A 144179-nucleotide genomic window follows, 5' to 3' on the forward strand; every position below is an offset into this window, starting at 1 on the left:
CTCACTGCATGGTTTACAACAGTGCTCCATGCCAAAACACAGTTGTTAAACACTTTGTTGAAGACAAAACTGCAGGGAACTATATGTAGATTATGTAGACATTTGTTTACCTAAAGAGAGCGGTTTTTCACTGTGTGGTCATTTATGGTTAAGTGGAAGAGCTGAGATAGAGAAGACAACCTTGCAGTCAAAGAAACATTGAAGGAAATGAACTGACACACGAACAAAACTAATTCACCAAAGCCATGTCCGTATATGCCATCTCGACTGTGTCTTTGTGTATGTGACCTGCACTCACCCAGTGGTATGCAAAGCAGATAACAGTCCAACCAGTGCTTGAGGAATTACAGATAGTGTCCAACCCCGAGGGCCTTTAAATAGACCACACTCATTGACGATATCTCCACTGGCTTCTTTACACAGCGTGACCCCCAGTCTGTAAAATTCAACCCCACACCCAGGTCCCCCCTCTTTGTCCACAGGTGATCAGTGGAGACTATAGGCTGTAAGTAAATACAGTGTATTTTATAGCAGAGGTTATTCAACTTTTTAGTCTGTGACCCAAATAAGAATATTATTGTCTGGCCCCAGGTCTCAGGCTCATTAAATTACAGTATATTGGTTTTCATGACATCAAGGGACCAACCGCCAGCTAAAGGCCTGTGACCTGTTTTGGTTCCTGATGTAAGGTTTCAGAAATTAAGTTCAACGAGATACTTGACTGGCTATTATTACAGTATACCGTATATTATCATCCTATACATTTTTATTTTGTCATCAGGTCAGATCAGAATGAGAATGAAGCAAATTGGTTGCTCAGTGCTGTGTTTTAACAGATGGATGATACTGAGTTGTGCTTTTAAAGCAAAGTCCATGAAATTGTCATTGAGTTGAAAATTGTCATCAAACAATCTGAAGAATCCAAAAACTGACACAAAAGCTCTAAGACTAAGGGGGATATTCACAACGCTTGTCACAAGTTGCTGTTGGCAATTTTTCAGTTTAGCAGGGTACTTACTAAGAGTACAGATGTAAATGAGCCCAGGCGCATGCACTTCTTCTTATACTTCTGCCAAGTAAGACCTGATTCTGAGTACAAAAGAAAGTGCTTTCTGCTGTTGAACATAAAACATTAGCTGAAGAGAACACACTTTTTGGGACTGCAAGTGTGTATTCATCCCACAAAAAGGCTGCTATATGTATGTGGATGAATGATTAAATAGCCTGATTTTGCTCAACAAAAAGAGCAGTGATTGAATAACCTTTGGCAGAACTTTTTAACTCATTTGACTAGATCATTTCTGTCAACGGATAACAAATTATTTAACAGCCTACTTAATTACTGGCCACTTCAATCATATTGCAGTGGACTGGAGCTGCTATGAACCGTTCAAAGCCTGATAAATATTATATTGCAATAAGTCAAATATGCAGTTTTCAGTGGTGCCACTTTTCTTCCACTTAACTGCTGCAAAACCTTGGTGTGGTCCTTTAGTAAATAAGTACAGATGCAATTTGACTATTAAAAAAAGGTCACACATCCTTAGTAAAAAACCCCTGCTGATTCTGCAGCCATGCTAGAGGGTTTGTAAGGCTGCAATGCTCATTATGAAGAAAATAAATAAATAAATAAATAAATAAATTATATAAATATATATATATATTTATATATATACACACACACGACCTGACAATCATGTTGTGAAATTGTTAATATGTCTGGCACTGGTTTTTGTTTACGTTGAGTTTACTGCACACAACCTTGTAAAAATACAGCTATGTTATAGAATCACCATCGTTTCACATTATGTTTAAAAGAAAGAATTTTGCCACATTTCTCATTATGTTATTTAACAGCAAAATGTAATTTCAGTGTATTCCCTGCTAGTACAATCATGTAAAAATACAGCCATTTCATAGCATCTTTCTTTTAAAAAGGAAGACCTGTCACTTTTGTGGTATTAAAGGATTTACTCTAATATTCAGTTTGTAAAGTATTTTTCACTAACACAACCATGTAAAAATGCATCTGTGTTGTATGATCACTACGATTGGCCCTATTTGTAACAGAAATCCTTGCCTTTTGTTTTATTTCAATATGAAATTTGAATGAAAAATTTATTTCTTGTTGTGTTTTTACTAATAACTAATTTAAAAGAAAGATTGAATGTTTTGGGGAATTATTGAATTTCATTGTCAATTGCTGGCAGAAAATCTAAAACAGCCGTTAACTGTAAATTTATAGATAATCAACAATATTCTTCAAATAAAAAATACGAAATGCATGTAAAATGGTCTGAAATTTTACCACACATTGCATGTAAATTCACTTTTTTTAATTAAAACGTAAGGGGATGATGAAGGTTAGTAGGATTCATCCTCTGGGGACCATGATCAAACAGAATTTCATGGTCATCCAATATTTGTTAAGATATTTCAGTCTGGATATTTAGGCTGACTGACCATTACCATCACTAGCATGGCCAAAAACCCTTTAAAAGTGTCTTATCTGATCGTTAAACCTACCGACCCAAGTGCTTTCCTAAGATCGTGTGAACAGGAAGTGCATAAAGTTGTTCCGCACTGACTTTGAGAATAATGGGTTGGCATCATTAGCTTGGTGCTAATACAGGGGGAGCCAATGCCGAGCTATTGAGTGCTGCATAATTTATTAGATTTCACAAGGGTGATTATTTCAGATTGAAATAGATGTGATCCTGAATTGTTCTGCTCTGTTGCTTGGTGTGAAATGAATAATGACGCTGCAGACTTAGGGGGTGGGGGTTGGTGCAGGCTGGACAGGTGGACCAGAGACATAAAGTCAAGGAGCAATAACACAGGGAGACACTGGTGTGTTGAATATGTGCTTTAACTTGGCATCAAAAGTGGTGAAAACTGAGATATTGTCAAGGACGTTTTCAAATCACAAATTGACTTTTGCATATAATTCTCTGGAAATGACTAAACACCTTGGCACTCTCCACCCTCAAAAGAACAGGTTAAATTACGAAGGATTGTACTTGGAGCATGGTAGAAAGAATGTTTTGTATTTACGTTTAGAAGGCCTTAGCTGTGTCAGACAATATAAAAGAGAAGCAGAAAGGGTCCTCATCCTCAGCTCTTCAGTGTCTTTGTGCCTCGAGGGTGCACATGTGTGCACCGTGTGCAAACACACTCAGCTGCTCTGTGAATGAGTGGATGTGAATGGGACAGACATGCAGCCTGCTGCTGCTGCAGTCTTGTCACAGACAGACAGGGAGAAAGAAGGGAAACAGGGAAAGTAATGGACACAGATTCTTCAATTTAACTCCCCATTGATTTTCTCTTGTCTCCGCCTCACTGGTGTCCTGGTCCTAGTCTTCTGCTGCAACAGACCTGACTGTCTGAGAGGAACGGTGTCTCAGCTGTAGTACCAGGAAGAGGGAGTTAGTAGAGACAGAAAGTCTGTGTCAGCCTGTGTGTCAGCCTTCAACCTCTTCTACAGGCTAGTGAATTTCAAACCAGGACAGCTCATTAGCCTGTTTGGTTCTCATTCTATATGAGAAGAAGATACAATTACATACCAAAAAGTTAAATTTAATACCACATAATATGGAATATGTAGGACTTTTGGTATCACCATGTTGGTGTAATACCAAAAGCACTGGGTTTAAAGAAATGCTGTCATTATTATTATTCTTTTTTTGAAAAAAAAGTCCTTACATCAAGTTAAAATGTATTGATAATTTGTGCAGAATAACACATCATCTGTACAATGTACAATTAAGTTCTTTGGAAAGAGCCTGAACAAACTTTAGTGGATTATTCAATACCTAGTATTGAATAATTTCATATTTTGAATAATGTGAGCGCTTTCAAGAGGGCTTGCTGTTGGTCAACAGCACAAATTTGCCTGTCAGAATTCACCAAAGTTAAGATCAAATTCACACAACAAAATCTGTGTGAATTTATTCACTCCCATGAGTGAAGCCACTAATTGCTGTGGCTCCGGTGAGATTGAGATCTTTACCATACCAGAGACTGAGAATCATAGACTAGAGTAAAGTTTGTTTTTCAGCCTCTCCTCCCCCTCAGATGTGTTGCCAGGTTTCTTTCCAGGTGTCTTTGTGTTCTGATGCCAGGGCTGATTCCTCAAATGCTGCTGTGGGACAGGTGTCAGGAAGCAGAAGCCACAGTCGGAAGTCTTGGCATTGCCCAGCAGACTTACCCTGAGAGTTGGCATCTGGTCATCAGCTGCACACCAACACACTGCCAACTGTTGAATACCTCATGATTCTTTTTCCCTTTGCCCCACCTAGCCCTAACTTACTCCTGCTATCAGTCACTTTACTTTCACTAGCTATCTGTCCCAGTACAAGTTTTGTTCTATCCAGGGATGTACAGTACTATTAATTCAGGAGGGGGTTAAGCATGACCTCAAGCGGGTGACTACCAAGAAAAAAAGAAAAGCCCCTCTAGGCAGAAACTTTGATTTTTACTCAAAAGTAATTTTGTCCTCTCTTTCTGTCTTCACAATGAATCCTTAAAGATCTGATATTAGGACCTTTTTGGAGTCTATTTTAAACATATCTGTCACACTTTATTGCTTAAAGTTGTTTAGATTTCTCTAAATCCATCTTTCCTTACAATCCAGATTCCCCTCTGTCCTCCAGTAGGCTGTTTCTGAAGCTATTTATATAAAATCTGCGTTATTAATGAGTACCTACTCCAATTGGCTGGAGGTGTGGCCCCCACCATCATCCCCAGCCAATCAGAAAACAACCTAATGAATAATGCAAGTTCCCTTACACCGTATCTCAACATAGAACAATGTGTGCTGCTGGAGACGTAAGACACTATATAACAGTCTATGAGGAGTGTAATCCTGAATGAAAGAGAAGAACCTGCCATTGCACAGTTAAGATTCCGAAAGGATGTTTCAGAACAGTATGATCGTGTAAATCGAACAAAGTAGCTGGAGGTCACTAGCTTAGCTTTAGCACATTTCCAGTGTCCTGCTTTACTCGTCATCCATCATCTAAAATGCAAACTCCCACTACAGAAATTACCTACACAGTCAGCTTAGTGCTGGACAGCGGTGGCCTCATGCTAAAGCTTCCTTCATATTTGATTTGACTGTTGGGTGAGATGTAGTAATGAGTTCAGCTTCAACACTGCTAGCTTTAGCTCTAGCTCAGTGTCTTGCAAATTTCAAAATTTCAAATAACTTAAAAAGACCAAGAAGATAGAAATGAGTCATTTTACAGCGTATGTAATGTAATGTATCTAATAAATAAAGTCAAACTATAGGCCTCGAATTTATTGCAGGTACAAAGCTGGCAGTCGCAATGCCCTCTAATTTGGTGGGACACCAAGTTGTTTTTTGCTGCTTGCACCTGTTTGATTATTTCATGGCTCAAAATAAACCCTTTTGTGCTGCAGTGGGTGGAGTGGAGTGGCTGAGGTTTTGTTCATGCAGATCAGGTAAAAAATTTAAACAAAATTACAAAGGAAGAAAAAAAAAGTTACATATTTTCTGCATTACTCCACATCAGTTAGGGAGGAATGTTTGCTTGGATGGCATGTCTATGCAATCAGTAGCAATGTTGCCTCAGCATCAAGGTTCTGGGTTCAAAGCTGCTGCAGGACACAAGTCTTTTTGAGATATCTTACCATATGATTTCTGTCTCTATAACAATGCAAAATTAATTAAAGGTGCAAGCAGCGTTAACCAGCCCTCGCACCGCAGCGCAGATGAAGGGTTTCTGTCACGGGCATGTAGATGTCTTCAGACCCGGGCTGTTTTCAGACAGTGCAAGAAGGAGATAAACATCACTTCCTTTGTCCACTATCTTACCTGCTGCTGGGGCTGCTTTGCTGCAATTTCGTGGGGGGCGCTATTCAGCCAGTTTGATTGCACTTCTAAGTGGCATACGTTTAAATGTACATTGTTACGAGTACTTGCTGGACAAAGACCTGTAACTTTAGTTTTTCACTGTTATCTAACATTGCATGAAGGAGTTAAAAATCATTTCCTGAGTCCACTATATGGTGCTAGAAAACACACACTAAGTGAACATCATGTCGCTGTGTATCAACTGTAGAGCACACCTTGAAAATTTCATGTGAATCAGATGATGTTTGTCATTTAAGGTTGACACCTGTGTCATCAAAACTGTGCAAGTTTTGAGCCCGATCACGTGAATTTCAATTAGTAAATTGAAAAGTCTTGATGAGTTTGTGTGTAAAACAAATTAATTTTCTATATTTCTTCGTCTATTTTTAGAAAAGTAAACACTTTTAACCCACACGATCTGGTCGAAGTTTGATTGTCACTGGGCTCTACAGAGTGAGTATTTCACTCGCATTTGCCCCTAAAAATAGATGTGTGTGGAGTGGAGAAATAATTTACTCGCACACTGTACGACTACAAATTACAACCATAACGCTATATGAAATGCTAGAGGGATTTAAAGTTGAAACAACGGATACAGAAAGTGGTGATGCTCCTAAGGCTAGCGGAGCGTAAGCTGCAGCATGACTGGAAAGAAGCACAACCAGTTAGCCTCCGCTTGGCTCTCAGCTAGCCCCGGCTCTCTGTTTGGATGCAACCGGACCACCAAGCCCCAGTCTTTTATTCAGGTTAAAGTGGGAAAAACCAGCGGGTCTGTCGGCCAGCTGAATGAAGTGAAACCTGCGGAAGAAACACTGGGACCATCATGGAGAAACAGTCCATAGAGGAGCTGCTGTGTTCAGCTGCACAGATAGGAAATCTCGCAGTTGACAGGATGTACCACTCTGTTTGGAAAAATATTTTACTCTCTTTTTGGTTTATAACAGCAGTTGGCAACGTTGGGACGGGCAGTAGTGCGTTTGGTTATTAGCAATAATTAATTATCATCATAGATAATTATGAATTATGAAATCAAGATATTGTTAACCTTAATCAATAATTCGGGCACCAACTGTTGGATCTGTGAGGAACACAGTTGATTTGCAATAATTATCAATTATCAAAGATAATTAACTAATTATAACAATTAATAGAATTATAATATGAACTAACAAATACGGGGCACCACCCGGAAACCGGGACCAATAACCAAACAAGGTAGTCTCATAAATGGGAGTTCACCTAGAATGTTAATGTCTGAGAGATAAACATTCAAGGGTGAACAAAGAAGGGTTGAATTCGAGCTCTGACTCCTTCAGTCAGCCACTTTTCATAATATGTTACACACAATAATGACAAAAGTACTTATCTTTAAAGATATAACAGTGTTTATTAAACTTAGCAAAATTAACAAAGTTAACAAATGCTTCATTCAATAAACAACTATTCTAAAATCTAATTCTACCAAAGAAAACACAACAACTATGTACAGGGTTGGACACACGCAGGGGAATGCATGTATGTGTGTGCGCGACAAGATGGCGACTGGGCCTGATGTGATGACGTCGTCGGTCTGCAACGCGGACGTGACTATGGGAGGAAGTCACGTCACACGAGACCCGAATGGCAGAAGTACAGCGGTGTCATGGCCAGACAAAAGCAAGATGGCGCTGCCTGGTGGTCGGCGTCTTGCACTCACCCAATTCCATGAAAAAAACATGTCTGATGACGGATAAGGAAAGACAAAGCAAAGCTTTGTCCGACGTTATCTGACCGTCAGATGTGCAAAAATATGTCAGTGCGTGTATCTGTGCGCATGCGCGTGTGTGTGAGTATGTTAGTCGCAAGAGAGGGAGGAGGGAAAGCGATTATGAGAGGAAGAGAAGCGGTTCCTTTGCCCACAGAGAGCGCATGTACGGACGGCAATCTGTAACGCACGTTGTCTGGTTTCTGATAGACAAAGCAATTTACTTTCTCGCTCACGGTGGCACAAACACAGCAGTAGTCCCGAGCGGCACAAACCCAAAATAGTCTAGTGTGGTGAACACAACTAACAGGCCGCAAACTTAAAATACTCCTAAGAGTAAACAGAGAAAAATGGACTTGGCGGTCCATCAACTCACACAACAAGAAACAATAGCAATAAAGCTAAAAAGCTAAATGAATTTGAGGACACTGGTTGCAGCAGCAGTCTCTCTCAGATCCAGGAATGTGTTTGGGTGAACACGGGCGAAGTCTCGTCTCGTCCGGCGAGGGGAGTCTTCGATGAGGGGAAAACATGTGCGTGGAGTACCCCCTTTAGTCAAGCTGACTCACAGAGGTACAGAAGTTAACCCTAGCTCCGTGACATGGAAAAGGCGTGTGTTTCAGGGCGTGCTCAGTTTTTAAAGGGGCGGTGATGTCATGGCTGCATCATCAGGACGCTGTGCTGTGCAGGAACGTCTCCACCAATGAGGGACTGTATGTTGACTGTTCCCAGCTGAGGTGTGAAAATTGCAAAGCATCCTTGGAAATGGAGTTTGCAATGGACTCCCATTGTCTGTAAGCAGCATTTTGGCGCTATTCCTTTGTCTCGAGGGAAACAAAAGAAAAAGCACCTTGTGGTCAAGCCTCACAGGTTACATGTAGGCCTTCTCTGTGTGACCTCATGGTTTGAGGCCCAACAGCAACCAGCATATTAGGTGCATTACTGCCACCTTCCGCTTCAGACTACAAACTATTGATTAAATCCTACACATTAATCCTGTCTGTCTAATAAACTAAAAAAAAAACTGCTGCTCCACCCTCATGGCAAGTCCATTAAAGTTTTAATGCTGAGCTCCGGAATTCCAGTCTTCCTGAGTACTTCCCTCATATAGCCTACAGTCTTTCTTGATCATTAGTACAATATATGATTACATGTGTAATAGTCTCCTCAGCCAAGTGGGAAAAAAAATGTGCATATATCAACATCGGCAACTGGCAAAAATGATAGTCAAAAAGTGATCTTGTTAAATAATCATGATCCAATATTGAACAAGATAATCGTGATTATGATTTTTGCCATAATCGAGCACCCCCAAAAACAACATAAATTGTGATTTACACACACACACACACACACAGAGTTTAAATATGTATGTGATAAATTGTAAATATGTATGTAATGAATTGTTTTCTTTAAGAAACTGTTACTTGAACATTTTTCAGTGTGCTCCCAAAGTTATATGTGGGCTCCTAATCTTTTTCATTTAGGAGCACATGTACTCCTTGAAAAAAAAGTAAGGATTGAACACTGCTGTCAGATGTGAAGAAACACTAAGTAACTGGAGTGTGGCGCAGTCCAAGGGCTTCTGTCACAGGCATGTAGATGTTTTCAGACCTGGACTGACAGGTCTGACTTTACCCCCCCCCCCAATTCCCATTCTCTCTCTCTCCCTCTCAGCTGGAGAGAAGGATTTCAGACTACTCCTCTTGTGAAATATCCTCATAAATCCCATGACTTTGGCCAAATCTTACATTAAAAATCACATTTTTTGTAGGAATTTTCGTCGCGAATCCATTGATACAGGTTTGAAAGTGGTCGGACTTATAGTTTAGACATCAGACGACCCAGTTTGGCACAAAGTTCATGCCCAGAGATTGCCTCCCCATTGTTTTACATTGTAAGGTGTGATGTCACACTCCAACTTTCAGGGCTTACTAGATCTAAACCGTTCGAGTTATTACAAAGTTTTTAATAACTTTTGTTCAGCACAGTGTGATAAGTCATGTATTAAAGTTTGAAGCCGATACCATTAACACCCTAGGAGGAGAGAGCGTTTATTGAAGGTCCATAATTGGCGCAAAGTCTTACTTTCATGGGTGAACTGCGGACTTCCTGTTGGATTTAGGTCAGGGGTGTCAGCATATGATTTGTAGGTCTTGATGAGACGAACAATTGAGTTTTGGTTCGATCTCTCTACGACATTCCTACGGGCCATGGCAGCCATTTTAGATACATGGGTGGCGCTCTGGAGCACTTTGGGGGTTAATTTTTACATTTTATCAAATTTTTCACCAGACCTGATGTGCGTGCCAAATTTGGTGAGTTTTTGAGCATGTTTAGGGGGTCAAATTTAGGGTTGAAGTGGCATATTAATCAAGGAAGAATAAAAAAGAAACAAACACACGAAATACAATAGGGTCTTAGCCCTTTGGGCTCAGGCCCTAAATATTATTAAAATTTTAAATTAAATAAAACAATAGGGTCTTTGCCCTTTGGACTCAGGCCCTAATAATTTACAAATGCTTTGAGAGCCACAAATTAAATTCTAACCTCTGTTGTATCAGGGTGAAGGCAAAAATCTCACACACAGATGTCCCAACACCTGGGCAAATAAAACTGAACTACTGTATATGCATTGCTAGATAGATGCTAAAGATAACTTAAATATCCTTCCATCCATCCATCCATCCATTTTCTAACACTTATCTGGGTCTGACTTGCAGTGGCAGCAGGCTAAGCAAGGTAGCCCTGACATCCTCCTCCCCGGCCAGGTCCTCCAGCTCTTCCTGAAGCATCGCCAGGCCAAATCAGGTAACTCTGCCCTTCACCCTATCTCTAAAGCTGTATTAAGACAGAATGTAAAGTTTTTTGTATTGGACCGCTGGACTGTTTGCAAAGTCTGTTTTTTCACCCCAAACAGCTTAATATGTAAAAACTGTACAGCTGAATATTTTTCTCAAGTTGAAACATTTTCAACAAGTGTGGACACATCTTGGCCTCAGTTAAAGTCAGATGTCCTCTCTTCATGCCAACTTGTGTCTTTCCAATTTATTAAAGCCAACAATCTCAATAAATGTACCGGTTGATCTACCTTCCAACCCTTACCTGTGGTCATGGCCTTTGGCTAATAACTGAAAGAATATACAAAGTATAACTTTTACAAGAAATATTTATATCCTTGCTTTAGTTCCACTTCTTCCAATACAAAGTGTCAGTCTAGCTTCCCCAACCCTCTGTCTCACCAATTCCCCACTGTCCTTGTTGAGGCTTTGCTCACCAGCTCTGTTAATTGCAGTACAGCAGTTAAGGACCCTGGCGGATGGCTCACATTATCTTTATTTACCAACCTAATTGTCACACTGACGGCAGCCTTGAATGGGGCTTTGCAGCCCTGAAGACTGATCACTCACTCAACTAAAACACAAGACACCAGGGCTACGCTAATGTATAGAAGGATATAGGAGGGTAGGGAGAGTATAAAGGAGAGAGACAGTGGAAAGCATAATAACAGAGAAGTTTACAGATTCAAATTAAAGTAAAACTTTGGTAATGTTCAACCTAGACCCTATTTTCCCATCTTTCTGTGTCTAAGTGACTAAAGTTGACAACAATTTTTGAAATTGGTTCAGAACTACAATTTTGGTGCTGATTTGTATCAAGTTGCATGGCATGGCTCTAGGGAATTGTAGTTTTTCTTAGAATTGGAAGTTGAAAATACTGAATAGAGAGTACACTGAGGAGTTTAAGGGGACGGTTAACACATTTGTGAAATCAGATTTTAAATATCTAATGGGTGAAAATTAATTTTAACCATATTTTACCCATATTTATCTGTGCCCCCAGTAGTTGACTATACTCCCATAGCTGAGGTCAAGAGCTCTCTATGACAGTTGGCCCCATGTCTATCCACTTTTGTTGCTGAATTATAAGTCTTCAAACCTGTACCGAGGTCAAGGTTCAAAGGACAATATTTCAAAGCAGGAGCCATGTAGAATCTTCGTATTCAATCAATCAATCAATCAATTTTTATTTATATAGCGCCATATCACAACAGAAGTCATCTCAAGGCACTTTTCACATAGAGCAGGTCAAGACCGTACTCTTTAAGATACAGAGACCCAACAATTCCCCCATGAGCAAGCACTTGGCGACAGCGGTAAGGAAAAACTCCCCTTTAACGGGTAGAAACCTCAAGCAGACCCCGGCTCTTGGTGGGCGGCCATCTGCTTTGACCGGTTGGTATTGACATATGTTATTCTCTGGGTTAAGAACTGTCCAACAATGTATTTGGTTTAGCTCTATGACAATCTTTTAATTTTCCCATTTCATGGACACAAGCTATCCCAGGCCTAGTTTCAGAGAGCACTTCGAAGGCCCAATATATGAACATGAAGCTTTTTGTTTGTTTTTTAAAAATTATTTTATTTTATTTAACTTTTATTTTACCTGGCAAGACATTAAGAACAGTTTCTTATTAACAATGACGGCCTGGCAAGTGCCAGAAGACACTTGAAAGTGTTGTGGAAATGGTGACCAAAATGAGTCACCTTCAGATATTACAATACTGCTGACAATCTAGGGCATTACTACAGGCTTGGAGGAAGGCCTGAAGTGTATGGGTTAGGGTTAGGGTTAGGGCTGAAAAGACCAACCTGTTCTCATTCATAGGCTACTATTTACACAACCCTGGAGATTTTTTGTGTGTTTATGATTCTTGGTGTTGGGATTTTGTCAGCATGACATAGCTCATTCACCCAGAATCTGTTTTATTAGCGAATGCAAGCATACAAAGAATGTGAAAATTAAAGGTAAACCCGGTACAGGCCTGAATGGCTCTAGTATGCTGTGGGGGGCATTTTGCTGGCATGGTTTGGGTCAACTTGTCTTCTTAGGCCATATTCAGACCAAATCAGGCAGTGCGGCCCACCGCTGCAGGGTTGAGCGGAGGTGTGTGGGTGTGTTTATTTGTGCTCTAGAATGTAACCACTGTGAAACAATCAGAAAAATAACATTTTATTGATCTGATTCACCGACTTTCTCACTTGTTCCAAAGTCTGGGTGCCAGGGCAGCAAAAGCACAGTCACCTTTGGTTTTTAGTTTGGCATGTGGTATGGCCCGCAGGTTGTGGTTGGAAGACCTAAGTGACCACTCAGTAGTATAAGGGCAATAATGGTAATGTATCTTGATAGTTTTGATAGCTTGACTGCTGATGTGTTCCCACTTTGTGTTTGTCCACAATTACTGTAATTAACACCAGACAAGTTAAAGTTCTGCTTCATGCTCACTCAGACTTTTAAAAGGAAGGCTTTTTACATTTTCAGAGTGAGTAAAGGAATCAGTAGAGAGGAGAGAGAAGTGAGGAAGAATTGCAGGGTGTCATGGCGTTGAAATAAAAAACAAGGAGAAAGTAAAGAACTGATTCAAAAAGAAGAAGGTGAAACTGATTCAAGATTTAAAGAAACTGTTTAAAGAGGAAAGAGAAACACATAGAGGCAGCCCAGGCATCAGGTGATAAGAGAGACATGAACAAATTCAAAGCAAGAGGCAGAAAAAACTGGTGAGGTCTGACTTACACCTGATGAATTACTGTTCTATAAATATTTTTAAAGGCACAATCTGGTATTCAAACTAAAGGACATCCTAACAAACAAAAGTCAAAGCACAAAATTAAAACCTGCTATATAAGGACTTACAGATCCTTTAATACAGGTACTAACACTACACAACAACTCTATTAACATGATGTTTTCTTCAGCTATTAAAATGTTGCTGACCTCAGTTACTGTTGGAAACACAGCAGTAAGATTGACAGATTTCAGTTATTAGGAAACAACATGCTGATTCATTATTCGTCTTACCGAGTCATCTATAAGTCAAACTGTTGTCTTGATTTGGCTTTAAGTTTGAACAAATTGATTCCCCATAAGTCAGTTTTGTTATTTTACAAACATTGATCTATATTCAAGAGAAGACACAGAGATATGGACAAATATGGATTAGATATGGAAATACAATGATATGGACAACTGCCTTACTGCACATGTCTGTGATGACAATGTCGACACAGGGCCTCCCAACCCCCTGAAAAAAATCCTTGGGGAAACACTGGAGAGTAAGACAGACAGACAGCAGCCGATGATGGAGAGGTGAACAGTGCAGCACTACACTGCATGAACTTTATCTGAAAATTGTGTGTGTGTGTGTGAGTGTGTTTTTTTCTCTAGTCTGGTAGCATGTCAATATATGTTTAATGAAAGCAGAAGTATTCTGCTTCTACTGAATACTAATATGAACTACTAGCAACTACTAATATTTTTAACATCACAATTCATAATTAATCTGGAAAGTAAACAACAGTTTTAGAGGTACACATTTCAATTTTTCAATGATTAAGACATGTACTTAAAATATAAATAAGGTGCCAGAGTGCATAAAAAAGTGTTAGAATAGATCTTGTTTACCAAAAAAATTTCCGGGCGGACACCCCTACAGAGGTCCAGGCTAAGTCCTGAATGTCCTCAAATCCTAGAAATGCCCCTGGTTGTTCCCATTCCTCTGCTCCTGTTGTCAAACAACCGACTGAGTAAATAGTTTAAATGTTGATCAAAAATACTATTTTACACTGACAACACTTTGTGTGATCAACTATAGTGACATTTCAAATGAGTGATCACAGAGAAAGATTGATGTGACAGAAACTTCTGCTCTTAACTTTATTGCCATACAGCCCAGGCTTACACCATCATTTCTCTTTCCCCTGTCCACACTACAAGTCAAGGCCATCATTTTTGGATTCATCCACTATGGAAACAACCTTTGGTGGCACCTGGCGGAACAACTTGAAACTATATTGGAAATGTAGTTGTGACTGCTTGAAGACTTTCTGCCTCTGAAACGATTCCAATGGACATTGAGAGCGTGACAGAGACATGACAGAGAGGAATCCAACTCCACATCCAGTGGTGTCCACAGCCCACATTCCTTAACTTAAGTAAAAGTACCAATACAGCAATGTAAAAATACTCCATTACAAATAAAAGTCCTGCATAAAAAATCCTACTTAACTAAAAGTACATAAGTATTAGTAGCAAAATGTAGTTAAAGTATTAAAGTAAAAGTAATGGTTTGGTCCCTCTGACTGATATAGTATTATATATGACATCATTAGATTATTAATACTGTAGCATCAGTGTGTAAGCAGCATGTTACTGTTGTAACTCTCAAACTGATGGTTCTTGAAGACTTTATTGCCAGTACACACAGTGCTATATTCACTGAGTAGGAAAACAAAGCTGAGTAGGAAAACAAGATAGCTGTCATAATACTGCACATTTCCATACTCACACACAAAAACCATAGCCATACACATTTATAATAAACTGAAATTAGACAATAAGTATGAAAGAATCTCACAATTAAAAAATGTCCATAAGTTAGTGTCCTGTAGTCTATTTCCTTGATACATTAAAACATGATGAGACCATTGACTGTATATAAATATGGATGACGTGTCTCCACCTCCAACTGCTATGCAAAAGTGAATCAAAAATATCTCCTTTCCGGGAGCTGCCATCTTGCTTGTGTGACGTCATTTGGACGTCGTTTGGAGTCTGTGCAGTAGAGTTGGGCGGCAGGATAGTGGTCCGCGGGACACGCACCCTCAGCCATCCTGCTGTCTGAAGGAGGTTTGAGAGCGGCTGTCACAGCTGTCCATAATGACATCACACCCCCTTTGTATATCGTCAAATAACTAATTAAAAACTAACGTATCAGAAATATGACCACTTGGACAAGGATCACCATGATAAGAGCTACCTAAAATGACAGAAAACATCTTTGGGAATAATTTATTTGATGTGTATGTCGCAGGTTCGCTTTCAAGGAGGTACCAGTGATGGCTCAGACGACGAGAAAACCTCAGTGTGGTGATTTTTTATTCACAGCAAGTTCCCAAACAAGAGTGGCAAAAATATTTACAGTGCAGAGGTGGAAAAAACCAGTAACAAAAAAAAGTATTTACAAGACAGGTTTCACCGGACTTACACTGGCAGCTAGTCACCCACATCGCTACTCGGCCAAGAACCAAAAACCAACAACCCTGAATGAGCAGAGCTCCCCTTATATACTCTTAGCCCCTCCCCTGGGCAAACCAATTAACAAATTATAGCGTCCTACGGTCAAATTTAGCAACACAACAAACATAAATTCAGAAATCTATGATGCACTTCACATAAAGGAAAAATGGCACTATTCGCCCTCCATACAGCTATGGCCAAATACCCCCAAACCAGAATAAATCATAAAGCATCAGTCCATTCAATGTTAATGGTATGGTCCATGGTCACATGACCCTCTTAAGTGTGCCACCAAGCGCTATTTATGGTGTGTCCAGGAAGTGCCTCAGTTTGGCACGTGCCCGGAGGCAACCAGAGGCAGCGGCAGCAGGTAAGTGTGTATGTATGTGTGTCGTGTCAGCGCCGAGTGTGCACCCTCGAACGCCTAGCAGGAAGAAAAGAGTTCAGACAGTGGGGAAAAGTTTGTGGAAGTGCAGGACCGCGGGACACAAGTGCAGGCCTGCAAGAAACAGTTTAACCGGAGCATGGCTCCGCAGGAACAGTGGGAGCACTGGGCGCTGTGCGCTCCCGGCACCGGCGCTCTCTCTCCGGCAAAGAGAGAGAGAGAAACGGATGCCGGTTAGGGCCTGACGGAGCGTTCACTGGTGCCCCGTCACATTATCCCCCTCCTCCCCGAGGTTGGCGATGTGCGGCAACCTTGAGAGATAATCTGCCACAACATTGGTCTTGCCAGCTCGATGTCGGATCTGGAAGTGGAAAGGCTGGAGGGAGAGGTACCAGCGGGTGAGACAGCTGTTATGATCTTTCATGGAGTTCATTCAGGTCAGAGCGTGATGGTCGGTCTCCAAGTCAAATTCCCTCCCCAGCAGGTAGTATCTCAGACTCTCCAGGGCCCATTTTATGGCCAGGCCCTCCTTCTCCACAGTGGAGTACCTGGTTTCACGGGGCAGCAGCTTGCGGCTCAGGTACAGCACCAGTTGTTCTTCACCAGGATCACCCTGGGCCAGGACTGCCCCCAGTCCCACAGCAGAAGTGTCAGTCTGGACCAAGAACCGCTGGCTGAAGTCGGGACTCCTCAGCACTGGAGAAGAGCACAAGCAGGCCTTGAGGGTTTGGAATGCGGTCTCGCAGTCCTCATTCCAGGCGAACAGGTTCCTCTGGTCCTTCGCTGTCAGAGAAGCGGCGATGGTGGCGAACTGCGGGACAAATCTCCTGTACCAGCCAGCCAAGCCCAAGAAGGACCTCACCTCCTTCTTCGTGCGTGGGCGTGGGCAGCCGCGGATGGCCTCGACCTTGTCCACTTAGCTGACCTTGTCGACTTAGCCTCCTCCTTGGCCCACTGACACTTGGCAGGATTCAGTGTCAGACCCGCCTGCTGGATCTGGCGGAGGACTTGCTCCAGATGACACAGGTGCTGCTCCCAGGTGTCACAGAAGATGACCACGTCATCCAGGTAGGCAGCACTGCAGTCCTTGCACCCCTGCAGGACGCGGTCCATCAGTCTCTGGAAGGTGGCGGGTGCACCATGGAGGCCGAAGGGCATCACGGTGAACTGGAAGAGGCCGGCCGGTGTCTGGAAAGCAGTGTAGGGGCGACTGGATGCTTCTAGGGGTACCTGCCAGTAGCCCTTGCAGAGGTCCAGGGTGGTGATGAACCTGGCCCAGCCAATCTACTCCAGTAGATCGTCAATCCGGGGCATTGGGTAAGCATCGAACTCCGACATTGCGTTGAGCTTCCTGAAGTCGATGCAGATGCGGAGTGAGCCGTCCTTCTTCACCACGATGACTACCGTGCTGCACCACTCAGATTGTGATGGCTCGATTACCCCCAGGCGCTGCATCTCCTCCACCTCCTTCAGGAGCTTTGCCACCAGGTGTTGGGGCACTCGATAGGACCTCTGGCGAACCGGCCCCCTGTCTTTCAGGCGGATGATGTGCTCCACCAGGTAAGTCTTCCCTGGGTTAGCAGCGAACAGCTTGGAGACTCGCTGGAACACCTGGCTCAGCTGGCTGCACTGGCTGACAGAGAGATGGTCGAGAGCAAGTTCAGCAGACTGGTTGAGGTCAGCTAGGGTAGACTCCTCCTCCCCTTCACTGCCCACCCCCATCACCAACAGGGATGCCACGGGAACCTGAACTGGAGCCTCCTTCCACTCCTTCAATAGGTTGACGTGGTAGATCCGCTTTGCCTTTTTCTTGTCCGGGTGGTGGATCTCGTAGGTCACAGGGCCCATCTTCCTGAGGACTGTGTATGGGCCCTGCCACTTAGCCAGTAATTTGCTGTTGGAGGATGGCAGGAGGAGCAGGACCTTCTGGCCAGGCTGAAACTCTCTGTGCCTGGCCTGTCGGTCGTACCATGCCTTCTGGATCTGCTGGGCCTCACGTAGGTTGACCTCAGCCTCGTCTTGGTACTTTGCCAGCCGGTCTCTCATCTCCAACACAAACTGGACCACACTACGATCGCTGGCGCTGGTTGCAGGAGCCTCCCAGGTCTTTAGCAGCAGGTCCAGTGGCCCCTGGACATCCCAGCCGTACAGTAGCTCAAACGGGGAGAAACCAGTGGAAGCTTGAGGGACTTCCCTGTAGGCAAACAGCAGGAAGGGCAACCACTGGTCCCAGTCCCATCCGGTGTTGGCAACGAATTTCTGCAGCATATTACTCAGGGTTTGGTTGAACCGTTCGACCAACCCATCAGTCTGAGGGTGGTATGGGGTGGTCTTGATTACTGCAATGCCCAACTGTCGATGGAAGAGCTGCAGGAGCCTGGAGGTGAAGTTTGTCCCCTGGTCCGTTATGATCTCGTCCAGAACACCAACCCTGGAGAACAGCTGGACAGAGGGTGGAGGTAGGCACGGTCTGATTGGCAGACATAGCAGGTTTTCTGGCAGGTGGGACAGGTTCTGCAGAAAGTTTGGACATCTGTATACATGGAAGGCCAATAGAATCTGGAGGCTATGCGCAGATAGGTTTTGTTGCGACCAAGATGACCAGCCCAAGGCAAGGTGTGTGCCAGGTGCATTATCATTGGTCGACATGACCCAGGAACCACGAGACGCTTGACCCCGTCAGCCAGTGCATACAGGACATCACTGTAAATGACAAAGCATTCTTTTCCCCCCTTTGCCATATCCAGCCCCCCAACTGCTTTGGTGAACGATGGCTTAAGAGTCCCATCCTCCCTTTGCAAGGCCCCAATGTCCCCAGGCACCTTCCATATGTCCTTTGTCAGTCCCTCTTTACAGTCTGGATGCCTGGTTCTAAGCCCCTTTTCAAAACGTCGCTGGCGGTGAGACTTCCTCGGGCCCTTTGTGCCCCCCTCAAACAAACGGCTGTCCAGGGTTGAAAAGGGTTCTGGATCTGGTCCCTTTCTCTGCCATGGGTCGGATGTCACCCCCGCTCTGGCCTGGGCTTGGGTGATCACCTGACCCGACAAACCCTTAACCCCATCACTGTCTTTGGCCTCCACATCCAGCAGCACATCAAGTAGCACCGGTAAGTCCCATCCCAGTATGGCAGCTACAGGCAACTTTTCCACCACCCCCACAGTCAGCAAATAGGGTTGCTCATCCACCACCACAGTCAGATCAGCAGTAGGGTAGGAATGGCTGTCCCTGTGTACACACAAAATGTCCTCCTGTCTGCTATAGTCCACAATGCCCGTTGGCACTAAATATCTACGGACCAGCATCAGAAAGCTACCCGAATCGACCAGAGCAGTCACAGGTTCACCATTAGTCGTAATCTCTTTAAAACGCTGCCACCTTCCCACAGCCCTTACATCCTCAGCGCGGGGAGTGTAGCATGCACCACTCAGTTTAGCTTTTCTGATGGGGCATAGAGCAGCTTTGTGGCCTGCCTGCTGACAGTAAAAGCAGATGAGCTCCTTACTGGAACTGTGCTGGCTGGGTGCAGGGCGGAGTTCTCCCGGCAGATGTAGGTTGGCTCTGGCTGCTGGTCTGGGCTGGGAAGAAGGCTGACGACCAGGACCACCTTGGTATGAAGCTGGGCCTCCCCTTCGTGCGTTGAGGTACTGTTGCGCTAGCTTGGCCGTAGCTAGTCCATCTGTAGGCTCATGCTCCTTCACCCAGGTGTGGATGTCTGCAGGGAAAATATGTAGAAGCTGCTCCAAAATGATCTGCTCGCTGATCTGCTCCTTTGTGTGCTGCACCGGATTAATCCATCGTCGGTAGAGACCCTTTAAGCGGTGGTAGGTCTCTGCTCGGTAGATGGCAATGCCATGGACTAGAACTGCTGACGATACGTTTCCGGCGAGATGTCAAACTTGGTCAGGAGCGCTGCCTTTAGGTCTGGGTAAGAGTGAGCCCTCTCCTCGTCCATAGCTGTGTAGGCCTCAAGAGCCTGTCCGGTGAGTAGAGGCACCAGGCGACATGCCCACTCACACTCTGGCCAGCTCCATGTTCTGGCAATGCGCTCGAAGCGAAGCAGGTAATTTTCAATGTCAATGTTCATTCTTCAAAATGTCAAAAGCCAGAGGATGTGAAGCTACTTGCTAGAAAAGAGTAATTAATGTTCACAAAGATGACAACATTACAAATCATGTACTCCATGTTGCAGAGTACATTAATTATTTTCTCACCAGATGTGGTCATGTACTTAGTTGTTAGTGCAACACGGGACAAAAAGGAATTCACTTGTTTACCCTCCTCACCAATAGTCATACCTAATGCCATTGGAAAGACATGATAAAACAGATCAATATGGAGCATGGGATACAGGATTTCAAATTTATTTCACAGAAAGTAAAACCTTCCTGATGCCATTTCAGACCTATGAATGTCTTAGTGTTTGCTTCATGTTTAGTCATAGTTATTCTCTGCTGCATGTTGGACAACTAACCTGCTTCCTCCTGATTATGACCACCCCACTGCACCTGTGGTGAAATGAGAAACATTAGTAATTCTCCATATAACCCACTAAAATGGATTTTAAAAATCTCACACTACATGAAAGATATCAAACAATATTATATTGTGCAATATGTGCACAATTGGTTCACAAGTATATAACGCATAGATTCAGACATAACTACCAGCCATGCACAGCTGTGAGTGATGCCTGAATCTATACGTTATATACTTGTGAACCAATTGTGCACATATTGCAACTATTCTGAATACAATAACCTTTATTTTTTCGCTGTACTCATAACACAATATATAAAAGATAAACTAAAAGTTAAGATAAATTTACCTCACATTTCCCTGAGTGACCCTTGGCGTGCAAGACAGACAGGAGAGGCTTATTTTGTAAGAGTGGCATGAGATGGGGAAAAGACTCGCACAGCTTCTGCAGGTACGGATGGTATTTGCACATGATGTCAATGCAAATGTAATCTATCCTATAGGCCGTGACAAGCTCCTTGTGCAGGAAAAGAGGACAGGCAAATATCTCTCCTCTAAACATGTTTAAGGCTTTGAATAGTATGCCATGATGGCAGATAGCCACCTCCACACCCTCTTCATCCACCTTTGACCCAGACTTTTTGGCACTTTCTCTTGCAGCAGTCCACTGGAATTTTCCACACACACATTTTCCAGATAACTTTGAAAACATTTTCACACACAAAAAAAAATCAAAAACATGCAAAATTATTAATTAGCTCTTCAAAATTAAAAGAAGGTATTGTAACCCTACTCATAATTTTCTACCCAACCCAAATGAGAAGTAGCCAGCATGTCTATAGTTTTCTAAGAGTGAGACTTTTCAGGTTTGCATTTTAATGAGCACATTTTTAACTTGTAGGCTTAATTTTCTACAATGACTTGTCAATTTTCTATCAAATCACCAATGTATGATCATGTCTAACTGGAGCACATCTGTGTGGGAACCCTCCTCAAACATTCCTTAGTCATTGAACTTCATGCAGGAATAAGGGGCACACTGCTGCACAGAGCACAGTTAATACGTCTGATATCAGGCCAGTGTTGCAATGTGTCTTAAGGGTTATCCACATCTTTCTATAAGATTGTGTCTTCATCATATTTGGTTTATATACTAATTAAATATTTTGAAATTAAAATAAAAAACTACTATAATCTGATCCATGACCTATTGGTATCTACCTATAACTACTACTCACAGGTTGGACTCGATTATGAATCATCTCCACAAAGTCTGCCACTTCCTTGTCTTTGGCTAAAAATGCACTGTCAAAGTATGCATTTTCAGCTATTCTAAAGAATTAAAAGGAGACAGATATTAGATCCATGAACAAAAACTCTTTCGAAATTTACATCACACTTATTTTTGTTTGACATCTGGTACCTTCAAACTGCTGGCAGTTTCATATAGATTTCCTTACTTTTTTTCAAAAGCAAAAACAATGACAAATGATAGTAATAACCAGTACCCTTTAGTCCGACTGAAGCGATACATCTTCCTGTTTCCGTCAACAGAAATGGCTGCCTCATGATAGTGCTTCTACTATAAGTGACTACATTCATGAACTGCAGAAAAAGTTTTATGACTTACACGCCCAAAGGAGCTGGAACAATGGTCAAGCATTTTAACAAATGCATGCCTGGATAAACCTCGTGCAGTGACTTTCAGTTCTTCAAATGTGTAAAACACATCAATTTTTAATATGGTTTGAAATTCTACATTACTAGGCCAATAACCAATAGCCTGGAGGTCTGTCAGTCCAGGAGTCCATAATTTCAAGCAGGACTTGCAGGTAATGGAGGGCAGGGACAGATCATAGCATCCTGTGGAAACAAAGGAAACATGATATTTTGAATGAACACTTCAAAGTGTTGGTTCTCTCCATATACAGCATGTAGACTCAACATCATATCCTCATGCTTCAATAATTGAAACAGGATAATGGCTCATTCAATACCAACAGTGATGTCAACAGACAGGCTACAAATAATAAGCAAAAGAAAGAAAGAGGACAATCACCAAAATGATAGTGTTTCTAAATCTGAAAGACCTTTAAACCATTTCATACATACCTTGTTCACATACTGCATGTGCCCCATTATTATCTATTGATATGTAGCATGTAGGTGGAATTGCTTTATAAAAGCCCTCCACCATAGAGTCCCAACACAATGTTAATGAATGGACACATCGCATTTGCTGCATAACAGTTCTTTAGGCAGGCAATCTCAACATCTGATTACAGCCTGTTGCATGTTGCAGTAGTCACATAGCTCAAGTGGGGTTTTCTCTGCTGAGAGCATCAATTCTAATAGATGTGGCCTTGCATTCTCCCATTTCTCATCTGACAGTGTCTGCCGCATCTCCCAGGTCCTAGAAACAGTCTCTGTTGCATCTGAACACTCTAATGGATCGTCCATCAAGCTGTCTTTTAGCAACTGGAGCTGTGAGTCTAAAGCAGAGAGTGAAATTATTATCTTCCAAGGTGTAGTCACTTCTAATTGATATGTTTTGGTAGCATTTTTAATTTCAAAATACCCACATGTAAAATATAAAACAATGATCAAATTCTAAATAAGAAAGGTGAAGCAATTACATCAATGTGAAATTTGAATTTACAACACACACACACACATACACACAGAAAGAGAACTACATTAAGAAACGATCATGGAGCTGACGACTTACAAATTGTCTGCTGTGCCTCTTGCACTTCAGGGTAGCTAAAATGTAACAAGACAAAGAAAGAAAAAGAAAGAAAACACAGATGAAAGCATGGTTGTGTAGTAACATTTTGAGGTTCTTGTTTGGAATGTCAACAAAATAATTGTAAAATGGAAATTAAAATTATCTACAGCCATTTTAACACTACATAGTATTAACACTACAGGCTTTCCTTAAACTAGGGCAAAGTATTGATTCTTGGCTATCTTATCCTCTTTTCACTCACAATTCACGCTAGCGTCCTGTCTTCCCATATTTGTTGAGATAGCCAGAAGAAAATCCACCCAAACCCTGTGCCAGATCATGTAAGTAAATATTTTGTTTACCCTCTGTTGAAGTGGTGGCATCACCTTGATGGGTATCCTTGGACTTTAAATGAAAGGATGAGCGGGAGCCTGCCAGACAAAATATTTTATTTATACATATATGTATATATATGTGTGTGTGTGTGTGTGTGTGTGTGTGTGTGTGGAGATGGAGTGATAGAGAGAGAGGGAGAGAGAGAGACAGAGAGGGACACTTTATGACCCTCAGACTGATGTGTGTACTCACTGTACACAGAGAAGTCGCACAAACCTCCTGCAGATCGCCACATCTCAGCCATCAAGCGTCCATACATGTCCCTCTTCACCCAGCGCACAGGCTTCTCAGTGTGTTTCAATTTTTCTGTGGCCTTTTTCCCTTGCTCATCTGCTCCTTTCGTCTGAAATTAAAACATCCATGTAACATTTTATAGTTTGAGATTTTTACAGATCAAAATTCTTGTTATAATTCTTGCACTTGTTACTTGAGCAGGAGGATGCAGTGCTAATTTTATTTTATCAAAGCAAGTACAGTGTGTATAGTTTAGTGGCATCTAGCAGAACAGACTTGGCAGAAATGGAATATAATATTCATAAGTATGTTTTAATCAGTGTATAATCACCTCAAAATAAGAACATGTTGTGTTTTCGTTACCTTCAAATGAGCTCTTTATATCTACATAGGAAACAGGTCCTCTTCCACAGAGCCCGCCATGTTGCACCGCCATGTTTCTACAGTACAAACTAAACACTGGCTCCGGAGAGGGTCTTTCGCGTTTTTCGCAAGGCACGCGGCCACCGTAGGTTCTCCCACCCACTTGGAAGGGGAGGGTAAGGCAGGGTTGCTAGGTCCGCAGCTTTCCCGCGGAATTGGGCTACACTTTGAAGTGTTGCATGCTAATTACATTGAATGATATATATAAATAAAAATCCATATTTTAAATGACATTATTTATTTATACCCAAACCCTACCAAACTGACTCCAGATTAGCCTGTACACACACACCAACACGCCATGCCTGTACACACACACAAAACATGCGCTAATGCTTCCTGCTGCCCGCCTCTTGATCACAACTCTGGAAAACTGCTTTTTATGCTGACACACTAAACATTAACGGTGTTACTTTGTGGATATTACAAAACATTTGGCGATGATAGCAATACTGTTGGACTTTAAAAGCAGTGTATATGGTTTGGCAGAGGCATATTTTGAGTTCTAGTGTTGGGCTGGTTTTGGACTGGTTTTGATTGGCCATTGTGCTGGTTTTGTCATGCAGACCTGGCAACTATGGGGTGAAGGGAGAGGTATTTGGTTACAATCTACTCGTCACTGCTAGATGCCACTAAATCTTACACACTGAAACTTTAAATTGCACATATGAAAACCATTATATAAACAACTCGACTGAGGGAATAATACACACCATAGATCTGTTGGCTCTGTAGACCTGAATGTGTATCATCCTAAAAAAGTTGCCCAGCAGTTACTCCTTAAAATCAAACTGTATCTTCAGACCAAAGAGCATGCTATATTGTTGGTGATATACACCTCTTTTCAGTTCTTTTTAATTCCCTACCAACTTGGTTGGTAAACATAACATGATTGACATCAAAGGTACACATAAGCCATAGACCATAGACCTGGAAATCTAAACTTACTTCAATGTCATGTAGGTCGGGCAAGATGGTGTCAAGATTCTCATGGTCATCCGACTCTCCACTGCTAACGTTTGATATGTCAGACATGGTGACAACTGCAGTGGTGGAGAAAGCAGGGAGCGGTTGGAGAGCAACAGGGGCCTGTTTCAGAAAGCAGGCTTAACAAACTCTGAGTCTAACCCTGAACTCTGAGTTGATGAACCTGAGATGAAACTCAAAGTTTTCGGTTCCAGAACAGCTGGTCAGTTTGTTCAATTAACTCTGAATATGTTCACTTTGAGTTAAGCGTGTGCGTGATGAATACAAAAAGCCATCATCAATGGAGCCCTGATACCATGGCAACAGATAAATAAAAGGCAGGGCCTCCATTTTAATCTAGTGGACGTAGAGCTATTAATGCATGTGTATGTGGACAGTGCACATTTATCTTTAAAAAAGAGCTCGAGTCAGAGTGGTGATAAGTTAACACAATAAAGTTTTATTCAGTGTCGTCCATTAATTCATCATTTATCAGACTTACATTTCCTTAATGATGATAAAGTGGAATCTGACTGTGTATCAGGCTGCAGCTACATCACATTTTTTTTTAATGTTTGTTAAACTTTAATCTGACAGGGACAAAATTGAGGATGAAAAATATAGTTAAAAGATCTAAAAAAATATATATATATATATAAATCACAGACAGAGACATGACTGTAGCTCACAGTCTGATCCAGTGATAATGTGTTTGCTGATTTGCACTTGAAAAGGCGTCAAGGTTAAAATACAGTGGATTTTGAATGTTTAGATCTATCCGTATCTTGGCTCAACATATATATATATATATATATATATATATATATATATATATATATATATATATATATATATATATATATATATATATATATAGGCTGTGCAAAGATGCTCCTGAGTTCAGCACATAATAGCAGGGTGTAAGATGCAGGGAGGAACAGCATACATGGAACGCCATAACCAAGTGGCTGGCATAGTGTACAGGAACATCTGCACTGAGTATGGGCTGGAGGTCCCAAGGTCACAATGGAAGACACCTTCTAAGGTGGTTGAGAATGACCAAGCCAAGATCCTGTGGGATTTCCAGATCCAGACTGACAAGCCGATGATGGCTAACCAACCGGACATCATGTAGATCAACAAACAACAGAAGAAGGCAGCGGGGATAGACGTAGCAATCCTAAGTGACAGCAACATCAGGAAGACGGAACATGAGAAGATGGAAAAATACCAAGGGCTGAAAGAGGAGCTAGAAAAGGTCTCTGTCCAGAAGAGTATATGTATATATATATATATATGTATATATATATATATATATATATATATATATACTCTATATATACTCTATATATACTCTATATATACTCAGTGGCACATTAACACAGGGAGTAGCACTGTTATCCATTGTCTTCCTCTTGCTGCTGCTTCCATGTTTGGTGCCATACTCTCACACTTTGTGTCCCCCACGGCCTGATGGTATTGAGTGGAGTTATACAGCCAAGGTAACATTATTTTATCATTGTGTGTTTCAGTAAATGTAAGAAAAAAACGAAGATTGGACTAACCTGTGTTTTTTTTGTTTTTGTCTCTGCAGCTGTGACTGCCACTGATGCTTTGTTATACCTGAAACTCACTAGAGTTTTATTTTTATATATGTATATATATATATATATATATATATATATATATATATATATATATATATATATGGCCCAGGAGGTAGAGCGGTTCGATTCCTGGCTCCTCCAGTCCACATGCCGATGTGTCCTTGGGCAAGACACTTAACCTCAAATTGCTCCTGATGGCTGTGCCATCAGCGTATGAATGTGTGTGAATGTGATTCATAGTGTAAAAGCGCTTTGAGTGGTCGGAAGACTAGAAAGGCGCTATACAAGTGCAGTCCATTTACCATTTTTACTATATATATATATATATATATATATATATATATATATATATATATACACACACACACAGTATACTGTATCCTATGCATGTATTTGTGTGTGTGTGTGTGTGTTCCTCAGGTTGTGGCATGTTGATACATATTGGGCAGCAAGATATCCCCTGTCCCCTTCTCCTAGGAGTATTTTTAATTTTGATAGGCCATTGAGCTCTTTGAAATGTGAAATTGCTGAGTTGAACTTGTTAAAGTAGATGTTCCTTATTTCACTTAATGTTTTACATTCTCTCTGTCTCTGTCTCTCTCTCTGTCTCTGTCTCTGTCTGTCTGTCTGTCTTAGTTTTAGAGATGCCTGGTAGTACAAAAAAACTATGCCTTGGCTGTAATGCACAAATAGGTGTGGCATGCAAAAAGTGCCCCCAGTGCGCCCTGATGCAGCCCCACAAGAAGAGGCTGACAGATGCCTGGATGAAATTTTCGCAAGAGAAAGACGCCTGGAGATCAAAGTATAAAAAGTGGAATAATGGAAACAAAGAACATGAAAAAGCGTACAAGCTGGTAAGTACATCATCACTATGAATTGAAGGCTATTTCTCTTTTGTATTAATACTAAAGTGCATAGGAATAAAAAAAGTTCAAATATCTCCATAAAACTATGATAAATTTACTGGGATCCATGAAAGACAGCTTCCCTGCTAAATCTATAATTGTAGACCCCATGTTTTACTAAAATTAGTGTCTTGGCCATACACCAAACCCCTCAAATGTTTCAAATGATGATCTGGGATCAGGTTTTCCCTTTGCATAGAACAAAGATTACTGATCCTAAATCCTTTTGAGGGGCATGTCTAAACCTGTATAGTTTCTTTCTCTGGGGAAACCATTTTACTTGGACATCACCTATGGAAATGCTTTGCCCTTTTATAAAGAAAAAGAACTGCTGCTAGTGTAAAACGTAAAGAGGAGTTAGATCAGGCAAAACAAAAAACTTGAATTTTTATCACCTCCAAGAGTCACCTTACAGTAGCCTACTCAGACAACACTGTCAGTCAAGTTCTAAGTTAATTTTGTCGATTCAATTGCATTTGTATGCTGAAGTCTCTATTGTCAGTTTTATGCAGCACAAGTGGTTCTACAAGGAAGTCAGTGCATTCAGTAGGTGTTAGAGTTAGAAACTTCTAAAAATGCATCATAGAAACAGTACAAAAATACGTTGACATCAAATAAAAATTGACTTTTTAATACTTAAGTATTTGCAAGTACTTGTACTGCAAATTAAATACACTCACTGAAATAGGGCTGTGTGATATGACGATATATATCATGTGACAAGAGAAAAATGTATATCGTTTCATTTTATGCTCTATCATTTATTTTGTTGTGACACAAAACACTCTTTATGGCAATATTTTTCATCATTTGGAGTCTGTCCATCTTTTGCGTGGATTACATTGATAAATTACTCTTCTTGGCTTTTTACTCGCAAAGCTTTTATTGCTCTTACAATAACATAACGAGTTGTCATCAACTCTCCACTGCTTTCTGTCTCTCCTCTGCTGCGCTGCACACACTGAGGGCTCAGCTCCGCCTGCGCTGAGAAAGAGCAGAGAAGCAGCAAGACAACGACCATAAATGACAGCAAAACACAGTAGAGTCTATCTTTATTTATGTTATTTACCAAATGTTGTGCACTCATTTCATTTCAGCTCAGTGTGAGAGTCTCTGCTGCTTTTTGCTGCCATTTATGGTCACGCTACTTTCCTCCGCTCTCTATGGTTCACTGCAGGCAGGGCTGAGCCCTCCATGTGTGTTTGCTGAACACACAAGAGAGGCAGTGAAGCAGGTGAAGTACTCGAGTCGACGACAGCTATACTTGTTATGCTACTGCAATTGCAATAAAACTTTGGGAGTAAAAAGCCAAGAAGAGTAATTTAACTTAATCTGCACAAAGGATGGACAGATAGCGGGGGGAGGGAGGGCGGCACAGACCAACTATTTATTTATTAAAACATGCTATATCGGGATGGGTATCGTTATCAGGATATGAAATGACCTGTATTGGGAAATGAGATTTTGGTCATATCACCCAGCCCTACACTGAAACACTCAAAGTAAACACTTGCACTTGCACTTGCCATTTTTATTTCTAATTTGTTTTTGTATGAACTAGTGCAGTGACCGTTCAAAACGTGCCTTTTTTGGAATGGGCCGATTTGCTTATTATTTCTCAGGAACCGCATATGTAAGTATCATTTGACAAACGTATCAATTAAAACACCAAGGAATTAATAAATTACATGGTTTTAATCCAGATAGAAACTTCACCAGTGAGATTAAACAGCCCCCGCTGCTCTCAGATACAGAGCAGAGTGGCTCGCTATAGGCTTGTTTATTAATATTAAATTTGTCCAAATTACACCAAATTCGACACTGCAGGTCCCCAGCAATACACCTGCCGAGTGTGAAGTTGATCGGATGAACTATTCTCAAGATACACGAGGGACAAACCCACATACATACAGACAGAGATTCCTTGCTTTATATAGAGAGATTATCTATACATCAAGATAATAATTGGGCACAGTATGAATAGCAACCCATGTAAAGTGGAAAAAAAACTTTCATACAACACAAATCCCTACTTTATACAATAAATGTGGTTAGCCAATGGCCATGAAGAGAACCCTGCAGTAGTGCAAATACCAGATTGAAATGTTCAATCAGCAATATATTAAAGTCAAATAAAAAGTGTAATAATCACATTGAATGGTAAGATATAGTATAGTGATGGTCTTCTCAGAGCTACCCCTATCTGTTATAATTGTGCCTCAGTGGCCCCCATTCACTACAAGTTGTAGTGAAGTAATATTTATCTATCTACTTTTACTCAGTAATATACTTTGTTCACCACTGGTGAAATGTGAGGTGACTGCGCCAATGCTGTTCATACACACATAAAAAGGTATCTGTCATATAATTATTCTGCAAATTTTAATGACTTGTGGGTTTGGTCTTGGAAATTAGGACGCTTAAATAGGCATAGAACCTCTAAGATTAATTATGTACGGCATAACCCTTATGAATTTGGATATTAATATCTCAACTTTATCAGAAAAATGCAGCTTTCCTTTTTTCTCTGATTTGCCATTGTACATATGCATGACCTTTATCCTTCCCAATGCTAATTTTAAGGGCACACTACTGTATGATTTGTACCATTAGCTGATGAAAGGCTGAAAGATGTTGTAAATTATTTTACATGGACAAAGAATGCTGACCATAGAGCTGTTTGCCTGTATAAGATTTTGGTGGTGTTTTTTGCTTCATCATTTTGCATGAATAGTTTAGTGAACAGGAAGCGCTTGCCCCATTGGCACCTTAACTGCTCCCACAGTTGAGGTGCAATTTGCGTTAGTTATTTGCTCACAAAGCAGTCTTTGTAAAGTGGGCCTCAGTGTATATTGCAATTGAAGAATGCTTTTTTTATTCTCTTTTCAGTTGGACCGTTTCTCCATTCTGGGATACCACCCTGTTTTGCTCCTTGGTAAGGAGTTTGAGGGGAGGGTGGTGGCTGAAATTAAATACAGTTTGGATTTTCAGCTGCCACCCCAACTTGAAAAAACTTTGGTGGCATTTGAGGCCATATTGAATATGTATATGTATGTATATTTATTAAAAAAAAAAAAAAAAAGACACTATAGATTTTTATTATTGCAGCAAAAAAAGACACAGACCACTTAGGAGTTGCTGATTTCAAATGTTTACCAATAGCTATCCAATAGATGGATGGCTACTCCTGATTTTATTAACGATGTATGTAATTTGTAATTATGTCTTTGGTTAAAGGAATACTAGTTTTGTATTTTATTACAACTTTTACTCATAAAGCAGTTTTCAAATAAGGGCTTAAAGTTTCTACTTTCACATTTGACTTTCAAAGTAGTTTTTAGCATTTGCAACATTGTTTTTGGAAACCAAGCAGCAAAGTTGCTCATTTAATACATTTGTTTTGTCTCAGTATGTTGGAAAAGAAACAAGAAGGCAAGACCCCCAGAGACCTCCACCTTCCTGGATGCATCCACCTCCCTGAGACCCTCCACTTTGCCAGGACCCTCCACCTCCCCGGGACTCTCCACTTCTCCAAGACGCTCCACCTCCCTGGGACCCTCTGTCTCCCTGGGACCCTCCACCTCCCCAGGACCCTCTGTCTCCCTGGGACCCTCCACTTCCTCAGGACCCTCTGTCTCCCTAGGACCCTCCACTTCCTCAGGACCCTCTGTCTTACTGGGACTCTCCACTTCTCCAAGACCCTCCACCTCCCCGGGACCCTCTGTCTCCCTGGGACCCTCCACCAACATGCAAGTTTGGAAATAATTGAAACGTGTCAATAACACAATTTCTAAATGTTTCCTTTCCTAAAAAAGTTAAGTACCAACAGGTTTAGTTTTTAAATGATAAACAATGCCTTTACTTCATGTGAATAATAACCTGATATCCTTGCAGATGAAAAGGACTTGATGTTGATGGTGCCCATGTCCACAGAGGATTCAAATGCCTTAGCTGCCAAAGAGGCTGGGACTTTGTGGACTGGGTCCCAACCTGCAAGTGATTGCAAGGAGTGTAGAGAAAGGGACAGCACCGGAGTTTTCCTGTACTCCAAAATATTCAAAGAGAGGACAGAAAGTAAGTCAATTCATGCTCTGTCCAAAAAAACAATCTATAATCTTTTATTTTCAATTACTAATAAGCCACACCATTTGAAGGGATAGTTCATATTTTTTTCAAGTGGGGTTGTATTGTGTTGTGGGGGAGGTACTTATCCAAAATAAGATACATTTTGCTGCTAGCCCCATCCACAGCAGTACATTGCTTAGCTTCTGTGTCGGTACTCCTGTCTGCTTCTCCAAACTGGGGGTGTGCCGACCCATATTTACTGCAGGTATTACACTGACTAAAATCCAAACTATCCCATTTTAGATGTGTCTTACCAGTTTTGATTAAAGAATATTCAGAGCCCTAAGTTGTGACTTAATATATTCAGAGCCTTAAGTCATCTTTCATTACAGGCAACCCCCATGTAGGCAAACCCTAATTAATTGGCATAGGTCGATAAAACTTTAAGCAGCATGAACTTAGTATAAACTTACAGCAGGCCACAAAAACTGTTAATCTTTTTAAATGACAGTAATGAAGTTGATATTGGTGCAAAAAATTTGATCAGAACATAACTAAAGGAAAACAAACTTTTGAACCATGAAGGTTGAAATGTTGTAAAACTGATTTAAGTCCTCTGCTATAGTATCTGGATATCAATCATTTATGCAACTTCCTAAAATTGAATTAAAGCGAATATATTCATTTTGGTGTGTTACATCATTAGATGCCCAGCTGTCATAGGCTTATAATACACCTTTTAGTCAAAACAACTGCATCATGCACAGTATAACACTGTTTCACATACAAATACAATAAACAATCAGCATTCAAAATGCATTTTTTTAGTTTTTGGATTGTTAACAAATTAATTTTCCTGGGTTGGTTTGAGGACCTGTTATAGAGTGAGCCTTTTGGACAGTAGAACTAAGTTCATATGCTTGGATGCTTGCCCCCAAAGGCATATGTGAAGATGGAGGAAAGGGTATTGTTATGCTTAGGATTATCAACCTTCTCTTTGACAGCCTTCGGTGGACATTTTGCCCATGAGCAAACTGACAAAAAACTATTTGTAACTTGATGATTCAGATTCTGATACTGCTTTGACCCGTTATCCAGCAAGTTACTGCAAACATGTGTAGGCTGCACTGTCTAGAGTGGCTATGTTTCTGCTGCAACCACTCCAGTGTGAGTGGTTCAGACCTGTAATTTATGTAGCTTTGGCATAAGACAGAGAATGGCTGAGCCTCTTGTACTCTGAAAACAAAATTAATTTTTACTGTTTTTTATTCCAGGCAACCATGTGAGACATGGTAAGTAATTTCTAATCCTTTCTTAATCCACTAGGGATGTTAATTATTAAAATGGTTGTGGCTTAATGCAGTTGGGTCATCTTTTTATGATTATAAAAACAATAATTATCAGTTCAACATCACATATTTGTGTTATTCTAATGATGAATGCATTTCATATTTATAACATAGATCTGTCAGGTAGCAAACATCATCAAGTAATGTTCATACAGTCCTCCATATCATAGTCATGAAAGCAGACCATCATCAGTGAATCAAAACAAAGATACAGGTCTACAACAAACCTTACATTTATTTCACTATCAGTTGAAATATATAATTAAATTAGATACAGTCAACATAACTGGAGACCACTCTCCACCTTTTCAAATCCTGTTTTGAAATTAGGAGTTATACATTGAAGGAACTAGGATATTTTGAAGCAAATTTTTAGATGGTTAAGAATGGTGCAAGGGAATTGTTGATTAAGGATATGCACTCAAAACAATACAGTAGGAACCTACTCAGCTGTTTGATTTATGTCTATAGTGTCATAATTTGGTTCTCTTACAGAATGAGATCAAACAATTTAAGCTGCCATAAGTGAGACCATTAAACACGGTACATGGGAAACAAATGACAGACCTTAATATATAGAGTAGTGAACACCAGGGACACCCACTCGCCAAATACACAAATAATCAGGCTAATCTAGGAGACTTATGATATCCACTGGTTCTTGTGTGCAGAACCCATTCAGTCTCCTCTCTGCTGCCTGGGTCTGGTCCACCTTCCCACTGTGTTTGCATGGGAGTAAAAATCCAGCTGCTCAACGATGGCTGATGGACAATCTTAAATTTTAAATACTGTAAAAACTAAATTTGAATAGATTAGGTTGTAAAGAGGAAAACATTAATGACAGAATAGGGGGAATCACTAAATGGCAAAATTAGGGGTCAATTGTATGATGTTTCATTGATGGATCCTACTTTTACATACTATAATGCCTTGAGTGTTGACATTTTTAAAATAATTTCTCTTTGGTTAATCTTTGTTTAACAGCAAACGAATATGGAAGCCTACATGGGAGCCACGGCCAGTCCTGGGATTTCCTGCGGTGTAGCCAGTTCATTGTTCTCGTTCATCATTCTGTTTTTTTTTTGGGGGGGGGTGGGCATTTAAATACATCTTTGAATAAACAATTGAATTGATTCTTTTTCATGTTATTATTGTTGATGAAATTATTGTTGAAAGAATATACTAGACTTTTCCGTCTACTCATACACTCAGTAGTATGGTAGATAATTGAAATTGATTCCACATTCCATCTTCATACATGAAAGAACTATTCATCTGGTTCTGTTTTCTTTATAAATATGTAGCTTGCCATGATCATTGCACTCAACAACAGAAATAGTCGATACATACTGTCGCTACCTGTCAGTCTGTTTACAACTAACACCTTTACAGCTGAATGACATCAGAATTCAAGAGATAGCCAAGATATGAGCTGAATAGCATGGCAGAATGCCATTTCTTTATTTTTCATTCCAGTCAAATACATTTAATTGAAAATGCACATTTAATTTTCACACAGGCTTCACTGAAGTCCTCTCACACCAGAGGGGTCATTACCTCTGCGTCACTCGAGGAGGCGCTGTTCTCTCCGGTGCTGGCTATGACTATTGACTGAATATGAAGTCTATGGGTATGATGAGTAAGTGAATGATTAGGACTTGAGATAGGCAACAGGTGTGGCTGCATTCCCTTTGGATGGGCAATATGAATAATAGAACACTGAATTGTGTCAAAGCCTTCTCGTTGATGTTTTATTACTGTACGCTGTATGTTATGGGCTGTGTTACCACCAAATCTGTCCGGGCAACCAAATCTGTCTTCTGTCGTAGTGATGTCAGTAACGTAAGCTACATTTTGATGCTTAGCAACCACAAGTTACCTTGCTTACGAGTCACGTTATTTTAGTCTTAATTAATAAATTACTTGACTGCATTCATTGCAGGTTGGCTTCAAAGGGCAATAAGGAGGCCCTGTAAACACCGCGGAAACTTCTATGTCAGCTTTCCGTGTCATTTCCCTAGCCTCCCGAACCTAGTTTACCCTAAAAACAATACAATTCACGGCAGCTGCCTTTACACAGCGTCGTTATGGTAACACGTTTGCTGAGATTTGGAGTGAAAGCCATTTATTCATCTTTAAATCAGTACATTACTGAAGTGCACCATTAAGCTGGTAAATCTTCATCTGGGTTTGTGTAAATGACACTTTACATAGAACTTATTAGCTTGCAGGCCTAAACCTCACCACAACGTCCCGTTCCTATCACTGTAACCAAGAACCAATCACCTAAGGAGTTGTTAAGAATATTGTCTTCATATTTCCTCAATATGCGTGCATGTCTCAGAAAATTAAATTATGGCCATTGCATTCAAACAAGCACATACGACAACTGGGGGACTGTGAACAAAAATGTTTCTTATTGTTACATTCTCAAAATATGTGGTGTTTAATAAAATATATGATTTATGTTATTTCATAACCAGAAAATGGCTATTATATAGCCTACCATCATTCTATTCCCTCAAAATGCCAAAAGGTGCCACAAGGGGTTAAAACACTATAACGTTGATATACACGTATGTAGAAACGTTGATAAGAAATGTATTTTTCACTCAGAAACGTTGACATTCAACATATCCGTGGTTTGCAGAAACGCCAACGTTTTATCCTGGCAACTGGGTTGGTCCACACCTGTGTGCTCTCATTCTGGCATGTATGGTTGTGAAGAAATAGTATTCCGAGGCTAGTTGAACTCTTGACCTTTGTTTCTATCTGAGGGTTGTTCACTATACTGTAAGATATTTTCAGATCCTGTGCAACAGTATTTAAGGACTGGCTGAGTGCCAACTTGTTAGACAAAGAAAAGATAGCTAGGTGGTATGTATCTTTATCTCTCAGAAATGTGATGCATTGTACTTCTGATTGTATTATTTGATTAAATTATTTCATAACCTGATAATGCTCTCTTTCTGTGTTTATTGAATGGTCAAGCAATTCACTGACCACTGACTGCTTGCTGAGACGCTTGCCTTTCTGGCCTAGCTTCGCCAAGGCATATTTTGACTTTTCTCACCAGTCCATCTCTGTTAGTGGTGGTCTCTGTTACTCCATCCAAGTGCTGCTCATTCCTAGTTAGCCCATCATCTCTCTCCATCATTATGCCACTGATTTGCAGGTTTATCCTCGGAGTGTGCCAGTGTTGCCTGGTAGCACTGTTGGCAAGATATTCCTTCTGCCAGCAGCTCCAGAATTACTCTGCAAGGTTCTGAACATCGCGCTACCTTTTCTGAGCACACAAATCATCCCTAACAAACTTGCCAGGTGGAGGTGGAGCTGTGACAGACTTCATAGTGAGTAAATGATTAGGGGTGAGTGGTTCAAGGCTATTGGGATCATTGAGATTGTCAACAGTGAGTGGACAACTGTTAACTATTGCCATCACTTCATAGAAGAAGGTCTGGAGGGAAGCATCATCTAGCCTCCAGAAGAGAGTGACAGTGTGGAGCGAAGGATACTTCCAACTGTCCTGATCTGTCGCTCCCACACAACGCCTATATGACTTGAATGGGGAGCATTCATGCTGAAGTACACTGCTTTTTGGCGAGAAAGGCAGTCAGTCGGTCTTTATCAACATCCTTGAGAACTTCTGTTATTTTGTTGTTGGCTCACACAAAGTTGCTTCCTTGGTCACATTTGATCTGATGAACTGCACTGCCTATGGTGATGAAACAGCACAGACCACTGATTAAGACATCTGTTGACATATTGTCAAGCATTTCAATATGTACGGCATGAGAGCATCTTTTGTGCTCCTTCTGTCCTTGCTTGAGGAAAAACAGACCAAAGCAGGTTCATTCCACAGTATGTGAATGGTGGTGATGAATCCACATACTCTGAAGGAAGGTCAGCCATCCTTAGCTCTTCTATGGGTCTTCTGAGCCTCCTGCAATTCATACATTGGTGAATATGAGATGCTACCACTCGGTTGATCCCAGGGATCCAGTAGCCATTTGCCCTGACTTCATTAATAGTGAGGCCCTTTCCTTGGTGTTTGACCTTGTCATGGAAATGAGCAATTATCATTTTCGTGATGTGGTGTTATTTCTGAATGATCTCAGGGTGCTTAACTGTGTTGGGAAGAGATGAGAGACAAAGTCTCCCGCCCACCTTGAACACACCACCTTCACCTAGGAAGGCACTGAGATGATACAGTTTACTATGGGATGGTAATTTAGCTGCTTTGCATAGTAACTTAAGCTCCTCTTGATGAACCTGTTCCTGCAGATCTTTGATGATGATGTGTTTTGCATTCTTTCATTCCAGCACTGTGGTGAGACCATTAGCTTTGTCTTTTTTGCTGATTTGTCAGACAATATGTGCAACAGCTCTGGTAGCCCGGGGCATGATGCAAGATTAGACAGATGGTTTACAAGGGCTACTTGCTCTGTGGTTCTTGTGTTAAATTCTTGAACCTTTCTGACTTCTGGGTCTCCAAGGGATAACTCTGAGATCACTTCTGTGAAGGGAAATATTTCCCTCTCCCATAAGAACTTGAGTCCTGTGAACCAGTTAAATGACAGCAGTTCACTGACAGCCAGACCTCTGGAGCTGTGGTCCACAGGATTCTCATCAGTCGAGAATATCTCCATTGTTGAGGGTTGTGCTGAGATGTATTTTCTGCATCCTGTTAGACACAAACATGTGGTAATTTCACACTTCATTGTTGATGTACCCTAAAACCACCTTGGAGTCTGTCTGGAAGAATTCTTCAGCATCAGAATATCCAAGTTCTTACATGAGCATATTACTGAGACAACTGCAGCTGTTAGTTCCAACCTGAGAATGGTTGTGACCTTTGTGGTGGCAAACCAGACATTCCACTGACAAGAGAACAATGACCATTTCGGTCTTCATTCCTGAGTGTCAGGTATGAACACGAACCATATCCACTTGTGTTGGCGTCAGACAAATGGTGTAACTCTGTTTTGGTAAGCCTTCCAAAGTCACTAAGTACATAACTTTGGGCTGTGTTCACCTTCTCCAAATTGATGAGATCATTTTTCCAACTTTCCCACCTTGGTCAAAGCTCATCTGACAGGGGATCATCCCAACCTGTGCTATGCCTGCACATTTCCTGAAGCACTCTCTTCCCCTCCAGTAGGTATGGAGCTACAAAGCCTAAAGGATCATACAAGGAGGCAATTATAAACAGTATGCCACAGTGAGTTGCAAGCTGGTCTTTGAGGTTGGTACTGAACCTGAAGCAGTTGTACTCTATGAGCCACTGAATCCCTAGCACTCATTCTACTGTCAGGTCATCAAATGTGAGGTCAAAGTTCTTGATATCAGTTGCATATTCAGAGGGTGGTATGCTTTTCAGAACAGCTCTGTCATTAGAGATGAACTTATGCAATTGTAAACCACCCATGGCACATAGTTCTCGGGCCTCTTGTACAAGCTGAACAGCTTCTTCTTTGCTTTCTATGATTGTGACCCCATTATCATCTTTCCTTAAAGGGCAAGACCATTTCATATGGCCATGACCATTTTTCCTTATACCCTCGTTCAGCTTGTTTAGGAAAAGGATATCATCTTTAGACACTGTCTTGCCATCTTCACTGACATCCTTTAAGTCAACTTTGCAGTGCAAATAGTTTCTGCTGGGGTTATCAGAAGTCCGATCTCACAATCCTGCAGTGGAGAAATCTCACCTGATATCATGGGGAGATTATTCCATTGATTGGCTGTTTCACGGATGGGAATGTGGTCACGGTTTACTGGTATGCAGTCCTTGGGGTAGACAGGAGGTAGATCAATATGGATGATGGAGATGGATGATGCGAAGCCCACAGACCCTTTCACTCTTCATGGTCGTGTCCCTAGACATTTTCTCTGCTTGTAGAGCATTATTCACTCCCTCGTCGAATACAGTGTCACTCTGAGTGTCAAGCAGGGTGAGACTAGTCTTTCCATTCATTTTTCTTTGAAGACACCCACACTGGCACAATCATGGAGCCACTGGCAGATGGTCTTTCTCTGGCTACATTGAGTGATAGTGCAGTTGGTGTCTCATTCAGATTGCCTTGAGTTGACATTGCTGGAGGTTCAGGGGTTCCCCTTTTCACAAAATTATCATCATGGAGACACATGGGGTGTTTTTCTTTGCAAGTATCACAGGAGTGACTATGATGACAGTCCTTTGCACTGTGGCCAGGTTTCATGCATCCATAACAGAGTTTATTCTCTGTCAGATATTTCCATCACTCATCCAAAGACTTGGACATGAACTTGGAGCAGGCATGGACCCGATGCTTGGTGTCCTGGCAAAACATACACATAGGCCTTGTACTTCCCTTGGTTTGCTTTTTATTTTCACTGTCTGTAGCTGCTTAAGTAGTGAGAACACTAGCTCTGTTCCTTTTTGTGTCCCTGAGATTCAGTGGAGGCTGGTCCATAGAGGCAGAGAAGGGTGCTCCCCCTCTATTTTTTGAGAGGCAAAAGGGAGATCAAAACATAAAATATAATATTTGGTTGAAATAAACATTACCAAATCTCAGTATTATTTGTAAAATATCTTTCTCTCTTCTTTGGAAAAAAATCCATTATTGAAATTCTGATTAAAATGCTTCGATAGCGACACCTGGAGGGCAGGAGGAGGTGGGGGACACACGGAGGATGGGCTCCTGCTGTCCTCCTTAGGGTGGGATCATTCTAATCTATGATGGGCCAAGACACATAAAATGACGCTCCAAGAGAGGATGTCCTCCCTAACCAGTCAACAATCATATTGACATAGCAATGATAGTTTCCAGATTTCATATTCAGTTCTGTACCACTGTAACATACGTGAGTGTGACAAACTGCCAAGAGTGCCGGTAAGATATAGATAAATTGGTAGAGTAGCATAATAGAAAATAAATTATACCACAAATTGTGAATTATATTTTTAAACACATCAGTAAAACCTTACATCTTATTTAGGTCCTTTCAACAATCAAATTTCCTTTTTTCAGATTTAGAGGTTACATTTAACTTCTTTTATTGAGCAGCAGATAGCTGCTTTCATTAGCCAATGCAACAGTTGGCTTGTAGCAGCCCTGAAGGGCTGTTAAGGACTGTTGTTTAAGCTAACGAGAGAATGGATTTGGACTGGGCGGTGCAGCAGCAACAGGACGCTGCTGGGGACCAGCTGGAGAGAGAACCAACTGGAGACACAACCGAGAGTGTTAGCTTGTTTGTCATTGTTGCTAATGACAGCTGACTGGTTAACCAGCAGCCACAAAGTTCTGTTAACTAACAAAGAAAGAAAGAAGAAGACACCAGATAACATGAGTCAGATACAGCTTCTCTCTCTCTGTCTCTTTGGTCGCTAATTTCATCTCTGACGGTTAAATGTCTCTCTGTGGCTGTTGTGTGAATTTATCTCCTACACAAGAATGCAGCAGAGATTATCAATCAATCAATCAATAATTTTTTATTTATATAGCGCCATATCACAACAGAAGTCATCTCAAGGCACTTTTCACATAGAGCAGGTCAAGACCGTACTCTTTGATTTACAGAGACCCAGCAATTCCCCCATGAGCAAGCACTTGGCGACAGCGGTAAGGAAAAACTCCCCTTTAACGGGTAGAAACCTCAAGCAGACCCCAGCTCTTGGTGGGCGGCCATCTGCTTTGACCGGTTGGGTTGAGAGAGAGAAAGAGAGAGGGAAAGGGGGAGGGGGGACAGGAGAGCAACAATCACAACAACAACAACAAGCATAAGCATCAATAGACAGGGAAGGATGCCATCAGGACTGTGAAGGACCGCGAAGGCTTGGCCCGGGACCCAGGTTTTCCTGTGAGATGAGAAAGCACAAAAAACTCCGGGGAAGAAGCAAAGTTAGTGACATGCATTGATGTTACATGAATGCATACAGATGGAGAGGAGGAGGAGGAGAGAGGAGCTCAGTGCATCATGGGAAGTCCCCCAGCAGTCTAGGCCTATAGCAGCATAACTAAGGGCTGATCCACGGCGAGCCTGGCCGGCCCTAACTATAAGCTTTATCAAAAAGGAAAGTTTAAAGCCTACTCTTAAACATAGAGAGGGTGTCTACACCCCGGACTGAATCTGGTAGATGGTTCCATAGAAGAGGAGCCTGATAGCTGAAGGCTCTGCCTCCCATTCTACTTTTAAAGACTGTAGGGACCACCAGTAAGCCTGCATACTGGGAGCGCAGTGTTCTAGTGGGATAATACGGTATTATGAGCTCTTCAAGATATGATGGTGCCTGACTATTAAGGGCTTTGTAAGTTAGGAGAAGGATTTTAAATTCTATTCTAGATTTTACAGGAAGCCAATGTAGCAAAGCTAAAATGGGAGAAATGTGATCTCTTTTTCTAGTTTTAGTCAGTACAAGTGCAGCTGCATTCTGGACCAGCTGGAGAGTCTTTAGAGGCTTGTTAGGGCAGCCTGATAATAAGGAATTGCAATAATCCAGCCTAGAAGTAACAAATGCGTGAATTAGTTTTTCTGCATCTTTTAGGGACAGGATGTGCCTGATTTTTGTGATATTACGTAAGTGGAAAAAGGCAGTCCTTGAAATTTGATTTATGTGGGAGTTAAAGGACATATCCTGATCAAAGATAACTCCCAGATTCCTTACGGTGATGCTGGAGGCCAGGGTACTGCCATCCAGAGTAGCTATATCATTAGATAATGTGTTTCTAAGGTGTTTAGGGCCAAGCACAATAACTTCAGTTTTATCTGAATTTAGTAGCAGAAAATTGGAGGTCATCCAGGTCTTTATGTCGTTAAGGCATGCTTGGAGTTTGTTAAACTGATTGGGTTCATCTGGCTTCATTGATAAATATAATTGGGTGTCATCTGCGTAACAATGAAAATTTATGGAGTGTTTCCTAATAATATTACCTAAAGGAAGCATATATAAAGTGAATAGAATTGGTCCAAGTACAGAACCTTGTGGAACTCCATTTCTAACTTTTGCCTTCACGGAGGATTCATCATTAACATGTACAAACTGAAATCGGTCTGGTAAATAGGATTTAAACCAGCTTAATGCCGTTCCTTTAATGCCAATTAAATGTTCCAGTCTCTGCAAAAGGATTTGATGGTCAATTGTGTCGAATGCAGCACTAAGATCTAACAGGACAAGTATAGAGAGAAATCCTTTGTCTGATGCAGTCAGGAGGTCATTTGTGACTTTCACCAGTGCTGTCTCTGTGCTATCATGCGCTCTAAATCCTGACTGAAAATCCTCAAACAAACTATTGTTATGTAGAAAGTCACATAACTGACTAGCAACTGCATTGTCAAGGATCTTGGATAGAAATGGAAGATTAGATATAGGTCTATAGTTGGCTAAGAAGTGCTAACTAAGGGTAAGACTTCCTTAAGCAGCCTAATTGGGATGGGGTCTAAGAGACAGGTTGATAGTTTGGATGAAGAAATCGTTGAAGTTAATTAAGAAAGGTCAACTGGAGAATAACAGTCCAAATATGTCAGGTTTCACAGCTGCCTCTAAAAGTTTCTGGATATATCGGTGCCTGTTGAGGACAGAAGGTGTTGAATTTTGTCTCTAATAGTTAGAATTTTATCATTAAAGAAGGTCATGAAGTCATTACTACTGAGAGCCATTGGAATACATGGATCAATAGACTTATGACTCTTTGTCAGCTTGGCCAAAGTACTGAAAAGACACCTAGCTCTGTTTTCATTCTCCTCTATTAATGATGAGTAATAGGCAGCTCTGGCGTTACAGAGGGCCTTCCTACATGTTTTAAGACTATCTTGCCAGGCTAAGCGAGATTCTTCTAGTTTGGTGGAAAGCCAAATCCTTTCCAATTTTCACGAAGTTTGCTTTAATTTGTGGGTTTGGGAGTTAAACCATGGAGCTAACCTCTTATGTTTTATTATCTTCCTCTTTAAGGGGGTGATGGAGTCAAGTGTTATTCGCAGTGAGCCTGCGGCACTATCAACAAGATTATCAATTTGGGAGGGACGAAACTTAGCATGGGAGTCCTCTGTAGTATTGAGACATAGCACTGAGTTCAATGCTGATGGAATTGCTTCCTTAAATTTAGCTACAGCTAAATTTCAGATAGACATCTAGTGAAGACATTTTTGTCTAATGGCGTGTAATCCAGTAATAGGAATTCAAAAGTTGTCACGTAATGGTCTGATAAAATATGATTTTGTGGAAAAACTATCAAATGTTCAATTTTGATGCCGTAAGTCAGCACAAGATCGAGGGTGTGATTAAGACAGTGAGTGGGTTTATTTACACTCTGAGAGAAGCCAATTGAGTCTAATAATGAGAGAAACGCAGTGCTAAGCCTATCATTATCGACATCCACATGAATATTGAAATCACCTACTATAATTACTTTATCTATACTAAGGACTAAGTTTGATAAAAACTCTGAAACTCTGAGAATTCAGATAAGAATTCAGAGTTTGAGCCAGGAGGACGGTACACTATAACAAATGTAATTGGCTGTAAAGTTTTCCAGGTTGGGTGAGATATATTAAGAATGAGGCTTTTGAATGAGTTGTAATTAAATTTAGGTCTAGGGTTGATAATAGGGCTTGAGTTGATGATGGCTGCGACTCCACCTCCTCAGCCAGTATCTCGAGGAATGTGAGTATTAATATGACTTTAACGATTTTAAAAGCTTGTTATAAAAAAATCTTCATCTGAAAAAGTAACTAAAGCTGTCAAATAAATGTAGTGGAGTAGAAAATACAATATTTCCCTCTGAAATATAGTGGAGTGGAAGTATAAAGTAGCAAAAAATGGAAATACTCAAGAAAAGTACAGGTGCCAGGATTTAACCAATACCTAGACTCTCTGCCAGTCAGCTAGAATTGAATGGAACCCTTGGATGAGAGGCAAAATCTCTTCAAGTATCTACAACGAAAAAGTCCAGTTGCCCTCGATTCAACCCTCCTTGGATAACCATGACCTGGATGACTGAGAATCTTCACAGACATACCTCAACATTGTACTTAATTTGAGTAAATGTTCTTAGTTACTCTCCACCACTGTTGAGACATACATTAAACATTTTCCACATACTGCTCATATATTAAAATACTTAATAATTACATAGTTATGTCATTTGTTCTCCCTTGCTCTCCAGCTATCTTCTTTAGTTGTCTCCTCATATCTCTGCCTGTCCTCTAACAAGCTCCATGAGCGACTAAGCACCCATTACTTTGCTAACTGGCTCCTCATAAGCCCAGCACAGCAGACACATGCTGATAGTTTATAACACTCTGCCAGCCAGGGTAGGGGGTCTGTGTGTGTGTTTGTGCAAATGTGTGTGTTATCGCAACCTACGGCAAAAATCCTCCTCACACTTTCTCCTCTCCTCTCCTCTTTCTTTAACTCTCTGTCCCTGTTAAATGCACCTATGAGCATTACTGTTGTGGGTTTCTTGAAGGTGGATGTTTTCCTTTGGCTGAATGTCAGAAACATACCTGTCAACATTGGACTTTGAAAATAAGGGAGATTTTCCACCCACCTGAAATTTTACATTATGAAAAGGGTTTCCCCTCTTGGCTCCAGAGATGTAATCACCAAGTGCCTTTACTGCCTGCCCTTTATGTCAAACTGACCAAGCCTGCTGGTTGACATCATTTTCCCCACCATGAACAACACTAAAGTCCACCCTACACACCTTGCAAAATGCACAATTCCAAACATGCTTTTTGACAGGAATGGGGAAATATTTTCACAGAGATTTTCAGTTTGTTTTGCTGGTGCCTCACCTATTATATAAAAGTACACAGTTACTGAGGTCAACAACCTTTTAACAGCTTAAGAAAATTGTGTTAATAGAATTGTTACCTGTAAGATCTGTAAGTCCTTTTATAGCCGGTTTCAATCTTGTGCTTTGGCTTTTGTTAGTGGGGATGCCCTTAAGTTTATATTTGGATAACAGATTGAAAGAAAAGGTTTAAGGAGGAAAGAGAAACACATAAAAGTAGCCTAGGTATTGGGTGATGGAGAGACACAAACAAATTCAAAGCAGGAAAAGTGGTAACTTATAGCTATAGATGAATTTCTGTTCTGGTAAATATTTTTAAAGGCACAATCTTGAATCAGTTGCACCTTCTTCCTTCTTAAATCAGTTTTTTACTCTCTCCTTGTTTTTCTTTTATCAGCATTATAGATAGATAGATAGATAGATAGATAGATAGATAGATAGATATTACTTTATTGATTACATCCTACAATTCTTCCTCACTTTTGTCTTCCCTCTCCTAATTTCTTCACGCACTCTGAAAATGTAAAAACCCTTCCTTTTAAAAGTCTGAGTGAGCATGAAGCAGAACTTTAACTTGTATGGTGTTAATTACAGTAATTGTGGACAAACAACACACAGTGGGAATGCATGAGTGGTCAAGCTATCAAAACTATTAAGCTACATTAACATTATGGTCATGTAAGAGTTTTTGCTACTTACTTTGTTGTATTTTGTCTAGCAGATTATTATTTGATGCCGCACATCAGTAGCGTTGCCGGAAATATTTGGGTGTGGCTGTGGGATATAATGTGCGCAAGAACAAGAGTGATCTGTAGATCTGTAGCAGTTGTAGAATGGTCGCTCACAGGGTGAAGAATACCAGTAACACCGGGAATCAGGATCTGCACGTTTATTCTATGGGAGCAGCACGGAGCACAGTCAGTACACAGACACACAGTGGCAGGCTCTCTCTCAATCCCCAGCACAAAAGCTGTCCAACTATTTTGTATTAAAATAAACATAACAAAATACTACTATAAATATGTGCACACTACAAAAATGTATGCCCTCACAGTAGTCACACATGTATCTACAACAGTAGTTACAATTAAAACAAAACAAAAGTAATAACTGATTGAAATTAATATCCACTGAAACAAAATTCTCTACTAGATGCCTCACCCTCTAGTTTATATGCAACATAGCATCTCTTCAGAACAAAAAAAATAAAAATACACATTAAATAAAAAGCTTATTTGCATGTTGTAAGGCTCCTCATTCAATGCAGTCCTTTCATAAAAATACACAGAATATAAAAATAACAATGTAACACCATAACGCACCTATGGGAGCAGCACGGAGCACAGTCAGTACATAGACATACAGTGGCAGGCTCTCTCTCAATCCCCTGCAGTGAGTCAGAAAATATGCAAATGAGGGACAATCTCTGACAGATTTAACATAAGCAACGGCCACTTTTGTCAACCAAAACCAGCGAAAAACTCGTTAGCATTGATCTGTCGTTATATTTACACACAATTTAAACCAGAATACATGACTTTTAACCACACTAGCTTAGCCAAGGGGAAGAGAGCATCACAACACATCTTACCAGCACAAAAGCTATCCAACTTTTGCCGGGAGTTTGCGGCTACGTCACTCATGTGTCTTTTGTGTGTCATTAATTAAAGCCCCCCTGCTACAACAGGTAACCCGGAACTATGAAGATACACTCACTCATTCAATACATTATATTCAATACGCAGAAATTTACTTCATGGCAGAGAACATTGCATAGATTTTGAGAATGTTCACCAAAAATTAAAAAATAGAAAATAGAAATAAAATGAACAGTGAATTGACTCAGCTACAGATCAACCATAACAGCTCTTTTATTCTTATTTTACAATCTCATTAAAACATTATGCAGAGTATTTGCCTACTATACATTGTATCCATAGCAGAATACTGCTTTTGTTTACTATTGCTTAGCAACGTGATAGCTTCAAGAAATTAGGTGGTGGAGGTGAGCTGCAACATCATTTATTCATTTAATGCTGCAAAGATTTCCCCAACATTATAGCACAACTGTTGCATAAAAGCAATGTGAAACTTGAAGTTGTGGCAACTGCAGTGGTCTATTCACTGAGCATCTGCAGCATTGAACATGCAACAACATCACATCAGATTTTCTAATAGTAAGGGTAACCACACAAGTTTTTTAGGCTAAACCTATAAGCTATTTGCACAAGCATCATGTATCCAACAATATAGCACAGTGTGAGATCAACAAAGTTTGGCTTCATTTATAAGTTATCATTACATTCACAGTCCCTCAGCCAAGAACACAATAGGCTGCACCAGCAGGTTCCATTTCAAGAATTACTGCTACCATCAAAAAGCACAATTTATACAGAAAGCACATTAGTATGACTTACATGTGTGTCAGCAAACTATAAGGGAGTAATGTAAGCTACATACCACACTATCACAGTTTGAAACAAACTGAAAGCATGCCACTTGCATAAGCATTATATATCAAACAATACAGCAAAATATGACATTAACAAGTTCAGCTTCATTTATAAAATATCATTACATTCATAATCCCTCAGCCAAGAACACAATAGGCTACACCAGCAAGTCCCATTTCAAAAATTACTGCTACCATTAAAAATGCAGAAGTTATACAAAAAGCATTGTTTGACTTAAATGTGTCAGCAAAGTATAGGAGCAATGAAAGCTACATACCACAGCATCACAGTGCAAGACAGTGGGGCTTGGTCTTGAACAATGAAATAATCTTATCATAACCCAAAGTGTCTGTCAGCTCTTTTCCAAATGAAAGAAAAGATAAACTGTTCAGTTGGACTGTGAGCATGGTTTCCTCGTTGATTGTTTTGAACCGGTTAACAGTGGAAAACAAGTGTTCAACTGTGCAGCTTGTTATTGGAAAAGTAATCTGTGCCTGAACTAACAGTTCATGTTTGGAAAAAATGTCTTTGGGACAGGAGTAAAGAACCTCGATTAGTGATGGACAAGAATGATCCCCACTTATTTTTCCTTTTATCTGTTATCTGTACAAATACAGTCAATTTAGGACCTTCCACTGAGAGTCCATAATGCGCACTTGGTGAATGCAGTTCCTCCATCTGGCCAAATGAGTCTGACGTTGGCATCAAAGATGCTCTTGAAATGGTTCCTCAGTTTTATAATCTGTTTGTCCAAAATAGCAATCAAAAAAGTATATAAATCCTGGTTGCTCTGAATGGGTGAAGATCATCTAACTGTAGATGTGGGTTGCAATATCCCAGTTCTGAACATCATTCTTTTTCATCACATTCTTTCTGTAAGCCTAATGCTTTTCTCAAAATCAACATCTGAGCAATCCCTAAATGTAGTGAAAGTCTGTTTTAGATCCTCAATTAGAACAATGCAGTCAGTTATTGACTGGACTGGAGGCTCACTGTGGCTATCACTATATAATCACTATATAACTTGGAAGATGCCACAAGGAGAAAACTGAATCTCTTAGTTTGCATTTGTTGTAAGAGAGACTGTGCATCCATTTTGGTCTGGCCAGAGCTTTCAGCAATCTCCACCAGTGCCTTCTAATTTGGCATCAGACAAAGTTAAAACTCTACACAGTGAGTCTGATTTTGATCTCCATCTATGGATTCTGTGGAATGTTCAATTTCAAGGCAAGGCCTGTCAGGGTTAAGTTCTTTCTGGATCTCTAAAAACAGTGCATGCCTGTTCACTCCTGTCATGAAATGATGCAGCGAGTTGAGAACCTCAAAATGTGGTGACAATGGGAAATACTTGGATGTAAAGCAAAGCACTAGAGTTACACTGCATATGCACTGTGTCTGGGAATGTGCCTTTCAGTATCACTTGTACCCCACCTTTACTGCCAGCCATGACGGAGGCGCCATCAAAACTGAACCCCACACACAATTCAGAGTCAAGTTGCAATGGTTCCAATATCACCAAAATCTTATTTGATATTCCACCTTATGTTCGATCATACAGTCTGTGGCCACAAATCCCACTGCTCTCTCTTTGAGTTGTATTATGTATGTACGTATCTTATACATATGGCAATGAGTTCATTCTTAGAAAGATCTTTGCATTCATCAGCTAAAATAGCATAATAAGTGTCAGCCTGCGCATGCAACTCTGCTTTAATCTTTCTCAGAAGTGATGCTGAAGTTTCAAGGAGCTTGTTTTGAATAATCACGATTACATTATAAAAAACTTGGACAAACGTCGGAATTTCGATTTCAAAAAGTCAACTCACCATGGATCACGAACTGCAGATCAACATGTTCAATTTGGTTGAAGATTTTTTTGAAACCGGTTGTCCTCTCCTCCAGCCACGACATGGCAGTCAGACCAAAGCTGAGCATCCCAGCGGTGCCGCTGCGCTCAGCGGTGCACATACCAGCCTCGATAGCACCTCCACTCATGCTCCCCTAATGTGACCCTCCGCTTCCTGGCAGATCTCAGGCCTCCTCTCCTCCGTCAGCGAGGGCCAAAATCTGTGGATGCGACAGTCATAGCCGCGGGAGCAGGTGGCTTCACCTTCTCCTCATCAGCTGCCTCTCTATAGTCAAGGTTACTATGCATCACTTTGAACCCACGGTGCATCCTCCTCTTGATTCGGCCGTCTTTACATCCACAAATGGAGGCCGTCATCGGCGATTGAACTGTCACCCTCCTCCAATGATAACTGTAAGGGTAAGAATTCCCTGCTACCACAGCGACAATAAAGTCAGACTGTTTCATCTCCACTCACTTTTGGATTTATCACCAGAGCCAATCACCGCCAGAGTCAGCAAGTGTGGCGTCACAGACGCACCACTGCCTCCACGGCTACAGCCTGCATCATCAGCAACCCCTGGTGGGGGCCAGGTCATATTTCCCCCTGTGCAGCAAACATCGCCAATGCTTTTCTAGAAGCCTCAAGTTCCATCATAGTCACCGGCACCGGCTTGCCTTTTACTAATACAACTGATCTAATGTAACTTCAGTAAATTCTATTGTTATGTGCACCAGATTGCAAGTTAATAATAACTAATCAAACATTGTTTCAGTAACATTTGTCATTACTTGCACCGGGTTGCAAGTTACTAATCAAACTATAATGTCACTTTAATAACATTCATAATTACTGGCACCTGGTAACCAATTGCTAATTTACGTCACCTCAGTAAGGTCTATTGTTATGTGTATCAGGTTGCTAGTTACTATACAATTAATCTAATGTCACTTCAGTAAAGCCTGCTGTTACGTGCACTGGGTTGCCAAATACTATTATAAATACTCTAACATCATATCAGTAACATTTATCATTACATGCACCGGGTGCAAGCTACTAATACAACTAATCTAACGTCACTTTAGTAATGTCTGCTGTTACATGCACCAGGTTGCCAAATGCTATTATAACTACACTAACGTCACTTCAGTATCGTCTAATGTTACGTGCGCCGGTTTACAAGCTACTAATACAACTTATCTAACATCACTTCAGTAACGTCTGTTGTTACGTGCACCAGGCTGCCAAATACTATAACTACTCTAACATCATATCAGTAACAGCTATCGTTATGTACACTGGGTTGCAAGTTAATAATACAACTAAATCAAATGTCACTTCAGTAACGGCTGCTGTTACATGCACCGGGTTGCTAAATACTATAACTACTCTAAAATCATATTAGTAACATCTATCGTTATACGCACAGGGTTGCAAGTTACTAATACTAAATCACTTCGGTAACATCACTTCGGTAACATCACTTCGGTAACATCACTTCGGTAACGTCTTTCGTTGCATCCCTTACGAAAAAAGCACATGTGAAATTCAGTCTTTCACAGTGACGTGCAGTGAAAAAAAAAAGCATGAAAAAAAAAGCATGTGAAGTGAAACATTTCACATGTGAACCTATGTTTCATATTTGGAAAATCAAGTATATCTTAAAATTCACATGTGAAAAAAAAAGTTTTTAGTTTTATAAGTGAATGCAAAGTTAACATATGAAAGGGATAAATTTACACGTGAAATGAAACATTTACATGTGATGTGATTTCACATGTGATAAAAGACATGTTTTGAATGCAAACTTTTATATGTGAAAATCTATGGTGAAAATCAACATTTCCTATGTGAACTGACACATCTCACAGATTGATTTCACATGTAAACTCAAGAGCTTTTCCTTCCATATAAACTGAGACATTTCACGTGACATGATTTAGCATGCTATAAGACACATGTTTCAAGTTTCAAGAGGAGTTTTGATTTTTGGATCGAAAAGGTACTCTTTGTAAAATGTTCTTTTCCTGGACATTTTGCTAACGCCATGTAAGTGTATTTAGTGTATTAATAAAAGTATTGAGCCATGGAGCTCGCACTTCCAGTCCATACACTCTGGGTTCCCCATGCTGCCTTCGGGACCTCACGGAAATATTACAATTATCGAGTGTAATACATAAATGATCATAAACATAAACTACAACAGTCTCAAAAACGCATATATTACTATAATATGTGAGATGTCGCATTTATAAGCTGTAAATAGCGTATCCCATGTCTGTTTCTGATGCTCACTAAGGAGCAATAGGGTACGTTTATTTTTGTAATACCATTTATATATTTCGTAGTTTATTATTTGATCAATTACATGTCTGGCCTATTTTTTCATTTCATTAATTCATTTCATTTAATCCGTATTAAGTTAGTAAAATCTGCACCAAAAAATTACTTTACATGTCTATTATCCTCTGTAAGTAAACGTGAGAAGCTTTTGATGAGGACGAATGAAGCACAGCTCTGCTGGTAAGCCGACAAGGGGAGAATGGCGAAAATACCCAGCAACGGTAAGTTACTGGCAGTGAGTGGTGAGTAACTGTTAACTTAAAACTAGCTTAACGCTGACGTTACTTTGACACCATACCAGCTAGCTAGTTAGATGCTAATAGTTGTAACGTTAAGTTGTGTGCTTTTATAAGTACATAAATTAGTTGTTTTTTTTATTTGCCATGTTTAATTACTTGTTCGGTGAAATCATTCGTTGCGTAGCTTCATCTGTGAATTTAGCACGGTGTAACTTTATGTCGACGTTAACATTACTGCATGATTTGCACAAGGTTATCATTAATGTACAGATTCTAAGTACCATTGAAGAACCTCAGAAGGAAAATCAAAAGGCATTTTTTAACTTAACCTACCTGTTATCCAGCAGTAGAAATTATTTCTTCCACTTCAGTATACTCTCTCTCTTTCTCTCTCTTTTTTTCTTTTGAGTATATGAATATAATAACGTCTCAACCCAACCGGTCAAGGCAGATAGCATCCACCTAGAGTCCGGTTCTGCTTGGCGTTTCTTCCCGTTAAAGGGGAGTTTTTCCTTGCTGCTGTCACTAAGTGCTGCTCATGGAGGAATGTTGGGTCTCTGTAAATTAAAGAGTTCGGTCTGGACCTGCTCTATGTGGAAAGAGTCTTGAGATAACTTCTGTTATGATTAGGTGCTATATAAATAAAATTGAATTTAATTGAATTGAATATAAGTGTACAGTTACAGTTCAGAGGTAGATAAAGCTGGGACAGAGCAGAACTCACAGGGTAAAATACTAACCAAGTTAGGTTGAAAAATAAATTGGGATGGGAATTGTATTCAGTGTTACTGACTAATATAATTTATACACCCTAGTAAACTAATGTTAAAATAAAGGGCCAGATCACTTTTGGGTGAGAGGGAGGGAAAGATCTCTCTGCCAGCACATAAGGCCTTACCACACTGAGGTTAAAGTGGAAGCCAGGTTACCATAGCGACATCTCTTATCATTAAGCCACATTAACAGTCAACCAAGAATTTTAAAGATGTTCTAATTCTGGGTTGTGCATTATCATAGAAGAATTATTAATACTTGAAAGTGAATAACATTTAATTTACCTACACAGGTATAACACAATACTTCCATCTCTTATTACAGAAGACTGCTGTAATGACTGACTGCTCACATAAAAACATTAGAGAGGAAGTGGCTGGAGCAGAAAGCTCCTCCAAAACATGTGGAGGAGGCTCCCAAAAAGGTAATCTTTATTTGTATTTATTGTGTAGTTTGTGTAGTTTCTACTGTAGGGTAACTGGTGCTGTGTACAGATACAGACCTGCCAAACAGCGCTGAGCTGCTGTGATGTATAGTGATAAACAATGTAACTCATCCTTAGTGCTGTTAACTTCAGTTGCTAAAAGTTAGTCTTTGGTCTCAGTGTCTCTAAACAAGCCCTTGTGCAGAAATTGCAGAAAACATCGAAATCTAGTTTCAGAACAACTGACTTAAAATGTTAATTAAAGGTCCAGGCATTATAGCCATAAAGAGGATCCAAGGGGAGGACATTTCTCTTGGTTTGATAACGTTAAAAGTAAAGTTAGACTTTTCTGTCGGCTTCCTGACTCATTTTAAAAAGACGAGAGAAAGAGAGAGAGAGAGAGAGAGAGCAGCTGTGGTCGAGTGAGCTAGAGGGTGAATGAAGATAGAGAGTGCTAGGAACGTTAGTGGGGAAGCTGGTGAACCAGATCAATAAACGTTATTTTCTGATTGTTTCACAGCGGTTAGTTTCTAAAGCACAAACACACCCACACACCTCTTCAACCCTGCAGCTGTGTGCTGCGCCACCTGATTTGGTCTGAATACAGGCTAAACAGAACAGCGAGGCAGATTATAGGTGCAGTATTCCCGCCTTGAACGGGCTGTGTAAAAGGGGCTACTGACTCACATTACACTGATAACACATCAAACTATACAGACTACAGTAATGTAAAGTACAGAGCTGCTATGTAAATACCACTTTGTGTTGTATTGGCATTTTTAATATCGTGCAGAACGGGTAGGAATATAAGAAAATATTTGTATAACATCACAAACCTCAGTCGCTTCGGTCCCTTTGGAGGGTTTCCAGCCTCTTGCCCTGCTTCCGTGGTGCCGGTGTTTGCCCTCCTGCCTCGCCTGGCCCTGCCTGCAGCAGAACTGCTAACTCGTCCTCTTTCTCGCCCTCTTCCTCCTCCTCTAACCTCCAGTGCTTGACTAAAATATGTAACGTTATCCTGCCAATGCTATCTCGCTATCAATAATGCCTAATGTTAGAATAAAATAACGTAAGTTTTGTTTAGCATGACGTTGCTAATGTTTGCTTGTATTACCAAAACAATAAAACACTCATAACTGCTATCTCACTTGTGAGCTATAACCTATAGTATTATAGACTAAATAATTAAATAACATCTTCTTTCACCTCATTGCTTGACTTGTTAGAAATGCTCAAAGTTGTTGAGATACAGTTGAGTTATGATTGAAATAGGGTCGGATTGATAAAAATCATATAAATGGTTTTAACAAAGTATTTTTGTTTTATTTTTTTTTCTATTGTTATTATACTTAATAACTAAGACTCACTGTCTGCCTATGGCTGCATATTTGTGGTGATGTGTGTCCATCCTAACAATAATATAATCTCACTGAGAAGCTTTTTGTCCATTTGTTGAGAGTTAAGCCTTTTCAGAGCTATGATATAAGCAATGTTACTTGCTGAAAGGACAAAGATTCATCAGTACACACTTTGAAATATATTCCATTTCAATGTAATGGTGCACAATTTAAAAGTTTTTTCTAATTATTTGTTATTCCATGTATGTAATCTTTGTTCACTGTATTTCCAATTTTTTTTTTTTTTTTCTCCAATCTGGCATGTCTCAGGTAGAGGTTGAAATTGAAATAGTCCTTGTTTACAAAACCTCTGCATCATCCTTATCCTGAAACCATTTACAGTGCTTTCCTCTTGTGATATGAATCTTATTTTCTTTCTCTATATTTGTCTTTCTATTTTGACAACTCAAGTGTAAGGGCACTTTCCGAGCACTGCAGAGGCAGACATAAAGGCCTGCATGGCTCAGAAGCTTAAAGACCTGAGGGTTAAAAGCCGGAGTCAGAGGTAAGCTTAATTCACCAATAGTTACCTTGCTACAGATGCTTTAATCACAGTGTCATCATTGATTGTCATTGATTTCTTTCATTCCAAAATAATGTGAGATGCTAGGGTTTTCTGTAGATCAACATGAGGTATTACCAAACATACAGTGGGGTTTGATTACTACTGATACTAAACTCATCAGAGGAAACACTCTGGAAGCATTCTGTATTTATACTGTGTACTGTGTCCTGCTCAGAGGCACATAAACCATTTTTACTGGCAGAATGCGTTTATATTATTTATTCATTATTTATTGATATCCTGATAGTGAATTCATTATTTAATAACCAAGAACATGATCAGGGTGTCTTTTGAACACTGGAAATGGTTTATTGGGCTAAATGTTTCAGGGAAAAATAAAATTATGTACTCATATCAAATCCGACACTCAGGAATTTTCAGCCTCAGATGTGACTGAATGGAAATGAGGACAAATTATGTCAAATATAAATGTGTTTAAACTGTTTCTTGCTGACAGACAGACTCTCCCTGACTTTAATTTTATCTATAATAACAGTCAATGGGGGAAATAACAGATCATGAAAGGAAAAATCTTTCTAATAAATGAAGAAAGTTGTTGATGGTTCTTTTGTTGATCAGACCGACAATTAACATAGACTTTTCACTAGATAAAAATATACTGAATATAAAATTTGGGAGTGATACATTTGAGTTTACTTTGTTATTGGTTTTCACTCCAGTATGAAACTGCATTGATGTATCAGATCAGTCTGATTAGCTGCAGCATCCAATCAATAACTGATATCCAATAAGTGTCGACTTGTAAAAGATTTCCATGAAGGCTGCTCTTGTGTTTCCTCACTTATAACTCCTCCTCGCATCTCAGAGGAGAAATAGGAGACTTGGGATGGCCTTCAAGATGTCAGACCAGGGGTCCGTTCGACAAAGCAGGTTTAGTGAAAACTCAGAGTCTGTTAACCCTGAAATGAGGGAAACTCGGAGTGTTCCGTTTCAAAAAGGTAGGTAACTCAAACCAGAGAAAGAGGGGTAACTCTAGCCTGTTTCAGAGAGAGGGGTAACTTAAGCTCTCGGTCAGTTACCGTAGTAACAGACTCTATGAACCTAACCTGGTCGGGACCAGGTTTTTCTCAATGAACCTCGAGTTTCTCTCAGTCTCCGCCCTCTTTCAGAACCACACACTCCATTTGATTTCCTTATTCATTCAGTCAGCAGGCGAGTTTTGGCGTAGCCTAGTTCTGCCGTCTATCATTTAAAAAAATCATTAAAAAAATCAGAGTCAGTATATTAGAAATCCATTAGGCACAGTAAGTGGCGACTTTTTCACTAACATGGCATGTCCTTTTGATAACGATCCCATGGATGAAGGTGCAGCATTACTGCACAGAGAATTAAATATTCGTTGAGAGATGGTTATCAGACCGCGCATAGATTTTCTAGCATTTCCAGACAATTATCTTTTTGAGAGATACCGTTTCACGTCACAGTCCATCATCTACATACACAACCTAATCCGTCCTTACATTTGCAACATTACCAATCGTAGTCATGCTCTCACATCCCAGCAGATATTGTGTGTTGCGCTGCGTTTCTTTGCAAACGGAAGTTTTTTGTACAATGTCGGAGCCAGCCACTGGCCTTCCTAAATTCTGGCTTAGGGCCAGCTCCTCTGCCTCCGTTAGAGGTGGCGGTGCTGGACCACCACCCGTTTTACGGGCATCTGCCTTCTTTCTGTTGGCTGAGTAGTTGTGTTAGTCTGTGTTAGTTTAAATAGGCTTAATTATTTAACAGTACATGATGTAGATGAGAAGACATTTATGTGTGTGAAACCAGCATTATGTTGGGGATAAAACAGCTGCTCAGTCAAACAGCCACTTAATATTTACTTTACAATGTAAAACATGATCAAAATGAGGTACCTCCATGAGATTATGTCAAGGTTTTACTTTTTGTGTTGCACTTCTTTCTGAAAACATGCTCAAACTCGCCGTATGAGCGAATTAAGATTTCTAGCCCTAGTGGGGCGCAGCCCTCCTCTTCCCCGTTGCCATGGTGACTCGTTGAATCGGGGCTCAATTGATGCTGGCTTTTTATAGTTGTGGTGCACGCGCTTAACTCCAGGTGATACTACTCCGAGTTGATTTAACTGACTCAAATCAGCTGTTCTGGAACCGGAAACTCAGAGTTTCTTATCTCAGAGCAGATCAACTCAGAGTTCAGGATTAGACTCAGAGTTTGTTGAACCTGCTTTGTGAAACGGACCCCAGAACAATTTCTGGTTCAAGCAAGGATTGAGGAGCGAGGAAAGATCAAATAAGAGACTTGGGATGTACTGATTGATTAGGGATTGATTAAAGTTGATTAGGTAATGAGGTGCAAATAGGGAAATGGGCAGGAAAGCTCAGGTGACTGCAGGACTGATGAGAAGTGGGAACAGGTGTGAGGATGGGTGGGGCAGTCAGGTGATGAGAAAAGGAGGGAAAGTCAGAGGGCATCTGGTGGACAGCTAGAGGCTGGCAAGAAAAGTACATGACCTGGGAGAAGTGAGCAGGGGACAGAGACACTGCAGAGGGCTGGGGATGAGAGAATGGTTGAAGAGAGGGACTGAGGAGCAGATTGTGACGAATAGCTTGGCAGGTTGTAAACCTTTACAAACCTACTTTTGTATAAAAATTATCTAACTACAAAACTAACTGTGATTAAAATAGAGAAGGGTAATGGAATCGGACAGCAGAGCGACTTGTTTATAGTTACTGAAGTCGACTAAACTACTTTTGAACCAGATGCTGGAACAACCTCCTCTACTGCTGTCCAGTCTGACTGACTCTTCAGCTAATATTATACGGCTACAAACTCTTCATAATGAAGGAACATGTCACCCAGTGCAGCAGTGTGCCACCGCTGCACTCAACACTCAACGTTTACTAAAAACTGCAGTGGAAAAGTATTAAAAGACAGACCAACACATTTTTATATTTTTGGTTCTTGTTCTTTTAATGGGATTTGTTGACAATAACAAATATAGATTAATCTTTTAAAGCCTAATTAGTTTTAACAAGTTCATCAGGACCCAAAATAGAACAGCATACAAACATTGATTTGCCTGGTGAGAAGGGTCACTCAGGTGTTCAGTATTAAAATGTGGTTGCAATATTTTCTTTTCTCTGTCCCCCACCAGGCATGAAGAGGAGTGACTACGAGTGCCAGAGGGAGTTACAGTTTTATGTTTTACAGTTTTAATCTAAGGATATTGTTTTAGAATGCCATTATTTTGCATGTTCTATGGCAGTTTTCAAATAAATGATCTATGCAATTTTAAATGTTTTTTGGGGTGTTTTTTGCCTGCATGTCCACACATTTTCAGAACACTAAATATCTGTATATGAATGAAGAGAGAGGAGAGTGTCAGTGTTCAAGGGATATAAAAACAATGTTGAAGCAGTATTAATGGATTATGTCACTCCTTGTTATTCTTTCATCCTTTGAGTTTAGCAAATACAGTCCTTCAAAATGCTTTGGGGAATGCAGGCAGGAAGTATAATGTTGCCACTGAGTCTGTGAGTAAGTTACATCTGGCAATGCTGTATCTTTGAAATGTTATACCTATTGTTTACTTAATGTTATACCTATTGAAATGTTATGTCTTAGCTATGAGCAGTTCCTATTCTCACAGTAACTGGATTACTATTGATACTGAAGAAAACTGTTAATCATCATGCAATATCTGAGGTTATAGGGAGTGTCCTTTTCTATTTCATAAATTTAGATGTCTTTGTCATGTAATTTCTGAGTTGATTTGTGTTGTATGTTTATCCAGACTATAACACATGTGATGAACTCTGAGTAAACATTCACAAATTCATTGTGAATTTTGCCACGTGTGCCCTTGAATGCTTCACATGTGACACATCCGAAAACCACATGTGCCCTGAATGTATCACATGTGAAATGTCCGAAAACCTTCAGTATCATCTGCCATTACACGTACCACGTTGCAAGTTAGTGAACTAATCTAATGTCACTTCGTAATTTCTATCGTTATACGCACCTGGTTGCTAATTACCAATAAACCTGATCTAAAGTAATTTCAGTAACGTCTGCTGTTATAAGCACAGGGTTGCGAGTTTATCAACACCAACACCAGCAGCTACATCATCCAGGGCGAACGACACCTCGATGTCAGCGTCCCCCACCATCCAGCTGCAGCAATCTCAACAGCCAGCCTTATCAGTGGAACCTGGCACCGGGATGCCAGCGCCTCCCACCATCAAGCTGCAGCAATCTCAACAGCCAGCCTTATCAGGGAAACCTGGCACTTGGATGCCAGCACCCCCCTGCCGCCCACTTCCAGTTACCGCAGTAGCCAATGCGAGTCAGGGCAGCGCAGCCGGCTTTAGTCAGGACATCTGGCACTGGGTTGCCAGCGCCCACTGCCACCTGTTCCCAGCAACCACAGCAGAAACGCCCAGACAACACCAACTCTATATAGGTGCTGTTCTTTCTGCCAGTTTTTTTGGGGTTTCCATGGTAGATGATGATTCTCTCCCAAATGGCCAACCGAGATCACGCAGTTGAAAGAAATTCTTTAAAACATCTCCAGTTGTTCATGAGATCTACCAAGCATCTTTGCTTCACAACAAATACAGCATAACCTACCCATCGTTTGATCTCGTTACCGTGACAGTTTCATTACCTACGCTCCTTCCGTGATGGCCATCAAAACACATACTATCCATGTTTATCCAAGTAGCATCAACTTCTTTTCTAATTTCCTAACTGACAGCCAGGCCTGGTCTCCAACCATTCTCATTTAATTTCACTCCCCATAGAACTTTTACACCAAGAGTGAGCTATAAATCCTCGCCACCTTCATCTTACTGCTGACTTGCTGTCAGTCAGCATTAACACTATCTGCTCCAGATATTGCATTCCTCACGTTGCTCGTAATTTAGAAGTCATGTTCTCAGTTGCATTCTTCGGTTTGCTCATATGCTCCAAATTCACTGCATCAACTCTTCACTCCACCCCAAGCTGCTACGCCTGCTTTTCAGACATCTTAATTCTCAGATGACACCGTCTCCCTCTCTCTCAACCCAACCGGTCAGGGCAGATGGCCACCCACCTAGAGCCCGGTTCTGTTCGAGGTTTCTTCCTGTTAAAGGGGAGTTTTTCCTCGCCGCCGTCGACAAGTGCTTGCTCATGGGAGAATGTTAGGTCTCTGTAAATTAAGAGTGTGGTCTTGACCTGCTTTATACAAAACATGCCATGAGATAACTTAGTTGTGATTTGGCGCCATTTAAATAAAATTGACCTGAACTAAAATAGATCAGTCTGGTCAGCCATATCTAATTTTACTTCAAAGTTCAATCTCTGCTAATCCTTCCGAGACCAACACAAAAAACTTGCGATTCCAATTCATTTCGCTGGACACAGGATCAGAGCCACCACTTCAGCCTTCATACAATTCATGGGCCATCATTCCTCCCAAACATATCATCGCGACACCTATTGAGATCTCAAAGATCTCACATCTGCTCAACCTTATCTTAAGTAACTGGAGGTATTCGGGGGTCCACTGTTGCCTGGATGCTGCGGTGGATTCCCCATGAGCTTCCCTACAACGCAGTCAGCAACTGGAAGAACTACGCACATCAATTGTTTTCCTCAATAAATCATCCAAATGCATCTTGTTGATGGTGTGGTCCTTGCTAGTGAACCATGACTTGATGTGAAATGTCTCCTTGTCCAGCCCTTTTAATCTCAAGGAAGACCTTGTGCTTGGCAATAGCAGCAACATGTAAATTACTAGCTTCATGTTTTATACATTTTGTCCAAGCTGTCCACAGTCTCTAAACCCCAGTTTCTCAAACCTATCAGATTCCTTGTTGAAGTGGCAGCATGACTGACAAAATACGACGTCCTGTTTGATACTATATTCCAGCCAATCATACTTGTCATACCATTTAGATGAGAAACATCTACTCTTACTCATTCCTTTTGTTGCAAGCTGGAATGGGAGTAATTTAGGCTGATATGCCATTTCGTTTGTTGCTGATAGATCTGTAACAGTTGCAGCGGCATCTGAGTGTCCCGAGACTGTAGCTGGATTAGGTTGGGTTTGGGTTTGGGTTAGAGGAGCCTGAAAGTCCTGGGCCATGTCTGGAGCAGTCAGCTTTGGGTTAGAGGAGCCTGAAAGTCCTGGGCCATGTCTGGAGCAGTCAGTTTTGGGTTAGAGGAGCTAGAGGGTGGAGGAGCATCCACAGCATTGATGTCCGAGTTTTCCAATGGCTCTTTTCTGACTGCTGTTATCTGTTCCTCTTTCTGGATGCATGGCCTCTTAAAAAACTTCTCCAGAGAGCTTTGTTTTGACATCTTTACATTTTTAGTTAAAGTGCTAGGCCTACCACTAGCTTGCTAGCTTGCCATGATTTGTCACTGACTGCCAACTGAATAGCATAAAGGCAGCATTTGAACTTTGAAATTCCATTACAAGCGACAGGAAGTCTCTCTGTCCATTAGTCTATATTTTTCCAATTAATTTAAATAGTGTAAGAAATAAAATTAAGCTTTTTTTTTTAATTTGCAGCTAACTCATACATTTTTTTAAGATTATGCTGGGCATACCAGCTTAAGATTTAGATGGCACAGGCACATCCTGGGCACATGTCAATTAATATCATATATCATCTTCTGAACTCTGATTCATTCTCCTGTCTCATAAAAGCGGTCTGCCTGCTAGCTTCAGCACGGAGGGTTTGTTTGTTTTAAAACCAGCGTACCAGGAGTGGGCGGTGGTTTGTTGGTTGCTCCTTGTTAACAGTCCAGCTGTCTACATGTCTCATATGAGGATACAATGTTCAAATGGAAAACAAAACAAGTGTTCCTAGAAGCTACAACAGAAACTGTGGTAGGAAGCCAGTACGAGCTAAAAGCAGTAAAATGACTGAAAGTCTGCATAAACGCTCAGGTTGGACTGAATAAATGCTATTTCAGAATTTGACAGGTAGGTAAACTGCATTTATGTGCATTCAGTCTCTACTACAGCCCTGTGCAAAACTGTAAAAATAAAAAAAGGGAAATACAGGAGATTTACGGGTGAAATTAGGTAACGGGAGCAGAGAGGGGGTGAAAATATGGGAGAAACCCTGGAAAAACAGTAAAGTTGACAGATCTGGTCAGAAACAGTGACAACCACTCTGGAGGTTTTCACACTTCTAAAAAGACACACACGCAATCTCAGACACACACACTCACACTTGCACACATCCGAGTGTGTAACGGAGCTGTCTACTCCCTCCTGTCGCCTCATTTGTTTCTGCATCAGGCTGCTCTCAGAGGAGGCCTCGCTTCTGCCCTTGTCAGCAAACATCAGCTCACTTTTTCTACTCCTCTCACTCCCCCTCTTCCTCCTCCTCTTCTCTTTTCCCTCTCACTTTCACTTTCTTCTCCTCCAATTCTTTATTTACCCTGCTCTCCACCTCTCCACACATTGCCATTTATTTCCCCCTATCTCCCCTCACATCTTACTTGCCCCCTTCAGTCCATCTCTTTGCTGTTCCAATATGGTAAATCTCTTCTTTATAAATGTCCTTGCTCCCGCTCTCTCTCCTCTTGTTATTGTCTTTGTGTTTGAGGGTGTCAAAGTTGATGACAGATGAAGACACGAGTAAATCCCAAGCATGTCTGAGGGCATCAAAGCTGCAGACATAGAGATGCATCACAGATTTTTCTGAGTAAAACGACAGAAACATATGATGACTGCTGGCTATGTTTCTGTTTGGTGTGTTTCTGTGCTCGCCAGTGTGTGTGTGTGTGTGTGTGTGTGTGTGTGTGTGTGTGTGTGTGTGTGTGTTTGGGTATGTTTGAATGAGTGCTGTAGGTTCTTTCTCCACAGCAGAGTAGTTCAAGTGTGAAGGAGGGTCAAGCCAGAGCAGAGCAGCTAGCAAGGTATGAGGAGTGAGTGTTTGTGTTTGTGTGTGTGTGTGTGTGTGTGTGTGTGTGTTGTGTTGTGTTGAAGATGGGGCGATTGCTGGGGGAAACATACAGGCAAGAAGAAGAGGTGAAATTTACCGCTTCATCAATCAAGTCGTTCAGCCTTCACCTCACGTGCAATCACTCACACACACGCATAAGGCACATACACTACCTGCCCTTACTATCCATCCAAGTACTTTATTTTATAGCTTTTTACCAAGAGCACTGCTCCTACACATTTCCAGCCCTCCCTAGTTTCCTGCTCCACTATGCACAGAGTGGAAAGACAGGTAAGCCATATCTCTTTTCCTCAAAGAAGTAATTTGTCATCATTATGATATTTCAAAGTTGATTTATCGTCATAGCTTGATTTTTTACCTATTGGTCATCCGTACTGAAATAGAGGACCTGGTATTTGCTCCAAGTCTGCTGTAGAATTCTGTTCTTATTTTTGTTTTTTGAAGGAGGATTAAGATGTGTGATGGTTACTACTTTGAATCCTCTGACTTGCTGAGGAAAGTGAATGAAACCAAAAAGGGTGTAGATTTTCTTGTGGTGTTGTTGTTGTTATTGAATGACCAATACGCACAGTTGTGTATGAGTCTGTGCAAATAATTTCTTTCTTTTTAATGTCATAATCAGAAATCTGTACTTTGGTCTTATTAGTCCTATGAGTCCAAATTTGAGATTTGTGAATGGATGGTATCTGCATGTGGGGTTCCCACCATGAAGCATGGAGGAGGAGGTGTGTGGGGTGGGCTTTGCTGGTGACACTGTTGATGATTTATTTAGAATTCCCAGGCACACTTAACCAGAATGGCTACCACAACATTCTGAAGCACCACACCATCCCATCTGGTTTGCGCTTAGTGGGACCATCATTTGTTTTTCAAATTATTAGGGTTTGGATTAGGGATGTGCAGAGAGTCCAGTATTTGTATTTGTATCTGTATTTGTTGAGGCAGCAAAGTTATTTGTATTTGTATTTGAATAAAAGTGGAAAGAGACTTAAAAATCCTGTTTTTGCTTTTATTACGCTTTTAATTTTAGAAAATTTAAGTGTTACAATAAGTGTTTATGAATAAACTACCTACGAAAGATGTCCCCAAACTGGGTCTCGAACTGGAGCCTCCCAAATTATAGACAACTGTGCTGACTACTGAGCTAAAACTTTACTCTTCACCTCTTTGCAGACAGACCTCTAACTAACAAATATTTTTAAAAATATTTGTATGAAACAAATATTCTTAAAAAATCCCCACTATTTGTGCTTTGCCGAATAATGTATTTATATTCGGGCACACTCCTAGTTTGGATGAGTTGGACTGCAGAGAGAAGGAAAAGCAGCCAACAAGTGCTCAGCATAGGTGGTAACTCCTTAACACTAGGACCGCCAAGACGGTCTGACAGACCATTTGGCTTTTTAATATGCAAATAATTCTGTTTAAATAAAAACTACAAGCTTTTCAGCCCACAACTTTTCCTAAATATGTATTTTTTGTTTTCTGAAGCCTATAAGGTACTAAAATAAAACACACAAGATTTCTGAGCATTTATACCTCTGACTGCCACTGCGGTCATATCGACCGCATTTACCATATTACACATTATTACCATATATGGTAAATTACCATATATGGTAAGTTTTTCCATTTGGCGGGGTTTGTTTTCGCGCTCTGAGTGGTGCGTCTATTATTCATTGGTCAGTTGACGCTCCATTTTTTCATTGGTGGGAACTGTCTGGGGAGAGAGAGAAGAAGCCATTTTATTTATACCATACATTTGAAGTAGCTAGCTATTAGCCTAAAAAAAAAAGATGGAAAGAGGAAGAAAACGAAAAAGATATACTGTGGTTGAGGCTTTGGCAGTGCTTCAGGAAATGAGCGAGGGGGAGTCTGATGGAGAAGAAGTGTCGGACTTCAGCGATGTGGATTGGAGTGAGGAGGAGAGTTCAGACTCCGAGCCTGAACCCCTACGCCAAAAGAAAAAAAAAGTCTCTGCCAATTGCCCCATCTGTTGGCGTGTCCAGTCCAGGTTATTATTATCATTATTAATTATTAATTTTGTTCATTCGTTTTTATTAATTGATTCATTTTATGGATCCTGTGTTGGGCGCTGCACTGCGCAGCCGCTTGACAAACTGTGTTTTGTGAATACAAACTAGATCTTGATGTTATAAATATTATAAGCTATAAACAGCAAGCAACATCTAAAATTATCCTCACTAATAACGAATAAGGAATTATAATGTAGCCTAATAAATCTCAACAGTGCGATCACCAGATGCCCAAGTGCTCCCAGCTGCTGTCCAGTTCAGCGCACAAGCCACACGGGTCTCTGTGAGAGCTCACATGTCATCTCCAGGTAGAACAAACAGACAGTAAACAAGGTTGTAGCCTATTTCGTATCATTAAAAATATAAACAGTGACAATGTAATAAATCTCAACAGTGCGAACACCGGCATCTAATGAAGCCAGAGCGCTTTGCTTATTGCAAAACACTGCCAAAGTACACCAAACCACAAATTGTAAGCTACACAAACGTGTTAATCCATCTCTGAAAACAAAAATATTTATTTGAAAACGAAAATATTTCTACAAAGTAAATATCTTTTGCCTAATTAGCATGGCGGAAGAATGTTTGATCAATAAATTGTTTTATTTAATTTATGTTGCTGTGTGTCTATTTTGTGAAAGCTTACTAGGTAGTCTATAGTAACTGTTTTATAAAGGCAAAAAGCCACTTGAGGCTGTGATTTACAGTGATTTTAGAAGAGCCACATATATACACTATATATGACTGTGTCACATTACTGTGGATTAATACCTGCTTTTTTTTTGCTAGTTCTACACAAGCACTCTGAGCGCTTTCCTCTTAGAGACTTTTCTCACCAATCACACAACTTTTTAGTTATTTTAGCTCTGCAGCTAGCATTAGCAGCTAACTTAAACTAAGCAGTTAGCGATGGCTTCTCTCTCTCCCTCTCGTTCTCCTGCTCTCTCTTGCTCGGTGTGTCAAATGTTTAGTTATTCCTCTGCCTCCTTTAGTGATAGTGGTACGTGTAGTAAGCGTAGTTTATTTGCAGTACTGGAGGCAAGGCTCAGTGAATTGGAAGCGTGGCTCCACACCATGGAAAAACAATCAGCAGCTAATGTAGTTAGCCAGCCCCCAGTAGCGAGTGCGGGCCGACCTAGCGTAGCTCCCACTCCCCCGGTAGTTCCCGAGCAGCCGGGAAGCCAGGGTGGCTGGGTGACTGTCCGAAGGAAGCATAGCCCTAAGCAGAAGCCCACGGTTCACCACCAACAGTTCGCGTGTCAAACAGGTTCTCCCCACTCAGTGACACACCCGCTGAGAAACAAACTCTGATTATCGGCAGCTCCATAGTCAGAAACGTGAAGTTAGCGACACCAGCAGCCATAGTTAAATGTATTCCTGGGGCCAGAGCGGGCAACATTGAGTCAAATTTAAAACTGCTGGCTAAGAATAAACGTAAATATGGTACTATTGTCATCCATGTCGGCGGCAACGACTCCTGATTACGCCAACCGGAGGTCACCAAAATTAATGTTGAGTCGGTGTGTACATTTGCAAAAACAATGTTGGACTCTCAATTTTCTCTGGACCGCTGCCTAATCTGACCAGTGATGACATGTATAGCCGCATGTCACAATTCAAACGCTGGCTGTCGAGGTGGTGTCCAGCAAACGATGTGGGCCTCATAGACAATTGGCAGACTTTCTGGGGAAGATCTGGTCTGATTAGGAGAGACAGCATACATCCATATGCTGAAAACGTATATCTAGAAATATGGCCAAGTTTATTAGTTGACCAAAACCATGACAACCCAGAGTTGAGACCAGGAAGCAAAGCTGCAGTCCTACACGGTTCTCTGCGCTTCCATTAGAGCAGTTACCCACCCAAAACCACATAGAGACTGTGTCTGTCCCCCAACCACTTAAATCAATTAAATCCAAAGTAAACAAAAGAAGAGTCATTCATAAAAATCTAGTAAAAATTAAAACCACTACTGCAATAGTACAACAAAATAAGATAATTAAATGTGGACTCTTGAACATTAGATCTCTGTCATCTAAAGCTGTATTAGTAAACAATTCAATCTCAGATCATCATATTGATTTATTTTATCTTTCTGAAACCTAGCTGTGTCATGAAGAATATGTCAGCCTAAATGAATCCACTCCCCCCAGTCATATTAATACTCATATTCCTCGAGACACTGGCCGAGGAGGAGTTGCAGCCATTTTCAACTCAAGCCTAATCATCAACCCTAGACCTAAATTTAATTATAACTAATTCGAAAGCCTTGTTCTTAGTCCCTCTCAGCCAACCTGGAAAACTTTATAGCCAATTCTGTTTGTTATAGTGTACCGTCCTCCTGGCCCGTACTCTGAATTCCTATCTGAATTCTCAGAGTTTTTATCAAATTTAGTCCTTAGTACAGATAAAGTAATTATAATACGTGATTTTAATATTCATGTGGACGTCGATAATGACAGTCTCAGTACTGCATTTATCTCATTATTAGACTCAATTGGCTTCTCTCAGTGTGTAAATAATCCCACTCACTGTCTTAACCACACCCTAGACCTTGTTCTGACTTATGGGATTGAAATTGAACATTTAGCCTAATAATTTTTCCACAAAATCCTATTTTATCAGATCATTTTTTAATAACTTTTGAATTCCTATTACTGGATTACAAACCATTAGATAAAAATGTCCTCACTAGATGTCTATCTGATAGTGTTGTAGATAAATTTAAGGAAGCAATTCCGTCAATACTGAATTCACTGCCATGTCTCAATACTACAGAGGACTCTTATGTTAACTTTAGTCCCTCCCAAATTGATAATCTTGTTGATAGCGCTGCAGGCTCATTACGAATAAAACTCGACTCCATCACCCCCTTAAAAAGGAAGATAATAAAAGAGGTTAGCTCCATGGTATAACTCCCCTTTTCAGCACTTTGGCCAGGCTGACAAAGAGTCATAACTCTATTGATCCATGTATTCCTATAGCTCTCAGTAGTAATGACTTTACGAGCTTCTTTAATGATAAAATTCTAACTATTAGAGACAAAATTAACCACCTCCTGCCCTCAACAGGCACGGTTCTCTCCCCAAACACAGTCACCTTAGAAACAGCTGTAAATCCTGACATATATTTGGACTGTTTTTCTCCAGTTGACTTTTATGAACTAACTTCTATGATTTGTTCAGCTAAACCATCAACCTGTCTCTTAGACTCCATCCCAACTAGTTTGCTTAAGGAAGCCTTACCCTTAGTTTGCACTTCTTTACTAGATATGACCAATCTGTCTATAGTAACAGGCTATGTACCACAGTCCTTTAAAGTAGCTGTAATTAAACCTCTTCTTAAGAAGCCTACTCTTGATTCAGGCATTTTAGCCAATTATAGACCTATATCTAACCTTCCATTTCTCTCTAAGATCCTTGAGAAAGCAGTCTCTAATCAGTTATGTGACTTTCTACATAACATTAGTTTATTTGAGGATTTTCAGTCAGGATTTAGAGCGCATGATAGCACAGAGACAGCACTGGTGAAAGTCACAAATGACCTCCTTACTGCATCGGGCAAAGGATTTGTCTCTATACTTGTCCTGTTAGATCTTAGTGCCACATTCGACACAATTGACCATCAAATCCTTTTGCAGAGACTGGAACATTTAATTGGCATTAAAGGAACTGCATTAAGCTGGTTTAAGTCCTATTTATCAGACCGATTTCAGTTTGTACATGTTAATGATGAATCCTCCATGAAGGCAAAAGTTAGACACCGAGTTCCACAAGGTTCCATACTTGGACCAATTCTATTCACCTTGTATATGTTTCCTTTAGGTAATATTATTAGGAAACACTCCATAAATTTTCATTGTTATGCAGATGATACCCAATTATATTTATCAATGAAGCCTGATGAAACCAATCAGTTAAACAAACTCCAAGCATGCCTCAAGGGCATAAAGACCTGGATGGCCTGCAATTTTCTACTATTAAACTCAGATAAAACTGAAGTTATTGTGCTTGGCCATAAACACCTTAGAAACACATTATCTAATGATATAGCTACTCTGGATGGCATTACCCTGGCCTCCAGCATCACCGTAAGGAATCTGGGAGTTATCTTTGATCGAGATATGTCTTTTAACTCCCACATAAATTAAATCTCAAGGACTGCCTTTTTTCACTTACATAATATCGCGAAAATCAGGCACATCCTGTCCCAAAAAGATGCAGAAAAACTAGTCCACACATTTGTTACTTCTAGGCTGGATTATTGCAATTCCTTATTATCAGGCTGCCCTAACAAGTCTCTAAAGACTCTCCAGCTGGTCCAGAACGCAGCTGCACTTGTACTGACTAAAACTAGAAAAAGAGATCACATTTCTCCCATTTTAGCTTCGCTACATTGGCTTCCTGTAAAATCTAGAATAGAATTTAAAATCTTTCTCCTAACTTACAAAGCCCTTAATGGTCAGGCACCATCATATCTTGAAGAGCTCATAGTACTGTATTATCCCACTAGAGCACTGCGCTCCCAGAATGCAGGCTTACTGGTGGTTCCTACAGTCTTCAAAAGTAGAATGGGAGGCAGAGCCTTCAGCTATCAGGTTCCTTTCCTGTGGAACCGTCTTCCAGATTTGGTCTGGGGTGCAGACACCCTCTCTATGTTTAAGAGTAGGCTTAAAACTTTCCTTTTTGATAAAGCTTATAGTTAGGGCCGACCAGACTCGCCTTGGATCAGCCCTTAATTATGCTGCTATAGGCCTAGACTGCTGTGGGACTTCCCATGATGCACTGAGCTCCTCTCTCCTCCTCCTCCTCTCCATCTGTATTCATGTAACATCAATGCATGTCACTGGCTTTGCTTCTTCCCTGGAGTTTTTTTTTTGTGCTTTCTCATCTCACAGGAAACCCTGGGTTCTGGGCCAGGCCTTCGCAGTCCTGTTGGCATCCCTCCCTAGCTGCTGCTGTGTCACTGTCATTGTTGTTATGATTGTTGTTATTCTGTGAAACCATAAATTCGAGAGTCATACCGGCTCGGACGTCGCCCGGGTCAACAAGGTCCACGTCAGGTGTTGGGGAACCAGGACACCCTGATGAGAAATGGGCTACTGGAACAAGACATAGATGGAACAGAGCAGAGAATAGGGATCTGTTGGAATGCTACTATACAAGTAACCCCAATGAGAGGGGCTACATGCGGAGGTTGTGGGATATATGGATGCTTCGAAACCCAACATCTAAGCTTACAAAGAAACAACTACCAGCTCAGTGTTCCAACATCCGCAAACGGCAATTGCTATCACAACTAGAGATTGATGAGGTACAACGAACATGCTACGGCAAGGGGGAGCCAGGACGGCACGTCAGAGGGGAGATATCATCATCCTCCCCACACTCCAAGAGTGGGTACCAAGCCCCAACAAGCCCTTACAACCTTAACACAAGGGCAACTGACCTAAGAATGAGTATCATAACTAAGCTGGATACCCAGCACCCCCGTAGCCGATTACCAAGTGACAAAGTACCCTCTGAAAGTCTGCTAGAGGATGCGAATGCAGCGCTACGTACTATCCCTACTAGGATCATAACTGAGACCAATCAGCTGATATACACCACAGCAACAGTGATCCTAGAGATGCTTGGCTACAGGCTGGAGGCTGGAGGCCAAGATCAAAACAACACGGAGAGAAGTTAGTCAACTTTCAGAGCTACAGAAAGGTGTGGGGATGAAAGGGATACCCAGGAAGTACAACAAACTGTCAATACCTGAGGCACTGGAGACTGCCAAGCAAAGGCTCACAGCTCTGGCTCACACAGGAGATGCAGAAGCCAGGAGAATAAATAGGATGTTCTCCACGAACCATCTAAAGTGTACTCTCAGTGGCAAGGTAATAACAAAAGAATAGATCCTCCCAGGGCTAAGACTAAACAATATTGGAAGAGCATATGGGAGAAGGAAGCATCACATAATGGGACGCACCCAGTGTGGTTAACTCAAGGGCGGACAGTCCTGATCATGAAGGACCCCCAGAAGGGCATGATCCCATCCAACTACTGGCCAATAACCTGCCTCTGTACGACATGGAAGCTCCTGTCAGGCATCATAGCGGCTAAGATGAATAGGCACATGGGCAGGGCCCAGAAAGGAATTGGTAGTAATACCAGGGGTGCTAAGCACCAGCTACTGGTCGATAGAGCAGTCACCCAAGACTGCAAGACCAGGCAGACCAACCTGTGCACCGCCTTGATTGACTACAAGAAAGTCTATGACTCAGTGCCATACACATGGATACTGGAATGCTTGGAAATGTACAACATCAACATGACACTAAGAGCCTTCATCAAGAACTCACAATTGCACAAGTTACCATCAAGTGCGGCATATACCAAGGTGATGCACTATCCCCACTGCTGTTCTGCATAGGCCTGAATCCCCTCAGCCATATCATCTCAAAGAGTGGCTATGGGTACCGGTTCCGAAGTGGAACAACCATCAGTCACCTCCTCTACATGGATGACATCAAGCTGTATGCTAGGAATGAGCAAGACATCGACTCACTGATCCACCTCACCAGGATCTACAGCAACGACATTGGAATGTCACGGACTAGATAAGTGTGGTCGGATGGTATCAAAGAGAGTGAAGATGATCAGAACCGAGGGGGTTGAACTACCAGAAGGCATGTTCAAGATGTTCAGGACAGCTACAAATACCTTGGGATCCCGCAGGCAAATGGGAACCTTGAGGAGGCCGCAAGGAAGTCAGCCACAGCCAAATAACTACAGAGTAAGGCAGGTCCTGAAAAAACATAGAGATGGAGAGTTTTTGGTCTGAGGAATGGGGGCTGGCCTTCTTCAACGAGATTATGCCAAGGAACCGCTACAGAGAGATTATGCATCACCTGTGCTTTGATAACAAGCACAACAGGTGTGCCCGTCTCTCCAGCGACAAGTTTGCATTAGTGTCAGATGTGTGGGGTGGATTTGTCGCCAACAGCATTACCTGCTACAAGCCTGGGGCAAACATAACTGTGGATGAGCAGCTGTTCCCCACCAAGGCACAGTGCCGTTTCACGCAGTGCATGCAGTATATGGCGAGCAAGCCAGACAAATTTGGAATAAAATTCTACTTAACTGCAGACGTGGAGACCAAATATCTTCTGACTGGCTTTCCATACCTGGGCAAAGACAAGATGCAACCAGGACATCAAAGTCTTGGAGAGTTTGTGGTCATGAAGCTGGTGGAGCCATACATAGGAAAGGGAAGAAATGTCAAAATGTCACTATGGACAACATCTTCACGTCCCTCAGCCTCGCCAAGAACCTGCTGAAGAAGCACACCAGCCTGGTTGGCACTGTCAACAAGATCAGACGGGAGCTTCCTCCTTCAGTACAGCAACAGAGAGGAGGGCTGTTTTCCACCAAAGTGCTTAAACATGAGTGAGCCACTCTCACAATCTACCAGGGCATGCCAAGAAAGAGCGTTGTGCTCCTCAACACAATGCACCAGACTGTATCTATCGGGAGTGACCAGGAGAGAAAGCCAGAGACTGTCACCTTCTACAACGTCACCAAGATACATTATATGATGGTTTTATCATAGGAATAATTATTTATGAAATGTTTTTTATTAGAGAGAGAATTTTTGATTCAACACTTACATACATTTTTTGATAACTAGGATATGGTTTATGATTGTGTTCATTGCAGGCTACAAAAAGATTAGCCTACCGCTCTTATTTCTGGTGCACTACCACTTCTCTAGCATGCACACTGGTATTTTTATATTTTGAAGCACTTTGGGCTGCATTTTATTTAGGCTATGAAAGGTGCTATATACTTGTGTATTAATAATAATAATAATAATAATAATAATAATAATAATACAAAAATATTCAGCTCGTGCTAATTTGCATCAATATAGGTCGGGGTTGATGTGCTGGACCAGATGGCTCGTCTCTACTCTGTGAAAGGCCCAACTCAGAGGTGGCCAGTCGCTGTCTTCTGGACATGGCTGCAATAAATGCCCATGTTCTATTCAGGAAATGCAACTCATCCTGCCGTTGGCAAAGGAACTGCGAGCAGATCATATGTGTGCCAAGACCAGTCTGGCAGTACCCATTGAGCCACAGAAGCCACAACTAGCGAAAAGGAGGCAGTGTAAGGTCAACAGCCACCGCAAACAGAACAAGAACTTGATCCCCTGCCAGGGATGCAAGTAACTTGTGTGTGTTACAGTTCTTTATTTTGTTATAATATACTGTGGTGCAGTCTTTTCCTCTGTCAATTAGGGCTAGCCAACACGTCATCAGGTGGGAATCCTTCCTGATGATGCGTTTCTCCCGGGGGAATCCCAGACCTCCTAATTGTGTTTGCACCCCAATCTTCTCTGTTTTCAATTAGCTACTCCTCTCCATCTGTATGCATTCATGTAACATCAATGCATGTCACTAACTTTGCTTCTTCCCCGGAGTTTTTTGTGCTTTCTCATCTCACAGGAAAACCTGAGTCCCGGGCCGAACCTTCGCGGTCCTTCACAGTCCTGATGGCATCCTTCCCTGGCTATTGCTGCTTGTGCTTATTGTTGTTGTTGTGATTGTTTTCTTCTGTCCCCCCTCCCCCTTTCCCTCTCTCTTTCTCTCTCTCTCAACCCAACCGGTCAAAGCAGATGGCCGCCCACCAAGAGCCGGGGTCTGCTTGAGGTTTCTACCCGTTAAAGGGGAGTTTTTCCTTACCGCTGTCGCCAAGTGCTTGCTCATGGGGGAATTGTTGGGTCTCTGTAAATTAAAGAGTACGGTCTTGACCTGCTCTATGTGAAAAGTGCCCTTGAGATGACTTCTGTTGTGATATGGCGCTATATAAATAAAAATTGATTGATAAAAATTGATACATTAAGGCAGACAATCTTGTTTCAACTTTGCTGGAAGGCTGCTTTGAAGTCATCCTGGTATTTAGGTTATAAATGATTGCATAAGACAGAGAATTAAATTGTATGTTGCACATAGACTTTTCTAAAGAATATGACGGTGTGCCAAGAGGAAAAATGTTTCAAATTTTAAAAATCATTGGCTGCTGTACTGTTCTGTTTAAGGCCCTGATGTCAATGTACAGTGTCACAGCAAGTGTACTGAAATCTACCATAATTACATCCACAATAGATATGCAACAAGGGTCTCCTACTTTAAGATTTCTTTTTGTGCTGTTTGTAGACATACTAATAAGAATGTATCAATGTAGATACCTGACACTGATAAACTTAAAAGTCCTGTTACTTGTATTTGGGCAAGCACAGTAGTCAGATAGGGGGTGTGGCTGCTGGGTGTGAAAAGAGGTGAACTCCGTATTTATGAATGAAATTCAGCTGTAGGAGAGATAGAAAGACGATGTTTCCCTGAAGGGACATGCTGTGTAGGCTAGCTCTTTCCCTCTGTATCTACTGTACTGCCAGCTGTTTTGATGTCAGCTCCCAGCTTTTTTAAGTATTCGACTGCACTTCTGACACCATAAAGAACATCTTGAAGCAATTCTGCAGCTCTAGTAACAGCTTGTGAAATTATCCCCGCTAATAGCAGTTTTTTCCCTCCTCACCTGTGAGAGGATCTTGAGGGTGACACTTTGTTTTGTAATGCAAATTTTCACAACATATACACACAAAACAATCTGACTTAGTGTTTTTTGTTTTCTGTCTTTTTTTTTTCAGGTGCACATTTTTAAAAATTTGGACATGTTTTTGTTCACTCCCACACTTTTCTGGTATCTGGTATGTTTACTGGTATTTTTCATCCTGGGTCTTATTTTCTTTATTGTGGCCATGTGCTAACTTTTCACTTGCTAGACTAACTCTGTTGTAGAGATTCAGGAAAAACAACACCAATAACATATATCAGGGCAAACAGCACGAGCCTCCTAAAGTGTTCCAAAAAACTATAATTTTAAATAGTTGATTTCAAATGCTTGTCTCTCAGTCCAAAAACTCTGAAAAAACACATTAGTTCCCTGGATTAGTTATTGTACCAAACTGCAGAGGGATCTAGTTACAGGGCAACCAGCCAGCTAACCAAGCTAGCTGTTTGGTTAGCCAACTATCACTTAGTTTGCTTGAGTGTCATCCGAAGACAATAACATGAACAAACCACTTGTTTGCTACCACTTCTCTGGCATGCACACAGGCTAAATCAACAGTGACCTACAGTCTTAACTAGCGTGCAGCTAGTCTTGTTAGCCAGCATGTTGTCCTTGAAGGATCCTTATGCAGTTAGCAAGATTAGCTAATCTAGAGGGATGATTTCTGTGTTTACCATCAGTTAGACTCAGAAACAAGTGTTTATTTGTAAATCTTCAGGATTCCTGTGATTCCTGTCTTGTTGGCATCACCTTCCCTGATTCTCTGCATGGGAAACAACGAGTGCAAAGTTCACAATGGCCACAACAATGAGCACAACACCCAGGCTGAAAAATACCAGAATTCCCCTTTAAAGATCCCTTCCAGACATGTTTTAAGATGTATATAAAATACTCTATTTTGACTAATAATTTGTGTCTTATATGGTTTGTCCACCAAAAAAGTTCAGTTATCTTCTGTAACCCTTAAAATTAAATCTCCTCCTTCTCCCTCATTAAAAATTCCATGATCAGTAATTACGCAAATATATTTCATTTCAGAAGTTTAATTGCCAGACACAAGATGTTTCCTACTTCACTGAAAAGTCCATTCTCAGTGTATGTGCATTGGAGGCTTCAATTTCTTACATCACACTTTTGCAAGTTGAATATTGGACCAGGATTGGCTTCCAAACTATTTGTGTTGTCACAAATCATGCTCGAAGGTTTACCCCTTAAAATCAGATTTTCAATGAGCACAAGATTCAGCAGATGAGTGTGAAAACAGCCTTCGAGTGTCAAACTGCACATACATCATTCTGAACAGTAAAGGTCAAACATTCAACTGTAGGAACGAGAAGAAATACATATTTTTACCACCAGCTGGCCCTCTCCTACTGACACTGTCCCTTCATGAGTGGAGATGCAACCCAGTCTCATGGCAAATTGTGAAATAATCACAAAATTTAATCTATTGATATGTGTCCATGGACACGAATTTTCCCTTTTTTTCATGCTATTCAGCACGACTTTTAAACTAATGTATTTCAATAGGAAGTACCTTTTGTGCCTAACATGTTTTTTCTGGACTCGGGAGCACAGAAGATGTATTGTTTTTTTCTCAGTTGTAATCAATTTTTAAACTATAACCGTTGTATTACTCAACATTTAATCATGGGATTTTATTCTTGTTTTTTATTTCTTTATTAGTCCCATGCTGGGAAGTATTTCTTCACTGCCGATTTGAATGATATCCTTAACAATTCTCCACACAAAAACACAAAAGTGTCCTTGATAACTCGGCAATACGATGAGTTAGTGTTCTGGCCATTGGTTTTAATTATTTCATCTTCGATTGTGAGAAATCAAATGTTTTTGTCAGTTCTGGACGATATCAGAAGTGGCTACATTAGCCTAACCATGATCCTCAGTGACCATTACTATGGTGAAGACACCAGCTAAAGCCATGACATAACCTATATTCAGTGTAACATTATAGAGTATTGCACATACTGTCAATGGTATTGCATATTGGTGTTTACAATCAGGAAGAAAATAATGCACTGTGTATTAAGAAAATAACATTAACATTAAGAAAATAATGTGTGTATGTGTAATATAATCGATCATAAAACTGTGCATTAACAGAATACGAAGCTTTGTGATTGGCTGATTTTTTGAGGCAATGCATTTTGAGACTCTTGAGCACAGAAGCTGTATTGTTTTTTTTTCTCAGTTGTAATTAATTTTTGAACTATAACCTCTTCAGTGCTCAACATTTAGTCACGAGATTTTATCCATGTTATTATTTATCAGTCTCCTCGGCAGACTGGATGACCTGCTGCCAGGAAGTAGTTTCCTCACTGCCTATTTGAATGATATCCTCAACAATTCTCCACACAAAAACACAAAAGTGTCTTTGACAACTCAGTAATACAATGGGTTAGTGTTATGGCCATCGGTTTTAATTATTTCACCTTTGATTCTGAGAAATCAAGTTTTGGACGATAGCAGAAGTGGCTACATTAGCCTACCCATGATCCTCAGTGACCGTTACTATGGTGAAGACACCAGCTAAAGCCGTGACATAACCTATATTCACTTTTTTTTTTTTTTCATTTACTGCAGATTGGTGGCTACAGTCAGGAACAAAGTACTGAAATAGATAGATAGATAGATAGATAGATAGATAGATAGATAGATAGATGGATGCCTATGTTTTGGTTTTGGTTTTGGCCTTTTCTCTTCTATTGGCCTGTGTCCACATCAAAAAAATGGCTGCCATTCCTTTTATTCTTAGTGGAAAATGCAAAATTTTATTTTTGATCATTTCTAGTGAGAAATGTGCAATTTATTTTCATTATATTCATTTAGTGAATACAAATGGTCTTTAGTTTGTCACTTATTACGGAGATTCTTGCAGGCTTTCTATCATTGCTATGGTGGTTCCTATGAACGCTTGTATCATAAAACCACATAGTTGTAACTTTTTGATGATGTTCTTTCATTAAAAAAAATGTAGATTTTACAGCGCCCCAGGGATTAATTGAATTTGAAATCCCACATTTTAAGTTTTGCAATTGGCTGACCAGAGGAGACCAGTTTCTCGCATGGTTAATGTAAACTTTTCAATATACTTTACTGTAGAAACCGCACTGAGAGCAGGAAAATTAGTTGTTAATCTATTGTAATTTTTAATTGATGAGCATTGAGGAGGCAGTTTAATACATGGATGATGTGACTAAACAAACATTTGAATCCATAACAAGCTCCTTAAACACAGTTTGAAGCACTGCATAACTCATGCCGATGCTGAACACCAACCCAAAACCCCATTTCTAAAATACTAGCTATATTACCTGAAATAAACCAACATCTTTACTTTTTCTTGACATAGATCATCTAGATGCAGTGTAATTACTTGTTCTGCTTTACTAGATATTCAATATATTCAGTAGACATATCATTTTATGACCCTATACTTACAACCCTATTTTGCAAACCGGAAAAACTACAACTGCGGTGCTGATTTGTATCAAGCAGTATGGCATGGCTTAACTGAACTGTAGTTTTTTTGGGTTTTTTTTTAAATATTCGTGTTTGTCCTTGATTTGGAAGTTGTAAATACTGAATTGAGAGTACACTTAGCAGTTTAAGGGGATGGTAAACACATTTGTGTAATCAGATTTTAAATATCTAATTGTTAAATAGATGAAAATTAATTTTAACCATATTTTACCCATATCTGACAGCGCCCCCAGTTGTTCACTATACTCACATGAGGTCAAGAGCTCTCTATAACAGTTTGTTCTATGTCTGCAGCCCCTTTTGCTGCTGAATTATAAGCCTTCAAACATGCACCAAGGTCAAGGTTCAAAGGTCAGCATATCAAAGTAGGAGCCATGTAGAATCTTCATATTGACATATGTTACTCTATAGGCCGAGATTTTTCCAATGATGTATTTGGTTTTGCTCTACGACAAAGTTTTAATTTTCTCATTTCATGGACACAAGCTATCCCAGGCCTAGTTTCAGAGAGCACTTTGAAGCACTAAGATATAAAATTAAGCTTTTTGTTTTTTGCTTGTTTGTTTTTTCTTTTTTTAGCGGAAATACTGACCAAAATGAGTCACCTTCAGAGATTACAATAATGCTAACGTATAAGGCATTACTACAGGCTTGGAGGAAGGCCTGAAGTGCTTGGCTTAGGGTTAGGGCTGAAAAGACCAACTCCTTCTCATTCATGCATAGGCTACTCACACAACCCTGGAGATTTTTTGTATCTTTATGATTCTTTGTTTTGGGATTTTTTTTTTCTCAACCAAGAATTGAGAGATTTGGTGTTGTTACTTTCCTTATTTGTTGTCACTTTCCTACCTGACGGTTAGTTTGGAGGTTTGTTTGTCAGAGTGTGTTTGGCTCATTTTAGGAACCTGCTGTTGTCTGGAGGGATTTTCTTCACTTGGAGCGGTGACAGCAGGGGTTTAACTGGTGGAATAATCAGTGTAATCAATGAAAAAAAACCCTGTCCTGTGTGAAGAGTGTATGTGGCTGACACAGAAGTAGCCCCAACCAGACACCACCATGTCTGTCAGAAAGAAAAGTCAGTTTAGATATGAGAGCTGCAAAATATGATTACATTTCTGAGATAATACTGCTGATGATCATTTACAGGTCCATGTGATGATAAAACAGTATGGACACTATGAAGAGCCACACATCTGTGAGTAATGGTTGTGCGTATTGACAGCTGTTCTGCTGCTGGGGAACCTAAACTGCACTTTTTATTTCCAGTTTGTTTCATTGTATAGACTGGTGGAGCAGGTATCATCATTGATATTGATATGAAAACAGCTGGCTCAGTGCTATCTTCATTCATTTATGACTCGTTGTGGGAGTGGAAATGAGGCTCGTTCTGCAGAATCACCACACACGCCTCTATACACATCAGACTGGTTGATTATAATTCAGTATTCTACCTTTTTATGAATGAGACATCGGCTTAGCAGGGCTCATCATAGCCTCTTTTCCAACTTTCTTTTCAGCAAAAGTAGCGTTTCATGTTTTATTCTCAAGACACATTGCAGTGCAAATGCTGTTGTGTAACATTAATGACTAAACTATATGACTATTTACAAGGTAAATGGACTGTACTTGTACAGCGCCTTTCTAGTCTTCCGACCACTCAAAGCGCTTTTTACACTATGAATCACATTCACCCATTCACACACATTCATACGCTGAATGGGTACAGGGGCTACCATGCAAGGTCCCAACCTGCCCATCAGAGGAAGCTAACCATTCACACACATTCATACACTGATGGCACAGCCATCAGGAGCAATTTGGGGTTAAGTGTCTTGCCCAAGGACACATCGGCATGTGGACTGGAGGAGCCGGGAATCGAACCCTCGATCTTCCGATTAGTGGACGACCCGCTCTACCTCCTGAGCCACAGCCAAGGTGAAACAGGTTACATTAGAGTTATGGCTGAAATGATGACTATTATGTTATCTATAGATGGATGTCCCCCCACTTCAAAACTCATCCCAATGCCACTGATAAAACGCCTTTTCTTAACAGAGATTGGGGTGTTTGGATTTGGGTTGCGGCAGATGGCAGCAATTTGAGATGGAACAAAGCCCGCAGACGGCCCAAAACAGTAGTCGAATGCGCCACATCTGCCCACAAAACAATGTTCTTCGCCAGCCTTCTGCTATCAAAACCCGACAAAAAAACTTTATTTCTCAGACTCGAAGGAGAAATAATTGAGGAAAGAATTTTAACCCACATGACCTGGTCAAAGTTTGATTGAAATGTGTACTGTCAGGTGTATAGAGACAATAAATAACTGCAGCTGGACACAGAAAAACACTCATATATTTGAATAGAGAGTGTGAGCGAACTGCTAGGTGCTTGGGCCCTAATAAAGGAAAAACTGCAGTACAGAGCTACAAATTATAGTTTTGATTTTATTTTTCTACAGCACTTTATCACTAAACTGTCACCCTCACTCCATTTTTTCCTTTCCCCTCATGGGTCATCCCCACTACGAATTATATGTATATAAGACCTATAATTATTGTAAAATAAATGATAACAACACCAAACTTCATAAAAAAAGTTTGCATATAATGTACTGTATGTATATAGACCTTTCTGCTGCTTCTCTCTCCCTCTCAGTTGGAGAGGAGAATTCTTTAGTACAATTCTTTATCTCCTCATAAATCCAATGACTTTGGCCAAATCTTACATTAAAATCATATTTTTTAGTAGGAAATTTCATGGCGAATCCATTGATACAGGTTTGAAAGTGGTCAGACTTATAGATTAGATGTCAGAAGCCTATGTTTGACACAAAGTCCATGCCTCCCCCATTGTTTTACAGTGTAAGGGGTACATTTGATGTGATGTGACACTGCAACTTTCAGGGCTTATAAAATCCAAAGCGTTGGAGTTATTACAAAAGTTTTTTTCAGCACAGTGTCATAAGTCATCTCTTAAAGTTTGAAGCCGATACCATAAACTCCCTTAGAGGAGATAGCGTTTGTTTGGAGCCAAAAATTGAGGCAAAGTTTGAAAGGCTAATTGCGGACTTCCTGTTGGATTTAGGTCAGGGGTGTCAGCATATGATTTGTAGGTCTTGATGAGGCGAATAAGTCGGTTTTGGTTTGATCTCTCTACGACATTCCTACGGGCCGTGGCAGCCATTTTAGTTACTTAGGTGGAACTAGAGAGCACATTTTGGCACTTTGGGGGTTAATTTTTACATTTTATCAAATATTTCACCACACCTGATGTGCATGCCTAATTTGGTGAGTCTTTGAGCATGTTTAGGGGGTCAAATTTAGGGTTTAAGTGGCAGAATAATAAAGAAAGAAACAAACACATGAAATACAAGCGGGCCTTCATGCTTTGGGCTCAGGCCCTAAAAACAATAAATTAAAAGAATAAAAGGAATGGGTAAGTATTATGTCGTAGCTTTAGCTGGTGTCTTCACCATGGTAATGGTCGCTGAGGATCATGGGTAGGCTAATGTAGCTGCTTCTGCTATTGTCCTGACAAAACTGACAAAAGAACTTGTGATTTCTCAGAATTGAAGGCGTAATAACTAAAACCAATGGCCATAACACTAAATCATTGTATTGCCAAGTTATCAAGGACACTTCCATTTTTTGTGTGGAGAATTGTTGAGGACATCATTCAAATTGGCAGTGAGGAAAATATTTCCTGGCAGCGGGTCATCCAGTCCACCAATGGGACTGATAAAGAAATAAAAACAAGGATAAAATCCCGTGATTAAATGTTGAGTACTATAGTGGTTATAGTTTAAAAATGAATTAAAACTGAGTCCAGAAAAAACGTGCTGTATTGAAATACTTTAGTTTAAAAGTTGTGCTGAGTAGCAAAAAAAAAAGAAAATTTGTGTCCATTGACACGAATCAGTAGATTAAATTTCATAGCTATTTCATGAATTGCCATGAGACTGGGTTAGGAGATGACACCTGCCATTCCTGGTTTCCCATGTGTCCCTTTCCCCTGCTGCTGGCCTGGTGGAGGTGCTGAGCGGCTGAGGCTTTGAGCTGCCTGAAGGTCACAGTCTGGATATATGGATGGATGTCAGGGCCAGTGCAGCAGACGGTCAGCGAGTTCAGCCCCATATGTATGTGAGTGTGTGTGGGTAAGTGAGAAACAGAGGAGGAGATTATGGGGAAAGGGGTAGGGAGACAGACATGAACAGAGGCGAAGGAGAAAGAGAGCGGGAGCGCATCTTTCTATCATGCCACATTATGTGAGAGTACTGTATCGCCTCTCTCTCTTTCTCTGCCTGTCTCTGTCTTTGGTTCGCTCTCCAGGATAGATAGAGGGCATTCATTATCTGCTGGCCTGCTGGGACTTCCCTCCTTCTCCCCTCTTTAGGATGCATCCAGCAGTTTAAACCAGGCCAATCAGAGCAGTGGGGGAGGATAGGTTAGAGGAGGAGGAGGAGGAGGAGGAGGAGGAAAGCAAAAGGGGGAGGAGGTGTGTGTGTGCATTTAACCTGTCATCCAGTCCATCCCCTATAACCATGGCAATCCAATCACATGATTGGATGGCATAGTAGCAGACTCTATTGAGGGTAGGTTTCTGCCTCTGTTCAACATGGACGCATTGCAGAAGTGAGCAGGAACATCCCAGCCAGTTTATGGGCAGTTCATGGAGTACTTTAGCTTTTTTCAAACTATAGTGAGTTCAAGGCTTGTTGTCTTCTTCTTACCTCTGAGATAATTATTTCAGGATCTTCTGGTGATGACATAGCATATGATTCACATAATTTTCATACTCATTAAGTGAGCCCTCTGTGCCATGAATGCAAGCTTCTGAATTTGTTGCTTCCCCACTCTTTTACCTAGCTTTTGTCTTTCAAGAGGTACTCAGTGATGTAGTATTACACTTTCATAAAGTAGGGGGATTTAAAAATGACAGATTTTAAATAGAATAGTCAAAATCAAAGCAAAAGAGGCCAAGATATCCTGACTTGTAGTCCATAGTATGGGTCAAGCTCTAAAAAGGTTGTATCCTATGTTTCCCATAATGCATCTTGATAGCAACTTTCAGTAGATGCTCCTTGCCTGCTAAATGCCAACTTTCAAATTCCCACTCTTTCTGAATACTTGCTGAGACTTATGTGAAAAAATTCCACTCTCACAGCTGTTTAACTTAGCTTTGCATAAAGATGAAACAGGGGAACGGTCAGCTAGCCTGTGCTCCATCCAAAGTTAATAAAATCCACCTCCCAGCACCTCTAAAGCTCACTTATCTTATGCTATGTTATGTTTAATCCATGTTTCACTAGGGCTTGTGCATGGGAATATTTCTTGGCTGGTTGCAGGGACTTCTTGAAGTCTTGTGTCCACTTTGAGATTGTTAGGCAACTTCAGGAAGTCACTGTGCCCAGCCACAAAATAGTTGGTGGACATACAAGAGACAGATTGAAAAATGAGTGTTCAAAATTGGTACAGTAGAGTCCAAGATGCCCTGACTTTTAGTACCCATTACAGGTCAAGCTCCAAAACTTCCTGTAATGCAACTCCATAGCTTCTTTTTTTATACCAGCTCTGCTTGTTCTATTTTAATTCAATTCAATTGTATTCATATAGCACCAAATCATAACAAAAATTATCTCAGGGTACATATCATAGGGACATATAGTTGCACATATCCTTCAAACTCCACACTAACACTGGCCTTCAGTTACAAATTTGATGTATCACGCCCAGTCTAGGATAACCCAGATGACATCACTGTGACATCATCACAGTTATTCTCTCAGAGTTGGCAAAGCTCACTCAGAGCCACAGAAGAAATGACACCTGTTTTCACAGGCTGAGCAATACTGATGACCAATAAACTGAACTTTATGTGTGAAATCATAGGAGTGCAACTTTAATTTGACATGACAATTTGATATTTATTTTGTATTTTTTTCTGTTAAAGATCCCCTCCACACATATGTTAAGACAAACAAAAATACACTACTTGGAACAAGAATGTGATATGGTTTTCTCCAAAAATGACCACATTAAAATACTTAAAATCACATCTACTCCTTCTCCTTCTTTAAAAATTCCAGAATCTATAAATATGTAAATATATTTCATATTCAGAAGTTTAAATGTTGGACACAAGATGTCTCTTACTTCACTGAAAGTCAGTTCTCGGTGTATTTACACAAAAGGCTTCAGGTATCCACATCAAACTTGTATAAGTTGAATATTGGAACAGTACGGGATTCCAAACTATTTGTGATGTCACAAATCCTGCTAGTAATTAAAAACGAAATTACACAAGCTATCAAATATGATTTCCTCCTGCTTTGCCAGAGATTGACATATGTGTCTTGATTAAAAATGTATATGGCAACATAAAAATAAAGTACCTTTCAGTTTATTAGTGTGAATGCTTCTCACTCTTTATTCTTATTCCCTCTTCCGTATGTTTTTTGGCCCTTTAAAGTTCCTTTTAGATCTAAAGATTGTGAGTTCAAACTCTGCCTTGGGCAGAACTCAGTAGAGTTGAAGGTGGAAAAATGTAGATCTACACAGCTGTTGTCAATCTGCTGATTAAGACTGCAAAACACAGTCCTTGTGATAAAACTTCTCTCTTTCTCTGTTTTAAACTGTTAGTCACCTTGAACCTTCAGGTTTCATTTACAATTCAAAATTACCTTCATCTCAGAAACACACACACACACAAAAAACAACATATACAAAAACATCACATATTGGCGTACACACATAATAGTCAAGGGAACTTTGTCTTAAAATTACAACCCATATATTTCATACAATTTAAAGTCTAAGGAAAAAAAACCTGACCAGGCAAGCAGTGTGACAAATTAGCTCAGTGCATAGCATGTCTGTCTAACAAACATGAGGGTATAGGCTCAATTCCACCCCTTGCTGATTTTAATCTTGGTAGATTTTTCAATAGTGTTCAGCTTCCAGTAATGCAATCTAAATCAGCTTTCAGCAATCACACGCAATTTCCACAGATATTGCATTTTCTAGTTATTGTGTGATTGCTGAAAGCAATCACACTTTGTTCTTCTCACTTTTTATTCTTATTCCATCTTCCATACGTTTTTTGGCCCCTTTCAACTGCTGCATACTTTGTGCTATGACAACCATTCAACCTATCAATCTGTGCAGCTCATTCAGCAAATGTGTGCTTGTATTTTTCTGAAATGTAACATGTTTCAGCGATTTTATGTAATTTTTTAAAACATTAAAATTCATAATGGCAGTCTATGGGACGAACCGTCCAACTGAGTTGGAGCTTTTGTCACTTTGACACTCAACTGATCGGACGTCCCTTATACCACAGACACCTTTCAAACTATAAAATGATCACAAAACTTTGAATTTTCAAAGTTATCAGATTGTTTAGTGATATCTTTTATAGTTTTTCAGCAATTTAAGCCAAAAGTCAGGGGTTTTACAAACGTTGTCAGGTCTCACCAGTGTGTCATGTGATCGGGCACAGTGGAGAGCACAGATATTTCTAGGCCAGAAAAGATTTTTTAAACAGCTCTCACTTCCACATTTTTAACTCCTTGAGCACATATCTTGCCTCAGTATGTTGCCACAAGTAAATATAATAAATTTCACATAGGACTTACAGTTTTTGAGATCTAAACCTTAATTGATAGGGAGTCCCTGTCACACTCTCATTGACTGCAATACAGTCTGCAGGATGTGTGTCTCCTCTCACTCCACTTCCTCTAACTTACAGATTCTCTCTTCCTTCAAACACTTTTTAAACGTATCATTCATTCTCATGTTAAGCTAGTCTTGCTCTCACTAATGATGTACAAATCTCTGGGCTTCAAGCTCTAGATTGAGACAAATACATTTTCCTCATCAAAATGGAGATTTTTTCATCTCACTTTTTTGAATGATCAGCTTCACCTTAGATGACAAGGTTGTGTGTTCGATACCCACTCACTGCAATGCTCCACATAATATTGCTCTCATGTACAAAGTTGCTTTACATCTTTATCATGTACCATGATTCAATTCGGCTCTAGTTTGCTTTAACATTATTACGTGAGATTTTGATTGATATGTATGTTAAAGACATGTTTTCCTATGCTACATAGCATGTCTCAGTGGTCCAGTGTTTTAGGATCATGTCACTTGTGAGCTCCTTTTAGATCAAAAAATTGTGAGTTCAAACCCTGCATAGGGCAGAACTCCGTAGAGTTGAAGGTGAAAAAATGCAGAGTTTATAGTGAACCTGGGTACAAATAGTTTGTCTAGTTGTCTCAAATTACTTATTATGGTCTCAAAGTTTCAGATTTTGAGCTTTTCAAATGATCAGTAAGTGTGTGCTCGTAAATCATTCTCCGAACCTGTCAAAAACTCTGCTGAAGAAATGCAACTTTGTAAGCCTGTAAAAATTATTTGTGGTCATAAAAAAATGTCTAAATGAAATGGTGTGCATAAATTATATCAACAAGGAAGTTTGACAAGTACTGACAATACGAGGTAGGGCTGAAACAAATAGTCACGTAATCGATTAGTTGATTGACAGAAAATCATTTGGCAATATTTGATTCAATATTATATCAATTAATTGTTTGAATTATTTTCAAAGCAGAAATGCCTAAAACTTGCAGATTGTAGCTTCTCCAGTTTGAAGATTTGATGTTTTTTTTTTAATTTTTTCCCAGTTTTCATATAATAAACACATTATTTGGGGGTTTTAGTTGGACAAAATAAAACATTCAAAATTGTCACTTTGGACTCTTACAAAAGGGAGATGGACATTTTTAGCTGATTTCTGACACCATACACACTGAACCGTACAGACTGAACAGACTGTGCTGTATATTTTTTTGTCCTTTGTCAAACAAATGCTTGCTGATTTGTGTGTAATGATACTGGATGGGCTGTAACTGACATTTCTTTGCTCCCTGCATTCTGGCTGCTTTGTGGTTGAATGTGCATTTACCTGCAAACCAAAAGTAACACACACACACACACACACAACTCTTAACAAACTTTATTTGTGGCTGAGCTTGAATTCAACCTTGATTAACACATAACTTTTGGTCCCATGATGCTGATAGTATTAAACAGTAGTAATCCAATAAAATAATGCAGAGACTACAATATAGATACTTGATTTCATGTATTAAAGCATACAAAGTATACAGAGAGCTGAGATGGAGCAGTATTTTGCCCTCTATGTTGTTGTGGGTGTTTTGTACTTTTGTTAGCTTTAACAGTCTAATCACACATACACACAGAAGACAATAACATATTGTTTCCTCTCTTAGATAAAGAGATACTGATAGATATCTGCGCTTTTGGTGGTAAGTATGGATATAATGTAACTGTAATTAACAATAGACCACATAACTTGACTGTGTATAATTGTTTAGTATCTTGAACCTTTTTATTTTGTTAAGATTCACACATGATTTATTTATTTTGTGTTTATGTGACTTTTTTTTTTATCAGTGTTGGTGACACCGGGGTGACTCAACAGTAAGTTCACACACATGGATGGAAAGTTAGTGATTACAGACATTTCTCATACACACATACTGAGGTGATACTGAAACTAGGGTTGAGCTGATGGGCGATGCTATTGTCTATAGCTGATGGCTGACAGTCATCGACCGCTGAGCTGCTACCATCGTAACATCATCATTTTAACCCCCCCATCTTTTGCTTGGATTACATTATTCTTATTGGCTTTTTACTCACAAAGCTTTTATTGGACTCACAGTAATGGAACGAGTATAGTTAGTTGTCTTCAAGTCAACCGGGTTCACTGTCTCTCCTCTGCTCCGCTCAGGGAACATGCACACACACACACACACACACACACACATGCATGGAGCGCTCAGGCCCGCCTGCAGTGAAACAGAGGAGAACTGAAACTTAGCACGACCTTAAATGACAGCAAAATGCAGTAGACACTCACTCTGAGCTGAAATGAAACAAGTACACATAAATTAGGTAAATAACATAAATAAACAGTGTCTACTGTGCTTTGCTGTCATTTATGGTCGTGCTGAGTTTCTCTCCTTCTCTGTTTCACTGCAGGCACGGCTGAGCACTCTGTGCATGTGTGAGTGTCCTCTGAGCGGAGCAGAGGAGAGATGGTGAACAAGGTGAAGTACTCAAGTTGACGACAAATACACTTATTACGTTACTGTAAGTCCAATAAAAGCTTTCAACCCCCCACCCCCCCATATCATTGTCCATTGCTATGTTTCACTGTGGGCATTGTCATATGTCAGTTCTGTAGACATCGCCCAACCCTAAGTGAAACATCATTCTAAACAGCCCCACACACAAATTTCACAACACCAGTGTTTTTCACATAAATCTGGCAACAACTGGAGCTGTGATATTAATTGGGGTATATGGAGGTGATCATTCTTTAAGGTTATGTCCATGTGAAGATATTAAGTGACATTTCAAGTAGAAGTTGCTTAATTGAATTTCTTCTATTGCAACAGCTGTCTAATGAATGTTTTCAATTTCTCTTACAGTTATTCTGCTGTCCAGAAACTCTCTGGTCCTCTCTATCAAAGCGCAGTCTGGCATGTTAGTCTGAGTGGTTTATTTGTTTGACATTTAGACAAGTGATGGAAAAAAGTTGAATGTATAAGTAAAAACAATATATATATATATATATATATATATATATATATATATATATATATATATATACACACACACACACACACACACACACACACACACACATATATATACATATATACATACACATACATTTCTGATAAGTGTTTTTTGTTTTGTTTTGTTTTTGTTTTGTTTTGTTTTTGTTTTAGAGCCTTGGTTCTTCCAGTGTTGAAAAGTGAGTATTCCTGATTGGACCACACACAACCACTGCACAGCAGGGTCTTGGTAATACCAACTAATTTAGTAGAATTAATGTTAAAAATTAAAATAACCAAAAGCATATGCAACCAATAAGGTTACAGGAGGGAGAAGTCCTCTGAAAACAGTTTAAATACTTTTATCCATAGTGCGTGTTGAATAATTGCTTCCTCGACAGTTTTTTAATTCAATAATCAGAGACTTTTGATCTGTTGGAAATATTTTATGTGCAGTCACTTTAAATTGTCATGTAATACATAATGTTGAGTATGCTGAAGAAAATTCACTCAAGTCCTTGTTCAAAGTTTGCTGTGGTGGAAGTGGTTTAATAGCATTCCGGAAATGCGGTGACCTTACTGACACAGAGCCAGTCTGATACAGTAGACTGACCCAGAGCAGAAGAAATGGAACGATTTTATACAATAAGGATCAAAGCAGTGACCAACAAATGGTGAACAAAAGATAGGAAGGGAGGGCATTTGCATACAAGATCAAAGCAAATCAGGGGGGCAAAACAGGAGGGGTCAAATCAGCAGGGGTCAGGAGGAAGGAAAGAGGATTGTCCCAGATGTCACTTGATTGTCAAGTCTCTACCAAAATGTGTATTCTTCTTCAAGTAGCATTCACAGTACATGTAGTACTCAGACACTGTGGAATCCAGTATGTTAAAGATGATTATGTCAAAATTTCACATTCACATGTATCTGTGGGCAGTGATTGGTAAGTTATTCAAAAAAGTAATCAAGTAAAGTTAGTCATTACATGGGCATGATGAAGATGATTTAATGGAACAGACAAGTAGGAGACATGCAGTGTAACAGCAGGAAATTGAACTGTGTTTTCTGTGTTTTTGTTGTAGTACCGGGTTAGAGGGCATGCTTTTAGCAACATCAAATAAGAAGTCAAAAACCTAATTATTTAGAATTTTATTTGGTCAATACTAACAGAGTGATAGTACAAGCAGTACTATATAGGCTAGTTAAGCCTCAGGCTAGTTAAGGCTAGCGTTAGCAGTTAGAGCAACTTCCAAAGCACCCCTGCCAACTACTCCCAGTTACAGGCAGACCTAATTCAGATGAATGACACTAACACTGGCAACAAGGTAAAAAATTCCCACTCAACAGCACTTCAGTGACAAATTCATTCTCCTCGACTTGCATCCCTTACATCAGCACTGTTGTGAATTAAAAAAACTGTGTTTTGTCCTCTTCTACGAGCAATGGCCACACTGTATTCTACAATACTTACTGATCAACAGACTTCTTGTGCCCATTTCTTTGAAGCACTTTTTCCCATTGACCCGATAAGCGGGCCCTCCGCCTGACTCCAGAGCTTGTTAATGGAGGTTGCCTCCTTTTCATCTTGTCTCTAAAAAAGATTATTTATGACAAAAAAGAACCAATAGTGACTAATAGTAAAAATATTTGTTGACATTCACCAACATACTGAATCTGTTATCACCTCCAGAATTACAGTATTGTCTACAGACCAACATGATTATGCTAAAAAAATATTTTACTGTAAGGTCCCCTACAACAAGCTTTTGAAAATGAACTGAAGATTCAAATAAGTGATCAAAAAAAATATGGAAAAAGTAAAAAAGCTCTACAATATACAACCAATATTTAATTTATAGACCTCTAGAAAACACTATTTGTGCTTTGCCGAATAATGTATTTTTATTTACATTACACACCCCTACACCCTATCCCAAGGCTAACTCAGAACTAAGACCCATGGTAACAGACCAGTGTTTCCATGGTAACAATCAGTGACAACTTCTGACCAGTGGCACCACATGACAAAAAAGAGGAAAATATGTGTCATAAATTTTGGTTTGTTAACATTTTTGTGAAGTGACCAATGAGGAGGGAAAGAGTTTTTAGAGAGTTTAGTAACCTGTTGGAAATATACAGCAGTGTGGACATCATCAGTCATTTTCATTTGAAAACTATCCTGAGTCTGGCGAGTTGGAAGAGGTTCTGATCCCTGCCACAGCAGCTCACCTCTGCTATGGATTTACACCGCCTTGAGAATTTATGCTACTGTAACTTTTTTGTATTGTTGCAATCTTCACAGAATTTTCACAGTCAATTGTCCTTGTAACTTTAAATTCTTCCAGAAGACAAATATTTTCTACTGGAGTGAACAGAGCTGAGTGGTTTGACAGGGTTGCTCAATAATCAGTCATGTTATTTAGTTTCAAAAAAGTCTAAATTTACCCAGATTCAATAGCAAATTAGTCCATCTTAAAACAATTAAGAACTAAACAGCTTTGTGCAACATATGAATTTAGAAGTCTATCTGAAGTGTGACTATTAGTTTGCTCTAAGCCATAGTCAAACTATTTGTTTGTGAAACCAACCCCAAATGGTTGTATGTGCAAAGCCAGCAGAAACAAGACAAAAAGTGGGGCAAATTAAAAAGAACAAGCTACCTCTACCAGCTATCTCAGTGTACTAATATATCATGAACCTCATCACAGTTTTACATAACTTAATCTGTAAAATTGCACTAACCCCTGACAGACATGTGACAGAAAACACTTGGTAATAAAAAGCTTAGCCTAAATATGAAATTTGTTATTTGTTACCAACTCCATTCAAATTTCAAAATACTCATTATTGCACACTATTTAACTCTACTTGAGCTCATAAAGATGACGTGTAGTTTGTGAATTATATAATGTATTAATGTCCATGGAGGCCCATTCAGTCCCATTTTATTTATAACAGCACCTGTATACAGTACAAACTCCATTCAAATTTCAAAATGCTCAGTATTGCACACCGATCAACTGTACTTAAGCTTAAAATGTCATGTACTGTAAGTTTATGAGTAACATAATGCATTTACACTGTGTTCACATCAGAATCGCCACACGCAGGTTACTGCTGTGAAACCAGTGGCCATGAAGTTTAATTTTTGTTCAGTCTGTGCCAGAGCAATTCAACACAACACCACGAACAAATTGACTAACGTTACAAGTACAGAGGTGAGTGAACCTCTCTCTTAGCTAGTCACAACAACTAAATGAACAACCAAATACAATATGCTTTTCAGTGGTAATACATATTGCAGCACATTACACAACTTATTACACAGCGATCATACAATGAATTACAGCTAACTTAAGATGAAATTTTTAACTTCTTTACGTTACTTATCCAATAAGATTACAAAACTTTAACTAACTTATAGCCTGGATTTGAAAATTACTGTAATGATGGGGAAATCAAAGCAGGAAAAAAAAAAAAAAAAACTTACCCTACTTATCCGCGGCACTCTGGGGGAACCTGAACCTGAAATAGAGACAGGTTGCGCTGTCAAATGGTGCTGTTTCAAACTAGCATTAGCAGTTTGCCTTAAGGTTAACCGTTAGCCTATATGCTACTGGCTACATTCCTATGAGCAGCTAACGTAACGTTAACAGATAGTAAGATGCGGATGAAAAGCAAGTTGTGGGCAACATTGGTTGTAACATCACTAATAACAAACACAGAGTTGTTTATTCATTATTAATTCTAACTAACTTAGCTAGTTAAGTAAGCTAGCCTGGCTAAAAAGCTAGCCGTTGCCGATATAATATTATTAGCAAGCTTAAATGGGAAGTCAAAACCTTCTGAAATTATGTTAAGAAGCATTAAACCACTTTAAATACTGTTTTGCCACAACATTGTTCGCCTTACCGTTTATAAATAATTTTCCAGGGCTGGAAGAAAAGCCGCCAACGGTCTCCTGCTTCTCCCTGGTCCGGTCTGATACGACTGAACAAAAGGAAACGCGCTCGTTTCCACGATTCTGGCCCGTAACTACTTTGACTCTGCTGACTGATTGCGAGTCTGACTGACACGCCCACTCATCAGCCTGTATGCGGTCCGTATCTGGCACAGGGACGTAAAACCGGAGAGATTGTAACACGGATCTGCCGGTTTGGAGGCAGACCCGGTCCAGAGTCAGTTGCTATCTGATATTTGAATGGTTAACCATTCAAATATCAATATATTCAGCTCTTTAAGTACTTTTATGCAGTTTTTCGGAATCTTTCACTTCTTTCATACTTTCAGCTATTTCAACCATTCAAACATCAAAATATTCAGCTCTTTAAGTACTTTTATGCAGTTTTTTTCGCAACCTTTCACCTCTTTCATACTTTCAGCTATTTCAACCATTCAAATATCAAAATATTCAGCTCTTTAAGTACTTTTATGCAGCAATTTTTTGCGATTCATTTCAGCTGTCAGCATTCACACTCATTTTCTGCAGGAAATGCATTTTCTAGTTCTTTTTCTTCTTCCATACGTTTTTCGCAACCTTTCAACTCCTCCATAATTTCAGCTATTTCAACCATTCAAATATCAACATGTTCAGCTCTTTAAGGACATTTATGCTTGTATTCAGCTTTTTTTATACCTTTTATACTTTTTAAAATATTCAGCTTTTTCCAAAAAATTTCTGCCGTTGAAATGAATGGACGGAATGTTCAAATCCTCTTCAACCCACCCCACTTTGACATTCAACTAATTCCACATACTTTCAGCTAGAGACTTCATTTCAGCTTTAAACGGGTCACAAGACTTTCAGCTATTAAACTTGTGTTCAGCTTTTTACAGTTTTTACACAATCACATGAAGTTTTATGAAATTTTCAGCCCTTCTCAGACTTTTACATTCGTGTGTATTGCATGGAATGTTCAGACTCACAGTATCTATTTTAACCTCTATCTTTCCTTTTTTGAGCTCCTCATCAAATAGCTGCCATGTGGCTTCATCCATCTCCAGTACTTCTCCACTTTCAAGAAGTACTTCAACGATTTCCTTCCTCATGTCCATCTCTGTCACACTAATGATAAAAGCGATGACACTTGTGTCTTTTGGCTTCTGTTGAGATAAAGTAAACATACCTTGTCACTTAACCAGTGATGGAAGATGTATTCAGATCCTTTATTTAAGTAAAAGTACCAATACAGCAATGTAAAAATACTCCATTACCGGTAAAAGTCCTGCATGAAAAAATCCTACTGCAGTAAAAGTACATAAGTATTATGAGCTTGATGTAGTTAAAGTATTGCAGTAAAAGTAGTGGTTTGGTCCCTCTGACTGATATATTATTATATATGACATCATTAGATTATTAATACTGAAGCATCAGTGTTAGAGCAGCATGTTACTGTTGTAGCTGCTGGAGGTGGAGCTAGTTTCAACTACTTTATATACAGTTAGCTAGTTAGTAGTTCCCAACCTAGGGGTCCGGCCCCTCCAAAGGGTCAGCAGATAAATCCAATGGGTCTTGAAATGTTTAATGGGAGAGGAAAGAAGAAAAAACAAAGTTCTGATTCACAAATCTGTTTTCAGTTTTTGGACTTTTTCTCGAATCTTTGATTTTTGCTAAAATATTGTATCATTTGACCATTTATTGAAATGAAAGCATGTGAGAAGTTTAGAGGGAAAAATCACTATTTGGTGGAGCTGTTAACAACTCATAGACATCTGAAATGTGACCCCGACTACACACTGCTTTTTGTAAGACGTCAAAAGCCAAAAAGAGCAGCTGAAACACCTAAATCCACAGAAGAACTGTGACAACTTCCCCAAGATGCAGGAACAACCAACCTGCTAAGTACCAGAAAAACTGTGTGCAGGTGAACCGAGAACTGCTGCTGTTTTAAAGGCCAAGCTGCTCACAACAAAAATTGATTTAATTTAGGTTTCTTCTGTTTACTAAATTTTGTATGAAGTTAAATAAATAAATAAAAATAAATAATAAATAAGAACTATTAAACAGCTGCCTGCTGAGATTGCGCTTCACTAAACGCAACAGAAACGGACTGAAAAAAACATGGCACATCTCTGTGAGAGTGTCTCGGATCCAGTGTGGACTGATACATTTAATAAAATGGAAGCATATCACTTCCTTGAGAAGATACTTTCTATGTGAATCAGCCACAGCCTCTCTCTCTCCAGCTCACCAGCACTATCACATCCTAACAAGTTAAATTGTTAAATTTTTTCAAAACTTAATAAATCCGTAATTTTCCCTTGTATACATTATGGCATCTACTGTATTCTAAAGTTGTGTTTAAAAATGAAAAAACATCGGGAACAACAATGTACCTCAATCTTAGTGTAGTTGGTGGTTTGGAGCTGTAGTCCATAATCAGTGGTGCAGGCCTTCACGTGTGAGAACTGGACTCGGTCCCCAATGTTGAGGTCTGTGATGGCTGCCTCCCTCCAAAGGCTCAAGTTTACACTGACTGTGTCCTGTTAAAGATAAGGGAATACCATATTATTTTTGTAATGCCACAGTAATACCCAAGTGAAAAAAAACAACAACTTAAAAAAACTCTCAGATATGAATCTGAGATTACTTTTGAACTTCAGTTTAACAAATTAACCAATTTATCTAATGTATAGCCTACCTGCCGCAGTGCAACCCTCTTCACTGGGATTGGGTCTCTCCCTGACTGAACTTTGTTTAATGCAGAGATCTAAACAAGGCAGATTGGTGTGTTAATTACATTTTACACTTTTTAAGAAGAGAAACTACTCGTGATGTCACTCATGACATCACGCACTGAAAGTTCAGGCCTTCAAATTGTATCAAAAATCTTCAAAACGTTATGATCTTGCTTCCACATCCTACACTGTACAAGCACAATTTATACAAAAAATGTAGACAAACTTGTCGTCTCTCATCCAATGTTACTTCCATTAAAATAGGACTCACGGTTTTTGAGTAAATCGACCAAAAGCACAGAGAGTGCTCTTCAACCGTCTCATTCACTCCAATGTAATCTGAGGTGTGAAAGTCGTTGTCAAAAACTGAGATGATGGTCATATATAAATTATCACAGCTTCTTCTTTTTAAATCATACAGAAACATATACTACATCAGTGTCGCCACTGAAATCTTGGGTGGCTCATGCTGAAGAAATTTTTTCACTATGACTTTTAGTCTTTGAGTTATAGGAAGTTGTTTGTGCCTGATTTTGGTTTAGGAACTTGAATATGAAAGGTGGTGCTTCTCTCATCTCTGCCACAGGGGGCGCTGTCACCATAGCAACCTGGGTGCTGTGAAGCTATTTTTAGACCTGTTTTAAAAATAGCTTCTATTCTCTCCTTCTCCTCCTCAATTACAATTACACCACATAAGACACAATACATATAAAGCCAAGATACTTTAATCATATAATAAACACAATAAATACAGTAAATACAGTTAATAATACATAATAAAAGTTAATTAATACATTTGTACATACATTTTTATAGTGCACAATAAATAAGAATCCAATAAATATAATCAGTATAATAAATGGTATAGTGAAGGATTGGCAGGAAATAACAAACTATATTACTATATTACTATATTACATTTACACATATCACACAGTGGTATCCCCCCTTCTCTCTCAACTGCATAGTCTACGCACTGAGCTTATATAACACGTTTCCGTTTAGAAAGCATCTTATAAACATCTTAAAATACAGTTAAGGTCCTTGGATAGCTTAAGGTCCGTGTATAATGTAGACTCTTTTAAAAAGCAGCTAAAAGCCCATTTATCCATTTTAGCTGCTCTCCTTGTATATTTGATCTGGTGTCTTTGTTTTTTATTTATTCTGATTTGATTTGATTTTATTTTATTTCTTTGACTGTGAAGCACTTTGTAACTGGTATTTGTGAAAGGTGCTATATAAATGAACTTTGCTTGCTTACTTAAAAAATTATGCGGGCTGGCGGGTCCGCAATACACTGGTGGAAACCCTGGTTTGCTCGTCAGCGCACAGTTTGAAGCGCTGTCCGTGGTGCTGCAGCTCCGCCTGATCAGTCACACACAGGCGGAGCTGTGTGTTCAGCACCACTGACAGCGCTTGAAACTCTAGGCCACATTTCCTAATTGTTTGTGTGCCTGCTTGTGAATAAGTAGGTCTAACTGAACAAATAGTCGTAATGTGCAATACTAAAATATTGCCCTGTCTCCTGTATGTGCTAATGTTGCCCGACCTGGCAAACAAAATTCTGCAGGCAGAGGACACGGACCTTTCCATTGGAATGGCGCTTGTAAAATCAGCGACCCAGTGCGTCCGAAATCTCAGAACTGAGGTATTATATGCTTTCTTGGATACCCTGACACTTGCTAATCGCTATTGTCTGCGTGCACCGTGCTAACCTAGCATCTACCACCAACTCCACCCTCTCGTCCAAATACGGTGACTTGTGTCTCCAAAAATCAAACATGGCGACGGTCAAATCGCTAAACTCGAGGCCTCAAAACTGCAGGCCACAAACCACTGGGTGACATCACGGTGACCACGTCCAAATTTTTTTAGACAGTCTGGTTTGTTTTATGATCGCATCACAAATGTGGCAATGTCTCCTAACAGGAACATAATAAACCTGCTGACACAATCGAAAATTCAGGGACTCGGGCTCTCTGTTATTGGAGAACGTGTGTGGGATAATGTTAACAAGGGCCTGAACGAAGAGGTGAGCATTGTCTTACGTGTTCGACTGCCAGGCCACGAAGAAGAGGCGGTGGTCCCGGTGAAGACAGACACTGAAATACATATGCTAAGAGCAGGTAAGTCATTGCAGTGGAGTAACCTATCTAATTTAGAAGACCCCCAGAAATTCAGCAGTTACAGCCAATATTAACGTTAAAGATGGTAATATTGCGTGTATTCTGTATTTCATATGTGTTACAAATGCACGCATAAAAAACGATAGAAGTTAACTAATGTTAGCTAATGTACGTTAAGCTAACGTTACTGTGGCACAGAAATTCACGACAGATTCGGGAATTGGGGAAAGTTCAGGAATAACTAGTGATTGTTGTTGCACCACTTGCAGTTAAAACTGATAGTAGTCATAACAGCATTCTTAACAATATGTAAAACCACATTTCAAATTTGATAAACATTGGTTTTACCTTTTAAATAAATAACAACGTTAAGTGGCGGTCAGCAGACATGGTCAAGATCAAAAACCATGACACTTAACGTTAAAATTTTTATGTCAAACCAAAAGATTTACATGGAGTGCAGTGAAATAACCCCATTCCATTTTCACAAACTGAATAAGGATTTCCCCACTCAGAAACTGGGCTTTAAGGGAGTGATCCAGATGGTTAGTAATGCTCCAGATTTCTACTATGATATAGTCAGTAGACTTTGTGATTATGATAAATGTTGTGTTTACTTGGAAAAAGATTGAAATGGTGTTGGTGTGCTGCAGAAGGAAACAATCTACATTAGATTGACATATTCTGTTAACCAAAAGTACATGCAACATGTCATATAGAGGTGTCAATAATATAAAAAAAACCATTATGATTTACTTTTCAGCTTATACAGTACTAATAATTCATGCAGTGACTTTACTGTTACCACATTCAATATTTAAGTCAATTGGTACAGTTCTATAACTGTAAAACAGTAATTGAAATGCATCTTGACAGGTAGTGTACTACATTGAAATTTGTAGTCAAATAAAGCCTGGTTATATTCTCAAAACCAAGATTTTTCTCTTTTCCAAAAAATAAATGTGATGTTAATGGGGATACAGGTCTTTGCACAGACATGCCAAGGTGCACAGGCTTAAACAAAAACTTGTCAGCCTTCTCTTGTCTATCACAATACAGTTAATTTTCAATTAAAATGAAACATAACTAAAAACTGCAAGCTATTTAAATAACCCTAAAAACTTTGTGAAAATTAAGCCTACAATATTCTAAAGCCCCTTTCACGCATGCAGTCTATCCCTGAATGTTCAGAAACATTTCCTGCTTGAGGTTATGTGTGAATGGGAGCAGGGATCGATATTCAGGGAAATCTGTACCACCAATTTCCCACCTCAAGACCAAGTAACATTTCAGGGGAAATGCCGGTACGGCTGTGTTGTGAATGAAAGCAGTACCATTGCATTGACAAGGACGTTAAGGGTTACATCCCTCTGATGAAAGATGCTTTCAAGTGGGGAGAGTGAACCTATCACAACACTCCGCAGAATAGAGGAGATATTGCTATTTGTTGAATGTTTAAATATTTTTAATAAAATGTTCACAATCTTTTGTAAATTTTTATTCACATGACATTAACAGTATTGCTTTCATAAAGCCATATTGATTATTTAAAACAGATGCTGAGCCATGATCAAGCTGATTATTCAGAATCTTCAATCCGATGGAGCTTTGAATAATCGATATGGCTTTATGAAAGCAATACAGTTAGTTATATGAATAAACATTTATGAAAGAGTGTGAACATTTTATTTAAAATAATTTAACACAACACAAAAAATATCTATGTCTTCTCTATTCAAGCAGTGCCTCCCTTTTAAAGTTTGTGTGTCTGTGCTTGGTGTGGCAATATCACTGCATCATGTTCCGTTTAACATTATTATCTTATCTTTAATATCACAATCCAAACGTTAACTGTTCTTATGGAGCGCAGAGCAAAGTTTTGGTGAGCAGGCATATGGAGAATGAAGATGCAGGGTTTCAGATCCATGGAAAAGAGACAGAAGACTGGTTTGCAATTAAGGATTAAAAATTCACTCATCACTCCTACAGGGTTGCTACGGATCCTTAAATAAGTCTTAAAAGGCATTGGATTCATTCATCTAAAAATAATGGCTTAAATGGTTTTAAAATGTTTTAAATCAATCTTTCAAAAGTCTTAGAAATACAAGACATGGGAAGTATGATTTTATTTTATTTTTTCTTGATGTTGCAATTTAAAATCAAAAAATAATTGGTAACATCTTTTTTATTAAATAATTTATCGAATGCTTCTCGCATTAATGTCACTCACATCAGAATAGCAGAACCAACAACACTCTTATTTTGGCCGGGATGCTCAGAGCAGACCCAGACAGTCTACAGCATGCAAACGCTATTTATGTTGTAGTTGATTTTCAAAAAAGGCAGCGGTTGTAAACATGTTTTGATTTAATGACTAAATAATTACCTTTGCAAGATGAATGTGAAGTATATTGTCAACTTTCTACACCGTCACCCAGAAACTAATGTTAGCCTTAGCTGAGCGGAGCGACGATCAGCAGTAACAAACAAGACCCGCTGACCAACACATACTGCAGCATTAAACAACTTTAACCAACTCAGAGGTGCTCAATCTGTTTCACCTCAAAAACCCTGTGCCTGCCCAGTGTGTTGGACAACGATGTCTTTCCCCAGAGTTAGCGGTGCAACAGAGAGGCTGCTCTCCACTGTTGGAGACGTGACATTAATAATAACACAGCGGAGCACTCTTCCTCCACCTCATTTTGTTATTCTCATGCAGGCCGGAGACTGTAAGATGCTTTCAAATTAATGTATTCATTAATTAATGCAGTTAACTTTTTAGGGCTGCGGACCATTTATTGCCAGTTATGTTTCATATTTATATATATAGACTGAAAATAGTGCCCCTTTTCTGAATCGGTCACCCAAGAATCAGATTTGAATCTTGAGATTCATTATGAAGATTCATATTATGTTGTTTTATGTTATTGTTTTCATGTGTTCAACTGTAGAATGTGTTACATTTTTTTCAACATTTGAAGTTGATCATCTAATTTTTTCATTGGACCAAAAAAGTCATGTTTTATGTTACGATAAATATTTTGGCAAAATTGTCCACACCCTTAAGTAACTACGGTGTCAAATTAATAATGGCTCTCCCTGTGGTTAGCTGGCCTTAGAAATGGCTCTCCAACCCTTGTAACTGATATAATTTAATAACTTTCTTTCTCATGCCTTTTGCTTTTGGTAGTGAAATAGTGTGCTGTTTGCTGAGACATTTGAGTCTACTTGACATTACTGGAAAGGTTGTATTTAAGTGATGTTTAGATACAACTGGGCTGGCAGTAATCAGGCCAGGGCATATCTAATCAAATTTAACCCAATTATTAACTTACTAATTAACTAAGGGGGCAGTTACTTTTTCACATAGGGTTCTCTTGGTTTTCGGTACTACTTCTTCTTTAAAGAAATTAAATTATTATTTAAAGAATATTTTGTGTTTAGTCAGGTTTTCTATGTCTTATACAATATAAAACTGTATGAAACAAGTAAGTAAGTGACAAAAATGCAAAGACAGAAGAAATCAAAAAGGGGGAAAATACTCTTTTCATGCTACTTTATCTATTCAATGAACTGTTGGACATAACAATTGAAAATATCCACAAATTTGCTACTACATATGTAGCACTGTTGAGAGAAAAAAGTAATGGCAATAAATGTTAAGTTACAATAAAACACTGAAAATTTAATTATTTTTTTAATGTTTCTCCTAATAGAGAAAAAACCAAAAAGAAAAAGAACACCCTCTTCATCATCCTCATCCACATCCTCATCCTCATCCTCATCCTCATCGTCCTCTTCTACCTCTTCCTCATCCTCATCCTCGTCGTCTTCATCAAACAAGAAGAAAGACAAGAAGAAGAGAAGCAAAAAACCCAAGCAAGGATATTTTTCCAAAAGTTTTGCATAAATGCTTTTTAGGGCTGTTGAAAGAATACTATTTGTAAAATTATTTTCAAAAGTTTATCAAGAGGCTGTAGATTGTGTTGGTGTATTGGATTGAAAGATGACAAAATAAGTATTTTGTCCAATGCCCACCCTGACCTAGGAGACATGTATCAGCTGTGACTCTTATAAAAAGCTGAACCCTGTTTAGAGATAAAATGTGATAGAGGTGTAACAATTCTCTAAATCCATGGTTTGGTTCAGACCTCAATTTTAGAGCCACTGTTCGGTTCATACCTGTTTCAAGGTTTTATCAAATCAACTACAATTTGGAATATCAATAACATTAAAGAATGCTAAATTCACTTCACATAAATTAACTAAGTAAAGAAAAATAAATAATCGGATTTAACATGTTTTCCAGGATACAGTGTTCATAATTTAGCATTTTATTAGCTACAGTATAGTTGCTTGTAGCAATGTTTAATATTGTGTCGATGTAAGCCATGTCACAAATCAATACTGAGGCACTGTTGTACCAAATATTATGTGCAGTGCTGAAGCCACCTAACAAATATGGGAAAGAAGTATATTACTTATTATTTTGTGTTTGTTGTGCAGTGACTACACCTGCACATGTGATGCAGGAGACATATAAAAGTAGTCTCTCTGTGTCCCAAGCCTTGAAATGCCACAATGTCGAAAAGACTACAATGGCTCTTACAAGTATCACTGTAGGTAAAGTATGTGCATTGCATGTGAAAGTGTTACAGCTGTATTTGTGGTGCAACCATGCCTGCTTTTAAACTGTTATTCACTACTATAAATTATGTCATATCAGAATACCTTGTAGCTACTGTTTTTAATTGTGGGGGATGGGGGCATGTAATGAATATTGTTATGTAATAATTGTGTGCATGTGTGTGCAGACTTCACTATAATGTAATACAATTTAGTAACTGTGATTACAGGTGGATATAGCTTCTCAAGGAGAAGACTTTGATGTCCCCCTCTACACAGAGGGGACAACCCAGAAGGAGTTTGCCTTTCAGCTGAAACAATTTGTGGACTCCTGCCCCGAGCTCAAGGAGAAGATTAACAAACTCAAAAGATGCCATGAACTTCTCCCACTGAAGCGATGATTTAGAAGATAGAAAAATAGTTTGTGAAACTTTTTTTGTTGTTGTTGTTGTTGTTTTTGTTGTTAGTTTGTTACATTTAAGATTTTAACATAGTATCCTGTTTTGTTCTTGTTTTTTTACTATAATTAATCATTTTATAACGGCATTTTAATTTTGGACAATTTGTTTCCGTAGTTCCGTAGTTCCTTAGTTTAATTTTTATATAGTTCAATTTAATAGCATATTTATATTGTATAATAGTTGTTTTATATAGTTAAGATGTTATTAATAAAATATTTAATCATGTTCAATATTGTTTTCTGATTGTCTGTTCAAAATGTAGTTCCTGTCTGTTGTTAATGACATATTGCATGGTTTTTGAAAGGTAACCAAACCAAACATCTAGTCTTTGGTCTCATATTGTAACAGATGGGCATATGTCCTGTAATGCTTGACAGTGTGTATTATGATCATTTTTTTTTACTGGGTAATTATACAGTAAGTGAGTAAGAATAGGAGAACAGTATGAACTGAATAATCCAGCCTGCTCCCTGTTGTTACCATGTACTTATAGGGTAACTAGCCTGTACCTACAGAGTAAGGACTGGGGAACAGTGTGAATTGAATAATCCAGCCCGCTCCCTGTTGTTACCATGTACTTATAGGGTAACTAGCCTGTACCTACAGAGTAAGGACTGGGGAACAGTGTGAATTGAATAATCCAGCCCGCTCCCTGTTGTTACCATGTACTTATAGGGTAACTAGCCTGTACCTACAGAGTAAGGACTGGGGAACAGTGTGAACTGAATAATCCAGCCTGCTCCCTGTTGTTACCATGTACTTATAGGGTAACTAGCCTGTACCTACAGAGTAAGGACTGGGGAACAGTGTGAATTGAATAATCCAGCCCGCTCCCTGTTGTTACCATGTACTTATAGGGTAACTAGCCTGTACCTACAGAGTAAGGACTGGGGAACAGTGTGAACTGAATAATCCAGCCCACTACCTGTTGTTACCATGTATTTATAGGGTAACTAGCCTGTACCTACAGAGTAAGGACTGGGGAACAGTGTGAATTGAATAATCCAGCCCGCTCCCTGTTGTTACCATGTACTTATAGGGTAACTAGCCTGTACCTACAGAGTAAGGACTGGGGAACAGTGTGAACTGAATAATCCAGCCCACTCCCTGTTGTTACCATGTACTTATAGGGTAACTAGCCTGTACCTACAGAGTAAGACTGGGAGAACAGCACATACATTGTGGTTTACGTGTAATTAAAGAATAGAATCATTTTTCATAACTTCCTGCATACCTTATTGTGCAACTAAAGATATAATATGTATATTATTACATTACTGTATTATTTTTCCTTGGATGACAATACAAGCCTTCCATAGCTGTACACTGGAGAGAGGTAAGTTTGCCTGTCATGAGCTGCTGTAGTGCTGGACCAACATGGCTGCTAGGAGCTAATTTTCAAAAATATAGACCCATTTCTCGACTTGTTCTATTCAAATTCATGCAATAAAGTAGAAGACATAAGCATAATAAATCTGTTGAGTGTGGGTGAGGCTTGCCTGTCAAACACACATGCATAAAAAAATGATTGTCATAACTGCCATGAGCAAAAACATTTGATTTTAGTACACATATATACATGTAACATACTGATTCATACGAGGAAATTACACCATAAGTTCCGGGAAGTTACATGGTAAATGTCGGGAAGTTACACTTTAAAACCCCAATTGTTACTCCCTTGTTTCTCGTTGTTTTGTTTTCTTCCGCTGTACCTACATTTAAGTACCAGTAAGAACCAGAAAGTATTTTATATGTACGTATTCATACGAGGAAGTTACACCGTAAGTTCCGGGAAATTACATGGTAAGCGATGGGAAGTTATACCGTAAAACGCGGGCTGTATTATGAAGTGTTACCAACAAGTTTTTTTTCCACCAACTCAACTAACTATCCTGACACCAATGTTGTTTTCTATGGTACAGTCAGAGTGATATTAATAAGAACTAACTGTTGGTTACTTAGTTAGTATAAAACTGTTAATTTTACTGGCAGTTACAGCTGTTTATTTAGGTGAGGCAACCATGACTAATTAACATCATTAACATTACTGGCTCGGCCGTAACTGACATTTGAAGCTTTATTTGTGAGTGAGCTTGAATTAGGCTATACCTTGATTTACACATAACCTTTGGTCATAGGATGCTGATAATATTAAACAGTAGTAATCTACTAATATAATGGAGGCACTACAATATAGATACTTTACATTATGTATTCAGGCATACAGAGTATATAGAGAGCTGAGATGGAGCAGTATTTTGCCCTGAATGTTGAGGGTGGTTTGTTTTGTAGTTCTGCTAGTTTTAATTCTCTAATCACACATACACACAGAAGGCAATAACATATTGTTTTCTCTCTTAGACAGAGAGAAACTGATTGACATCTGCGCTTTGGCTGGTAAGTATGGACATAATGTAACTGAAATTAACAATACAGTGTTTCCCCTATATTCATTCAGCAGCGGCGCACCTACAAAATTATGAGTGCCGCTGCTAAAATTTCAGACGATCATTAATGTCAACGAGCTACTAATGATTTTCACTCGCACACTGTGCGAGCACAATAACACCCTACCTTATTGTGGATTTTTTTAGTCATCCTCACTCTCCTCGTTCTTCAAAGGACATCTACGTGAAAGGTACAAGAGTAGTGTCGCTCCGCTTTCCAGCTTTTTAGTAATCCAGTGCACTTGGAACTGGTCAATTAAAACTGTAAAGACTCACCAGTTACTACAGATTTCAAAATGCCTCAATTTATAGCTACTTAATAAGGTAAAAGTATTTACAGTGTAAGAACTAGTATGTTACAACAATCTAAGGCTGAGACACTAGAAAGGATAAATTGTTAATACCAATGTTATTTATATGTAAATATTTAATTTCCCACCACAGAATATACAATTTAGATATTTCCACTAATACTCCAATACACAACCAGTAGTCCAATATCAGTTATAATCTATCCTGATCCTCAACTGTTTGCACTTACCTGTCAGGCTCGGGGAAGCAGGAGTGGACTTGATGCTTTTGATTACTAAAGCAGACATAGATTTTATCTTTTGTCTGATCCTGCTACGTTAACAGTAATCTTTTTTCATTAATATTGAGTTTAATATCTTGTGTACGATTGAAGTAAAACAATAACATTAGTGGTTTTGGAGCACAACAACAATGCCAAGGAAGAGTAAGAAATCCCAAGCTGCAAGCCTGCGCTGGCAGAGGTCAAATGAGATTCACTGTGCAACAACAACTGAACAAGCAGAATGCGTTGGTCCTCAGAGCAGCAGAGAAGTCATGATGTCTGCAGTATGTCATGCACAAAGTGTAAAACAGGGAGGTCAACACGATGCATCATGTGTACCAAAGGCATCATATGCTGACATTGTAAAGCCAGGATGTAACAGTGATGATCCGTGTGTAGCAGGACCTTCTAATGTGTACCAGGTAAACCAGGGAGATCAGAGTGGTGTTTCACATGTACCAAAGTTTTCTTATGCTGACATTGTAAAGCGAGAATGTCACAGTGATGATCCGAGTGTAGCAGGACCTTCTCATGCTTACCAGGTAAATACTGGTCAATGTGATGGATCACATGTAACAAAGATCTCTCATGCTGATATTGTAAAGACAGGATGTCACAGTGATGCTTCTTGTTTAGCAGCGCCTTCTCATGCAGACAGTGTAAACTACCTGGGACATCAGCCTTCTGTAACACATGTTTGTGCATCCCGCAGCCAAGCTTCTCTTAAATACAGCCAGGAAACCAGAAATCACCAGTGCACCTGTAACTCATTAACCTTTCTTGCATTCCTTCATGAGAATGAAAACATCACCAGAGCAGACCTTGACCTTGTTTTGGATAAGGGTGATGTAATGTATAAAGAGGCCAGGAAAAGGTTTCCTAATAATATCCATTTGGCTGCTGACGAGCTTCCTGCTGAGGTTCATGCACGCAGATGCGTATATAATGTGGACATGACAGAACCTTCCAGGTACGGCACATTAGGAGGACCTTTACTGGAATCTGCACAAAGCTTCCTTGACCTAGAGGCAGGACTGAGCTGTCTGTTATCAGATGTGCAGTATGCATTGCTCATAATGACTGGGTTATGCATTGCAGTATTCAGAGCCAGATCAGGTAGATACGGTCTCTTTGATCCACACTCCAGAAGAGCTAATGGTTTGCCTGTACCCCTGAGATCACCCTGTGCTGGTACTGCTGTAATGCTGACATTCATGCATCTGAGTGATATGATTGACAGGATCATGAAGTGTCACCAAATGTTTGGAACACAGTATACCTGTACTTAGGAGTTGACGAATGTGGAGTTTTACAATGTGAACGCGGCCAACCTGAATGACGCTATGCCAGACACAGAGAGTCAACCTACAACTCACACTGCTGCTGTATCATCTGCTCTGTTGGATGATGCTCTTCAAAGGGAGTCAAGCCTAAGTGGTCCTAAGATAAACACTGATGTCGAGCCAATTCAGCTTGAATTCTCTCACATCACATGATGCTCCTCAAAGTGAACCAAACTTATCTGCTCCAATAATAAATACTGTGGCCAGTGATAAAGTCTTACATGACATTTCCCGGAAACTGTCAAAACTTAGTAAACAGCAAAGGGGAAAATATAAGAGGAGACTATTGCTCTCTGAAAAGGTATCACAAAGAAAGGAGAATCAAAAAAGGAAAGAAAAGGAAAAGTATGCTTCTGATGAAACATACAAAGCAAAGAAAAAATCAGGAAACATTCTAATGAACTATTCAGACAAAGAAAACGAGAGTATGTTACCAACCGCTATCGAAACAATTATGAATGTAGACAAAAGAAAATAAATAATATAACAACCCATTACAAAGACAATGTTGACTTCAGGCAGAGGTACAAACAGTACAAAAACAACTGTTACAGAAGTTTATCACCAACCAATACAGAGACGATGTTAACTTCAGACAGAAGCAACAATCTTTTATCACTCAGCGTAATGCACATGACCAAGCATTCATGGTTAGACACAGACAACTTATGAGACAGCGAATGCGAGACAGGTATAAGAACAATGTTGCATTTAGGAGTATGCATAACATGAGGTGTGCAATGAAAATAAAAAGGAAGTACAGATGAATAAATACACTAACGCATGAGAGTGACAGAGAGGGTGACAACTTCTTGATCGAAGAGGCCATATCTGTTTTCAGATCACAAATTAAGGCCGGCCCCACTTATGTGTGCACCGTGTGTCATAAGGCATCATTTCCAAACCAAGTACGACCCTGCACAAGGTCAAATTATGTCAAAAATCCAGAGGTGGTTGCAGCATGCCAGACAGGAAAGTATGATCATGTTTGTGGAGATGAGTGCAGAAATGAACAACAATGCAAGGTGCCTGATGAGATGAGGAAAGAATGGCTCTGTTCCACTTGCCATACATACCTTAAAAATGGAGCCATGCCCACCCTTGCTGTACCCAACAACTTGGAGCTTGCTGACATTCCACCTGAACTGTCTGATCTCAACATTTTGGAGAGACATCTCATAGCCAAGTGCATACCATTTGCCAAGATTATTCCACTTCCCAAAGGCAGACAAAGAGCCATACGTGGTAATGTGGTATGTGTCCCATCTGAAGTGCAGGAAACAGTCCATGCTTTACCCAGACTGAGAAGTGAGTCTCAAGTCATGAGAGTAAAACTGAAGAGACGATTGTGTTACAGAGGTCATCAGCTGTGTCAGACTGTCACATGGTCTAAACTAGTGCAGGCATTGCATAAACCCAAACACATTCACCCACAGTATAAGGATGTCACTATCAGAGATGAGGCTGAGTTATGTGACCCAACACTTCCTGATATGGAAGATGATGATGATGATGTGGATGTTACAATGGATGTTGATGATTATGATGAAGATGATTTGATAGAAATTGACAGGTGTGAGAGTAATGCACTGTGTGAGGCAGAACATGATCCTGAAAATGAACAACAAAACAATGACACGCTGCTTGGTGATGACAGTCAACCACAGGAGCAGAGAGATGACTCAGAACAGGAAGGTGACATGCCTAATGGCAGTTTTGCTCTTGAATCATGCCTTCAGAAACCTGATGTTGCAGAGGAGATATTGTGTTTCAGTGAAGGAATCTACTCTGTTGCCCCTGCTGAAAGAAACAGTCCAGTTAGCTTCCTCATAACACCTAAACTGGAGGCCATGGCTTTCCCCGTTCAGTTCCCTACCGGCGAAAACACATTGGATGAAAAGAGACGCATTAAAATAACACCCAGCGGTTATTTCAAAACAAGGCTTTTCTATATTGATGACCGTTTTGCCAGAGACACAAACTACTTGTTCTTTGCACAGTTTGTGACTGAAATACACTTGGCCATGTTGGGCCTCAAATCATGAGGTCACACAGAGAGGGCCTACATGTAACCTGTGAGGCCTGACCACAAGGTGCTTGTTCCTTTGTTTCCGCCAAAATGCTGCTTACAGACAATGGGAGTCCATTGCAAACTCCATTTCCAAGGATGCTTTGCGATTTTCACACCTCAGCAGGGAACAGTCAACATACAGTCTGCCATGACATCACCTCCCCTTTAAAAACTGAATGTGCCCTGAAGCACACGCCTTTCCCATGTCACTGAGCTAGGGGTAACTTCTGTTCCTCTGAGTCAGGTCGATTAAAGGGGGTACCCCACGCACGTGTTTTCCCCTCATCGAAGATTCCTCTCACCGAACGAGACGAGACTTCGCCCGTGTTCACCCGAACACATTCCCGGATCCGAGAGAGACCGCTGCTGCAACCAGCGTCCTCAAATTCCCTCGAGAAGGAAGAAAAACTTCTTCACCGAGTCAACTCTGCTGTTCTCTCCGCCACGCCGCCGAGAGCCAGCTGCCGTGCTTTTCGCCGACTGTGCGAGAACGGCCACTGTCTGCAGCCGAGCCCAGGACAAAGCCGGACATAAAGACGGACTACACACACACCCTGCCCGCTTTCTGAAGCGACCCAAGTAAGAGGCATAAGTCTGGGCAGAGGCAGTGTTAATTGTGTGTTCTTATCAGCATCAGTTGCTGTTGCTTAGCATTTAGCTCTTAGCTTTTGCTATTGCTTGTTGTGTTGTTGACGGACCGCCGCGTCCATTTTTCTCTGTTTACTCTCAGGAGTATTTTAAGTTTGCTGCCTGTTTAGTTGTGTTCACCACGTTTTGTGTTTGTCCTGCTCGGGACTACTGCTGTGTTTACGCCATCGTGAGAGAGAAAGTAAGTTGCTTTGTCAATCAGAAACCGGACAACGTGCGTTACAGACTGCTGTCCGTACGCGCACTGTCTGTGGACAAATGAACCGCTTCTCTTCCTCTCACGATCGCTTTCTCTCCTTCCTCCCTCTCTTCCGACTAACACATACACGCGCGCGCACACACATACACGCACCGACATCTTTTGCACAGCTGATGGTCAGATAACGTCGGACAAAGCTTTGCTTTGTCTTTCCTTATCCGCCATCAGACACGTGTGTTTTTCACAGAAGTGGGTGAGTGCAAGACGCCGACCACCAGACGGCGCCATCTTGCTTCTGTCTAACCAAGACACCGCCATACTTCTGCCATCCGCTCGCGCGACGTGACTTCCTCCCATAGTCACGTCTGCATTGCAGACCGACGACGTCACCACGTCAGGCCCCGTCACCATCTTGTCACACACACGCTCGCTCTCACACACACACACACACACACACACACACACACACACACACACACACACATGCACGCACGCACACACACACACACACACATGCATTCCCCTGCATGTGTCCAACCCTGTACATAGCTGTTTGTGTTTTGTTTGGCAGGATTAGATTTTAGGATAGTTGTTTATTGAATGAAGCATTTGTTAACTTTGTTAATTTTGCTAAGTTTAATAAACACTGTTATATCTTTTAAAGAGAAGTTATTTTGTCATTATTGTGTGTAACATTGTGAAAAGTGGCTGATTGAAGGAGTCAGAGCTCAAATTCACCCTTCTTTGTTCACCCTCGAATGTTGATATCTCGCAGATATTAACATTCTAGGTGAACTCCCATTTATGAGACTACCTTGTTTGGTTATTGGTCCCGGTTTCCGGGTGGTGCCAAGTATTTGTTAATTCATATTAATAATTCTATTAATTGTTATAATTAGTTAATTATCTTTGATAATTGATAATTATTGCAAATAATCAACTGTGTTCCTCACAGATCCAACAGTTGGTGTCTGAATTATTGATTAAGGTTAACAATATCTTATTTTCATAATTCATAATTATCTATGATAATTATGAATTATTGCTAATAACCAAACGCACTACTGCCCGTCCCAACAGCCACTTCAAGCATGACAATACAACTACGTAAAGGAAAAGCTCTGACCAGAGATAGGCACAAAATAACTTCAGGAATGTTGCAAGATAAACGAGAGGTTGAGAAACTGGTGCATAATACAGATGCAATCAGATTCATGCAGCCACTCAGAGGGACACCAGCCTATTGGGAGAAAACAACAAAAGATCTTTTTGCCATGATCAGACAGCTGGGAACTCCTACATTCTTTTGTACATTTTCTGCAGCTGAAATGTGTTGGCCAGAAGTAATCGAGGCAATAAAGGCTTAGCAGGGTGAAAAAGTCAATTTTGAAGGGCTTGACTGGTCAGAAAAGTGTGACATACTGCGAAGCAATCCTGTCACAGCAATGAGCATGTTTGATAAACGTGTTGAAGCATTATTCAGAGATTTAATCTTGTCTCCTGCACAACCCCTTGGCAAAGTTGTTGACTACTTTTACAGAGTGGAGTTTCAGCACAGAGGAAGCCCACACATACACTGCCTCTTATGGGTAGAAAGTGCACCTGTGTTTGATGAAGATGATGATCAGACTGCGTGTGATTTTGTGTCCAAATACATCACTGCTCAATTACCTGACCCACATACACAACCTGACCTGTACAAGAAAGTCACAGAGGTGCAAATGCACAGCAAAAAGCATTCAAGAACATGTTTCAAATATCCTGGCTCTGGTTACAGATTTGGATTTCCCAAACAACCATCCAGAGAGACAATGATAGTGAGACTCAATGAGGACGATGATCAACCACAAGTGGAAGAAGCAAAGCAAAAGCTCAGACAGCTGAACCAGTTGTTGAATGAACCTTTCTCTGCCTCCCTAACTTTGGAGCAGCTTCTGGCTCGATGTAATTTAACATTTGAAGATTATGAGCAATGCTTGAGTATGATAAACAACTCTGATGCAGTGATACTGAAGCGTGATCCAAAGGACTGCTGGGTAAATGGATATAATCCCCATCTGCTTGGAGCCTGGAATGGCAGTCTTGATGTAAGTTATATACTGAATGCATACGGAGCAATCGTTTATCTCACAAGTTATATAACTAAGAAGGAGGCAGGCCTTTCTGAGTACTTCAAAACAGTCATTCAGAACTCCAAAATGGACAGTGTCAATGAATGTGATGAAATGAGGGAAATCATGCAGGCACACTCAAAAAAGAGGTCAGCGCTCAGGAATGTGTGACTCGCGCATGTGGTATAAACATGAAAAAGTGTTCACGTGGTGTCATTCATACAGACAGATGACAATGCAGTCAGAATGAGTCGTCCACTGTCATACCTGGAAAGCACTGCGCCAGAGAGTGAAAATGTGTGGATGACATCTTACACTGACAAATACAAATCCAAGCCTGAAACACCAGAGTTTGAGGAGATGTGCTTGGAGGATTTTGCATCTACTTGCAGGATTGTCTATGGAGAACAGACAAAGGACAGAAATGTTGTTCCGCTGTTAAATGACATGGGATTTGTTCAAATGAGAAGTAATGATAAGCCTGCCATTATCAGATTTCACCGACCCTCAGAGAAAAAGTATCCAGAGCAATACTATGGCATATTGCTGAAACTTTACCTTTCTTACCGATCAGACCAGGAACTGAAAAGACAGTCTTTTCCCACGTACGAGTCCTTCTACAAAGATGGCGCAGCTCAACTACTAACTAGGATTCTGTCAAGGAGTATGAACAGAACAGAGGTGTAATTGATGAATGGTCTAACCTTGCACCTGAATCTGAACTAGTGAGGTTGGAGTGTATCAAAGAACTTTAGGCAAGAGAGCCAGACTCTGTAAATGAACAAGAAAATGTGCCTTCAAGGTAATGCTGTTACAGAATGTAAAGCTATCAGAGAGCTCCCTGCAATACATCCTGTACTGTTACGGCAAATGTTTCAGAATCTGAACCAGAAGCAAACCTGTATATTCTACACAGTTTGAGACTGGTGCATAAAGCGAACATGTGGCCTAAATCCAGATCAGTTTTTCTTTTATATAAACGGTGGTGCTGGAACAGGGAAGTCACATCCTATCAAATGTATCTACTCAGAGGCATCTAAGATACTGTGCAAACTGCCAAGACATGCTGAGGATGCTGACATTTCAAAACCCACTGTCCTGTTGACTGCTTTCACTGGAAGAGCAGCCTTTAACATCTCAGGCACAATGCTGCACTCTCTCCTCAAACTACCGAGAAGCCTTAAACCCCCATTTCAAGGACTTGGCAACAAATTGGAAGAAGTCAGATGTGAGCTTTTCAATGCTGAGATCATTATCATCGATGAAGTGTTCATGGTGTCAAAGGCCCTTTTTGCCTAGGTTGATGCGAGACTCAAACAGATCAAAGGCAGTCAGAGACCCTTTGGAGGAATGTCAGTAATAGCTGTTAGAGACTTCTATCAGTTACCACCAGTGCGACAGGCTAAACCCCTCTGTGTGCATGACCCATTAGAGATTGACTTGTGGCAGGAACACTTTCAGATGATCAGTCTGACTGAGATTATGCGTCAAAAGGATGATGTTGACTTTGCAGAGATGTTGAACCAGATCCGTGTGAAAGAAAAGTTAGATAAGTTGTCTGAAGCAGACAGACCTTTGCTGTCACAAACTGTCACTGAACCAGCACTCTGCCCGACTGATGTCCTGCACATTTTTGCAACTAATAAACAAGTAGATGCCCATAACTCTGCAACATTAACTGAACTTCACTCTCACATCACTAAAATTGATGCTGATGACTATAGAAAGGACCCACGAAATAGCAAAATGTCATGACAAGCCCAACCATTTAAAAGGAGGCAGAAATGAGTTACCAGATACACTACAAGTTGCTGAAGGTGCTCATGTTATGCTCACCAGAAACATAGATGTTTCTCGAGGATTAGTGAACGGTTCGTTTGCTACTCTAGTCAGGTTAGTAACTTCTGAACAACATGAATCTGCACATGTCACTATGCTTGGGCTCAAGATGGATGATGAAACAGCTGGAAGGAATTGCAGTAACAGAGCACCAGGGGCACCTGACAATCTTGTGTACATAGAGAGAGCAGAGGAGAATCTTAAACAGAAAGGAGTGGTACACAGACAGTTTCCCATTAAGCTGGCCTTTGCATGTACAGTTCATAAGCTTCAAGGTATGACAACAACATCAGCCGTAGTCTCACTGAAGCACATTTTTGAACCTGGCATGGCTTATGTAGCTGTGAGTAGAGTGACCTCTCTCAGTGGACTGTACCTACTGGACATGGATGAGAGCAAAATGTATGCCAACCCAGAAATCACTGCAGCCTTACAGACCATGAGACAACTCAACTTGGATGACATGATGCCTCTTCTTCATATCAAACAAACTTAGAGTGGGCATGACACTCTGACCATTGTTCACCATAACACAGAAGGATTGCCATCTCATGTAAATGACATCAAGAGCCATCATGAATTGTGTCTCTCAGATGTTTTGTGTCTCACAGAAACCTACAAGGCTCCTTTGTTGCAGAGAGTCTCCACTTACAAGGCTACAACATGTTCAAATGCAACAGACACCTGTCCTACACAAACTTTCCACAAATGGCCAACAGAGGAGGTGGTGGAGTTGCTATTTATGTGAAAAACCACTTTCAGGTGTGTGAAAAACAGTACATACATAATGTAACTGACCTTGAGTTTGTAGCTTTGAAGGTTGAAGCCCCAGTAAGTGCATTGATTGCAGCTGTGTACAGACCTCCAGACTACAGCCTGACATCATTCCTGTCAAACCTGGGAAGCCTTTTGGACTCACTGGAGATCATGGATTGTCACCCCATCATTGTCTGTGGCAATTTCTACGAGAATCTCTTATCCAACGCAAGTAAGCCAGTACTGGAGCTGTTTCAGTCTAGGGGATATGCTCAACTCATCACTGCTGCAACCACAGAGAAGAACACACTGCTGGACCTCATTTTCATCTCTCAACTATAGCATTGTCTCCATTCTGGTGTCATGAAAACCTATTACAGTTATCATAATCCTGTATACTGTGTAATGTCCTCCAGCAGTTCATTAAGAAGTCAGCTGAGTTTTAAAGATAAAGAAAAATGCAAAGGACTTGTGACCAAACTAATATTTTCAGTGCAGTGATCAATAGAAAACAGTTTATTAGAACTTTGTGTAAAAAAAAAAAGTACAGAAGAATTTTATATTGATAACAGTTTGATTTAAAACACTGAATTATCTAAAGTGCAATTATGAAATCAAAAACAGTATATTACAGAGTAGGGGTATCCTCTGTGCAACCTGGCTTCAGCACCTTGCCAGGCTGCCTCAGTCTCTCCAAGGCTGTGAGGGAGGGAGGGTGGACCAGAGGATCCCCTCCTCAAAACTTAATATGACTGTTGTAATGTGCTGAAGAGAAATTGACGCACAAGGCCTCTTTGTTGCTGAGAGAATATCATACTGCTGAACAGCAATGTCTCCATCCTGGTACAGTTGTCATAATCATGTTTTTGGTTTAAGCTCCTCCATCAGGTCTTAAAAATGGCAAGTAAGACAAAAATATACTTAGCATCAGGTTGTGTTATTAGGTAACTACATGGTTCTTGGAAATTAAATTCTGTTTGGTAATCTTAAATTTTGAGAGAATTGGATAATACAACAGGCCATATTTTTTTCAGGTTATTATACTGTTATGGGCTATATTTCCAACATATTTTGGCCTGGCATTCATCAGGGTGGGTGTGGATCAGGGTTGATAAATGCACAGGCCAAAACTGTTTTAGCAGCCGTATACAGCATTGTGCACAGCTGCTAACACTTACTATAACAGAAATACATCAGAAAGTATGTGTTTTAGATGTAACACATACTTTCTGATGTACATATGCCTACCAGCTGAAACCCCACATTCCCACCCATTTCCTGCTATGCTCACTAGCAGGGTGGGTGGCCTTGCCAGAGACTATAACTTTTCTAAGTTTACTTTCCCCTGGACAGGAGACACAGTTCTACTGTGTCCTCTGTGATGACACCTGCCCACCTTGGCCTCACCTCCTTCAGCACCATGAGAACTAGCTCATAACAACCAGGACACTCTGCTGCCACAGACCAGATGCTGTAGCACTGGATTAACTGTTTATCTACACTGGACCCATCACTAATAGATAGACACGTTCTACTTCCTGCTAGCGCCAGTCATTCTTCAAAGCAGGGGAGATAAGATAACACCTGCCAGCCTTTGCCTCACCTCCTCTATGGCTCTGAGACACTGGATCGTCTCATAACAACCAAGACATCATGCTGACCCAGACCAGATCCTGTAGCACCAGTGTAACTGTGAATCAACAGTGGACCATGACGGCTGGACCACATGGAGACATGTGTTCCCCCTGCCAGTGCCGGGGTTTCTTCACAGTGGAGCATAAGGTAATGGAGGTTTTATTTTTGAATTAAAAATGTCATTTGTGCTTTCTAACGTTTTGTTTTAATTGTGTGTTCATTCGTTTTGTATTCATTCAACAGTTTTGATGACACTGTTGTTGCTCTTGACTTTAATGCTACAGCTAGGAGTATAACATTGTCATTTACATCAATGTCTTTCTTCAGGTCTTCCTCCACTGTGATCCCTCCACTTCACAGTGGAGACACTCAAGACTGCACAGAGAGAGAAACATGTAAAAGAAGCTGAACATCATGCAGCTCTCAAAAACTTCTCTGTGTGAAATGGCACTGGACAGAAAATTGTTTCCTGCACTGCAGCAGTGTTGAAGGTATTTGATTATTATGTATTATGTAACTCTTGAATATGTTTTGTGTCATAGTCTTTAGTTTATTAACTTTCTGTTTTCTTTTGTCAGGACCAGCTCCATCCCCCTACCTTCACATCACCATCTGTGCATCCATCACAGTGGAGCCTAACTACTGTTGATCCTTTGTCAAGTGATCAGGTGTACTGCTGCCGGGACTCATGCACAATGCTGCACATCAGCCCTCACTCAGTTTCTGAGTGACAATTCCTCCAACTGTGCAACATCAAGCTCTCCCCTAAACAACAAGGTAACACTTTTATTATTTTACTTCCTTCATACAAGATCCCTCGTCAACCAAACCACCTGGTGCATGCTGTTTGCATTTACAACTCCAGAACACATCGACCAGATAATTGGAAATGTCAAAGGTCATGTTGACACTGTACTCCGTTGGTTTGTGCCGACAATGGACAGATTCAACAAACAGCAACATGATAGAACACATGCCTGGACAGTTGACAAAATGACTGCTTCTCTGAAAAACAATACACCAATTTAAAAGATTCTTTTTTGATTGTCGACATCTATCCAAGCAATGTATGTTTATTTTGTATTTCATAAGAATTTATTCCTTTCCTTTTCATTTACCACAAGCTAACTAATTAACCCAGAGAAGAGGAGAGGTTTTAGAAATATTAATCATTAGGGTGGGGTTTCAGCTGGGAGGTACGTCAAAGGTCTTTCACACGTGTGTGCGTAGCCTTGGGCTGATCTAAACCTCATGGTATACACAGCGGTCATTTATATAACTCCTGTGTTAAAAGTTCAGAATATTCAGAGTCTTCACAATGCCCACAACACATGCCTAAGTCAAAAAGCCACATCTAATGATTTGATTGGGAAAGAAATGTTCCCATGCTAGTTTTGACATGACTGTCAATTCAGGGATACTGGATCTTTAAAGCCATGAACTAATGGTGGTACCCTATCAGCCTAGGTCTAACCATGATGTGAAAAGCCTTTAATGGTATGGCTGAAGAATATTGCAAACCATCAGAATTGTAATGTCTTTGTTGATCAGTGTCTCACAGAGGACACTATGTATACAATTTTCTAATGTCAGTAGCTCTGTTTAGACACATTTGTCACAAGTTCTTGTGCACAGTATTATTTGTGCACTGTGCCTACCATAAAACCATAAAAAAACAAACAAAAGAATGGCTGAAAGAACAATGTATAACAACAACCTAACAATGCATATTTTGCACGTACAGGACATAACTAGTGCAACTGATGGTGAAATATATTGTTCAGCTCTGCCTTATACAACTATACTAAACTATACTACTTATACTAAAGCAGTATGGATTTTGGTTGTTATTCATTTTACTGCAAGCTCTGAAGTCTTTTATAAGGCAACTCATTGAGAATCAAAGTCTGTATTTTAATTTAATTGTTTGTTTGTTTGTTTGTTTGTTTGAGTTGAAATAGGGCCAACCCACAGGTGAGCACCCCATTGGCTTCATGGGATACATCATCACACATTTAAATCATAGAAATCTTCCTAAAATTTACTTTATAAACGCTGTCTCAAAACTCACTCATTTTTTTTTAGTTAGTAAGTTGACTGAGAGGGTTTAAACCTTATGCTGTATGCAAAGGTATAGGCCCATTTCCAATTTTCAATTCACTTCTGAGCTTCTGTTAAGGTCTGGGGGCTTTTATTCTTAGGTTAGATTGCTGACAGGAAATATTTACTGGTATATTGTAAACCATTGATATTGTAATATCTTTGTTCATTAATCTCCATCAAATGATACAAAGTTGTACAATCTTCTAATGTCAAAAGCTCTGTTTTGACAAATTTGTCACTCTCATAGGCACCATGGTTTTTGGTTTTGCAAGTACAGTTTTTATGTATTTTCTCTGTTCTTTTGATGATGAAACATACTGACAATCAAAGTTTATAAGCACTATGGATTTTGTTTTTTTCTTTGTATTTTTTATGTTCTTTTTATTTGTTTATTGGTTATTTCTTTTACTGCAAGTAAGTTTGTAATTTTCATATCTATTCAATTCATTTAATTTCAGTTCACTTCAAGTATGTTCAATCAATTTCAATGTGATTTCTTTCAGTTTTATTCAGTTCAATAAATTATTCATCCTTACTTGGACAATTGAATATGTGGAGATGCTGTCACTGTTACAGCCCTACCCTGTGTGGGGGGTTGCACATGCAGAACTGTGAAAGACATCTTGTGGACATTTGGTGAAAAGATAAATAAAGTCAATTTAATGTTGGATCAAAGCAATGACTTGTGGCACCGAAAATCAAATGAAAGATGTCGAGTTCTCTGTCAGAAGAACAGCTGTTCATAAATGCATGGTGACTAAAATCGTTGCTGAAATATTGCAGTACTAATCATCGCTATTGTCTGGGTCCAGGTATCATTGGATAATTCGTAATTCATTTGTAATTTGTAATTCAAAAACCAAAAAACAGTAAATCTGTTATTTGTTTCAAAACATAAAACAAAAAAATGTTTTTGGTGTCGGAATCAAATAACGAAAAACCAATCAAACCCGTCACTTTTTTGGTTTTTGCCGATTTGTTTTATCGTTATTCCTTTTTGGATTGAATATTGCACAGGTCTGCCGACATTCAGCCAATTCGTTTTTGCATTTTGAAACCAAAAACAGAAGTCACGTGTTTTTCTCCTTTTTTCATTTTAATCTGAAAAACGAAATCACATGATCTATTCCTTTTTTGTTTCCCAACAAAAATCCATAAAACCAAATTCAAAAGACCGTGCAATTTTGGTTTAGAAATCAAGTATTTTTGTCAGTTTTGTACAATAGATGTGACCTTCATATATGTCATACACAATGTGTATGACAAGAGAATAAATTAAACATAAATAATTAATAAATAATTACATTATGTAACAGTGGAGGTTGAATAAAATGCACAATCTAAAGTCCAGTTTGATGAAAATTACCAAAGTGAAAGTGTAGGGCTTAAATGAGGGATGTGAAACGTAAAGTTCAGTTTTACAACTCCATCTTTATCCCATTTACACACATGCGCGCGTGCTCACGTATTAATTATGTATTATTAATTAATATATTGAGGTCTAAACTGTGTTGACGGATGGTTGGTTTATATATCATAATATAAATGTCCTTTATGAAATAAAGACTATGCAACGCGTTAGTATACTTTACAGGTCCGGCAGAAAATATAAGTAAAATAAGTGGCGCTAACTCTCAAACAGTTTCACGGGGTTTCTCTGTTCCTCTGTCGTGTCTGCTTGCTGAGCATGACAAGAGACAGACAGACGCTGCATCTCAACTGCTCACATGTGTCACCTAGTGGTTATTGTTGCGCACTGCAGCTACTCCCGGATAAATTATTTCACCCCTTTCATTGTGGTCGTGACATTGAAATGAGTGACACCTGTATGTGAAATGGTAACAACAGTTTGGTAACGTGGACACTTCTGCTTGTCACTTCTGTGACTGTTTGGGAAGGACGACACAGACTATTTCCACACATGTAATTAATTAGGCTATTAATTCACTCTATACAAATAATATATCTAATATATCACACATTTTTTGGATAAATTATATTTCATATGCATAGCATATGTAGGCCTATTTATTAATTTTATTAGGTCCTGTGCTTGCATAATGTTGGGTGTTACATTTTTAATAGAATGGCCATTCTATCCTCTTGGAATTTAATTTTGACGTTTTTACACTTTACTTCTGCTTCCTGTCTTTCCACCACGTCCCAAATGAGAAATGAAAAAAGGAATTTGCAAAAACCAAAACTGCACATTGTCTTTTGAATTTGGTTTTCTGGATTTTCGTTGGGAAACAAAAAAGGAATAGATCATGAGATTTAGTTTTTCGTTTTTGGTTTAAAATGAAAAAAAGGAATTGGAATTATCCGATGATACCTGGACCCAAAAGACCGTGCAATTTTGGTTTAGAAATCAAGTATTTTTTGTCAGTTTTGTACGATAGCGGAAGCAGCTACATTAGTCTACCCATGATCCTCAGCGACCATTGCTATGGTGAAGACGCCAGCAACAGCCGCGTGTGTGTGTAAAACATGGTGTAAATGGGATGAAGATGGGGTTATAAAACTGAGCTTTACATTTCACATCCCTCATTTAAGCCCTACACTTTCACTTTCGTAAAGTGCTAAATTACGAGCGCTGCTGCTAAAATTTCAGACAATCATTAATATAAATGAGCGGCTCATGATTTTCACTCGCACAATAATACCCTGTGTCACTGTGGATTTTCTTTAGTCATCCTCCCTCTCTTCGTTCTTCAAAAGGGCATCTATGTGAAAGGTACAAGGGTAACATAGCTCCTTTAAGGAATAAGGCAGTGCGTGTGTGTGTGTGTAGGTATGTGTATGTAAATGTGCGTGTGTAGTTGCGCAAGCGCAGAGGGTGAGCGGCAGAAACATGACAGGAACGTGAGCGGAGCAGAGGAAAAGTTTAGCAGTAAGTTGTCAATCTGACAGTAAATGTACAGTACAGGCTGTTTGTCAGTAAATAAATGCTGCAGCTCCTCAAGACAAAGAAAATACTCACCTATCGAAGGGGGTTAGCCCCGAAGTTAGCAACTATGTGTTAGCTTAACTTGACCAGGCTCACTTAAGGTGGACTTACTTTTAAGGTGGACCAGCAATTCTCATTTTAGTGTCAATCTCAGCCACTGTTTAACAGAGAACAGAGAAATGTCTGGCTGATGAGTCTCTGTCTTGAGTTTTTCATATGCCCCCCGCCGCTGCTCCAACGCAGTCAACCTTTTCATCAAACTGGACTTTAGATTGTGCATTTTATTCAACCTTCACTGTTACATAATGTAATTATTTATTAATTATTTATGTTTAATTTATTCTCTTGTCACCTTCATATATTTCATACACTTTGTTTCTTTGTCCATAGCACACATTATTTTCCTTACAGTTCAATGTACAGTAAAGTACGTTGATCCCAATCATAACCAATAATCTGCAGTACTACATAATGTTATACTGACTATATGTTAAGGCTGTTGCTGGCGTCTTCACCATAGCAACGGTCGCTGAGGATCATGGGTAGGCTAATGTAGCCGCTTCCGCTACCGTTCAAAACTGACAAAAAATACTTGATTCTAAACCAAAATTGCACGGTCTTTTGAATTTGGTTTTCTGGATTTTCATTGGGAAACAAAAAAGGAATAGATCACGTGATTTCATTTTTGGTTTAAAAGGAAAAAAGCATGTGACTTCCGTTTTTGGTTTCAAACGCAAAAACGAATTGGCTGAATGTCTGCAGACCTGTGCAATATTCAATCCAAAAAAGAATAACAATAAAACGAATCAGCAAAAACCAAAAATGGGCCGGGTTTGATTGCTTTTTCATCATTTGATTCTGACATCAAAAACGGTTTTCCGTTTTTTGTTTTGAAATCAATAACAGATTTACCGTTTTTTGGTTTTTGAATCACAAATGAATTACGAATTATCCGATGATACCTGGACCTGTCTGCGTGTGTAAAATCAGCTGTGTGTTAATGAATGTGGCGCATGAAAAAACTGAAGGCACCAGCTGCCAAATAAAGCGTAAAGGTAATTCACCAATCAGAATAGTTCTCTCTGTGTAGTGTCTGTAAAGACGAAATTTCACCGCACTGGTTGCGGTGTGATGTCATCGGTTGTCAAGCCTTTGCCCCCCCATGCTTCCCACAAGGCGTCAAAGTGTAAAACATGTTACTTCCTGTTGCCAGTAGGTGGCGCTATGACTCAGATCCAGTATTCACAAATGGATCTGTTAAGGGCGGGACTCTTTTCAAGCACAAAAGGTTTGGGTCTCTTAGGATCATGTATGCCGGAGTTATTGCAGTTTCAATTTTCAAAACTCACCATTTTGATAACTTTTCATCTCCAGGGTCTGTAGATGATACTGACTGAATTTGAAGTTGCTGAGGTCAAATCTCTTGGAGGAGTATGTTAAAGTATGCGGGCTGGAAATGACTAAATCTGCGTAAAAATCGCAATGTTGATCCAAAATGGCCAACTTCCTTTTGGACTTAGGGTATGTGTCCAATTTTCTTAATTTTCTGGGGGGCGCTGTTGAGCCATTTTGCCCCGCCTTTTTGTGAAACCCATAAAATATCAAATTTTTCACCACTTCCGATGTATGTGCAAAGTTTAACAACTTTTCGTGCACGTTTAGGCCCTCAAAAATGCGTTTGTTTCGGAAGAATAATAATAATAGAGAAAAATAATTCCTTCAGATCCAATAGGGCTGTTCGGTGCTCAGGCCCTAATAATCCAGTAAATATAATCTGTATAATAAATCCAATAAATATAGTTAATAATATATAATAATAGTTAATAAATACATTTGAACATAAACTTTTAACAGAGCGCAAATATAATCTGTATAATAAATAAAATAAATGACCATTTAAAGACGCACAGGAAATAAATAACTATCTTACATTTTTATATCTGCAAACACATTAGATCTCTCTGTTTGAACGCTGAATATGGCTGATGTGCTTGCCATTAACTTGGATCTCCACCTTTCCTTTCTTTAGATCCCCATCAAATGGCTGCCATGAAGCTTCATTGATTTTCAGTACCTCTCCAGTTTCAAGGAGTACTTCAAGTTCCTCCTTGTTCGAGTCCACCTCCATCACACCAATGATGTGCGCAGTGACACTTGTGTCTTTTGCCTTCTGTTGAGATAAAGTAAACATACCTTGTCACTTAACCAGTCATGGAAGATGTATTCAGATACAACAATGTAAAAATACTCCATTACAAGTAAAAGTCCTGCATGAAAAATCATACTACAGTAAAAGTACATAAAAAAAAAAAAAAAAAAAAAAAAAAAGAAATACTTTCTATGTGAATCAGCCACAGCCTCTCTCTCTCCAGCTCACCAGCAGTATCACATCCTTACAAGTTAAATAATTAATTTTTTTCAAAACTTAATAAATACGTAGTTTTCCCTTGTATACTTCAAAATTGTAATAAAAAAAAGGAAAAAATATTATGGTTGTGTTTAAAAATGAAAAAACAAAGGGAACAACAATGTACCTCAGTCTCAGTACAATTCGTTGTCTGGAGCTGTAGTCTGCAGTCACTGGTGGAGGCTTTTACATGCGAAAATTTGACATGGTCCCCAATGTTGAGGTCAGTAACCGCTGCCTCCCTCCACAGGCTCAAGTTAATCCTGACTGTGTCCTGTTAAAGATAAGGGAATACCATGTTATTTATGTAATGCCACATTAATACCCAGGTGAAAAACAAAAAAAACAACAAAAAAAAAACATCATGTCAGATCTGAATCTGAGATTACTTTTGAACTTCAGTTAAACAAATGAACCAATTTATCTAATGTATAGCCTACCTGCTCAAGGGTGATCCTCCGAAGTGGGACCAGGTCTCTCCCTGGACGGACTTGGCTCAATGCAGATATCTAAACAAGGTAGATTGCTGTGTTGATTACATTTTACACTTTTTATGACCATATTCAGGAGTTTTATATTATCAAAACTTTGATTCCAGAAAGAAGCCACTCTCTCATCAACTAACAGACAATCAAGTAAAAGAGAGCACACTCCATTGTAAAAGTAAAAAACTTACTTCAACCACCTGTCCCTCGATGGTCATGAGGCCCTTGGCATCTCTGCAGTCACGCAGATGGGTAGGGGGTGAACTGGGGTGCAGCAGTGCCTCCACGGACTCAGTGCGGAGCTGCTCAGACGCTGCAAGGTCTGAGGTCCGAAAAATCTGGCAGCATCGACCAATGCTCAGGAAGAAAGGGGGAGACTGTCCCCTCAGACTGCGGCCTCTGAGGATATAGCTCCTTCCCTCTTGAAATCGTGTGCCGAATTCTTCGAAAAGTGTTACTTTGGTGACTGACTGGCCGTTGGAGATGACAGCCACTTTATTGTTTTTTATCGTGGCTGCCCGTGCTTTGTTATCCTGGAAGTCCCAGGCTACCACCCTTGGTTGATCTTCCAGTTTAAGAACACACATGTGTATTGGTGGAGGTTTGCAGTACGGCGTGTCTGGCTGGGTCCACAGCAGTTTCTTTAGAGCCATTCTGAAATAATAACAAAACATGAATTAAAAAAAAAAGTATGTACATATATATATATATATATATATATATATTATATATATATATATATACATATATATATATATATATTATATATATATATACATATATATATACATATATATATATATATATACATATATATATACATATATATATATATACATATATATATACATATATATATATATATACATATATATATATATATATATATATATATATATATATATATATATATATATATATATATATATATATATATATACATATATATATTATATTATTATTATATTATTATATTACATTTAGTTTCACTAACTGAAGCAAATCCATATGTTGTGAAGGCATACATGGTAGGCATACTCCATCTATTGATGTATCCGGAACAGTTTCATTTAATTAATATCGGAATCAGAAACAAGTTTATTTCCAGTAGGTTTGTACATACAAGGTAATGTGGTGCATAACGGTCAAAATAAAAGAGCAATATATATCTTTATAGGTTAGCCGAAACATTTTATTGTTCGAGGCTTTCTATTTCCCTCTGGTTTAAAAGACAGAGCTTATAAAACAAATGGTCTTTAATTAGAAAAGTATATATTCCACACAATTAATTGGCTCCCATGATTATAAAAATGCAAAATTTGGTTCAGATAGACCTCATCAGTCATTAACTACTTTTCCACTTTTGCTTCAGTTGCAGAAACAGTGTGACATTACTTTAAGTTTTTATGTGACATATACAGACAGTTTCTTCATCATTCAACCAAAAAGCAAAAAATACTATACTTAAGTCAGATATAATAAGTGTTACATGTATTTTAAGCCTTAGCCTACTTTTAATAAGCAGAAATTGTTATTAATTGTTCTGATATTTCTTATTTCTTTCTTACCTTTCCTTCTTGCACCACGCTCAGAGGATCTTCTCCATGTAATGTCTGTAAAGACGAAATTTCGCAGCACTGGTCGCGGTGTGACGTCATCGGTTGTCAAGCCTTTGTCATTGGCTAATCGCTATTGTCTGCGTGTGTGTGGGGTGAGGTGGGGTGGGGTGGGGTGGCGGGAGAAACTTCTCGTCATCATAGCAATCATAGCAAGCTATTTTTAGACCTGTTTTAAAAATGTCATTAAGTCTATCCCGCTGTATCTGATTTTGTATGGAAAAAATCTTGCTACCTAATTTGTACTGATACACAATTTGTATGGTGAGGTAATCCACCAATCAGAATAATTCTCTCCTTGTAGCTTCTGTAAAGACGAATTTTCGCGGCGCTGGCCGCGGTGTGACATCATTGGTTATCAAGCCTTTGTCATTGGCTAATCGCTATTGTCTGTGTGCGTGTGGGGTGGCAGGAGAAACTACTCCTCATCATAGCAAGCTATTTTTAGACCTGTTTTAAAAATAGCTTCTATTCTCCATATCTATTCTCTCCTCCTCCTCCTTACAATTACACAACATAAGACACAATACAATACAATACATAATACAATAAACACATTAAACACAACAGATGCAATGAATACAGTTAATACTACATAATAAAAGTGAATGAATACACTGAACATAAACTTTTAACAGAGCGGAATAAATATCAATAAATAATAATCCTATAAATATAATCTGTATAATAAATACAATAAATATAGTTAATAATATATAATAAAAGTGAATGAATACATTTGAACATAAACTTTAAACAGAGCGCAATAAATATCAATAAATAATAATCCAATAAATATAATCTGTATAATAAATACAATAAATATAGTTAATAATATATAATAAAAGTAAATGAATACATTTGAACATAAACTTTTAACAGTGCACAATTAATTAAAATATCAAAATGTTCCATTCTTTAAGGACATTTATGGTTGTATTCAGCTTTTTTATACCTTTTATACTTTTTAAAATATTCAGCTTTTTCTAAAAAATTTCTGCCATTGAAATGAATGGACGGAATGTTCAAATCCTCTTCTACCCACCCCACATTTCAGCCTTAAACAGGTCACAAGACTTTCAGCTATTAAACTGTATTCAGCTTTTTGATATCTTTTACGTTTTTACACAATCACAGTTGAAGTTTTATCAAATTTTCAGCCCTTCTCAGATTTTTACATTAGTGTGTATTGCACGGAATGTTCAGGCTCAAATATAAATTATCACAGCTCCTTTGTTTTAAATCATACAGAAACATATCCTACATCAGTGTCACCACTGAGGTCTCGGCTCACTCATGCTGAAGACATTGTTTCACTGTGACTTTTAGTTTTTCAGTTATATGAAGTTGTTCATGCCTGATTTTGGCCTAATAACAGAATGTCTTCCCCCATTTTCAATTTCTCAGAGGGGTGCACGGTCACCATAGCAACCTATGGCTGTGCTGTGAAGCTATTTTTAGACCTGTTTTAAAGGTTTATTCCACCCAAATACTGAGTTCTGTCCAATTCCTTATAGCTTTAAAGGTTCATTCCACCCAAATACTGAGTTCTGTGCAACTCCTTATGTTTAAAGGTTCATTCCACTCAAATACTGCCTTCTGTCTAAATCCTTATAGGTTTAAAGGTTTATTCCACCCAAAAACTTCTTACTGTCCAACTACTCATATGCATTTGTTCTTTCAGTCTTTTCAGGCATTATATATTCCAACTTCCATCTTTGACAGTATTATAATTTAGCTTCTGGCTTTTCTAGCAATGTATTTCAACTCTTGGCTTCTTTAGCTAATTAAGTTCAGCTTCCAATGTTGCTAGTTTTAAATTTCAGCTTCCAGGATTTTCAGCAGTTACAGTGCAATGCATTTCAGCTTTGAGCCTTTTTAAACAAAATTCATTTCAGATTTCTGCATTTTCAGCAATGTTATTCTTTTTCTTCTTCCATACATTTTTCGCAACCTTTCAACTGCTTCATACTTTCAGCTATTTCAACCTTTCAAATATCAAAATATTCAGCTGTTTAAGTACTTTTATGCAGTTTTTTTTCACAACCTTTCACCTCTTTTATACTTTCAGCTATTTTAACCATTCAAATATAAAAATATTCAGCTCTTTAAGTACTTGTATGCAGTTTTTCACAACCTTTCACTTATTTCATACTTTCAGCTATTTCAACCAAATATCAAAATATTCAGCTCTTTAAGTACTTTTATACAGTTTTTTCGCAACCTTTCACCTCTTTCATACTTTCAGCTATTTCAACCGTTCAAATATCCAAATATTCAGCTCTTTAAATACTTTTATGCAGCATTTTTTTACGATTCACTTCAGCTGTCAGCATTTACACATATTTTCCACAGGAAATGCATTTTCTAGTTGTGTGAGTGCTGAAAGCAATCACACATTGTTCTTCTAACTCTTTATTGTGTGATTGCTGAAAGCAGTCACACTTTGTTCTCACTCTTTATTGTTAGATTGCTTTCAACAATCTTTGTTCTTCTCACTCTTTATTCTTATTCCATCTTCTGTACGTTTTTTGGCCCCTTTCAACTGCTGCATACTTTGTGCTATAAGAACCATTCAACTGTCAATCTGTGCAACTCATTCAGCAGATGTGTGCTTGTATTTTTCTGAAATGTAACATGTTTCAGGGATTTTATATAATTTTTTAAAACATTAAAATTTATAATGGCAGTCTATGGGACGAACCGTCCAACTGAGTTGGAACCTTGGTCACTTTGACACTCAACTGCTCGGATGTCCCTTATCGTACAGACGCCAACTGTAAAAAAGTTCACAAAACTTTGAACTTTCAAATTTATCAGATTGTTTAGTGATATCTTTTATAGTTTTTCAGCTACTTAATCCCAAAGTCAGGGGTTTTGCAGACTTTGTCAGGTCTCACCAGTGTGTCATGTGATCAGGCACAGTGGAGAGCACAGATATTTTTAGGCAAGAAATGTTTTTCTAAACTGCTGTCACTCCCACAATTTTAACTCCTCAAGCACATATCTTGCCTCAGTATGTTTCCACAAGCCTCCTCCCTCTCACAATGTAAATACATTTCACATAGGACTTACAGTTTTTGAGATCTGAACCTTAATTGATAGAGAGTCGCTGTCATGTTCTCATTAACTGCAATACAGTCTGCAGGATGTGTGTCTGCTCTCACTCCGGTTTCTTAAACTTACAGATTCTCTCTTCCTTCAAACACTTTTTACACATATCATTCATTCTCATGTTAAACTAGTCTTGCTTTCACTAATGATGCACAAATCTCTGGGCTTCAAGCTCTAGTTTGAGACAAATACATTTTCATAATCAAAATGGAGATTTTTTCCCCTCATTTTTGTGAATGTCTGTTGGCTCAGTGGTTTAGAACATTGTTCTCCTTATCAGCTTCACCTTAGATGGCAAGGTTGTGTGTTCGATACCGGCTTGCTGCAGTGCTCCTCATAATATTGCTCTCATGTACAAAGTTGCTTTACATATACATTTACTCTATCATATACCATAAGTCAATTCCTCTCTATCTTACTCTAACATTATTACCTAAAATGTGGATTGATATGCTTGTTAAATACATCTTTTCCTGTGCTAAACAGCATGTGTGAGTAGTACAGTGGTTTAAGCTCATGTCAATTCTCAACTCCTTTCAGATCCAAAGGTTGTGAGTTTGTGCCCCACTTAGGGCAGAACTCAGTAGAGATGAAGGAGTCCAGGTGATGTCAATCTGTTTAATGGGACTGCTACTGATAAATTTCATGCAATTGACAGACAAAACCCCAGAATCTGGCCTGGCATTGCTGTATGACATGTTAGCTCAGTGCATAGCATGTCTGTCTTACAAACATGAGGGTGTAGGTTCAATTCCACCCATTGCTGATTTTAATCTTGGTAAATTTTTCAATAGTGTTCAGCTTCCAATAATGCAATCTAAAATTGCTTTCAGCAATAACACGAAATTTCTACAGAAATTGCATTTACCAGTTTGTTTTAGCACCTGACAGATAATTGACAGTTGATCTTGATAGTAAACGAGCAGGCTGTACAAAACAGACAGATAAAGAGATGAGCACATAGGAAGAAAAAAAAACAAACAAGGAAAGACAAGACAGGCAAACAGTCAGAAAGTTAAATAAACAATATAGAAACAGGTGAGGTTTGTCTGGGGGAATCCTGCACATCAACGCATAAGGTATTCCAAACTTGTCTGTCCAATGCTGAAGGAACTCACACACAAGCTTGCCCACACACATCACACAAACACACACACTGCACACTTGGCCTAGAGACAGACAGAGAAAGATAGATAGAGGAGCCTGACATCAAATCCATTCAGATAAGAGAGCACTAGGGGAGATAATAAGCTAGCTTGATGAGATAGACTAGACTCCTCAAATCAACATGATCCAGCCCTGAAATGAGAGGAGAGGGGAGAGGAGGGATACGTTTTTGCTGTTTGAATTTTACCCATTAAGTTTCATTTGAAATTCTCAAAGAAACATCAGATTTACACTTAAAAAGGGTTTTTTGGTCAGCTAGAGAGGCGAGTTTGCTGAATTTGATAGACTAAAAGAAAATCTGTACAGTTTATATATAAAAAATATATAAAAAAAACATGTATCCTTTCTTTGCTAAAGAGCATCCCTGCTGGTAATTCACCTCCAGAATATCCAGCAGGTGTTAGGAGTTACACTGGGGAGCTGACAGGAATGTTAGTATGCCTCTACGTGGGCAAGTTCTGCTTCAAGGCCCATAGTGTAAATTGAATCAGATCTATTTTATTAGGGGAGGTCTTGTAATGTAATTTAACTGTATGTACTATGTGATATTGCAGGACTTTTTCATAGGTAGTTTAGGTAACTTAAAAGGTAATTATTGCCTTGTGCTATTCATTTATTGCCTATTTTTTACAACCTAACTTTGTGGAAAGGAGAAGGGGAACAACAGGTTATGGAGAGTCCCTTGGGAGCACTTTGTATGTGTCAGTAGTTCAGCTTTATCTCTGGGGAACATCCCCAACTCCGGGAGTGATGTCCAAATTACTAAATGTGTGTCATGTAGCAGATGGATGTGACTGCCCTCGTTGAGACCTGCTGATAGATGTAACAGTGGAGCAGAGGACAGAGACTGAGATAGTGATGTAACCAACCTGCACGCTGGTATTTGACATTTTACAAAATTCCACTATTTGTGCTTTGCTGAATAATGTATTTGTTTTCGGGCACACCCCTACTCTATGATATGAAATAACTTAAATGACTGTCAGCACTAAGAGTCTACAACCATACTAGCAGCTCTGTGAGGCTGTACTCAAGGCACAATGCTGCTCTGAGCTAGATGCTAATGTTAGCATGTTAACATGCAATCTGTCCAGTAGTTGTTGAGAAATTTGAGTCTGGACCGACCGATCAACCAGCCAACATCGCCATAGAACCACGTTGACAGCAAGGATAAAAACCAATATATCACAGCTCATAACAAGCATAATCAGTGACAGCAATACAAAAAACTGTGGTAATGCCATGGCTATAGTCATAATCACAGTAACAGTAACAGCCTCAACAGCAGAGTCCATGTGTACTGTGGCCAGTCACAGAATATCATATAATATCATAATGCAGTCATGCTGTATGCTACTGTCAGAGTTCAGACTTCCTCTAGTGTATCAGAGGGATGTAAAAAGTATTACAAGTATTGCAAAACTTGAAGCAGTATAGGCTGAGATTTCCTGACTTTAAGTCCCTGGTATGGGTCAATTCCTAATAAGAGGTAATGCAAAAGAAAATAAAAAAATCCAACCATGACCATGAAAAAAACATGAAATTTCTGGGATTTTTCTTTCTAGACTTGTGAAGAAGTCAAATCCATGCTGAATTGAAAATAATTAAAAGTAAAACAATGGGATGTTCAAGTTGATGTTTAATACATTGCCAACATGGACTACAGCTATACTTTAATGATAAATGTTTGTTTTTTGATAATGAAAATCCCATTAGTATGTATTTGATTTCCTTTATTGTATGTCATAGTTGTAAAAAAAAACAAAAACAACATTGAACATTGGGTAAGCAGACTGTATCGGCAGCATTACTTCCATTGATCAACATATTTGTCCTCTCTGGGCATGTCAGTATTTATACCTCTGAATTTGTGTATTAGTGTGTGTATATCTGTGTGTATGTGTGTGTGTGTGTAGCAGTCTGTGCATGAAACCTCCCGGCTGCTCTTCCATTGACTTTTACTTTCCCTGATAGAGGATGTCAGTTTATCAGTCGACTAAATATCTACTAGCCCTTTATTTATGACACATGGATGAAGTGTTGCTGCTTGCTTTTTCTTCTTCTCTGAAGAGGTATAGAGAGAGTGAAGTGTGTGTATGTCTGTGGAGAGAAGAAGGGGAGGCAAGAGAGGACAAGAAAGGCAGAAATCAATATATTTTTACTGAAAGCCCTTGTGTAGCAGGAACAGAGACAGGAAGGAATGAAGGAGGACAGACAAAGGAGGGAAAGGGGTTCAGGGCAAGGGAAGAAGTCAGAAAGGATGGAGGGAAGCAAGAAAGGAAGGATGCAAAAAGAGTTGTTTTTCATGTCTTGCTTGTCAGTCAAGTTTCACAGCAGCCTTAGTATTCAGGAATACACTGTACTGGGGTGAGTGTGGACTGCAGTGGTTCATAGGTTGGTGTTGTGAGGCTTACACTGCAAAAAAGTTCCCACAACAAACAGAAAATGCTGCCAACAAGACAGCTGACCTTGTTTCCAGTGCAATTTCACTTTCAGGACTGTTTCCACTAGTCAACATCTTAACTTTCAAATGCATGAATTACAGTATATTTTACTGTTTTACTCTATTTGGTGGATGATTGGGGTCCTTCTGATAATGTATGAAAGGGGACATATTATGCTTTTCCTTATTGTCAGACATATATATAATGTCAGAGTGTCGGATGTTCATTTTAAAAGTGGCCAATGTGTCAAATAACAAGGTAAACATATGTAGAGGTAATCCCTGTGCACAATAAGCACTGGCGTCAGACTGCTCTGAATGTTGGAGGTGTGCTTTTCATCAGCTCTTGATCAAACATCATCATCACTGTGGCTGTTTGACTGCTTGTACTATTCCTCCCTGCATTATTAGGGCCTGAGCCCCAAAGGACGAAGGCCCTATTGTATTTTGTTTGTTTGTTTGTTTCTGTCTTTCTTTATTATTCCGCCACTTCAGACCTAAATTTGACCCCCTAAACATGCTCAAAAACTCACCAAATTTGGCACACACATCAGGTCTGGTGAAAAATTTAATAAAATGTAAAAATTAACCCCCAGTGTGCCAAAATGAGCTCTCTAGTGCCACCTATGTAACTAAAATGGCCGCCACGGCCCGTAGGAATGTCGTTGAGAGGTCAAACCAACTCAATTATTCGTTTCATCAAGACCTACAAATCATATGCTGATACCCCTGACCTAAATCCAACAGGAAGTCCACAATTATCCTGTTAATATAAGACTTTGCCTCAATTTTGGCCCCTGATCAAACGTTTTCTCCTCCGAGGGCGTTAATGGTATCGTATTCAAACTTTAATAGATGACTTATGATACTGTGCTGAAAACAAGTTGTTAAAAAAAATTGTAATAACTTGAACGGTTTGGATTTTATAAGCCCTGAAAGTTGCAGTGCCACATCACATCAAATGTATCCCTTACAATGTAAAACAATGGGGGAGGCATGGACTTTGTGTCAAACATAGGCTTCTGACATCTAAACTCTAAGTCTGACCACTTTCAAACCTGTATCAATGGAATTGCCATGAAATTTCCTACTAAAATACGATTTTTAATGTAATATTTGGCCAAAGTAATGGGATTTATGAGGAGATTTCACAAAAAGCGTACTCTAAAATCCTCCTCTCCAACTGCTCCTGGTCATGTGACTCCCTCAATGCTGTGAAACATTCTGCAATACACACTCATTATAAAATCACAGGAGGAGCAAGAAAAGACTCTAAAAGTCAAACTCTAATATCTCAAAAACAGTAAAGGATAAAAACATGTAAATTCAAGATTTGTGGGTCAAAGTCTTGTGACTCATTTAAAGTTCAAATGAAGTCTGTATCTAAAACTATGTGGAAGCAGTAAATGTTCAAAAAGGTGTGGGTTTGCTCACACTCTCCATTCAAGTGTATGAGTATTTTTCTGTGTCCAGCTGCAGTTACTTATTGTCTCTACACACCTGACAGTACACATCTCAGTCAAACTTTGACCAGGTCATGTGGGTTAAAAGTCTTTACTTTTCTAAAAATTTACTTGATGAAAATTAGGAAATTAATTTGTTTTACACACAAACTCATCAAGCGTTTTCAATTTACTAATTGAAATTCAAGTGAATGGGCCCAAAACTTGCATAATTTTGATGACAGGTGTGAGCAAGACAGACATGTCTCACCCTGCAGAAAATTCTCATCCTCACACCATTGAGATTTGATGTTTCGCCATGACAGAGGAAGTTGTTATAAATTTATTGTAAAGGCTCCAGTCTGCACCAAACTTTACATGTTTGATAAGACTCCCGGCCTGAACACATCTACATGACAATATTCCATCAGTGATGCAAACTGGCTGAATAGCGCCCCCTACGAAATTTCAGCAAAGCAGCTCCAAAATAATGGACAAAGGAAGTGATGTTTATCTCCTTCTTGCACTGTCTGAAAACAGCCCGGGTCTGAAGACATCTACATGCCTGAGACAGAAGCCTTTCGATTGCGCCGCAGCCTGACATGCGCAGAGGCGCGAAGGCCTGTTCATCGCTGCTTGCAGCTTTAATTATACATGTATTTTAAACCATCAATTATGCTTCTTTGCAGACATTCTTTCATTTTTTTCCAATGACACATTATCTTGATTTAAAGGTGTGAAGTGATGAAATGTACCTTACCCTTTACTGGCACTTCCTGAAAGGTTGTCCTCACCACAGAACACAACATTATACAGCTCCTTGGTTTATTCATCAGAAAGATTGCATCTCATGGAGGTATAAAAATGTATACATTCATAAATGGGAAGGTTTTGCCTTAGAGCAACAATATGCAGTAGAGGGTTAAAGGTACCGAGTGGAGATTTTGACCACTAGGGGTGCTATGGAGCAATGTCTTTATGAGTGGGTCACCTGGTCACAGGAAGGAGTGGGAATCAAGAGATTAACTCATGATACAATACTATCATAATATTCTTCCCACGATAAAGATATACCACAACAAAGGTGATTCTGCGATACACAATATATCACAAAGAAATAATCTACAATATCTGTAACTGAAGAAGAGAGAAACAAATACTTCAAAGAGCAGGAAATAGTTACGTAATGTACAATCTTTGTTAACAGTATATGGGTTCCACAAAAAAATAAACGCCACAAGTATAAATATCACAACACTGATAACTGTAGCCTCAGTTTGTGCCTCTCACAGAGCTTCTGTTAGCATTAGTAAACCTGATAAGAGACAAAAGAGAGGCGACATCATGCTAATAACCCAAAAATGTATTCCTTTTCTGTGACAGTAAACACAACACACAACCCGTGATAACTAAGTGATATATTCAGAGCTTTACCAGACATTCAGGGCTGACAACAGTAACGTTAACATGATAAACAGCAGGGCTACAGCTACGTACTGACTCTCCCCCATAGACACAAACAGCAGGGCCATGACTACATACTGACATTCCCCCACAGACACACACACACACACACTGGAGAGCCTCTCGTAGCAGTTCTGCTAGCTCAGCTACAACACAGGTACCACACAGAAACTTACAAAGGGCCGTGAATGTGCTTCTAGTGGCTGTCAAAGCTCCAGCAGACTCTGTGTTCCCAGCATGTACAACAAGAAGAGTGTGACAGCAGCTGCTCATGGCTGGTTATTTTGCTTGCATTTCTTTTCTGCTGTCACCTACAACTGCCATCTATCTGACCGTCACCAACCTGTTCAGTTCCTCCACTGGGAGGTGGAGGGTAGTGGCGCTCTGGTAGTGGTAAGTCAAAGTGGCTAAATCTATTCTGAGCAGTCCTATGTTTAAAAAAACGTTCAGATATTTGGCACCAGTGTATCGATAATATATAGCAAGTGGAAATATTATGATATGTTGCAATATCGATTTTTTTGTCCCACCCCTAGTCACAGGTGTCACACTATTCCAATGATCTACAGGTAACATGTCAACAAAAGGCAAGATAAACTCCACAGTGTGACTTTAAAACAAGATTCAGGAAGACATTAGAAAAGGAACTAAATCAGAGTGATTTATCTTGGTAACTGCATTGGATGTTAAAAAATTATTTCAGTGTGGGTGGTTTTCGTATTCACATTAGACTACACGTGGGCATAGTTTGTGTGTTTGTGTACTGCAGGATGTGGCTGCACCTTGAGGTGTTGCTCAGGTGTAAAAACCATTAGATTCACTTCATTGAAATTCAGATGGAATTCAGTTGTTGATCACACGTCTTGTCCTACAACATGGTGTATAGCGTCTTTTGGCTCATGCAAGGATTCCTCTGCTATTCTTGAGCAGTCAGTAATTTGGCATAGCTTGCATTTCACTTATACAAGCTCCAAAGGTTCTGTGTTTGACGACAATTGCTCCCATAAACACACACATACACACATTTGGCCTGATGCGTCTTCCAGTATATCACGGCAAACTATTATTGAATGAAAGCATATAACTGTCATTTTTCATTTACAGGGGAACGCAATCCACAGTAAAAAGTTCCTTTCCCATTAATTTCCCTTTGCAGAATCTGCTCTTCTTCCTCCCTGAGAAATGGGAAAATAAAGCCGATAAACAATTTAGACAGATGCTCCATCAGAGCAGAGCCACTCCTTATTCAGATCAGTTTTTTACTTGCAACGCTAAGGTGGATGTGGAGGTATTTCACGATAGGACATTTTTTTACATTCTCTAAGTCTTATTGAGGTTTGCCCACTAGGGGGCTTCTTACTAAAGACTCCTCCGAAAGTACTGATGGTCAAGGGTTGATGATATGCAGCAAATGTATCTAATATATAATGTATCATCGTTTCAAAGTTTATTTACTCATTCAAAGATGTGACCATAATGAAATTAAAACTGTTTAATGGATACTGATATTAACATTATTATTTTAATTTGCATTAAGCAGTTTATTATTGGTATTCAGTCATACATTGGGATATACACTCACTGGCCACTTCATTAGGTTCACCTGTACAATCTAATGTAATCCAATACAACAGCTCTGCCATTTACAAAGCTTACACACTTTCAGTTTCTGTTGACATTGTCTGAAAGATGATAATTCTACCTTATGTTTATTATTGAGGTCATAGTGGGTGGTGGTGGTGTACTGGAGTGCATTTTATTGAAAAGTGTTCCTAATATTTTGCCCACTTCATGTATGTTAAATACTTATTTATATTTTAAATATAATACACTCCAGTACACCACCACCCACTATGACCTCAATAATAAACATAAAGAAGAATTATCAGCTTTCTGACAATGTCAACAAAAACTGAAAGTGTATAAGCTTTTTTTTTTAATGTAGAATTTATGGCAGAGCTGTTGTATGTCGTCCACGGAGAGGTGCCACAGCCCCACAAAGGGTTTCCAACATCATCACTGAGTGTGCTATTAAAGGGAAACTTTGGGTCCTATTCTCCTATCTTTTTGTGTCTAAGTGACTAATGGGGACAAAAACTTTTGAAATTGGTCCAGTTTTGTATGAGAGTGCTTTAGCCAGCAGCCATGAAACATGCTACAAAGTAATCCTTTGGGGTAATTGCACCCCATCAATGCACGTCCAATAAAAGCGCTTGTTTTTGCCACTGACAGGCTCGAATTGTTATTATAAGTGTCTGACAACATTGTGGAAAGGATCCCTACAGAGAAGTAAAACTTTTTTCTTTGTTGTTGGGATCCAGTTGGTTTGTTATTGTGTCTAACCAAGTCTAGCTCAAGGAGAAGTCTTGCTCTGAAATCTCATGAGAGTTGAGTTGTTGCAGGAAGACAATGGTCGAAATGTCAGTGAGAGTAAGAGAGAAGAGTGCCCGGAAAAGTTCGTTGCGTTGGAGTACAGAAAGCATAGCTGAGTGTTATCTAAAAGATTTTCACAGTCATGGCTGAATATTTAGCTAATTATTTAGCTGTCTCCTTGCAACAACTCAACTCTTGCAAGTTTTTAGGCAAGACATTAATGTGCAAATTAAATGTAAAATGTGCATCTTGCATTGCCACTCAGTGGAGGAGTCTCCCCTCCCGGCACATGGGGGAGTCATTGTGGATGGCTATTGTGGTGGGCAGGAATGACCTCTGTAATGGTCATTGTAGTGGAGCTGAGGGAGCCTCCTACTGAAGACACTCAAACTGTTGTTTTACCAGAAGGTTGTGTAGGGGGTGTTTTGTGTTGTCCATGATGCTGAGCAACTTGTGCAACATCCTCTCTCTGCAACCATCTGCAGGGGCTCCAGAGCAGTCCCAAGCACAGAGCTTGCCTTCTTTATCAGTTTGTTAAGTTTCTTAGAGTCACTGTCTCTGATGCCTCTGCCCCAACAGAGCTGCAGCTGCAAAGAAAATTGCACTTGCCACAACAGACTGGTAGGAGATGTGCGACATCTTGCTGCACCAACCCAGTCTCACATCAAAATGTATAATATCTACATTGGTCCACAGTGCAAAATGTATTAGTTTCACAATAACGACTCTAAAATTGTGAGATGCCTACATTGTTTTGGCCTATTCTTTACTATTGGCCTGCATCCACATCATGTGACTGTCAAGTTTCTGTCTGTGAAAACAAACAAAATGGAGAACATTTCTTTTATTCTCAGTGAAAAATGCAATATTTTAGGATAGTCTCTGCATTAAAATGTGTTTTGATTACATTTCTAGCGAGAAATGTGGATTTTATTTTCATAATTTTGGTTCAGTGAATGTATATGACACTTAATTTGTTAGTTATTACGAAGGTTGTTTCAGTTCTCACTAGAAAATTGTAGAAATGCAAGGTTTTCTATCGTTGCCATGGTGGTTGCTGTAGACCCTGCTGCTGCTGAGACCATGTAGTTGCATGTTGTTTGAATCATTGTCTTTACGTTGTGTAGTTATCTGAGCTGTAATGTTATTTGTATTATTTATATAAGTGTTTGATTATGTTATTTCAATAAAAAAACACGAGTTTAGAGTGGAGAAATGAATTGAATTTGAAATCCAGAATTTGAAGCTTTGCAATTAGCTGACCAGAGTATTAGCAGCCCGGAAGTATTTTCCTCACTGTCACCGTGTTAAGGTTTTCTTTTAATGATATCTTTAACATTTCTCAACACAAAAACACAAAAGTGTCCTTGATAACTCAACAATATGATAGGCTAATGTTAAGGCCAACAGTTTTCTTCTTCGATTCTGAGAAATAAAGTTTTTTTGTCAGTTTTCGACTGAGGAAGTGGCCTCATTACCCATGAGCCTCATCGACTGTTACTATGCAGATGAAGAAAGTCCATTTTGTGTTACGCTACAAAACTTTAACTTTACTTTTACTATTATATATGCTATTTACTTTTGATTACTGAATTTATTCCAAACTGATTAAGATTTTTGTGTGTAGTTGGTTAATTGAGTTCCCCCATCCGACCCCATTCACACACACGTGCACACCTACACACACACACACACACACACACACACACACAGTGCATTCAACTCCTTTTTTGGCCAAAATATCTGAAATAAACCAATATCTTTACTTTTTTCTTAACATAGATCATCTAGATGCAGTGTAATTGTTAGTTCAGCTGTACTAGATATTTGATATATTCAGGAGATATACCTTTTCACGACCCCATTTTACAACCTTACTTTGCACACAGGAAGAACTACAAGTGTGGTGCTGATTTGTATCAAGCTGCAAGGCACAGCTCTAGGGAATTGTAGTTTTTAAAAAATTAGTGTTTTTCCTAGAATTTGAAGTTGTAAATACTGAATTGAGAGTACACTGAGGAGTTTAAGGGGATGGTTAACACATTTGTGTAAGCAGATATTTGAATATCTAATTGTTAAATGGGTTAAAATTAATTTTAACCATATTTTACCCATATTTGACAGCGCCCCCAGTTGTTGACTATACTCACATGATAGCTGAGGTCAAGAGGTCTCTGTAACAGGCTGAAGCCCCTTTTGTTGCTGAATTTTAAACCTTCCACTGAGGTCAAGGTTCAAAGATCAGTATTTCAAAACCAGAGCCATGTAGAATCTTCACACACATATATTACTCTCCAGGTCAAGATCTCTCCAACAATGTATTTGGTTTAGCTCTACAACAAAGTTTTAATTTTCTCATTTCATGGATCCAAGCCATCTCAGGCCTAGTTTCAGAGAGAACTTTGAAGCCCCAAGATATAAAATTAAGCTTTTTGTTTGTTTGTTTTTTCTTTTTTAGTGGAAACTAGTACAGTGCCCATTCAAAACGTGCCTGTTCAGAACGGGCCAATTTCTCAATACCCTGTGCCCGTAGACACAAGTTTGGTAGACACTGGAATTTACCAGTGCTCCCTAAACACCTCACATGCAGGTTATCGGTAGACACTATAATTTACCCATGTTCCCTAAATGCCTCACATGCAGGCTATCGGTTGTTGGGCCTCAACCATGGGGTCAGACAAAGAAAGGCCTATATGTAAACTCTGAGGCCTGGCCACAAGGCTGCCTCTTTCCTTTGTTCCCCTGAAACAAAGGAACAGCGCCAAAATGCTGCTCACAGACTCCATTTCCAATGATGCTTTGCAAGTTCGCACCTAGGTGCGAACCCAACAGGAAGTGTCAGGCTCTCGTCTCTGATTGGCAGAGACACATCAATATCACAGGAAGTCCTGGCGACGCAGCCCTGACATCACCGCCCCTGTAAAAACTGAAGGCACCCAGAAAAACATGCACTCCATAGTGCATATTGAGCTGGGGGAAGCTTTGCTGCCTCCGTGAGCCAGTATACTGAAGGAGGTAACTCCGTGCATGTGTACTCTCCCCTTGCTGGATGTGACGAGACTTCGCCCGTGTTCACCCGAACACCATCCCTGGATCCAAGAGAGTCTGCTGCTGCAACCAGCGCTCTCACTGCCTGCAGAAGGAAGAAACGGATTTTCTTCAGGAAGACGCAGATAACTTCTCTGCCCCACTCTACTTCAACTGAGACAACTGCTGTTTTCTCCACCATGCTGCCAAGGATCAGCTGCCGTGAAACCCCACTGACAGCGTGAGGATGGCCCCGTCAGCATCTGAGCCGAGGAACCGAGCCGGACCAAAAGACAAACTTAACACACACACCCTGCTCGCTTTCTAAAGTGACCAAGTAAGAGGTTTAAGTCTGGGCAGAGACAGTGTTATAGTGTGTTAGTTTCAGCTTCAGTGCTGTTGTTGTTTTTAGCTGTTAAGCTTTGTTTTGTTGTGTGAATTGACGGACCTATACACCGAGGAGTATTTAAAGTTTGCTGCCTGTTTAGTTGTGTTCACCATGCTAGAATGGCAGGCAGAAACCAGACAACATGTTTTACAGACTGCCGTCCTTACGCACGCCCTCTGTGGACAAAGGAACCGCTTCCCTCCCCCTCACGGTCGCCTTCCCTCCTCTTCCTTCCCTCTCGTTCGACTAACCCACACACGCACAGCAACAGCTGGTGCCCAGATTATTAATTAATATTAATAATCTCTTGATTTCATAACTTATAATTATCTATGATAATTATGAATTATCACTAATAACCAAATGCACTCCTAACAGTCCTAACACAGTAGACACTACAATTTACCGCTATTCCCTAAATGCCTGACATGCAGGCTATCAGTAGATGCCACAATTCACTGATGCTCCCTAAACACCTCACACACAGAAAATTGTGAGACTATAATTTTGAGTTGAGCTGAAGTTGATTGGATGAACTGTAGTGTCCATTCAAAACATGCCTTACACATCGTGCACTCTGTGTTGAACATACATACAAAGTTCCTGCATGTGAGGAACAGAAATAGAGCTTAACTCTTTGAACTTTTTCAGTTCATTTTCTATGGAAGTTCTTATCACTACGGGTGTAATCCCATCTCTGACCACAATGTGGGTTGCAATGGCAGAATGGCACTGTCTGTATTTCCACTCGGTGAATCCACATGCAGAGGAAGAAGCAGAAACAACATTGTTTAAGAGGTATTTTTATATATTTCTGAATGTGCCTGAGAAATCCCTCTCTGAACATGCCTGAGACATCCAGCACTAATTCTTGAACGTACATGCCAAGTTTTGTTTACAGCACAAAGTTCAATAGAAGTCATTTTAAAGTCATTAACACTATGGATGTAACCCCACCCCTGACCACAATGTGGGTTGCAATGGCAGACTGGCGCTGTCCGTCTTTCCACTCATTGAATCCACATGTAGAAGAAGAAACAGAAGCAACACTGTTCATGAGATATTTTCATATATTTCTGAATGTGCTTGAGACGTCCAGCACTAAGGCCATATTCAGACCAAATCAGGCGGTGCGCCCCACCACCGCAGGGTCGAGCGGAGGTGTGTGGGGGTGTGGACATGTTTATTAGAAGGATGTATCCACTGTGAAACAATCAGAAAATAATATTTATTGAGCTGATTCACTGACTTTCTCACCACCAGCGCTCCCTCCCTTCATTCACTCTGCTGCTCTCTCTCTCTCTTGCTGGTGTTCTCAGCTCTCTCTCTCTCTCTTTTTCTCTCGTCTTTCTTAAAATGAGTCGAGAAGCCGACAGCAAAGTCTAACGTTACCAAACAAAGAGATGTCCTTACCTCCTCCTAGTAACATGCACTCCCTCATGGCAGAGTTTACAGCTCTGATCAGTCTGATCTCCGGCAGCCTTCAGCCGCAGTGACATCAGATTGCATTTCTCCAAAAGTTTACTCCAGCTCCATGCAACCACCACAGCGGCCAAAACGCCTGCAGATGAAAAGCACTACCCCCATTCAAATGAATGGGAGGACTGGCGTTTTCGCTACACCACCTGATTTGGTCTGAATACATGCCAATACATCTGAATACATGGATGTGCATGCCAAGTTTCATTCACAGTGACGTTACAGAGTTCAATAGTAGAGTTTAAGTTTTTTAAGTGTTTTCATGTCATTAACATTATGGATGTAATCCCACCTCTGACCACAATGTAGGTTGCAATGGCAGAGTGGCAATGTCCGTATTTCTGCTAGTTGACTTCACGGGCAGAAGAAGAAGCAAATCAGTGTTATCAACATATTTTTTATATATTTCTTGAGAACCACTCATCCAAACAACTTCACACATCAACACTGCACTTCCCCATTTCCACAGCAATCCACCCGCCAGGTATGAAGTAGATTGGATGAACAGTTCTTGAGATATGTGAGGGACAAACCCACATATATACATACATCATACATACAGACAGACAGATAGACAGACAGAGATTCCTTGCTTTATATAGAGAGATAGTGACCAAAATGAGTCACCTTCAGAGATTACAATGCTGTTGACAATCTAGTACATTACTACAGGCTTGGAGGGAGGCCTGAAGTGCTTGGGTTAGGGTTAGGGCTGAAAAGACCAACCCATTCTCATTTCCAGGTCATCAAATTCAAACACATGCATAGGTTACTATCTACACAACCCCGGAGATTTTTTTTATTAGTTAGTTATTAGTTTATTAGTTTATTGTTTTATTAGCCAATGCAAGCATATGAAGAATAAAAATAGACAAAAATAAGGTAATAATAATAATAATGAAATTAACAAATTAATATTAAAGTGAAATTAAAATTTTAAAATCTATTTACAGAATGGTATAGTAGTAGTTTTGAAACCTGATATAAAACTTGAAATGAAATATTGACTGTACAAAGGATACATGTATAGAGAAGTGTATGAAATATTTGAAGGTGACGAGCAAAAAAATATGACGTGCATAAATAATTAAATTATGTGATAGTGGAGGTTGAATGCGATGCACAATCTGAAGTCCAGTTTGATGAAATATTGGAAAAATGACAAGTGCAGGGATTAAATGGCAGATGTGAAATATAAAGTCCAGTTTGATACCCCCATCTTCAATGTGGTATTGATGCACATGCGCACGAGCGCGCACACATACAAACACACACACACACACAATATTTATTGAGGTAGATTCTATTTTTTAAGAAAGATGATTTCATATTAAATATCCTCAGCCACATATTCTTGGAAACAAAATTAAATGAGCACATTCACATTTTACAATCACAGGCTATA

General features: G+C 39.7%; 3 protein-coding genes and 2 long non-coding RNA genes across 7 annotated transcripts; 3 read left to right on the forward strand and 2 right to left on the reverse strand.

Annotated features, from left to right (window-relative positions):
* Window positions 1-4845: 4845 nt before the first annotated feature.
* On the forward strand, window positions 4846-34291 carry LOC121896068 (melanoma-associated antigen E1-like). The gene is made up of 8 exons (XM_042409702.1): window positions 4846-4896; window positions 10343-10430; window positions 27547-27764; window positions 30705-30750; window positions 31225-31564; window positions 31710-31889; window positions 33155-33172; window positions 34214-34291. The coding sequence occupies exons 3-6, from the start codon at window positions 27555-27557 to the stop codon at window positions 31711-31713; spliced, it is 600 nt and encodes a 199-aa protein (XP_042265636.1). The 5' UTR covers window positions 4846-4896; window positions 10343-10430; window positions 27547-27554; the 3' UTR covers window positions 31714-31889; window positions 33155-33172; window positions 34214-34291.
* An 18206-nt stretch (window positions 34292-52497) lies between these two features.
* Window positions 52498-59177, forward strand: LOC121896342. Its single transcript, XR_006095970.1, has 3 exons — window positions 52498-53083; window positions 54889-54982; window positions 58179-59177. It is a non-coding gene; the product is annotated as an uncharacterized LOC121896342 (long non-coding RNA).
* Window positions 59178-89236: 30059 nt separating this feature from the next.
* Window positions 89237-105334, reverse strand: LOC121895028. Of its 3 annotated transcripts, XM_042407824.1 has the most exons (5): window positions 105271-105334; window positions 95444-95512; window positions 95139-95285; window positions 92715-93905; window positions 90641-92327 (listed from the first exon to the last, which is right to left on the reverse strand). In XM_042407824.1, the coding sequence occupies exons 1-4, from the start codon at window positions 105292-105294 to the stop codon at window positions 93642-93644; spliced, it is 504 nt and encodes a 167-aa protein (XP_042263758.1). In that variant the 5' UTR covers window positions 105295-105334; the 3' UTR covers window positions 90641-92327; window positions 92715-93641. The 3 variants fall into 3 exon arrangements, 1 of the variants encoding a protein (XP_042263758.1); XR_006095662.1 differs by lacking the exons at window positions 95139-95285; window positions 95444-95512; window positions 105271-105334 and adding exons at window positions 89237-89673; window positions 90274-90393 and having other exon boundaries at window positions 92293-92327; window positions 92715-93953; XR_006095661.1 differs by lacking the exons at window positions 95139-95285; window positions 95444-95512; window positions 105271-105334 and adding an exon at window positions 89237-90393 and having other exon boundaries at window positions 92293-92327; window positions 92715-93953.
* A 7672-nt stretch (window positions 105335-113006) lies between these two features.
* On the forward strand, window positions 113007-117910 carry LOC121896012. The gene is made up of 3 exons (XR_006095887.1): window positions 113007-116466; window positions 116647-116810; window positions 116898-117910. It is a non-coding gene; the product is annotated as an uncharacterized LOC121896012 (long non-coding RNA).
* A 5410-nt stretch (window positions 117911-123320) lies between these two features.
* On the reverse strand, window positions 123321-124914 carry LOC121895268. The gene is made up of 4 exons (XM_042408280.1): window positions 124453-124914; window positions 124217-124285; window positions 123904-124050; window positions 123321-123539 (listed from the first exon to the last, which is right to left on the reverse strand). Exons 1-4 carry the CDS (start codon window positions 124912-124914, stop codon window positions 123321-123323), a joined length of 897 nt encoding a protein of 298 aa, XP_042264214.1.
* Between the last annotated feature and the right edge of the window lie 19265 nt (window positions 124915-144179).

The sequence above is a fragment of the Thunnus maccoyii genome, chromosome 4 (genome assembly GCF_910596095.1).
Source record: "Thunnus maccoyii chromosome 4, fThuMac1.1, whole genome shotgun sequence".
Classification (NCBI taxonomy): Eukaryota; Metazoa; Chordata; class Actinopteri; order Scombriformes; family Scombridae; genus Thunnus; species Thunnus maccoyii.

Coding starts and splice junctions, on each gene's coding strand:
- LOC121895028 (XM_042407824.1), bottom strand. CDS start 105,294: ATGACTAAAAAAATCCACAATAAG. Junction 95,286..95,443: donor AGAGGGTTGCACTGCGGCAG/GTAGGCTATACA, acceptor TATCTTTAACAG/GACACAGTCAGTGTAAACTT. Junction 93,906..95,138: donor CCAACTACACTAAGATTGAG/GTACATTGTTGT, acceptor TTATCTCAACAG/AAGCCAAAAGACACAAGTGT.
- LOC121896068 (XM_042409702.1), top strand. CDS start 27,555: ATGCCTGGTAGTACAAAAAAACTATGCCTTGGCTGTAATGCACAAATA. Junction 27,765..30,704: donor ATGAAAAAGCGTACAAGCTG/GTAAGTACATCA, acceptor TTCTCTTTTCAG/TTGGACCGTTTCTCCATTCT. Junction 30,751..31,224: donor CCACCCTGTTTTGCTCCTTG/GTAAGGAGTTTG, acceptor GTTTTGTCTCAG/TATGTTGGAAAAGAAACAAG.
- LOC121895268 (XM_042408280.1), bottom strand. CDS start 124,914: ATGGCTCTAAAGAAACTGCTGTGGACCCAGCCAGACACGCCGTACTGC. Junction 124,286..124,452: donor TCGAGGGACAGGTGGTTGAA/GTAAGTTTTTTA, acceptor TACCTTGTTTAG/ATATCTGCATTGAGCCAAGT. Junction 123,540..123,903: donor CGAATTGTACTGAGACTGAG/GTACATTGTTGT, acceptor TTATCTCAACAG/AAGGCAAAAGACACAAGTGT.